Source organism: Athene noctua, chromosome 2, assembly GCF_965140245.1.
Source record: "Athene noctua chromosome 2, bAthNoc1.hap1.1, whole genome shotgun sequence".
Taxonomy (NCBI): Eukaryota; Metazoa; Chordata; class Aves; order Strigiformes; family Strigidae; genus Athene; species Athene noctua.
Window position 1 is genome coordinate 7,260,727 of NC_134038.1, and position 144,179 is coordinate 7,404,905.

Below are 144,179 nucleotides of genomic sequence, written 5' to 3' on the forward strand. Positions count from 1 at the left end.
ACATTTCAGTAATTTTCTTAAAGCTAGGGAAACACTTTCTAGAAGCCTCAGGTGCAGCTGGCCAAAAATATTTTACATGATATGTCAGTTCAAGCATAAATATCAGAGGGGCTACATATTGTAGAGTTCATCAGCATGGAACCATACTGTAGCACCAGGATGGGAAAGGAGCAGTGCTGCAACCCACTTAAAGTGCAAAGGAGATCAGCCAGAATCATCAGAATGGGTCTGGATTAAGATGCAGCAAGACTACCTCTAACTGTGTAAAAAACTTGTTGGTATTTAGTGCTGTTATATGGCTTTGTTTACACCACTAGCTAGTATAACCTACAAGGAAGCAAAATACTTTTTTGACATTCTGGGAAGTTATTTTTTAAAAACTGAATGATGGAAAATAATTCCACTATGTGGAATAAAGGAATAACAAATGCCAAAATATTGACATCATCTTGAACAGAAAGGTGTAGTTTTGTAAGTAAAAGAAACTGGGAAGATTTTAGAGAGATACCTCTTGAGATGAGGGTGCCTTAACTGGATCAAATAGAGAAGATGAAGATTACTGAAATAAATGTTTTCATTCTTGACAGCGACTTCAGTGAGGGGAAAAGAAATCAATGTAACAGAGAAGCACATCCACATTTTCATTCGTGATACCAACAATGACATGCTTATATTTTGCATTCCGTATTGCAAATCCAGTTTGGTTTTAACACCTCTATTTCAATGCAAGGAAAGATGGTTACAGACTGGCATCGAATTCCTTACATCCTCCCAGCTGCCAGCTGCCCTGCTAAGGGAGTACTCTGATGTGCCAGTGCTAGAAATAATTGTTGTAAATTAATTTTCTCTGATTTTTAAAATCAGCACATATAGCAGTTATGAATTTACTATGAAAGTTTCCCACTCTAATATGTCATGCAATAAACAGAATTTCTTCTTTCTGTTACCTGTGTAACCTAGTGTTAATTTTCTTGGAACACAAGGGGATGAATATCACTGTGTTGGGTTTGCATGGCAAAGTTTTGGTAGTGGAGGGGGCTACAGGGGTGGCTTCTGTGAGGATGCCAGAAGCTTCCCCCATGTCCCACAGAGCCAATGCCAGCCGGCTCCAAGAGACACCCACCACTGGCCAAGGCCAAGCTCATCAGAGATGGTGGTAGCACCTCTGGGATAACAGATTTAAGAAGGGGGGGAAAAGTTGCTACATGACAGCAGCTGGAGCCAAAGAAATGAGTGAGAATATATGAGAGCAACAGCTCTGCAGACCCCAAGGTCAGTGAGGAAGGGGGGCAGGAGGTGCTCCAGGCCCAGAGCAGAGGTTCCCCTGCAGCCCGTGGTGCAGCCCGTGGTGAGGCAGCTGTGCCCTGCACCCATGGAGCTCCATGGGGGAGCAGAGACCCACCTGCAGCCCAGGGGGGACCCCACGCTGGAGCAATTTGTGAAGAACAGTAACCTGTGGGAAGGACTCACATTAGAGAAGTTCATGGAGGACTGTCTTCTATGGGAGGGACCCCACACTGGAGCAGGGTCAGAGCATGAGGAGTCCTCCCCCTGAGGAGGAAGGAGCAGCAGACAACGGGTGATGAACTGACCACAACCCCCATCCCCTGTCTCTCTGTGCCACTGTGGGGGAGGAGGCAGAGAAATCAGGAGTAAAGTTAAACCCAGGAAGAAGGGAGGGTTAGAGGGAAAGTGTTTTTAAGATTTGTTTTTATGTCTCATTACCCTACTCTGACTTGATTGGTAATAAATTAAACTAATTTACCCAAGTTGAATCTGTTTTGCCCATGACGGTAATGGCTGAATGATCTCTGTCCTCACTTTGACCCATGAGCCTTTCTTTATATTTTCTCTCCTCTGTCCAGCTGAGCAGGGGCAGTGATAGAATGGCTTTGGTGGGCACCTGTTATTCAGCCAGAGTCAATCCACCACAATCACCTCTTTGAAGCCAGAATACAATTTAGCAATGTTAAAAGATTAGAAAAATATTTATTTCTTTTCCTGAACCAAGTCAAAGCATGTGACAGGACATTGGCGATACAATCTCTTTTTTCAAATATTTTTTTTATTCTGTTAGGAAAACGAAATAACCTCTTCAATGTCTGCTTCAGTAGATGTTGCCCTCTCAAGACTGCTGCCTCCAAATTCAGATGATAACTATCACTGCCTTCCATGAAAAAAAGAACAGCAGTCATACTGTGAACAGGTCCCACTACCATTAAAATCAGTGACACCAGCAATCTTGGACTTAGCCCACTGTTTCGGAGAAATTCTTTAGACAAATGATTTTTTTCCATTAAGCATCTGTTGTATTACAAGTGCATCTATATCTATAAATTGCCCACAGAATGGTCTTTTTAGAAATGACCAAGACATATTTTGGGAAGATTTGTGGCTATAGTACAAGGGGACCCTGAATATTCTTTCCTTTATCCTGATATTTATACTGGTACATGCCAACAGACTTCAGCCCTTATACTCCTGCTTTACTTCATATTAAGTAAGAAGGGAATCAGTCCTTCATAGCTGAACAGAACAGATGTGTGGTTTTAAATGACTGAAAATTATATTTCTTCACTGTAGATTAAACATCCTCCTACTGCTTGTTAAATGCACTTGTTCATTTGCTTGATTGACTATAGATTCAGTCTTTTTTAGAAATGGATATCCTTAGATGAAGTAGTCTCAGCATTCAGTAATATTTTGATGCCAAGTCTTCTGCAGTACAACATGCTTTGAAATTTTCATCAACAAAATATTGTGCAGAATGTGAACAGGAAAAAAAAAAAAAACAAAAACAAAAAAAAACCCAAAAAAACCCCAAACCAAACTACCAATGTCGTTTCCCACAATCATAAAGTAGGTAACATAAACTAAGAAGGCTCTACTGACAATGAAAGAAATTTACACCCTTCTGATCTTGTATTTCCATCTTGGGGGGGGGTGGGGTGGGGGTGGGGGGGTGAGAAGAAAAACTAAATAGCATCTATTTGTAGATCTCTCTTGTTTAAAAATTCACGTATTACATAACAAAGAGATCACATTAACACTAGCATCCATTGAGGGAAGGAGGGATATTGTCTAAGTCCCATTATGTATCTCCAGGATTCCTGCATCTGAAGATTGACAGGATTATTGCTTTTCTCATAGAAACCTTGAATCTCTCAAGTCAAGAAACAGACAACACACAGTGTCTTGTTTAAAGACTTTTCAAGGTCACTCTGTTCCACACAACAACAGAAGGTCGGGGTAACGGTGATGTAGTCTCTTCCAAAACTACCATCAGAGTCCACTGGGGAGTCAAACACCTCGTAAAGTCTAATGGCATTTTGGCATCTGTTCTACAGAGCTTCCATGCCCCCTCCTTCATTCTCCTTTTCCCCTCCTAGTAAAAGTGCAGCAGCTACATGACAGAAGGCTGGAAATGTAAGCATTAAGCAGCTAACCTGTGGTTCCTTTTACCATTTTTTAAAAAAATGCTTTCTGCTTCTCGAGTTCACATAGCTCTGTCAGAATTTCAGTTTGAATGGAATAAGAGACATTTCAGTTGATTCCCCGGTGGCTATCTAGAATGTGATTCCTGTGGAGTTATTCATAGATTAGTGTCCTTTACAGAACCTCTAAATCCTATATAGGTTGGTACCACTTATTCCTGGATTAAATCTATGCTTTCTGCAGCTAATACTGACACATCTCAATATAGCTTTCATTCATTTAGGGACTTTGGTAACCACTAGGGGAATTATCAAGGGGTTAAAAACAAAACAGCTCTCAGAAGAGTCGCGATTCATCCTTCAGAAGCTTGCACAATTCCTCTGCATTTATTTTGACAGAACACAGAGTTCTTAAACGCAGCAAAGCTCTGTGGGTATCCTGGATATTTTTGCACTGTATGAAGCAAAGGTAAAGGGAGACATAAAGTCATACATACTGGTTTTGTTTAAAGAGACCTCAGCTATTAACTTAAAATGTGACATATGTTCAGCCTCTAATCTTCTGCTCCCTGATGAGAGTGTCACCACCAGATACAATAAGGGCCAAGAACGATGTGGGAATTCAAAATGAAAAGATAGGGATGTGTGCTTTATCGTAAAAGACAAACTGAGTGCGTGAATGGCTCTTCAGCGTACTATGTGAACATAGAGCTCTACTTGCAAGTTTTCAGATGAGGAACTGCTTTCCTTCCAAAAAAGGTTAGTGATGCTTTCTGGATTTATGTTTTGACCTGCCCCAGTGTCACTGGCATGTTTACACTGCCAGTTCACAAGGACAAATTGTGAGATCTTTAGACATCTTGGTTTAGATTTTCTTAGGAGGAGTCACGCTTTCGAGGAACAAATAGAATATCTACCGCTCTCTATTCCAGACAATCTTGAGGGTAATTAAAAACTCCATCATCATACTTCCAAATGATTAAAATAACACCGAATTAAAACCCCACAGAACCTCCGTTCAAGTGTTTCCCATAGGTTGAGAACTTGGTTTTCACACATTCATATTCTTCTACTGCAGAGGTGTAACTAATGCAGGGAAACAATAAAAATCTCAGCATCTGTTCTGTCCTGTGGACTAAATATCCACACTAGAGCAATGTTTTGCTGTTCAGACCAGTAGTATGCCCTTCTGTGAGTTGGTGCACCAGGGAAAAATTACTCAGTTCATGCAATTTAAACAGAATCAGGTTTAAAGACATTTTGATTTGTTAATGACATCTAATTAACCCACAAACAGAGAACTAGGCATTAAGGATCAATAACAGCAATATAACAGATAAATCACAATATTAGAAACTTGTAAGGTGTTAATACGTCTACACGTTTCTAAACACCCTTCAATATCTTGTTCCAGGAAGTTATAATCACACACAGCCATGCAAATACACACACACACAGAACTGTTCACACATCTGCTGTCAGGAAGCGTAAATTACAAGCACACCCACTTTTCTGGAAGGGCAGGTCCCCCATTTAGACACATTTCTTTTTGGAGATGTGCATGCTGCTGCTTTATTTATACCTGTGCCTTTCCATCAAATCCTCTAATGCACACACCGGTGAGAAAGTACGCCCCATGTTCATATACATACACCCCGTGTTCATATACATGGGCTCTACCAGCCTCCTGGATACCTTAGGGCTTCTGAAGTGGCACCACTTGGGTTTCCTGTGGTGAGAGTCCTGGAAAGACTAAACCACCTGGCCTTTGGTGTGCATGTGTTGGCATCCACCCGTGAGCAAGGAGGGTGTCATTATAGCCAGTGGGGAACTGGACTGTGAAGCCTTGTGGTGAATATAGCTGATTTAAAGGCAGACACCCAGGAGATCCGTTCACTTATTTGAACAGAGGCATCTAATCCCATTTCAGACACTTTACAGTGCTTCTTTTTACCTTCAGCTCCCGTTCCAGTAACACATGGGTCTCTGACTGGTTGTTTCTCTGTCATATCTGTGAGCCCCACATGGATATCCCATTTTATGATCTTGCATAATCTACATCATTCAAATGATGCTATGTGTCTATATTTAGGCAATTCAATCCAAACTCTTTTGCCTAATCAGCTGAGCAGTTCTCAACACTCCAGTGGCTGATAAGGATAGACCTCTAAAGCATTGTTTAGCTGCTCAAATGAAAAAGTTTTCTTCTAGGCCATTTGACATGCTTTAGGATACTGATGTTTGGCTGCTGTTCCAAGAGGACATGGATCTACTATAGGTCCTAGTCATGTCTGACAGCCTAATGTGGATGTCTTCAGGCATCCCTAATGGCACCATACTGTGATGGGTCATCAACTGAACTGAGCACTCACTGACTGCAGTGGGAGCTTAGACCTCTAAAGCAGATGCAGATTGCACACGCAGATATGTTGGTTTGGAAGATAATTCCACTCTTTCTGTAAAATTTAACCTCTGCTCCCAGCCTTTCCTATCCTTCCTGACTCATCTTCACCCATCTTTGTCATATTACATGAACACAGTTTCCCTTTTCTCAGCACCCCTGCAACTCCTGCAGAGAAGGGTATTAGTAGCAGATATGGATCCCGGAGTTTAGATTTGCAACAGCCTCTCAATACACTGGAACTTTAATACAGTTAGGTGTCGAACATCATGTTTAAACATAGGGAAAGAGAGATTTCAGGATAACATTTGAACTGAGGGTTTTTACAGGCATGCAAGTATTCCTTCACTATTTCCAGAATGCACCCCATAAAGGGTAAAGGACTTTAATAAAGCTACTGTAAGAGTTTTACTCTGAACAAAGTAATGCCTTATTTTCTTTTGCATTTCTTCTGGTTTGTTCTCAGAAACAGATGGATCATTTCAGCTGAATCATAAATCAGATTGTGGCTAATGATTAAAGTCAGGAATGTCTCATGCTTTTGAAAACAGCATCTTATTAGCAAATATCTGTGTTGTGTGCCATGCACACAATGCATGAAATTGCATACATAATTTCATGGTATCTAATATATATAATGTGAATATGTATCTTCCAATAGGAATGGGGATTAATGTGAAAAACTGAACTGGAGGCATAGGTGGTTTGAGTTTGCTTTTTTTTTTTTTTTTTGTTACTTTTGTTATATTATTTCAAGAATAGTTATTTCTCAACAATAACGTTTCACAGTTGTAAACAAGCATTATATAACCCAGTCCTCATTATTTTTACAATCCACATCCAGCAGGTCTCTCCAAAGGTAAAACTTGTTGACTAAAACCATGTGGAATACAACGCTGAAAGCAACAGAGAAGATAAACTGGTGTTTTTGTTATTTGTACGTATCAACATTATAACAATCGTAAATTTTATTTGAGGTTTGGACCAGGTATGCAAAGGGCTGAGATGTTAGATTTATATTTTATATCTCCTTTGGCTTCAAAAGTAGGTGAAGCTCTGGACTTCAGAAGGTTTTGAGCATCATCCCTTTAAATATGGAACCAAATTCACTCCAGATCAGACTGTCTTGTTTTCAATACCATTTATTTCAGCACCATGACTGATTTCACCCACCCTGCAACTATGAAAAGTTTTGACCTGATGTGCATGATCTTGTGCTGATTTAAGAGAATAGGTTTTCATATAAACCATTAAATTCTGCCTGATGCTTTGAAGACTATATGGCAATTTAAATGGATTATACTTTTAGAGGTAGGGAAGGCAGTTAGCGATACCATTTGTACAGTTTTGTCATTTTCAAACTGGCGGATAAATAGGTTGAAAATATGGTAGCCACGTCCTCAGCTGTTTGCCACGGCGAGCTTACAAATGACACTGATCATTATGATTAACTCTTTTACTATAAAAAAACCCTCCTTTCTGTTTTACAGCAACAGAAATAAGAGAAAATGGAGTTTCTTGCTGCTCTGAGAACGATACTTCTCTGTGCCTGAAGAGCTCTAAGCCACCTGCATCTAGGTCTGAATGAAAAGTTGGGCATCATTTTGAAAAGGTTTTTGACCAAGTAATAAAAGTAAGATGAACATAGTGAGGATAACTTATAGAAAGGACTTAAAAAGGATCTCAAGGGATTCAGGGAATGTAAAAGAAAAGATTGTAAAACTACCAGCATTCAGTCAAGAAATTATAATATGCTGAAGTCAGGAAAACTATTAATTTGAAACTGTCAGAAGAATTCATGCCGTACAACAAAAATGTTTCAAGAGGTCAAAGAATAAAATAGAGGCAACAAAAACATAAAATATCATCTGAGCAACAGAAAATCTCAGGTGACAGCACTCACAAATAAAGATGACAGATATGTCACTGAGAGACAGAAATCAAGAAAGAGATGGAAGACTTCAATCAAGGTCTAGTTAACAAGAAAGTACATTTATGACTGCATTTTGATGGTGATGTATAAGAGGGGGAAAGGATAGCATCCTTTGAAGGACTGTAAGAAGCTGTTAAATATACATCTTTGGATGTGAAAATGATGACAAGTGAATGGCAATACCACAAGATTCAAAATAAATAATTTTAAAAGAGGTACAGAAGTCATTGTGAGAGTATTTTGCCCCTTGAAAAGATGTTTAATTTATATTTTCTGACATTTTTTTTTTTTTTTTAGAAAATCCCAAAGCAAAACCAAGACAAAGATAGTTCCACTCAGAGAAATGAGAACACAGCTCCCATTTCTTCAAAATTTGAAAGGCTTGCAGTTATTGTCATTTTTTTACATTAGTGTCCCCATCCCTCTATGAGGAATGGTAAAGCTGTTTTCCACATTTTACATTTAACAAACTTGCTAAGGCAGCATCTGAAAAATTCTATTCTATTCCTGTCCCTAGGAAAGAACTCATCATGAGCTGATTTGTCTTTTTTAGGAAGATGTGATCCTAGGAACTGGACATGATTAACCTCATTAGCTTTTAAAAACAAGCATTTGGATCTAAACCCAAACAGTGTGAAGAAAACAGCTTATTTGAAAACTGTTCTAATTTGAAGTCTTCCTTATCTTTGCTGGGATATCTTAATTCCAGAAATATTTCAAAAGTATCTCTCAAATTACGTTCCGTATTTTAAGCCATAGGAACTGTTCACATTTATTTCAACTGAATCTCAGTGAAGAGATTGAGATCTTACAGCCCTCCACGTCCTGAGTGTAGGTGAGTGAACACATACAAAGTTAAAAGAGAGTAGGCCAGAACCTGAAATATTTAATCAGATGAAACTCCCATGCCTCAGTGAGAACTTTGCTAAGGTTAGGACTACTAGACTTGGCTCAGCTCCAGTGACAAATCTGTGAACTTTGCTTAGCTTCAGGCCAATTACAGTTCAGAGGCACAAGGGTACTGCAGAGACTTCACTGCTGATAACCAGAGGCCAGATCTTGAAGGTATTCCTACTTTGTTTCTCAGCACACAGGAAGGCAAACTTCCACCGACACTGTGAGCTGACTGCCTAAGCGAACACATCAGGGAGGGAATTGAAAATGTGTTGCACAGATTGCAGTGGGATCTTTGCTGAAGGGGATTTCAGCATTTATTTCAAGTGTAGCAAAAATCAATCAAAAACGTTAGCCTCAAAAATGTTCACGTCACACGAAGTTTTATTATGGAAGTATTAGTAAAACTGATTAGAACAGCTCTACGCTGTGTCCTATATGGACATATTACACTCCTTTCTGTAAGTCTAACACCGTACCTTTGGCACAACGTGGGAAAATGTTTCAATACTGTCCTATATGCACAATATATTCTATATGCTGTAATCTTAATCCCTGCCTCATGACAGAGTTCAAGCGAATGCACTTAGAGTGTAGGAGTTCTCATTAAAAAAAGTGATTATATCATACAGCTTATTTAAATGTTACCATTATGAGAACAATTATAATGATGAAATTATGAGTACACAGGGAGCCTTGATGATAGTTAAATATTCCCCTAAATGAAATAGTGCCCAGAAGGTTTAAAGATGCGGCTCAGAATTTAAATACAAAGAATTTGTTAAAATAAAAACAGTGAAAATTGCAGGCTTTAACTTTCTTTAAATGCGCCAATTTTAAGCTTTCTGTGTGCTGTTTAAGAAAGGCTACATATACTATATTCTGCATTGAGTTATACAATTATTATATATATAATTATATATATTATATTATTATAAATATAATTATTATTATAGATAATCTTATATGGACACAGCCAAACTTTGTGAAGGTTTTTCTGCATTGATGTACATACAGACATGTCCCAAAGGAAAGTAGGCATCTCTTTTGTCTGTAATTTAAATATTATTCAGTGGGATTCATCACGGAAGGCAAAAGTTGTTGGCATTTCAGAGATGTAGGACTTCACATGTATACAATATGTGCCAAAGAATGAGATCAAAAATAATGTAAAAGTCAAGTGATGTACCCAAACATGCACCAGAAAGCTTTTCATCACATATATAACACAGGTACACTTGGAAAATGATGCAATAGCAGCGGTAAAGTGCCACGAGCACTTTTTAGTTTTTCTCTAGGGTTTGGTTTGGTTAAGTAACTTAACAGCAGGATAGATTTTGGGACAAACTAGTTTCATGTAATTCACTAAATCACAGAGCAGTATTTCTAGCTGCCATGATACTCACAGCTCCTGAAATATAAGAGGGCAAAAAGTCATGATCTGACACAGACATTGAGTCTAAATGGCACAAACCCCCCCACATGGAACAAGTTTTGCTATAAAAGCAGTGTCAAGGACAGCGTTAGCAGAGCGAGCACTACATCACGTTTTGGAAAAGGAGAACAGGTAATTATCTCTTCTTGAGATTAAATGAGGGTAAGACTAACTTGAGTTTTGTTGTCCAGAGGTATAAATCCAGTGTTTGCTCTTTAAACACCAAATTGGCACATTTTATCACGATGTCTGCTGTTGCTCTTCAGGAAGACTGTTCACATGACTTCTAGTGGTGTCTCTCTTTCAGGGAACCACTCAGGTAACTTTAGCCATGTAAAGCTCTTGGAGTAACTGCTCTGGCATACAACTCATCTATCAGAAAAGTGAGGGCCTTTTGTAAACCCTATATTATGTTTTCATGCCCTCTGCAGATATCCTCGATACCTGGGGGATATCTAAACTGGAACTACACACTTGTGCTTCATCATCTGATAACCTTTCCCAATGGTTCCTGTCTCTGAAGTGGGGATCACTGTTGTTCAGATGGTGGAGAGCACCTAAGATGCTTTGTTTATTAACATATGAAACTGCATGTGTACTTTGGCTGTACGTTGAGAATTGAGACTGAATGTACTTTGGTGAATTTACATCTAAACAAAAGTTCACATTTTCTTTCTTTAATGCCCAACTAACTTATAAATCCCATTAAAATGCGTCTTATCAGAGGGAATGATAGTTTGTTTCTCAGCAGATGTTACTATGCCTGAATTTTCTTTTTCTCCTTGTGACCTGAAAGATCCAACAGAAAGAAAACTAAGGGGAGAACTTATTAAATGTCAAACTAAAAAAACCAAAACAAAAAAGTCTTATGTATGATATCAAAGGCTACAGGTACATTAAGAAATTAAACAATCCTTGTGAATACTCCTAAAGACTGGAAGTCAGCCATTGATATTGTGTACTTGATTTTGAATTAATCCCATATGATTCCTGTCACGTTCTGCTCAGACAAAGGAGACCAGTGACTTAGATTCATAAATCGCCAACGGAGTGGACAACGGTGGGACAAGTCTCAAAGTCCAGATGTTTATTAACTCCCCACAATGTACTAACTGGATACATGATAACTGGCTAATATATAATGAGTTGTGGCAAGTAATACAGTATGCCTTGCATTTCTTAATGGTAGTGAAGGAAAGGGAGAAAAAGGAAAGGAGGGAGATGGAGAGAATAGAGAAATAGACATCACTGGTCTGGGTTCCTGCATTGATTCTGCCAGCGAGGGTTCAAAGAGGCATCTGTCTTCTTCACTTCATTCTCAGACCCCCCCCACCTTCTTGCCTCCCCTCAATTTATACCCACTTTCCTTGGGTCTGTCTCCTAGGTCGACCCACATACCTACATATCCTGTGTATGGGGAGGGGTAAAATGCTGCATGGGATGATAGAATTAGCATAATCTTGTTAGTCTTCATTAGCATATCCAGGGGTGTTAGCTTTAATATGCATTCCATGGATAATGAAGCAAAGGTCATTCACCCAACAGACAGCCCTTGAAATCTACCCAGGTGCCCCAGAGCAGAGCCGTCCTGTCTCCACAGGGCTCCCCCATCCAGCTGCACCCTGTATTATTCAGGCAACCTTCTCATCTTCGACCTCCACACTATCCACCCTGTCACTATAGTTTCATTATTTGCAAGTGTTTGAGACATTCCTTAGCTCAGAGGGCCTCCACTCCTCCTGCTAACTTTTATTTCTTTCTCAGGCTGTTTTGCTCATTCTTTGTTTCTCACAGGCCTGTTTCTTTCAGGACCTGCTTTTACAAGTCATCTCTCACATCCCACCCCGTGGCTCAGACACTCCAAGTTCTTCCTTGACCACTGTGATCTGTACACAGCAAAAACATTCAGGGGAGAAAGAAGACAGAGTTGAGAAAGCATACATCTAACTGCTGCAAGGCATACCGTTAAAAGCAAGAATCTATATAATATCATAAGAACAATATTTACAAGCCATCTTCCCCACTCTGCAAGCCCTGAGGATTCTGGTAATGTCACCTATGACCCCCTGTTCCATCCATCAAACCAATCTGTTGGTCACATTGCTTGAAAAAGTTCTCTGGTCCTGTTGGCGCTCTCCTTCATCTTGGCATGGGCATCCTCTACAGAGGTGGTGGCACTGTGGATGGCGATGCAGCATTCTCCCGTGGTTAGACTCGGCATACTGCACGCTCCCTGTTCCTTCAGCAGTGCTCACCAGTTTTGCAATGCCGTCTTAGATGTTTGTTGGGTGTGCACATTTAATTCTGCAAAGGCATGCCTTGTTCAATTACTTAGTACATAAAATTGCTAAGTTAAATTTTCCAAAACTATCTGAGGTTATACAATCACATTAGCAGGTAGCATGGCAGCTTCTAAACCCAGAGCCAACCGTTATTCCCAGGTATGGTAATCTAGATATCATACCCCACTGATTATGTGCCTGACATCACTAGGGCCATTAAGCCCTCTTCATTTTCGATGTGAAGTAATGGTGTAATTAAATAAACTCTTGAAGGGGACCTTGTTGGAAAACCAACAGAACTTCTTAATCCAGCCATACTATAAGGATTTAAGCGGGAATACAACTTAATATTCAGGTACAAGTCATTAACACTTGATTTGTGGAATTAGACCCCTCCAGCCAGTCTTTGATAACTTCATCTTGCTGTCAGTGGGTGTGGTGTTGTAAGGATCACATCCAGGTATATGAGCTTGCTCTGTAACTGGTTAGATCCCTGAACCTGTTTGGTATTTGCGAGCACCAGTGTGCAGCCCATGTAATATTATATGGGTGACTCACAGGCTTTTCTAATTTTGGAGGCGATTCCCAATCAGGTAACATAAGATACAACTCCGGGTTAGCCTTCCAATAACCGGACTCATTAGAGGTACTTGTAAAATTTCCTGGATACGGATATCATTGTTGATTGTAATTGATTGGCAAAGATTTATTCCACACCCATCAGGTATGATTCCACAATTTCTCCCATAAGACATTTGATGGAACCTGATAGAAGGTGTTTGGGCCTTGTCATATTCCTTTGACAGTGTTAATTTCTGTAGCCTCATCAACTTCCAAGATGTTTTGGAACACGTGGGTTAAATTTGCAGAACAGCGCCTAGATACCAGCAGTGCAGTGAGATTGACTGGGCTCATGGTGAATTTAAAACCGTCTCTGGCAGATGATGACAATTTTATACATACACCCTGGTAAATTTGGTTCCAAATGTGCATGAATCTTTGTATTAGGTCCCAGGCTAGACTGGGGAAGTCCCCTCATGGTCCTGCCACTGCAAAGACAACGACTGAACACAGGTCTCCCAAAACATCTTTCTCACATACCAATGTAAGAAAATTACAAATAATAACTAACTGATAATGCATAAAACCATTGAAAGTTTTAAGAGTAACACCGTCCCCATCATCTAGGATCAATGCCCTGTAAAACAAATGTATACATAACAAAACAATGATGATTAGAAATAAAGGACAATCCACCTGGCGTTGATGTGTTATTCTTTCCCATGGGCAGAAGTAGCCACCCACGAACAAATACTGATGGCAGTATTTAGGGTTAGGGGTACTTGCTCCGCAGTGGGCAAGTCTACTAGAACAGATTGTCCAGAATAATGGAGAGGCTTTGCTGGTTCTTTAGTCCTTTTTTCCCATCGAGTATGGACGGACACTTAGGACAGAACGTGGTAAGTCATGGACATCCATTAATTCCCTACTGGCTGTTTACACTGATTACTGCATCTGGCGCTTATTGTGACTATCCCAGTTTGTGGGGTTTTGGGACCTGCTTTAGAAGCATGTTGGTGCATTTCACAATCCCATTCACTTGGAGATATTATGGAATGGGCTGCCCAGGGAGGTGGTGGAGTCCCCATCCCTGGAGGTGTTTAAGAGTCGGGTCGACATAGCGCTGAGGGATCTGGTGTAGTTGGGAAGTGTCAGTGTTGGGTTAATGGTTGAACTAGATGATCTTCAAGGTCTTTTCCAACCAAGATGATTCTGTGAATATGGAAAATCCACTTCCTTCATCCCAAGCCCACTCCTGAACCACCCTGGCAGTAAAGTGACTATATTGTCTGATTGGATCAATTTGGGCTTAGGCAAGCAGCTAAACCAACATTTTAACCCCTTCACCATATTTTCCCTGGTTGTTTGAGATACAGCTTCTGCTTGGGTTAGGCCCAAAACTATTTTCACCCCATCAATACATAGTATTTTTCCTCAGAGAGATGGAAAGGATCAATATAATCCACCTGCCAGGCGTCCCATAGTCCCTTGTTGTAGGTGTAGGGTTACACCTACAACAGAACATAACCATTAGGTGTAGGGTTACGTTGTCCCAGCTGAGTATGACATAGACCACACGCTGAAATAACGGTAGTGCACAATTCCCTGGCTACAGACCATCCCCTGCTTATTGCCTCTTTAAACAAATCTTTGTTTCCTGAATGGCCCCGCTTTACATGCATCCATTCCAGTAAGTGTTCCCATTATTCCTCCTCACTTTCTGTAGTCATGCTTGTCAAATGGGTCATCGAATCCACCTGGTTGGTTTGTAGGCGGACAGGGTGATTTCCCACCTAGTGTGCAGCGACCCATCCTGTTGTGGTAAGGCATTAGCTGTTTTTTTTCTATCTGCTAAGCCACGGAAATGCGGCCTTCAGATCACAGCTAACCCTTGCAGGAGGTTAACCTTTGCGGGAAAGAAAGCACAAACGCCAACATGGTAGATGCTATCTGTTCGGTTTATTAACTCCGCAACTGCTTTATATACACCTTTCTGTACATCGTGAGATCTTTAGTTCCCTGTTCTTTCCGTACATCGCGAGATCTTCCGAGCGCCTCTCCCTACACCATCCCACTAAAAAGGACTTCCGTTCTGCAATGTTTAAGATTTCCTCCCACTTCTCAGGCTGCCACACCAGTACCCGATTTACTTCCCACTGGTTTTGTCTCCAAAATGTGAGCCATTCAGTACACCCCCTGGATATGGCATAGGAGTCTGTGTAAATAAATACCGGTTCTGTAGTCTGAGCTTCTTTAACAATCATGCTTAATTATTAAATTATTAATTTTAATAATTAATTATTAATTATTAACTGTTAACTCTCCCACCTGAGTGGGAAGAAAACTAAGGGGAGGATTTATTAAAAGTCTAACTAAAAACAAACAAGAAAACAAAAAAGTGTTATGTATGATATCACAGCCTACAGCTACGTTAAGAAATTAAACAATGCCTGTGAATGCTCCTAAGGACTGGAAGTCAGCCATCATTATTGGGTACTTGATTTTGCATGAATCCCATGACTCTTCCAAGCAATTCCTGAGTAGTTCACAAATCAACTTATGTCATGAACCTTTCCCAGCAGGCTGTTCTGGTGTCACCACTATGTTTCTAAGGGTAATAAAATTTAAGAATATGGGCCTAAATTCTTCTGTGCTCATTGGCCTGAGATGCCTGAGAAAAGTCCCAAACATATTCACTAAGAGCACCAGAATAACTTTTACATATGAGTATGCCTCAGATCTCTGATGACTCTCATTTTCAGAGTCTGAGGTAGAAAACTGTACACGTCCCTCCCTTGCAAAGAAAAGTGTAACTTGAGATATACAGGTGTAGACACTCAAATGTATTTCAATGCCTCAGTTCGTGAGTGGGCAGGCACCCAAACGCCTCGGGGAAACTCTACTTGATCGAGTTCCCTATAATTCTGCAGGGTGTCTTTGAGAGAGCAGAGCTTGGTCTCCCCTTGCAACCCTTGTGCCAGGATCAGATTCTGCCCTACTGCGTGACAAACTCCATGCAAACAGTGTTGTGCAACACATCGACCATCTCTGACACTGGGGACTCAGCTGTGTGGGGCAGGAGTGCTCAGACACTGAGGTCCCTAAAGCAATGCTGAAGAAGCTTGCTCTGCCACCAGAAGCTGTGTGGCCAGAGCTGTATCAGGGTTAATTAGATCCACAGAGAGGAAGGGCTCATTACATGCCAGGAAGTCCTCATTGACACATTTCCACTGCTTTTGGGATCCCAGCAGCCTTTAATAAGTCTAGACTGAACTGTCTAGACATACTAGTTTCCTCAGAGTTAACTCAAGGTCTCTAGTCCCAAACTGTCTTTGTAAACCTGCCTTAAATCCTTATTAACTCAGTTCTTTTTTTTTTTTTTTTTTTTTTTTTAAATACTCTCTGGTCTTCCAGGTAATGAGACAAGATCCCTGGGTGTAAGAATATGGATGCATAGAAATTCATGTTCCTTCAATGAAGAAACAGTTAATCATTTTTCTTTTGACAATAAATCCATTATTCATGTCAATATGACATGGATGTAAGACTGTCGTTATGAGATCATTACAGGGAATTTCTTTATCTGAGACTATGCTAGGAGGGATGATAATTGTTATTGCTAATAAAAGTAACTGCTATTACTTGGATTTTAAAATATAATTACATAGCAGGAATACTTTGCTGCCATTTACTTACACAACCCATGTAATAACCGTATAACTAAATTAGAAATGGATGAGGTGAATAGCAGAGATTAAATCCAAATTTACCCTTTCTGATGGTATGCAGAAAGTTCTCGCAGGACTGACTGAATAAAGAGCACAGAGTTAGTGGGGAGACATTTCTTTCAGCCTCGCGGTAGACACAGATGATCAGAAGGTGAAAAAGTCAGTTGCTCACACCAGGCTGGCTAATGCTCCCAGCAGTAAAGCTGAAGGCTGCTCTGTCTACTGCCAAGTTTATGCTACTGACCCCTGCAGAGACCAGCTCTGTACTTGTGTACCCATATGCCTGTTCATACATACATGCACATCGCCTGCATAATGCCTTCTCTGTTCTCCCAAACCTGCCTGATGCCAACTACTCACTGATGGTAGGATGCTATGAGGGTCACTCGCAGTGATAGGGTTCAGCAAAATAAGACACATTTCTGTCACTCAGATAAATAATTAAGAAAAGGAAGTGCATGATTTATGTCTACCATAGAAAGTTTATCTGAGGAATGTGTTAAATAATAATGTGATTTGTTATCAGACTAAAGCTGAATATAGAGCTTATGAATACCAGACATAGAAAGAACATTCTCTACCTGCAGTAGTTAGGGTGTAATAAATATTTTATTTTCCACAAGTTACTGTGAGTGTGGCATCTTTAACTGATGGAACTGAAATATAAAGTGAGGGCCAGATTCAATCAAAAATATGTCAGGCTTCTGTAACATGCCAGAGCTATTAAATATATTTTTATATGTGTATAAAAATGAATTTTATGTAGCTCTGCCATACACCATTTCTTTACCTTTTCTCATTCTGTTTCTCCACTCTGGAAGATGATATAGATACATCTCTCTACGTGTGTGTCTCTGTATGTGTGTTAGATCGTTCTGTTGGGAGAGAAAAAGGTAATTGAATGAGCTTGACGAACTTTCCTTGATGAGCTAAGAGTGAGGGATTTTGAGAACCTGTATAATCCTGTAGGGAACAGGGGAATGCATATCATTCCTTTCAGTGTGGCTGTGGTGTATCACGGACGGTTTTCACCTGGGATTATACTTAGTGCCTTTGTTAATGATCTGCAAGACAGAGCACATTAATTCACTTTGCAGATGATGCTAGAATAGGAAGTGTTGCAAAATACAATGTAAGGAGAGAGAAACAACAGAAGGGGCCCAAAAAGGAGATTAGAAGGAGAAGCAGAAAATGAGATTCAAGCAGGGAAAATGCATTTGTGGGAAAGAAACAACTCAGAACTCAGCCGAAGCTAGGGAGTAATTTAAAGTCTGATTAAAAGCCTCTTGACATTAGTGGAAAAGATGCACACTGATTTTAATGGGCCTTGAAACTGATGTCTTTTAAAGCACTTTGAGTTCCTTGAATGAAGGAGGCTATATACGGCAGGTCTGATCCTGTGGGGGAGAATTTGCAGTGTATGCTCATAGCAGGAAGAGCTAGGGAAGCATTTACAGAGTTATTTGGGACTATGAAAGTAATAACAGGATTTTCACTCCCTCCTCTCTCTTCTAACCTGTCCCCCATGTTCCTTGCAGCTATGGAGGTGAATAGGGCATGGGGGTTAGTTTATGAGCACAAGATACTTCAGTTATGTATGTGGAATCCCCAAAGTTACTTCTGTCACTCTGCTTATTTTTGAAAACTATGCCCTTCCACCCAAAAAATGTTCTTTAATAGGGCTGGAATGCTGCAACAGAGAACAGCATTTGGAGGATGTCTTGCAACAAACATTGTAGATGTACTTAACAGTTTATGCTATACATGAAATATTAAGAATTATTTTTCTACACAAAATCTTAATACAAAGGTTTTCTCCATTTGATTTATTAAATGGACTTGATAGGGTGTAGGTGAAGTCATGCATTGAGGTAACAGTTATTCGTCCACATCTTGAACACTTGATTTTTATTTTTTTTTTTAACTCAAGCATATACACAAAGCAGGAAAATCATCTTCAGTATTAATATAACCACTAGCTCACCTGGTTGCCTATGAACACTAATTAAAGATCATTTATTAATTTTAATTGTGCTGCATGCTGAGACATTAATGAAGCAATCTTAAAATGCTCTTTTAGAAGCTAACATGACCACTATGACTATGTATATTCACATCAGTGTTAGGTGTATTTAGCATCTCTGTGCAAAAAGTTTTCTGTATATTTAGTGCACAGAACCCAATTTTGAAATATGTATAATATCATGTTTCTCAAAGCTGTATTTTATTTTTACTATTTGAATGCTTTTATTTATTTCTGTGATAGCTTCTCATTTTTCTGACATTCATTTTTTTCATCCATTTTCACCTTTCCTCCTTTTTCCTTTTCTTTTTGGTCTCTAAAAGAAAGAAATAAAAAAGACTGAAGAGAAAAATAAATGGATGAAAGAGAACATGAAATATCATATGTATTATATTTTAAAAATGAGCATTACGAAACTCAGTGCAAAACAAAGGAAAAAAATAGCATGTGTACCCTTTTTGCCACTTTTGCTAAAAAATGTTGGAAGGAGAAAAAACAGGTTTCACTATTAAGTTTTTCATTAACAAGAAACATCTTAATAAATATACACACCTATGTTTTTTAACTGTTAATTGGAAAAGTAGGGATGTTCACCAATGCTGCACATCACCGAATCCAAACAATTGTAAAAGTCACTGAAACTAAGTGATAATGACAAGATCTACACTTTGCAACTGTGCTGAAATGTCTGTCTAGATCCTCTCTGAGGCATTCATACACCATATGTTTCTAGCAAATTGGTCACAGTATTTCCTTCAAAATCTACATACCCCAAATGTTTAAGGCATGACTTTGGTTTGTACTTAGTATCACTCTACAAATGCAAAAGGTCCTTTATTTTTATCTTACATCAAGACCTTTTCCCATTTCAAGAAACACTAGTACAGGTAAGTTCTTCGTGTTCTTCTGATTAGCCCCTCCACACAGCTGGGTACCTGGGTGAGTGGTGACAACAGAAACCTCTCACTATCACCAACAGGACAGGCGAGGTAGTTGCAAGGGTTAAATTCTAATCTTTGTCATATTTTCCAATTGAACAATATTCTCTGTTGTCTTCTAGCAGAGGGTTTGTTTCTGCTGGCAGACTTGTTGCTGGCCTCAGGCAGAGTCAGCTGGCTCAGAGGAGCATCTAAAGGCAGTGGCGTGTTGGAGAGACTCATTGATAGCAGCTTGCTGTGTCAGGACCACATGAGTGGCAGCCCTGTATCACCCCGAGCCAAGTAACTACGCACCGTAAGCCTGATGGGCAGAATAATCACCTCTCCTTGTCTGCCCCGTGTGCCAGCTGGCAGGCAAATGTCAGACACTTGCACAGGAGTGGGGAACTTCTGTTGTCAAGCATATGCCTGCATGAGTGTGACCTTGGGTGAAGCCCATAAGAGAATGTCCTGCAGGAGGGGGTAACCGCCTTCTTCTCGGAGGGCTGAGAAGCCATCTGAAAAAGATCTGTGGCAGACAAAGTAGACCCTTAGTGCAACAGAAGAATACAGGGATGGTATGTATTGCATATCAGATAAATGCTGTGACATTCAAAAATCCTTCAGCTCCATGACAGAAAAGTATGTTTTACAATAGTTGTATATGCACTGTCACAACTACACCAGTTCTAAACACCTCTAAAGTACCGGCAATGAGGAAGCAGTTTTTCCAGACGTAACTTTATTTGTCATGTTATATGACATGGCATATGATATAAACAGACCAGGGTTTTTGACCCGTATGGGAATTATCTTAAAGGTCATCGTCCCTTAAGATGGATGAGCAATATGACTGAAAGTAATTGTGGTGCAAGAAAACTGAACACAGCCTATTCCTTCAGAGCTCACACGAAGGATTCTGGAAATAATGGGAATTTCTTTAGTGATACAACTGAGCACAAAACCAGGCCTTTAGTAATTCAAAAATAAATACATCTATTTAGACCATGAAAAATACTTAGATGAGAAACTAACATCTCCCCAGTAATTTATACTGACAATCTGGCCTTATAATATTAACTGTGTGGGGTGTCCGTGCCCAGGCGCTGTCAGGGGCCGCGGGGAGAGGCTGGGGTGCCCCGTGCCGGACACAGCCGGTCCCAGCCCGTCCCAGGCGGCTCCAGCGGCCCCAGCGCAGGACACAGCTGAGCCCCTCAGCCAAGCTGGGGGCGCCCGGGGGAAACCAGGTTCGAGCGAGGGCCAAAGGCGGCCCAGGCAGAGGAGGAGGAAGCCGAGGAGGGAGCAGCAGCAGAGGGACCCCGAGGCCGGAGGAGGAGGAGGGCAGGAGGTGCTGCAGGCCCGGCGCAGGGATCCCCTGCAGCCCCGGAGAGACCCCGCGGGAGCAGAGACCCACCCTGCAGCCCGGGGAGGGCCCCACGCCGCAGCGGGGGGATATTTCCTGCAGGAGCTGCGGCCGTGGAGAGCCCCGGCGGGAGCAGGTTGTCCCTGCAGGACTGCAGCCCGGGGAAGGGCCCGCGCTGGAGCAGGGACACGGGGCAGGAGGGAGCAGCGGCCCAGAGGGCTGCCAGGGACCCACCGCGACCCCCAGCCCCAGCCCCTGCGCCCCTGGGGGAGAGGAGTCGGCAGGGAAGGGGGGAAGGCGGGACTGGGAAAGGAAGTGAGGGTGAAGGTGCTGTTTTCATGGTTGTCTTTGTTTCTCACCATCCACTGTAGCAACAATGCCAGTTCTAACGGATGAATGTCTTGTTTAACAGAAATAAATTTTCATCATCTGAATGCTTACCCTTCTTTTCATGCATCTTTGTTCCTTCTGACAGCATTCTGTCCCCATTCCCAAATCTTTCTGGATTAAGATATGGAAGAACTTTTCTTTCAAAATTACTGACTTCACATTTGATTGTTAATTATTGTTTCAGCGTACGCCATGTCCATGCCCAGATGTTGGCACTGAGGGCTACAGGGGTGGCTCTGTGTAAAGAAGCCAGTAGCTGCCCCATGCCAGACACATACAGATTTTAGTGACAGTGCAATATAAACTGATATGATACTGGCAAGGAAAGACGCTCTGAGACCAAGTAAAGCATGGTTGCAGCCTTATTTTTATTAGAAACTGTAATCCTAGTATTCAGGTCATTAAAATATATGTTTGCCTTGGAAAAAATGTACATAGCAGCATGAGGTGAGTGTAAATACATACATGAAAGTTCAGAATAGGAGAAAACCAATGTTGTAATGTGATTTTTAGAAAAACTCTGGTATTTTCCACCTGGAGATTTGACAGTCCTTTAGCAAATATTAATAAAATAGAGCTAAGTCATCATCAGTCATGATGTGTTATTCATAAGATTTTAGTTATTTCAGCTTAAAATCAGATTGTGATTAAGCTGCTGAAATAGTAACATCTACTAAAAGCCATATCAGTCTACACAAATATTTGCATATTTTTATTTAAACAGGGAGCTAGCAGTAGAGCAAACTAAACCAGAGGACTTACTTTTGCCAAGTGTGCTTCTTTAAGATAGTTTATGGAATGTTAGGAGTCAAAAAACTTGCAGAAAGTAGTTCTTGCATTTCCCAGCCTATTTTCTGTACTCCTTTGAATCCTTTTCCTAATGCAATTTGGAAACAGTGTTTTATGCTATATTAGTTCCTTCTTCCCTCTCTCACTTTTCTTATCCTTCCCATCCAAACCTCATTTTGACTGTGGGCTGGATTTAATTTCCTGTACGTTTAACCATCTAAGTATAGAAATCTAGAGTATCAGTCCGCAGTGTGTTGTGCAAAATCAACTAATGCTCTTTGCATCCCACCATGGAGGTTTAAGAGGATCAAGATTTTGGGTTATGTGAGAAAAGCCCATATGCACACCCACAAAGGAACACAGACAACAGCAGGAGGAGAACCTCCAATAATACCCTGCTCCAACTGCTCCCCGGCCCAGCCCAGGAGCCATCAGCCCATCAAAAGCCCATCAGCACAAGTCCAGAGGAGCACTGAAGCAAAATGGTATGTGGGAACAGTAATTAAGGTCTCAGAGGAAAGGACACCCTGTCTGGGCCCCTCCCAGGTTTGTGCTAGGAGACCCTCAGTCCCACTGTCCAGGAGGGAAACCCATCATGATGAGCTAATGTTGGAGCACCTTTGGGACCAAGGGGGTTGCTGCCTGGGGGTATAGGCCACACTATGGGATTAGGGGAAAAGCATTTTGGGACTGAATAGGATTTATTATGGCCAAAGTTGGGGAAAAGGAGAGGTCTAGGTAGTTTGAAGAGGAACAACTGTGTGAAAGCAGGGATAAAGGGGATAACAAGGATAGGTCATTTGTGAATAGCTGCTTCTCAGTGTCATTATTAAATTATTTTCTATCAATTTTCCTGGATGAGGTGATCTCTATTCTGCAAGCAGTGTTTGTCTGGAGTCTGAGTGCTAGCAGCTGGGCTGGGATCAAGGCTAGAGGTTTCCTGGCTGGAGAGAGAGGAGTCAGTGAAACCAAGCAGAAGGGTGGGACCTGGGGGGAGAAGCCTCTGCACCACTTGGAGCAACTGTGGGTGTGCAAGTGAGTTTGTGAGTGTCAGCAAAGATCAAGCTGGTGTAGCCAGAGAGCAGGTGATGTGGTCTGGGAGCCAGAGGTGTCCCTAAGAGTGAAACCATGGTAAGGCTGGCGGTTGGGGTCCAGGGGACTTTTGGCCAGCTGTGTGTGTCGGTGTGTGTAAGGATGAGGTGCTGTCTGTGGTTGTGTGACTGCTCTGTGCCCTGTGGTCTGTGTGTCCATGCATGTATATATGTATATATATGGTGTATGGGTGTGTTCTCTGTACTTGTGCCTGCTGGGAACGCATTTTAAGCATCTCTGATGGTTAGACCAGGGGGCATGGAGCCGCAGCAGCTTCCCTTTTTTCAGGCTGCCAGATCTGACCCTATTCCTCTAAAATATGTGAAGTCCCAAAAACTGCTTAATTCTGTCTCAGAACTGAGACCCCCAGCTTTACACCTTCCTCACAACCACCTAAGGGCTCTTGCTATTCTGTCTTAACCATGCATGTCAGGATAGGCTGAAACTGTAAGTATCTAACTCATCCTTTTCAGGAGTCTACGGTGACTGCTTTAAACTGGATAGCTAGTGTCTGATGGGGAGTATCTTACTCTGCTGCTTTTACCAAGTGTTGGTGTGTTGGAGGAATTTCTTTTGCAAGTAGAAGATCAAAAATCAAAAATTCCAATGTGTTTCAGCTCAAATTTCAGCACAGAGAAGGAACTGAAAAAAGTCTGATCTTAAAGGTTTCCAAAGCATAGGGAGAACAAATCTTGTTTGTTTTTCATCATGCCTTGTGTTGCAGGTGTAGTGACACACTTCACTCATAAGAGAGAAGTAGCAATATGTTTATTGATATAAAACAGATTTAACAAAGTTTGATAATGAGTGTGACAGTGGTTTTAAAAGATTCAATGGGAAGGTTCACTCGATATCCACTGTATAGAGGAGAGGGTCAGACAAAACTGTCAGGGAGACTCTCCTGTTGAGTCACAAGGTTCAGAATGGACCCCCTTGCTTTCTAAACTCCCTCTCAGAGAGGAGTCTGGGTGTGGTTGTATCCACTCCTAGTCCCAGACTTGGTCAACAGTTTATGTCTAAAGGATTATATATGCACAATCAGTCCTTTATATCACTTGGTTAGGATTTCAAAGTTTATCATGCTATTAATCACTTATCAATAATCTGTTGCAGCAAGGATCTCTCCATCTCGAGGAGTAACCTTGAATAGTGTCCCTACTCAAGGGGAAATCCTGGCATGCACCCTGCTGCCATGCAGGAGAGCTCAATGAGCCCTGGGCTGTCCACTACTTACGGAGTAAGATAGTTGACTTATACTCATATTTACGTACTGACAATAGATGTTAGTTTCTTCCAAATTTGGCTTGAGTCGGACATTGACCAGCACTGTGGTTACACGGGCACATTGTTCAAATTAGCCCTTGACTATTTTGTTGTTATCTGTCTGCCTCGAATCTTCTTTGAGCTGGATGCAGCCATCCATAACCAGATGGATCCATTATGACCACCACTGGTCGTTATCACTTGAGCAGGCAGGTCAGGTGGCGAGGGGGAGGGAGCACACTACCACACCTTGGAATTTCTTACTAATAAATGGTCAGAATAATATATAAACAAAGTGTGACCATTGACTTACGTGACCTGACATTTCTCCAACCATTCTGTTATTCTTTACTTAATTGAACTCTTCTAAAGACTGTTCTGGTTTTTAATATTTCCTCCCCTCCCCTCCCCTTCTCTCCCCTCAACCCTCTCCCCTCTCCCCTCTCCCCTCTCTCCTCTCTCCTCTCCTTGTTGTTTTTTTGTTTTTTTTTTTTTTTTTTTTTTTGTTGTTGTTGCTGTATTTTTTATTTTCCTCACTGACATGCTAGTTTTACTTATTTGATTGTAATGTAGTTACTAAGGGAATGAAGGTTGCTGTAGTACTAATATGTTTTTGAGAAAGTTGATCATTACTTATAGCTTGTTTAATTTCTACCCTAAGAAACTTCTTATGTGTGCATTTAATACATTTAATATTCAGACTTTTCATTTCCTTTTTTTTTTTTTTTTTTTTTCCATTCATTAATGTGAACAGTAATTTCATACATTTCAGCACTGAACGGCAATCATACACTGTCAGGGTAAAATACTCTGCTGATAAATCCAATAACATTATTTTCCTTAGACTAGCTATTGCACTTACATTACATATGTTGCCATAACCTAAGGTGAGCCTGCTGAGCTAGAAGCTAGAAATTGATATAGAGTTTTATTTTTAAATTTTTCTGAACAAGCTCTTGATTTGACACTCAATCCATTATCCCAGATAGAGGGATCTTATTACTTGGGATTTAGGAACTTTTAAAAATTTTACTTATTTTTTTTATCTATAAGCTATATTGATCAACTTTTAGGGCTTTGAGTCTTCCCACTCTTGCTTCGTGTCCTACCATGTCTGTAGGAATGTTTATGTTTTATAATTGCTAATGTGATATATGCGGACTGTACCTCATTAATACATACATAAAAATTAAAATTGGTATTTTATTTACAATAGTGAAATGACAGATGAGGGGTTGTTCCCTAGCTCTCCTACAAAACAAGCCTGGTGAGCCCCTTTAGTAGTCTAGACAGAGATACATTGAAATCAGAGCCAAACTCTTCTGGACCACTGCATTGCCAGATTGCCCCTTAGATCTTGGCAGGCAACCTGTTCTCCCATCTGTGAAACATGATTGGAAACATTAATGCTCCACAGTTTTACTGTGAGGACAACATTATGCATGACAGTGACACATTTAGAGAAATTTTACATCTAGAAGAATGATAGATTATTATCTGATGCTTTGAGGAGATGGCAAATACACATTTAGCACTTTGACACCAGTAATATTGCTATATTCCAAAGTCACATCTGTCTGTAAGAGCAGCAGTACTGGATGAGACCCCATTGGTACTGATCTCTTGACAGTATCAAATGTTTCAGGAAAGTTGTAAGAGACCAGCATCCATCCACTCTTGAAAGCTTTCTCATTGTCCAACCATCTACAGCTTCAGGATTTTCTTTGTTAAAAATTATATCTACATCTTTGTTCTTCCTACTTTCAGTGAGCTCCTCTCTAACACAGTTTTGATGGGCTGAACTTGGCTGGCTGTCAGTTACCCACCCAGCCTCACTGTCTCCCCCTCCTCAACAGGACAGGGGAGTAAACAGGATGGAAAAGCTTGTTGGTGAAGATAAGGACAAGGAGATCACTTACCAGTTACCATTATGGGCAAACCAGACTCAACTAGGGGAAATGAATTTAAATTTCTGGCAATTAAAGAAAGTAGGAAAGTGAGAAATAAAAACCGGTCTAAAAACACCCTCCCCCACCCCTACCTTCTTCCCAGGCTCCACTTCACTCCCAAGTCTTCTACTTCTCCCCACTGACCTGGAGTGGTGCAGGGGGGATGGGGAATGGGGCTTGCAGTTGGTTCCTAATGCTTTGTCTCTGCTACTCCTTCCTCCTCATGATGTTCCCCTGCTCCAGCATGGGGTCCCTCTCATGGGATACAGTCCTTCATGAACTTCTCCAGTGTGAGTACTTCCCATGGTCCTTCCCAGTTCTTCAAAAATTGCTTCAGCATGGGTTCTTTCCATGGGGTACAGTCCTCTGGGAACAGACTACTCCAGGGTGGACTACTCTCCATGGGCCACAGGTTAGAATCATAGAATCATAGAATGGTTTGGCTTAGAAGGGACATTAATGACCATCTAGTCCCAACCCCCCTGCCACAGGCAGGGACACCTTCCACTGGCCCAGGTTGCTCAAAGCCCCGTCCAACCTGGCCTTGAACACTGCCAGGGAGGGGGCAGCCACAGCTTCTCTGGGCAACCTGTTGCAGGTTCTGCCATAAAACCTGCTTCGTCATGGGGTCCTCTCCACAAGCCACAGTTCCTGCCAGAAGTCCACTCCTGTGCGGCCTCTGCACAGTCTGCAGCTTCCTTCAGGGCACATCCACCTGCTCTGACATGGAGCCCTCCACAAGATGCAAGGTGGATATTTGCTCCACCATGGTCCACGGTGGGCTTCAGGTGGCCAACCTGTGTCATTGTTGTCTTCATCACTGACTGCAAGGGAATCGTTGCTCCAGCACCTTCAGGTTCTCCTCCTCTCCTTCTCCAGTGATCTGCATAGCTGTTTCTCTCACATTTCCTTACTCCTCTCTCGCAGTTGCTGTGCAGGGATTTTCACCCTTTCCTAAATATGTTATCACAGAGACACTACTAACATCATTGATTGCCTCAAATTTGGCCAGCGACAGGTCCATCTTGGCTGTGTCTTACATAGGGGCAGATTCTAGTCTCTTCTAATAGAAGACATCCCTGCAGGTCCCTGGCTACCAAAATGTTGCCACCTAAACCAAATACAATTGTTAAGAAGTTGATATTTAATTTTCTGTAATATTAAGCAAGGACAAGGCTTTTGTGTTCTGTTTCTCAATATTTCTGTTATTTGGTGAGTCAGGCTTGGGAAAATGCAAGATAATCCTAATCATTCACTGTCAAATAATCCTAGGTATTTGTGGAGTCCCTTTCATGTCAGAAACCCCAGGTTTTCAGAGCCTCCCTGTGAAAGAAAAGTAAGAACTGCACCTTAGAGGAGCTATTTGAACTTCACAGGGCTTGGTTCATAGGGTTTGAAAAAGGTTGGTTCCAGGAATTGGAACTGGATCAGTTTATATGAGAGCACAGGGAATGAATCTTCAGAGGGATTCCTTACATCAAGGTTCTCCTTATCTCCATAGTCAGGATGCTTTATCCGTGCCAGCAAAGCACTGAAACCCAAGAAGCCACTGAGTTCAAGCTGCGTGCCACGCAGAAATCACTTCTCTCTCCACCTGTCATTTAAACATAGACATCATCTGGCCTGTGCTAACTTTGAAAGACCCATCATTATTTCTCCTGGTTGCTGAGCTGTTGCAGCTTTGGGATGCTCTGGAGATTGATCAGCTCTTTTTTCCAAGCCATTCCAACTACTTTAGAGACAGCCTTAGAGACTGGAGTCATTATCTAAACCAGGGAAGTGAACAGAGATTTCTCATCATAAAATGAAAAAGTGGGAAGCCACTTCTTCTGGCCAGAAACAGAAGCTTCTTATTTTGAGAGAGAAAGGGGTTTGATAGGAAAAAAATGATTCAGCAAAGCTGCTTTGTTTTAAGATACTATCTTATAAAGGCAACATTTTTCTCAATATGTTTGCTTGTCATGCTTGGAGCAGCCCCAGGGAACAACAGGATCTCTGTTAGTGTCTGGTTATTGTCAGAGATGTTATTTGTGCAGTTGTTATTTACTACTGTTTGTTATAACTTTCTCACACCTTCCCACATACCCTATGAATAGGGACACCTACTTTTTCTTTTGATCCCTAAATTTCAGGTTTTCCACCGAAAGTGAGAATTTCAAATTGCCAACAAGTGACTGAGGGGTAAAAACTGTGCATCAAGATGGGATTAGAGCAGATGGGGTAAGCACAGCTAACAACCTGAAATAATTGAAAAGGAGAATGAATCTGTTTTTCCTCCCCATCCTGCTTCATCCATCCCCTTTTCCCACCTTATGCTCTCTCACGCTGGCTTTGATGCCTGTCTGGCTCCCTGATACAAGAGACAAGATGATAAAACACTAATTTGGCAGAAAAAGGGAATGGTATTTCAGTAGGTTGTCAAGCTGTATCGGCTGTCTAAGGGATCCAACTCAATTTCTGTATCCTCTCCTGGAGGAATGGCATTATGTCTTCCAAAGAAGGAAAAAATGGATTATTGGTGAATAAATGGATGGGACTTTCCTGAATCTAGCTACCAAGGTAAGGACTAACTATGTTTTCTTCACCTGAAATGGTGGTCTTACCTTTTGTCAAAGACCAAATCTTAGAGAAATGGACAATTGCAGCTGCTGAGTTGGCAACTCTACTTCAGCACAGTCTTACGTATTTATTTCTGAAGACACTTTTTAAAAATATATTTATTAATGCATGTTAAATGAATTAAAGATAGAAACTTCCTTTCTGGGAAAAAGAAAAATGTACAAGTATAATTTCACTGAAGGAAAGTACATTAAAACAGAAAACAAAGCTCTGAAAATTTTCAAGTGGCTGTCACTGCATCCTGAAAGGTGAAAATGTAGGTAGAGGTCACTGTCGAGATATGAATGCTTGCTGCCATTTTATATGTGCCAAGGGTATCTGAAACTCCCGCACAGAGCTGACAGGCTTAGCAGGATCTCTGGAGGTTTATGCTTCCTGGTGTGGTAAAAAAGGTGAGGGAGAGCACCTTATAACATCAGGATGGCACTATTTGCCTGTGCTTAGGCATCTGAATCCCTAAGTTTCTGAAGTGTACATCTGCTCTATTTTAGTAAATGTCATTCCTCAGGAAATATTGACATGAAGATTTCAGGTGTTAACAAATGAATTTGAAACATTAAATGAGCACAAATATTTACTATTTTATTTTCCTGATGCACTTAAGTCTACTGGGAGAGATAATACAGCTTTTTTTTTTTTTTTTTTTTTTTTTTAACTGCAACCTATTAATACAGTGTAATTCTTCTTACATTATTATTATCACTAAAATACATAATATTTTTATCTTTTGCCTTTCACAAAAATTTTCAGATGTCTTATAAAGACCTTTCCTGCTATCAAATCCTAGTGTACTAAAATAATTGTAATATCTTGTCCCTGGTGATGATGATCTGAGAAGTGGGCTGTCATGTTTTGCAAGGCTTTGTGTAAAATGCAAGCAAAAATGTGATTTCTGTTATTCTTTACAATATGCCAAATATCTCTGGGGTGAGGTAGCTGTTAGACTGTTACACTGACAGAATCAAATGTGATTTGAAAACTTCACAGAAAACTTTTAGGATGGATAGATAGATAGATAGACAGACAGACAGATGACAGAAATGATTGTGCAGTAAGCGACAAGTATCTTTTCTATTCATATCTATTAGAGATAATAGGAAGTTCAGGAAAGATTTTAAAACACTCTTGCATGTGCAGTAGTATTTAGCTAATTGCAATATAAACTGCTAGAGATGAGTGAATTTCAGTATCAAGGGTCAATTTTTGCTTTCTTTTAATTATTATTATTTTTTCATTAAATAAACACTTTCTATAAATGGTACATTTTTTTTCTTCTTTCCACTCTCCATTGGAAACCTGGAAAACAGAAATCTAGCCCAGAAAACTGATCGTTTTCCTAAAAGAATAAAGATTTTCCAACATTTCTTTTTTTTGGTTTAACACAATGGTAATAGTCTAATTTGTATATTTGGTTTTCTTTTTTGTTAAAAAAAACAAAACAAAACAAAACAGGCAAACAACCCAAAGCAAAAGAAAAAACAAACACCTTACTTTTTAGATAGTTCTTCTAGTTCCCCAAATGGAGCCAACATGTTCCTGACTTCCTTACGTTGTCCCCCCAAGGTTGTAAGCAGCTGTGTTTTCCATCTTAGATACTTGGTCATAACAATGCTCCCTAGTGTTGGCATTGCGTACTTGTGCAGAGTGGAAAAGGAGAGTTGCAGGATAATTGTCAGTGTACAACAACTATCTTAATAGACTCTCTGTTATGTCTTGGAAGGAAACATTGCATGGGCTGCAGGTTTTTAGGCTGCGTATTTCTCAATTCAGAATATCATTTAATGACTCTAAAAGACAATTTTCTTTGCTATATGAGAAGAAAAAGAAGCTGTAGAGAAAGTTAAATACATAAAACATTTTAAAAGCTCAGAAGGACAATTATAAAACCAGCCAAAACTGGAGCTTATTTAAGTATCTTTTATTGTACTCCATGACTAGTTCCTATGAATGGTGAAATATTGTGCAGCATTGTATTTATCTTGCAAAAAATTGATTAAATGAACTCAGTAAGACTCTTTGTTTGGATGGGTTTGATTTCATAATCTCAAAACATATATTATTCTTCAATGAATTATGACAAAGGAGAGGAAACAGAGAGGTAGGTTTCTTGTAGAAATTAGGGTCTGCACTAAGAAATCTTATGTGCAGTTACTCAGGGTAGTTTTTTCTTAAAGGATTGATCAAAACAAAATAAGACAGTACTGAGCAGACATTTCAGAGACAGTTTATTAAGAAAAAGGGGAGAATTAAAAGAGGTAAGGGATCTTTTTATGTGGCCTTGACTTATCATGTATTCAAAGGTCAGCTGAAAGTTGCAAAGAAAATCAATTTGTCACATGCTGCTCTGCATGAGTGTTTTTGCTGTCAATGACCTGGAGTGAAAATGCTCCACAGACAGTGCCTGACATCTTCACAATAATAAACACACACCTTTGATTTTTTTTTTTTCTGCCCTTCTGTAATGCCTTTCTCACCTCCTAGCCTCCCCATGTCTATCTCACTCAGGCAGGCCCCCTCATTCAGGTATCTTGCTGCAATGAAAAACAAACTCTGCCTTCTGGGGCTGAAAGAAAAGAAGAAGGTGGATGATAAAACCCAATCTGTGCTGCCTACATCTTCAGACAAAGTTGGTGATGTGAATCCAGATTAGTGCTCACTTTTCACTAAAATATCTTTGCAGGTGAGTCTATAGGGCAAAGATAGGTGAATATCAGAGAATGTTATGAAGCACAGATTTAATTTATTGAGGAGATAAGAGTTAGGATGGTTAATGAAGCTTTAATGCTGCCATTAACAAGTCTCCCAGGGTCCTCCCTGGGATTCCTTAGCACCCATGATGTTTATTTATCTTTTTAGTCCCACTGTGTATCATCAGCTTTGATGTACAAACCTCAAACATACAGGCACAGCAGCTTGGCTACAAACACCATCAGGAAGCTGAAGCTGTATATTGTAAACCCAGCAAAGGTCTTACAACAGTCGCGTGGGGGAGAGGGTCCCCCAGTGCACAGAGTGACATAAGAAGCAGCAGGACGTGAGCTGTCCTTGATGCACTGGCACATCGAACTGCAGGTTCTCATTCTGTTGACAACAGGGATGTGTCTGTGTGAAAGATTTTTCACATGTCACTATTTGAAATTAAGAATGAAGTTTTTTAACTGACATGAAGTTGCTGGCTCTGTGTTCTTTTTTTTTCACATCACTCAATAAAATGTTTAATGTAAAAGTATTTTTAAAAGTGACCGGTATGTCACAATAAGCCTGTTAGTGTGAATACCCCTACCTGTACCAGATGAATACAGAAAACTTGAAAGTGCTTTAGAAGGTTTCTTCTTCTATAAATAGAAAGAAATACATATCTTTGCAATAGTAAAAATCCAGGTCTTGTTTAGCTAGGAAACCGATTCCTGAAGAAGCAGTCATGCTGAGGTTGTAAGAACTGAGCAGGAAAAAAAAAAAAAAAAAACCAAAACAAAGTAATAAACTAGCCATTCAGTCAGGGGTGGAAATAATGAAGCTTGATGCTTCCCTCCCCTCCCCATGTGTGGATTCTCTGATGTCTAGTAATTATGTTCTCAGCCTTTTCATCAGTGGGAAATTCTCTCCTCAGTCACCTGCTTTCATGGAAATTGTAGGAGTGCAGTACAGCTTGAGGCAGATAACAGATTCAGGAGGTACCTGGGGAATGAAGGAGAAAATGGGAATACTGACTGATACGAACACACACAAATATTTATACACCTTACATGATCATCCAGCAGTCATTTCCATAAGGAACTGATTACAAAAAAATACATCTTAACATATATATATATATATATATATATATATATTTAATGTCAATTATTTACATTAAATTTTAACTTCTTGCATAGAAGTCTAGGATACCTCTGATAGTCTCCTCCAGAATTAGATGGGAATTTTAACTCTGTTGCACTGACATTAAATGGAAGATCCAAGGGGATGCCTGATTTTAAAGCACTTCTAAATTACTTCAGTAAGGCCTATTCTTCAAACACAGAACTATTTTCTCACCAGTCATGCTTGTTTCCCAGTTCTGTATTCAGATGTTTTCAGAAAAGTAGCTTTCCTAATAACCTCACCAACACCCCATTCCCATAAGCAACCGGGATATTGGGTGTGGGAGATGGTGAAGAGATGAAACATTCTGGAAGTAATCACTTAGTTATTACCACTAGAGATTGATTTGAATTACAAGAAAGTGTTCTGTAGATTAAGCTACATATCTCACATCTGCTTGGGTCTAGGAAATTATTGTGATTTACCTGTATCAAATTTCCAGCTAAAGCTATATCTTCCCTAAGAGAAAGATGTGAGTTTGTTCTCATCAAGATTACAGTCTGGAAATAAATTACATGTTCAGAGAATACATTGAAAATTTTACCTTTATTTTGGTTGGTTGAAGTACGTTTGGGAGAAGGAACAAAGGGAGTGTGTCTTTTGTGGATTGTGGTTTCTAGGAGCAAGTGTGTGTGAAGAAACATTTAAATTTTTGTTTTGAAGATCTATGCACGTTATATGTTTAATGTCTCTGTTTACTTTTCATTCACTATTGTTTTCTGCCTGCATTTCTTTCAAGACAATTCATTTTTTAGTTTACAATGCCCACTGTTAGGATTTGGACATCCACAATGGAAACTTTAAGGAATACCATAGCTTTCAGATGATATTTTTCTGTCAAGAAAAAAAAGTTATTGCGTTGAAGTTTGTAAAACCTTGGGAGATAATTTAATTTTTTTTTGGATAGTTGATTTCTTTGAAGAGACAGGTCAAGCTAAAATTGACATTACCCCTTAATATAGGATACTAGTTGTAGATGTACCTAAAGTATATTGTTAGTCAAGTGGCTAAATAAATAACATGCAAAACATTAATAAATCAAAGCATGATTAAAAAATCTCTCTTAAACTTTCCAGTGCCACAGAGAACTTGAATAAGGAGACAAATGTTGAATTTTAAACCCATAATTAAGCTTCACTTTTCACTAAATAACATTCATAGTGTTCAACAACTGAATAGTCTGTTCAGTTAATATATTACCTGAGAAAACCATTTTTCTTTCAAAAAGTACATTCTGCTTTCCTGTTTCACATGACAGACTTACATTGATTCTTGGGAGGGTTGAATTTTGATTTTTTTTTCAGCTCATTATATATTTTTGTATGTTAAACCTTTAATTAGACAGAAAATGAAATTTTTAGGAAACTTCCAGTCATGAAATAAATATAAGGGATTATTGATTGGAAACTGATTATCAAACTGAAACTTGAACTTGTAAAGAGATGTCATACAGGCGGTAGCTGTAGGAACAGTGGTGTGATAATAAGAAGAAATTGTCCTCAGGTACAGTAAATGCACAAAATGAGAGAGAAGCTTATTATGCTGATGTTTTCTCTAGACTTAAGGTTCTTTCAACTGCATCAAGGTAGTGTAGTTTGATCACATTAATAATTGAAAAAATGTGTATTTTTTCATGGCAATTTATGCTCTTCTTTGCACACTGCCTCCTGATAGCCCCTGACTTTATGGGGAGCTCTGTGTCTTGGCTGTAGGAATGAGCAGACGTCTAGCACAGAAATAACCTGGGAGATCTTTTCAAGGGTGACCTTCAGCAGCAGAAGTGCCTACAACAATCCTTCCCACCTTGCCTCACCCACCATCTTTATTTACTGTGCAGATTGCAGATTTCAAGCTGTCCTATTTCTCCTTACAGAGAAGGAATCAGGCAGACAATTTGCCTCCTTGAAAGGCAGCAGGGTTCTTTCAGAAAAAAAAAAGAAAATTTCTTAGACTCTTACCCTGAAGTCAGGTGGGGTTTTTCCATCATTTTCTACTGTCACTCAATGCGATCTTTGTGTAGAGTTTATACGGAAAGGCACAGAACCTGATTTCAGAGCATTTCATACAATCACAGAATCATTCAGGTTGGAAAAGACCCTTGGGATCATCGAGTCCAACCATCAGCTCAACTCTACAAAGTTCTCCTCTACACCACATCCCCCAACACCACATCCAACTTCTGGGACTGTTCTTTCAGAGAGTTACAGCTGCCCAGGATTTGATTTATTTTATTTTATTTTATTTTATTTTATTTTATTTTATTTTATTTTATTTTATTTTATTTTATTTTATTTTATTTTATTTTATTTTATTTTATTTTATTTTATTTTATTTTTATTTTTTGAAAGTTTTTTAAGCTGAAGAATTTGATCCTTTGCATGGGCATGTTTCTTAGGGCTCCACATTGATTACCAGTCCATCAGTGAAATCACATTTTTTTCTCTCTGTGTGCTGCCTTGTGGTGAGATCAGGGTTAATCCACAGTCCACATGATCTGTAGTATCCTTCTTGGTCTCCAAGCACCCAGCTGAGTTTGCGTGTATTTGTCCAAATATTGATCTCTCTCCTGTACACTGTATGAAGGGAAAAGGATTTGTGATTTTTTGTAATTAAACAGTGATTAATTTTGCTATTAAAATATTCTCTATGAACAATATTAATAAAATAGCTAAAAAGAAAGTCTTAAAAATAGGATTGTTTATGCAATTTGGCATAAACATTTTTTCACAGAAAATCTTTTGCCTCATATTGTGTGTCTCTGCGTGTCAAAGACAAGAGTATACATTTTTAGAGAGCGGAGTATCAGTAATCAAGACCTGTCATGCAGATCTGCTGGGAGAATTTTGCCTTTTTTGTCTTTTCTTTAATAAGCTGGTACCTAGTTCATGTCAGTGGGACTCATTTGATGTGATATAATGAGAGATGCAGTTGTGCCAGTCCTGTGCGAAGTAAAAGACAGGTCAGAAAAGTTTACCAAGGATCATGCTAATGAGTTCATAGCCCAAGATGTACCAAAAAAAAAGTATCTGCTCAAAAGTTGTTGTTAGACAAGCAGCTTTATTCTTCTGCCAATTTTACAGCCTTCTACTCAGCATCCACTTAATTTAAAAAGAGGGATGCCTAAGTTTAGTATAGACTCCTGTGAATCCCTATGGATGAGATGGAAGAGTAATACTTTTTACCTACAGCAAAACAAAGTGAAGGTTAGTTCTGAGTAAGGATCGCAATTCTAGGTAGTGGGTTTTTTGTTGTTTTGCTTTGTTTTAACATTTCTGATCATGTAAGAGACTGGTAGTTCACAGTATTTTACATCTCTCCGAGCTTACAGCAGTTCTTTTTTACACTTTGATGGCATCCCAAGATTTTGTGTGTAGTAGTGCTAAAACCATGTATGCAAAGAAAACTCAGAAAATCCCCCAAAACTCATTCTATTTTATTATGTCTCAGGGCTTTGTGGGTGTGTGTGTGTTCAACTTTCCAAATTTTGAGCACTACATTTAAAGTAAAATTATTATTTCTACTTCTCTTTCACGGGGAAAGATGGTGGTTACAGACATATCTTTATTTAAAATCAGTAAAAATCATCAGATGTTATAACTAATAGACTCCATGTAAAATTACAAAGATGAGTGACCAAGCTCTCAGGATAGAAACAGCACAGTGCTGTGTGCAGAGCAAATCTGTGTGCCATCCTCACCAAGAAGATCTGATTGCTTTAAAAACTCAGACTTAATATGAAAGCAGTTGTTTAGACTCTGACCTCAGACACTGTAATAGAAGTCCACTTTGATTACATGCCCCACCTTGACTTTGCATCATTAACTGAGAAGCAGCTGGTTCATTCCACATTTTCTCTCTTTCTTGCACATACAGGATGCACTTACCTACACTGGTAATATTCAAGTGTTAAAAAAAGAGATTTATTATATATCTATCTTGTCAGTATCTCTCCAGAAAATGTTATTCTTATTTCAGAGATAGGAAAAGAACTCACTAACTGTGGGATTTATCTCACCTAATGTAGACCCCTGTAATGAAGCTGTCTCCATCTGAGTTGGTCAAGAGAACTCTATATAGCAAATGGAGAGAAATGGGTGCAATTCATCTTCCCTATTCTTTATCTCCTGTAAAATGAAAGGACTCCTGCACTAGAAATGCTTATTTATTTCCATTGACCATAATAGAGAGCTCAGATACAGATGTCTGCAAAGTGAAAGTATGATGTACCCTATCCTAACAGAGTGAGCAATCTTCCCAAAATAGCATTTGTGTTCTATGGATATTTCTATACACAGCATTCAAATACCAAGGTAACTTCACACTACTTCTCACTGTAGGCTAATGTACTTTGCTCAGATACTGCTATAATAAACTACTCAATTCTGAAAAAGAGCTGAGATCTATAGCCACACTGCAGATGCCTTAACAGCAGTGCATTAATGCTTTCAGCACCAGCAAAGAACTAAACCCTGGTGTTCAAGTCTAAAGTTTTGACCACTGCATTATATTTCTTTGTGAATTAAAACCACAAGGGAACTAGTAGTAGAAGAAAATTATTGGAGCAGTTTGCTCAAAAGACAGTACTATATCCTTGAGACAGTACATGTTCTTTTACAGGACCCTTGCCAAGACACAAGGCTATGGAGTAAGTCTCACATTGGGATTATGTGGAAGTGTGGGACGGCTGAATTATAACAAACTAAATATTGAGACCTCAAGCATGTGTTATATGCTGAAATTAACTTTTTACCCATTACTGAATTCAAGGACAAGTGGCATAAACTCAATTAGAGGAAAGGTTTGCATATTATTAGGAAGATGTAGCAAAGCAGCCAGCATAGTGTGGTTGCCATCCAAGGCTATGATACTATCGGTCCTCATAAAACAGAGACGATGGAGGCAACCCAGTACCAAGGGAGAAAGCCTTGAAGAAACAGTGGAGGATGCTGTGCATATGTTTTATTCTCCCTTCCCTTCCCTTCCCTTCCCTTCCCTTCCCTTCCCTTCCCTTCCCTTCCCTTCCCTTCCCTTCCCTTCCCTTCCCTTCCCTTCCCTTCCCTTCCCTTCCCTTCCCTTCCCCATACAAAATCAGTGTCCTTGCAACTTACTTTATCGTTAGTTCTGTTCCTGTAGCTTGGTTTAAAGTTGGATTAAGCAAATGCTCTCACCTAACAATCCAATAGATTTGAATTTTTAGTAGGTTTTTTTTGTTATAATGTATTCCTTGTAATGTCTTTAAAAGTTCATATGGTAAAACCACAAGATTGTATTCACCTTTCACTGTGAAAAATTGTTGCATTGGCATATATTTACCCTTGAAACATAATCTGAATAAAAAGATATACCTTTGAAGTTGAATGATCATTCCTTATTAGCATACCAATATAGATTCTTATTCAGAAGGAACTGGTTAATTGGTTAAATATATTATGGAATAATAAAATTATTTCAGAATAACAACATTCACATACAATATTGTCTAGAACGTTTGGTCCAAACTGACTATGGGTATAGATAAACCTTAGCTGCTGGCATGCCAAAACTTCACCAGCTTAGGGGAAAAAATGATTAAGAGTGAACCAAGTTGCACTAGGTATATCAACTACTGAAAGCTCTTTGCTTTTGTGTAGGCTTTCTCCTTGTTCAGGTCAACTGGTGATGGGATTAATTAAGTTCTTGACTCTCTCTTGACGCAGGGTGAATTCAAAGCCATTGTGTAAATTACAGTTGTTGCAACTAATTAGAGTCTTCAGACTGAGAAGACAGGAGTTATTTTCATATCTAGTTTGTGGAAAAAACAGTGTCTGTGTTTGGATAGTCTATGTATGACTATGCACGAGTGTGTCAGAAAGCCTGGGTCTGTAAAGTATTTCTTTCACTGACCAAGTTCAAACCAAATGACGGTAAGCTATTTGTTTGTCTTAAATAATGCTGCTAAGGTAGAGAATCATTTAGTTAACACTTGCAGTAGCACAGAAATTTGGTCCATTCATAATGATTCTTGTCTACTACCGAATAGTGTTTTTTCATGGCTAACAAACACTTGGAAACATACAACTTACATGTCAAGATGTAAGAAACAGTTTTTTCACCTCAGAGCTAGTTTGGCTTATATGAGAATATTTGACAGGTGGTTGAGGGAAGAGATCCTTTCCCTCTGCTTAGCACTGGTGAGGCCACACCTGGTGTTCTGGGTCGAGTGCTGGGCTCCTCAGTATGAGAGAGGCTTGGACACAGTGGAGAGAGTCCAGCAAAGGGCCAGGAAGAGGTTTAAGGGTCTGGAGCCCCTCATATATGAGGAAAGGCTGACAGAGTTGGGACTGTTCAACCAGGAGGAGGGCTCAGGGAGGATATTATCAATGTGTATAAATACCTGAAGGGAGGGTGCAAAGAGGACAGAGCCAGGATCTTTTTGGCAGTGCCCAGTGACATGACCAGAGGCAACAAGTGCAAATTGAAACACAGGAGGTTCCTTCTGAACATCAGGAAAACTTTTTTACTGCGAGAGTGATTGAGCACTGGCACATGTTGCTCAGAGAGACTGCGGAGTCTCTCTCCTTGGAGATACTCAAAAGCTGTTTGGACACAGTCCTGGGTAACCAGCTGTAGGTGGCCCTGCTTGAGCAGAGGGGTTGGACAAGATGACCTCCAGGGCCCCTTCCAACCTCAACCATTCTGTGATTCTGTAATATGCTGGGCTTCCCAAGATCCCAGAAGCAATTAAGCTGCAGGATGTCTTTCTCCACCAACAGCGATGATTTACATTTCTAAAGACTCTCAGAGAGTGAAGCCCTGGTGATCCCTGTAGCACAATGCCTGTTACCATGGTTGAGAGGCATGTAAAGGAAGATTCCTGCATACAAAAATGTCACATATATGTATCTATGCAAAGACACAGATCTTGTTCATAGTACATTCACAGACAGAATATATCAGGGTCTTTTCTGCTGTCCTGTTCTACCCATATTATGCCATTTGTAGAGATTGCCATTCAGATCATTCCTGCTCCTATCAGAAAGGCTACCACCCCTTCTGACCCACTGACCGAGCTGTTCCTTGATTTAACCCAGTTCAGTAAAAATAGAACAGGTGAGTTTAAAAACAGCCTATCTTTGTCAACTTGGCTCACAAAGACGGAAGTCATTTTGGTAGCTACCTTTCAAACACATGACGATCAAAGGGACACATTGTCAGGGAGGCAGAGGCAAGAATCTATAGTAGACTGTGGTGAAAGGGTCTTCACTGGCACAGATGCACCTGCAAAAATAAGCCTCTCAATAGTTAGAATAGCAGCTCAGTAGTTAACACCTACAGCATTCTCACCTCTGTTAGCAAAATGTAAAGAAATGAGAGGGAGTAATAAGGTTTGTTTGTCCTCAAATTAGTGTTCAAATTTCATGCAATTTTTAATGAAGCTCTTTTTATTTTCACATGAAAAAAGCTACAGACATGAAGACAAGAGTTGTTAATTTATCATATCCAGCCTTCAGCACTGAGCTGAAGCACTAACGCTGGGAAAGCTTTCCTAGGTTCTCTGTAGCATCAGTGAGTTCAGGCCACCAAAGATCTCTTTGACTCACAAGGTGATTGTCTCTTCCATGGTTTTTGAGGGACCCTAGAGAAAATACACTCTTACATTTAGGAAACATTTCTTTACTGAGAGAATGGTGAAACAGTGTAACAGGCTTCCTAGAGAGGTGGTCGATGCCCCAAGTCTGTCAGTGTTTAAGATGCACTTGGACAATGCCCTTACAATATTCTTTAACTTTTGATCATCCCTGAACTGGGCAGGCAGTTGGACTGGAAGATCATTATAGGTCCCTTCCAACTGAAATAGTCCTCTTCTCTTCTCTTCTCTTCTCTTCTCTTCTCTTCTCTTCTCTTCTCTTCTCTTCTCTTCTCTTCTCTTCTCTTCTCTTCTCTTCTCTTCTCTTCTCTTCTCTTCTCTTCTCTTCTCTTCTCTTCTCTTCTCTTCTCTCCTCTCCTCTCCTCTCCTCTCCTCTCCTCTCCTCTCCTCTCCTCTCCTCTCCTCTCCTCTCCTCTCCTCTCCTCTCTCTTCTCTCTTCTCTCTTCTCTCTTCTCTCTTCTCTCTTCTCTCTTCTCTCTTCTCTTCTCGCAGAAGACAGACTGAAGTGGCCAACTCAAGTCACACAAAGAATATATAGCAGTAAAATAAAGGAACTTTGTGCTGGAAAGAAGGTGATCTTTCCTGATAGGTGTTCTCTTCTCAGAGACAGGGAGTGTACCCAGCTTCCCCTGACATTAGGAGTAATGCAGACACAGGCATGGTTGGAGCGGTGATAGGTTTTTGCCCTGCTCCTATCAGTTTTGATCACCTGTTTGATAGGTACTCCCAAACAGCCCTGCTCACACGACTTGCCCCACCTTGCTTTTTGTATTTATTTTCCTTTTTTTTTTTTTTTTTCCTCTCCAGAGTTCTTTCCCCTTATCATCTCCATCCCCTCCAAAACAAGCAACCCACCCACATTTCTTGAATGACCTCAGTTTTGTTCTCCTAGGTCATCAGTATGGTAAAGCTAGTACCTCTACTTTTTAAACCACCGTGTCCTACAGATTTTTGTTTTGCTGTATAGTAACACTGGGGATCAAGATGGAACAGCTGCATAATCATTACTACTGGCTTTGTTATTTGTGAAATCCTTCAATGACTAATGTTGTTGTCTTGTTAGACATGCCACAAGTGGTAGTAGGCCATCTCGATGTACAAGAGCCCTTTGCTCCTCTCTGTTCCTTTCTCCCAGTTAACACTGACAAACCTAGTGTTATTTGTGGTTTTGATCCTAGAAATTTCACCTGTTCTATAGACTTTATGGGTCACAGCAATATTTTTTGTTGTGTATATTTTGTATTGCCACTACAGAACATATCAAGACAGGCTGAAATTCTCACCATTTATGTCTATATTAGGAAACAAAAAAGGACTTTGTATCTGGAACTATTATGAAAACTGGGAACTGGATTATGACTGTACAGCTAACAGCCTCACCAAAAGAGAGTGATTCTATTCACACTGCCTAGTGGGAACTTTCCCTGGTGTGTGGTGTCCTCCAGAATATGGATGGGCATTGTCTGGGAGAGTGCCTGGTGGCATGGGCCAAAGTTGTGCCAAGGAAGTATTAAAGGGTGTGGATGATCATGTGTCAGTTCTTAAATCAATTCCCTGGCCTTGCTTAGTTCTCTAGTATAAATGCAGTCATAAGGAGATATGATAAACACAGACAATTTGATCCCTTGTTTCTCTTTTGGCTCATAAAAGCATTATGCTACAATCCAATTGCAAAGAAGGTGAAGACTTCATCAGCATAGCTACTAAGGACAGACCATTTAGAAATACATTCTGAAATGTGATTCTGTACTGACTTCCTCAAATTTTAATCCAGGCCCCATTCACATTATTTCCATTATCTACATGGAACTTTTCCAGAACCAGACTTATGCAGGTCTGATGGAGGCCATGGATAAAAATCAATATTTAGGTTTACTGCATAAAATTTCATTTTTCATTCAAATTATTGTTCATGTGTGCCAATACCTAGACTTCCAAAGGCAGCAATTCTTAAGTTTGCATTCTGCAGATCACACAATACCATAAAAAGAATTAATTTATACATATTTTTGAAAATATAATTATCAGCAAGTGAGGCAAAAAGGGTAAAAAAGAATGGGAACAAGAGAAGAGCACTGGCTTCCCTTTAAAATCCTGCACACAAGCTCTTCTATCCGTATTTCATTCCAGCACAGGGCAATGTGCCACCTGCATATGGTATTACACCACATTCCCATTTCTCCATTTGAATTGTATCTTTCAAAATCTGGAATAAAGACACCAAGGTTTTACCACTTCCTTTTCCAGTAGGATAAGAGATAGTACAAGTAATGTAGACACTAATCAAGACTTCAAATATTAAAAAAAAATCCTGAAAGAGGCTCGCTTACACACACATTCCCTGAAGATCTAGTTTAAAAAGGAAAAGAAGGAAGGAAGGAAGGAAGGAAGGAAGGAAGGAAGGAAGGAAGGAAGGAAGGAAGGAAGGAAGGAAGGAAGGAAGGAAGGAAGGAAGGAAGGAAGGAAGGAAGGAAGGAAGGAAGGAAGGAAGGAAGGAAGGAAGGAGTATGGCAGTTCCTTCAGAGTCAGGGTCTCCTGATCACTCCAGCTCAGGCTTGGACACAGAGTTACATTGTTGATCTATGTGAGTTTTTTTCCTTTTGTTTTGGGTTTCAGATCTTGAAGAATCAGACCAGAATTTTCTGCTTCAGAGTGACACATATTCAGAAATAGTATAACACAATTAACTATTAATAAATTAACCGTAAAATGAAATATTGTATTATGTGGAATATGAAATATTGTATTAGGGAAATCACAAAATTATTTGTCTGCTTTAAAGCAAGTCAGGGTAAGATTGTTCTTGTTCCAAACAAGAAAGCAGAGTTATGCATTTATCACGTAGGTACCCTGAAGGCAGTAGCATGGATATAAAGAAGTAAATTACATATTAAAGAAAGTTGGATTTTGGAGCAACTGAAAAAAAATCAACAAAACAAAACAATAACAACAACAAAACCACAAAGAAAAAAGCAAGATTGTTAAATTTTGGCCTCAAAACTAAGGTATCAGAATGGAGTGTAGATTAGTAGAAAGAAAGAACCACTTACATGATAGATCAATAATTTTCTGTACACAACACTTTCAAGATCATCTGTAATGGTAAATAAAGTTTTATTTTATAGTACACTTTATGATGAATAGAAATAATGTGTTAAAATTCTCTATAAAAATTAAAAACAACTAATAAATAATGTTAATAATACTATTTCAAACAATATTTTTAATAACTAAATGAAGGCTTATTTTTTTTAGGAATGAATACAAAATTACCTGAAAGATTTAAACTAATAGAAGAGGTATGCCAGGCTCAAGTGAGATATTTCTACAGGTATGTACGATTTAAAAAGAACTGGCATTTTTAAACTGTTTATTTCCAACATCATCTTTGAAGCATATGATTTTGCTTTGCCTTTTCTACCGGGATATTATTCAGATCTACCTGACTCCAGCTGTAAACAGTAACCCTTCCAAAATTCCTTTTTTCCCTCCTCTTTCCCTTTGATAAATTAAATAAACTGAGGGTTAGCTCTCAATAAATACACAGATTGATTTAGGGAGCCTGAGTTAGAGTGGCAATCCGCAGCAGTCTTCCGGGATGTGAGAAAGGTCAGTTTGGGCCCTTGTCATCCTTGAGGATGAAATTTAGCCAACACCACTGTTTTCTTGGTGAATACATGAATCTCTACACTACTACACATGCACACTAAGAGGTGCAAAGGGAAATTTTGCAGAAGCACGTACCTGGGACTTTCCATTTGTTTCCCAGGTGTGTTTGTGAGAGACAGAATTCAAACATATCCCTTCTGATGGGCACAGACTGGCTCAGCACGCTGCCTTTTGCTGCTCCTGTGTGAAACACCTACTCATGTTCATTTCCAGCACAGTGAACCCATGCATCTGGGGACTGTGAATTTGTCTTCTGGATGAAAATAAGCCATTGTTAAGCTTTGAAATGCTCAGCGTGGCAACATCTAAATTCTCTATGAATCTGGGAGAAAAACGGGGAACTTGAATCAAAGCATTACCTAAATAATTCATTTGCATCCTCTAGGCTTTGTGAGTGTGCAAAATATGTGTGTACATTGTGCTCAACTTCCAAAAAAGAAATAGAGAATGTTTATTTGTTCCCTCTTTACCTATAATGGGACACTAGTAACAGCACTTTGTTAGTGACTTTTGTTTTCAAGCCAGCTGCGGAAAATGATAAAGTAGAGTATGTCAGCAAGCTTTATCACCACTATAACCAAAAGGCACAAAAGTAAAAAGAAAGAAGTAGTGAGAATGGCTAACTAGCACAGGAGAAAGTTCTAACTGCTAAAGTAATCTTAAAGCTCAGCAAAAAATGATGGGAAGAGCCAGGAGAAGCAGTCTCGTTTTGTCAGCTTGGTTTCATGGTAGTTACAGTAATAATAAAACTAATTACATCACATAACACCTCTGTGAGGTAGGTGAGAGATGCTGGCAGGGAGGTAATGTCAAGATAGCAGCTGAACATGCATAATAGGGAAGCCAGATGAAGCTCTTCTCTGAACAGCTCCCATCTAACCATGTACAGAGCACTAAAAAGGGGGAGTTAAGTGACTAGAAAAATTACTTTTCTAGAAAAGCAATCATAAGATGCTTGAAGTGATTATTGTTTGTTTGATAAAGGCTTATAACTATGAAAGGAGGCAAAGAGAATTCTTGAATGTCTGCAGTAATCAGTTAAAGTGATTATGCTAACAACTATATTTATCAGACAGTCAAGGCTAGGTGTTATGTTCGGGAGAAACACGAGATGATACAAGTGGTTGCTGATGTTCAAAGGAGAAGTCCCATACTACATTGTCCCCTTCCCTTCCTTGCTGTGTACTTTTTTATACTTTGAGGTGACTCGAGCATCCATCTGGCTTCTCGGCTTCTGACAAAAAAAGCTAACAAAATATTATTCTAGTTTTGGTGGGTTATTTTCCTGTCTGTTTAATGATTTAAAACAAATCACAGAAGGCCCAAACAACTAACAGCCGGTGTTAGCAGGGAGGTATGAATGCACACCTGGGAGCAGCAGTAGACGGAGTGGGACTGGGGGCAAGGAGATACAGGGAACTGCACATTTTCTGCATCAGGTAATGATTAGACAGGCTCACTTAACAGAGCCTGTGTCTGTGTGGTACTGGTACAAGGTAGAGAACATATCTGGGATCCCTTCCATGGCTGCCAACATTAGATGTTGTTATGTTTCTCCAAGGACAGTACTCAGGTGTGAGATCTGACAGAATCACTGTGTGATGTCTTCGATGTTGCCACCACATAACATGTAGATGCCAGAGGCCATGTGAATGGAGTCAGTAGGACACTGTTCCTCACGGTGTTGTCTAGTACATCTCAGTGTAGTCATCTGCACTAAATCAGACACACAAGTCCCTTCTGCAGCCAGTTGGCAAACCCCTCTTTAAGACAATTAAGTCCCCTAATTTCAGATATTACAGGCTTTTGATGGGAAGAAATCCTATCCATTAAAGTTAGGTCAGATGTATTTTATATGTGATATATTAGTTTCTTGCCTCTAAAGCATGAATAATAGCACTTTTACGCACCAAGGCAATAAGAGCATGTTAGTAAAAGATGGTGAAAGATCAGACAGCACTTCATGGCAACTTGTTAGCTGGTGAACTGAGCAGGGCTCAGGAGCAATTCCAAGCACTGGAATTCAATCATCCATGCTGTTAAATTCATGGAAGAGTCTCTAGCATGATTTTGGCTGCACTCCCAAACAATTCCTGGGCATAATTTAGATGTTAGCATACCTAATAAAGAACCTGGACAAGGCTACCTTGTCTAGAGTTAGATGACTAGTATGGATGCAAGTCTCCTTATGCTGCTGCTAGGTTCCATGTCAGAGATCATATCAAGTAGTGCTTTGCAGTTTTAGACATGCTGTGCAAGTGTCTAAAACAAGTATAACATTGATTGCCAGCTGTATTTAATAGAAGTGATTGGTGGTGTCTGGTGTGACGCACACTTTCTTCACGGTGTGCAGTTAAAGACATAGCTCTTAGGTAGACTTCTTCATTTATGGATCTCAAATAAACTGCAATGGTTTTACATGTCTAGATTTTGGTAGCAGGTGGTTGCAGGGGTGGCTTCTGTCAGGACACCAGAAGCTGCCCCCATGTCTGACAGAGACAGTTCCAGCCAGCTCCAAGATGGACCCACTGCTGGGCAAAGTTGAGTGATGTAGTGCCTCTGTGATAATATATTTAAGAAAGGGAAAAGAGTGCTGCACAAGAGCAACTGTGAGAGAGGAGTGAGAAATTTTGGGAGAAACAGCCCTGCAGCCACCAAGGCCACTGAAGAAGGAGGGGAAAGAGGTGTTTCAGGCACAGGAGCAGAGATTCCTTTACAACCCATGGTGAAGACCATGTAACACACTGCTCCCCTGAAGCCCAAGAAGGGCCAGGGCAGAGTAGATATCCACACTGCAGCCCATCGTGGACCTCACACCAGAGCAGGTGGATGTGTCCCGAAGGAAACTGCAGCCCATGGAGAATCCATACAGGAGCAGGCTCCTGGCAGGAACTGTGGACTTGTGGAGAGAGGACCCCACTCAGGAGCAGTCAATTCCTGAAGGACTGTACCCCATGGAAAAGACATATACGGGAACAATTCTTGTAGAACTGCAGCTCATGGGAAGGACCCACACTGGATAAGTTGGCGAAGGACTGCATCCTGTCGGAGGGCCCCACGCAGGGAACAACATGAAGGAGAATGAGCAGCAGCAACAAAGCATGAGGAACCAGCTGCTACCCCCATTCCCCATCCTCCTGCACCACTTGAGCCTGGGAAGAAGGCAGAGATGGATGAAAGTGTTTTTGGTTTAGTTTTTATTTATCTCTATCCTACTCTGTTTAACTGGCAATAAATTAAATTAATTTCTCCAAGTCCAATCTGCTTTGCCCATGATGGTAATCAGCAAGTCATCTCTCTCTCCTTATCTTAACCCAGCATATTTCTTCCCCTGTTTTGTTGATGGAGGAGGGGTGATAGAGCAGCTTGGTGGGCACCTGGTCAACCCACCACAGCAACTTTATAGACAAGATAACTCTTGGGGCTGCATTTTTAAAAACAAGTTTTCTTAGCACACCAAAACTTTTGGAAATAAGAAGTGCGATGATCTTTTAATCATGATTTGACAAAAAAGTAAAAAAGTTCAGTATGTACAAAATGTTAAAAAAATTGAAAACCTGAAAAGGAAGAAATATGGATAGGTAAGTCAAAACATTCAGTCTGAAAATTTGAAAGGACATGCTATCAATCTGGTATGCATGACAATGTAAATTAATCAGAAATTCAAAATAAAAAGTTTTGTGTTGGTTTTTTGTTTTTTGTTTTTTGTTTTTTTTTTTTTATAAATTGGGGGGGAAAAGTCCCTAGAAATATATTGATGTATCCAGAACTTCATTTTTCAAAATTTGACTGAAGATATCAGTCAAAGCATGTTTTTGCTTTCAGAAGTGTAGGTTCTGATAAATTGGTATTCTCTATTGGAGAAAAAATTATGGCAAAAATGGATTACCAACCAACTGTGGTAAATATCAGCCTTTTGTTGTACATGCTGGGAACTGAAGCATGGAACAAGAAATAACGCAAAGGCTGATTAACAGAATTAAATCTTTACTAGGAACTCATTATTTTGTTACAGTGATCCAGAGCCAGATGAAGGGAACAGGAAAAATTCAGTTGTTTTCTTCTGGCTCTGAAATCGAGACTTTAATTCAACACCTCATGGGTTCAAATTTCTTGTTTAGCACTTGTGAGAGTATGCTGGTTTTGACTGGGGTTGAAACTCTGGGGTTTCAACCCCAAGCCCCAAACTAAGGTTGACATGTGGGTGATTCCCACAGCCCTTCCCAAAGGGGGGTGAGTTTCCCTTTAGGCTTCCCCCCAGGGTGGGGCGGCCTTGCAGACAGAGCCATTGGGTCAGTGAGCCCCAGGGGTCCCGCAGTGAGTAACCCAAGGTCAGGTGTCCACTGAGGGGTAAAAGCTGGGACCCCTTGCAGGAGGGGCAGTGTCTGTGTGTGAGGTGGATGTCCTGTGCAGAGTTCCCTGTTGGGGAAGGACCTCCCGCCTCCCTGGGACTGGGCTCCACTCAGGTCTGGCTTTTGTAAACGTGGGCTGTGTAGGGATTCAGTGTGTGGCTTCCTTGGTCTTATGTGTTTGGTTTGTTGACCTGGTTGTCTCCTGTCCCTTCTATGGGAGACTGCATTTCACCATTTATTCCACCCATCGTTGATCATGTGGTGGTGTTGTTGGGGTCAGTGGGATTGATGTCAATTATGTATAACCTGACTGACTTGTTTGTACCCCCAGCGCTCACCCATGTACTGACCCTTTTGTATCATATACAGTTTGGTTATTGCTTCACCTTTATGCTGGCTGTGTCCTTTATGCTAGGCCTGATAACTGGCAAAGCAGGGGTAGAGTTAAGTTTCTTCATAGTATCTGTTATGGAGCTATGTTCTGGATTTGTGCTGAAAAACATGTTGATAATACAATGATGTTTTAGTTACTGCTGAGCAGTGTTTTCAGAGAGACTTAAGGTCTTTGCTGCTTCTAACCCCACCCCACCAGCTCGGGTGCACAAGAAGCTGGGAGGGGATACAGCTGGGACGGCTGACCCTAACTGACCAAAAGTATAATCCATACCATATCACATTATGTTCAGCATATAAAGTTGGGGGAAGAAGAAGGAAGAGGGAATATTCAGAGTGATGGTGTTCATCTTGCTAAGTAACCATTGTGTGTGATAGAGCCCAGCTTCCCTGAGCACCTGCCTGCAAATGGGAAGTGGTGAATGTATTCCTCGTTTTGCTTTGCTTGCATGGGCAGCTTTTGCTTTATCTATTAAACAGTCTTTATTTCAACGCACATGTTTTCTCACTTTTACTATTCCAGTTCTCTCTCCCATCCCACCATAGATAAGGATCCCCTTGGAGCAGGTACACTTTGAAGGGGACAGTGGCTGTTGGAAAAGCCCAAGCTGGAGCAGGAGCAAGAGGAGGAGTTCATTCTAATGATAAGCCCAGTGATCTGGTCCAAAATGAACAGGAGTGAGGATTGTAATGGAAATACATTTAAATTGTTGTAACCAGGGATTTGAGTTATTTTCTTCTTGGAAATCAAGTTGCTAATTCAGCACCTCATGGGTTTAGATCTGTTGGTTATGGCAGCTGCACTCTGGTGGTGCAATTCTTACCCCTCCCTGCCCCTCTATCCCAATCCAATATTGGGAAAGGTTCTTAAACAATCCCAAGAGCAAGATTAAGACACAAATGAAGTCAGATACTGTACAATATTGTTAACTGTATTTTGCATATTTTGTGTACAAGTGGTAATAGCAATAGGACAGAGAGAAAAAGGAAGGAAAAGTCAGAATCCCTAAGCAAGAAAAACAGCAGAGATGCAGCAAGAATTATACCACCACCACGAATGCAGCGATGTACCGTTGGCTCAGTCCGGGTGCAGGTGATGGTACTCCAAGCTCCAAAAGTGATGACAAGGCGGAGAGGGAGAGAGAGAGGTACCCAAGAGAGGAGTACACAGTCCTTTTATTGTCCCAGATTTCTCCAATAAGTCTGCCCATTTCCACTGGGCTCATTGTCTCATGGTCCTCCATGTGCGCATGCCCAGGTGTTCACTATGGTCATGCCGACCTGCACATTTTTGTGGTCCTCCGTGTGCACATGCCCCGGCATTCATGGTGGCTGTGCTGTCCTGCACATCATCTTTGCTCTGATTTAACTTTGGGTGGATATTGTGGTTTTGTCTGGGACAGTTCCTCTTCTCAGATTGTACCCCTACCTGTCCATGGGACACTGAGGCCAGGACTTCGTGGTGGTGCAACAGCAATGCTTGAGACATATAATCCAACACAGTCCCTTACACCCTCCTTGTTGGGCTGCTTGGTGCCAGGTGTGATTCCACCCACATCCCCCGAGCTATACCCAGATCTGTGGAGATAAGGACTGATAACGTTAAAGCACCCCCTTAACGAGCCTGGCTCCTGCCCCTCCTGATTGCTCAGAAACAGTTATAACAGCCCATCATCTCCAGCCTGGCACACCTGTGCCTGAGATGTGCTCAGATGGGAACAACAACAGAGTTGCACATTCATCAAGTTCTTGTGCAACTGCTGGAAGGCACCAGAATACGTCATTGTTCGAGCTGTGAGTGAGCAAAAAATATCTAACAAAAGTCATTTATCTTGGACCCTATAAATTGTGACCACCAGGGAGATCCTTTGAGCTCTCCTGGATCGCAGCGGGCCTGTGACCGGCATCTCCGCTGAGCAGGGACACCTCTCGGGTACCAAAACCCTTACGGTGTCATCTGCTGCCAGAGCTGAGGGAAGGCCAGGGCCAAGTCAACCTGCTCGAGTCTCAATTATCGCCCGTTGAGGAATGCCGAGGCATTGTATTTACTCTAAACTCAAGAAAAGGGAAGTTTTTCTTTGAGCTAGCTCCTCTTTCACCTGTTCTTTCTCTGGTTGTTGGTGTTTGGGTATGTACTGCATTCTACTGCATCCAAATACTTTTGTTTCTCTGTGTGTGTTTGTATGTTTTATGTATGTGCATGTATATATGTATAAATTAAGGTACCGTTAAGTTAGTGTGAATCTAGCCATTTCAGAATCTGTAAATAAGTCACTTTTCTTTCTTTTAACATTTCTGAATTATTTTGTAATGATAAATTACTGTTAGTTGTTAATAAATCTAGATTTCCCACTAAGTCATTACTGTGTCAATACTTTCATCCGTGACACACTCCAACAGAGGGCAATTTCATCAGGTGGATATGGGGAAGAGCCTCTTGCTGTACCTCACTACTATCAGCAAGGCAGAAATATTCATAGGAGGCTAATTTCATTGCTGGAATCTGTGCAACTGCATTGTGCAGAGTTTATTTTAAGCTGTTTCAGCTTGTTTAGCAACTTTTGGTGATTGCCCACTACTTGCTGTTTTTTACTGTTTACTCAGTAGACTGTTGATAGCTTTTAGCAACACTTCCTTTGTATTTCAGTAATACTGAAACATCAGAGAATACAGTGGGAGGCAGAAGGGGATAAGTACCACATCTGTGCTTTCTCTAGCTCTCAGTATTACACTATGCCACTTACCAAACTCATCAGCCTCTGTACTGGATGCCTTATCTGCCCACACAACTTTTATCCTTCTCTTCTTTCTTGTCCATGACTGACATACAAAGAAAAGAAACAAGATTTCAGTAACGAGCAACTGAGAAACACATGTTTTGAGTATCAGCACTATCATTCTGAAGCAAACCATTCTGTACTTGATCAGTCACCTCAATGTCTACTTCAAACATGTAATTTAATATAATATGTGAGGATTTCTGCTCCAGGATGATTTTCCTTCTGAAAATCACTAGGAGATTTGACAAACAAGCAAACTAAAATTTAAAAAAAAAAATCTCTTTTTGTCTTTATGAGAGAATTATAGGAAGATAGGTATGCACCCAAGTCCCAGTGTGGAGTTGCCTTTGCAAGAGGAAGACCAATCCTGTACTGTCTTATATGAGAGCTGCCCTGGCCAACTCCATGGCAGCACCATGTGGCTGTCCTCATGGTGAGGTGGGCTCAGGTCCCATACTTCCCCTATAGTCTAGCAGTGGAGGTCTGGGGCTTTCACTCAGTTGACCCAGAGTGGACACATGGTGTAGACCACCCTGGAGGAAAAGCAGAAGTCAAACTGCTTTCAGGATCATCCTCACTGCCCAAGGCAACATGCACAGATGTAGGCTGCCACAAAGCAGGCAGTCTTCTAACTACTTTATCAGTGAATTACAAAATGACCCTGGGATGTGGATATCATTTGCCAACAAAAATGTAAATGTAGTCTTTAAGAGAATCGAGTACTCCAGGTTCAAATGATTAAGAAGATTGCAGAAAACATCAGGAAGAGCCCAGAGGATTTGTCTCTACTCTTCTGGTTATCTGCATTCAAGAGTGATGCATTCCGAAAGGAACAAGTTCAGAGAGAGGCTACTAGGAAGACCCAAAGAATACAGAAAACTGTTACAGAAAGGGAGCCTTAGAAAGGTGTCTTTCATCTTAGCTAAATGAAGATTAGGTCGGGATTGGATCATACTCAAGAGGGCAAAACATTAAGGAAGGAAAAGAACTATTTAACTATCAGTGTTGACATGAGAAGAAATGGTGTGCATTTAAACTTGAAAAATAAAAGGATTCTAGTAATCTGAGTGATATCTTAAATAGCTTTCCATCGTATAGGGACCAGAAGCCAGTCTAGTTTTAAAATTGAATTTGTGAGATTATGAAAAAAAACCCAACTTTGTGAGGTGCTTGCTTAATTACTTAGGAAGCTGCAAGATATGACAGCTTCAGAAGTCACATACATTTCTGCCTATCAAGTGAAAAAAAAAATGACTATGCTTTCCCTGACAAACTTAATGAATTTCCAGAATTTTCTCTGGCAGTTTTAGTGGCACATACTGGATTTTTGTCCTACAGCTGATAGCAGAAATGCAAATATATTGCAGTTTTCACAGGAAACAATAAAGCTAGTATTAATGCCTTAAGCAAATTTTAACAGAAATACATTATGGTAAATATGTCTGAATCCTACTGTCTAGTGGACTTGTTGGACTAAAATTATGGAGAAAATATTTATCACAGAATCACTGACTGAAAAATGGTTGAGGTTTGAAGGGACCCTGGAGGTCATCTTGTCCAACTGCCCTGCTCAAGCAGGATAACCTACAGCCAGTTATCCAGGACAGTGTCTGGATGGCTTTTCAATGCCTTCAACAAGGAAGACTACACAGACACTCTGAGCAACCTGTGTCAGTGCTCAGTCACCCTCGCAGTAAATAAAGTGTTTCCTGATGTTTAAAGGAGTCTTCTATGTTTCAGTCTGTGCCCATTGCCTCTGGTCCTGTCATTGGGCACCACTAAAAAGAGCCTGGTTCTGTCTTCTTTGGACTCTCTCTACAGGCTTTTATATACATTAATAAGATCTCCCTGAGCCTCCTCATCTCCAGACTGAACTGTACCAGCTCTATTTGCCCTTCCTCATATGTGAGGTTCTTCAAACCCTTCATCATCTTCATGGTCCTTTGCTGGACTCCACTATGTCCATGTCTCTTTTATACTGGAGAGCCCAGATACAGAACTAAAGGTGTGACCTCAGCAGTGCTGAATAAAGGGTGAGGATCCCCTCCCTACACCTGCTGGCCACACTCCTCCTAACGTAGCGCTGGATACTATTCACCATATTTTCAAGGTGCCCTTGCTGGCTTATGTTCAACCTGGTGTTCACCAGGACCCCCAAATCCTTTCCTTCCAAGCTGCCTTTGGGTGGATCCCAGCATATCTTGGTGCATAAGGTTTCTCTTTCCCAGGCGCAGGTTTGTGCACTTCTCCTTGTTGAACCACATGAGGTTCCTGTTGGATCATTTCTCAAGCCTGTTGAGGTCTCTCTGGATGGCGGCACATCCCTCTGGTGTACCAGACACTCTCATTTTGTTGTCATCTGCAAACTTGCTGAGAGTACTCTCTACTCCATCATCCAGACCAGTAAGGAAGATGTTGATCAGGACTGGACGCAGTATTGATCCCTGTGGTACACTGCTAGTCACTAGACTTTGCACCACTGATCAACACCCTCTGGGCCCAGCTCTTCAGCCAGTTTTAAATGCATCTCCCTGTCTGGTCATCCAGCCCATACATCAACAGCTTCTTTATGGGGATCTTATGGGAGACAGTGTCAAATGCCTTCCTGAAGTCCAGGTAGACAATAACCACTGCTGTTCTCTCATATACCAGGCTAGTCACTTCATCGTAGAAGTTTATCAGTTGATCAAGCACAACTTCCCCTTGGTGAAGCCATGCTGACGACTCCTCATGGTTTTCTTGTCCTTATTCTGTCTGGAAATGGTTTCCAGGATTTGCTGCTCCATCAAAGCAGCTGTTTCATTTTTTAGAGGAATTACTCCAACCATTTTTTTCCAATTGCTATGTCAGGTACTAAAATAATATCTCTCATGATTTTAAAGAGTTGAACAAAGATCCTCTGCGAATTTGGAAAGTGCTGTATCTTTAGTAAGACTACACCAGCTTTTACTGAAGAAACACTTGGGTAAACAGGCCAGTTTGAAGAGTTTCAAGAGTTCTTAGAGCTTCATTAAAACAACTATAGTGGAAATATTCGTATAAATTTGTGGCACTCACTATAGTTAAAATAATTAAAAGTTATATATGCTATATATTTATTTAGGAAGACTAAGAAAGAATTGTTCAGTTCCTTGCTTGCTTTATTTGCATTTTCAGACAATACAGAAGTCTAGAACTGAGAGCATAAAAACCAATCACCTTGAATCATCATTTGGAGCCTGACTCATAACTCACTGAATCCAACATGAGATCTAATGAATTCTGCTATCAGGTTTTCTCTGCCTCTCTAAATGATAAAATAAAGGTCCCATTTTTATTTCATGTGGAATAATGGCTGCCTCTGTGATTTTATCACATTTCTATGTATGTACAGTGAAGTTACATATACATATCTATACTGAATTCTACCAATTAAAATAAAGTTCCACTTTATACTTACCATATCTTTTTATATTACTTTAATGACTATTATGATAATCTTGTGAATCAGACAAAACTAGCTCTTTCAAGCTGATTCTGTTGCAGATAACCAGGAAATAGGTATCTACCATCACTCGGCAGACTGACTCATCACTGACTGTCACTAAGGGATGTACAAATACAATATGTCAGTTATTACTGAGGGGTGTTTAGAGGTAATGCTCTACAGATGCATTTGCTATGAGGAAAAGAGCTTGTATGTGAAGAACAGTACTCTGTGTTACTGTCAATATGGTATTTTGTTGGTTCCTCAATTGTCTTTAGGTCTACAATCAGGTAATTTTTGGAAATAAAATTAATTTATGTCCGAGTCGAATGAGGTGAAGAGTTAAAAGATTATGTATGGAACGAAACTGGTATTTTGGGTACATTATATAACAAATATCTTTATCTGAGCAACTAGAATCCACAATTTTTTCCTATGCTTTGGTAATGAGTATAATAATCTTTATTTTATATGAAGCCGCACTGGTAGCTACCATCATAATAATGTTTCAGTCATGTTTAAAACTGGTATTGTAATCTGCACTTAGAGTTTATGAACTGCTGTACCCCATAGCATTTGCAAAGAGTAAAATTGGGAAAGAAGCTGATTTTAATTCTACCATAAATAAAAGAACAACCTTATTAAATTGAAAGAATTATACTGCAGTGTAAATCAGACTGTTCTAATTGATTCTAGCGTCATAGAGAAATAATAACAAGTGTGATTAAGTTTTGCTACTTGGAAGAGAGAAATTTTCAATTTTATCAAAATACCAATTTGTTTTTAATAATTAGTCATCTACATTTCTCATATCTGACAGAATAAACATAATTTATTCACTGGGATTTCTTGATGGTGCATAGACATAAGCTTAATCTAAGGAAAATAAATAAGACCATATAATGGTACAAGCAGAATGAAAATTCACATGGACAATGAACCCAAATTTTTTGGAACAAAAGCCGGATTACCTTGACTTTGTATTAATTTTGGTAGAAGTTAGATGAGGATCCTACATGCTACTAAACCATAATCATGGGCAGTTCTCTCCTCTGTAAACTGTAGTGCTGCAACTGAGATAAAAAAAAAATTAAAGTGCCTCATTTTCTGCACTTTTACCTCAAACTTTTACTGAGATAAAAAAATGTTGAAGTGCCTCATTGTAGTGGTTTAAGCCCTGCCGGGACCGGAGACCACTCTGGCGTTGTCCCTCCCCCACCCTCAGGTGGTCAGAGTTGGAAGTTAAGCACAAACCCCAGAGTTGAAATAAGGAAAGATTTAATACAACAGTGTAATAAACAATCTGAACAACAACAATAACAATAGTAACAACAATAAACAGTAATAACAGTAAACAAGACAAAAGATATACAGAGAAATACCGCAATGGACACAGCCAGCCCATGCCTGCTCCCTGCCACCAAAGCCACAAGGAAAGCTTCCTGCACTGCCGCGCCGGACCTGACCTCAGCATGGTGTGAATAACCCGGCTGGAGATCCCTTCCCCCTTCTTTGCTGGGGAAACTTAACCCTATCCTAGCTGAACCAGGACACTCATTTTCTGCAGTATTACAGAAAGAGAAAGCTTTTTCTTCCCCCTACACCTAGAAAATAGAGACAGGAGAAAGTGGTGCCCCAGACTTTGTACAGAGCAATGAACTACACCGAGAAACACAAAACAACGTGCGTGGTATGGCAGGTGCACCCGCCCGATGAGAGCAGAGCTTCTTGGCTGCTGAAGTGCAGCAGCTCCGGGCTGCCTTTGCTCTCGGGGCCTCACGGTAATCGGGGCCTTTGGGCAGTGGGAGCCGCTGTTGACCACAGGGCAGTTGGGCCTGGGTATCAGTGGAGTCCCCTGGGAGCCACTGGGAGCTCGTCCCCTGGAGCAGCAGCTGCGGTCGAGGGCTCTCCCCTTGGGTCAGGACGCTGCCCAAGGAAACTCCTCAAGGGGCCTTGGGTCGGGACGTTGCCCTGAGCAGGTCCTCGAGGGTGAGAGCCCTCACTTGTCAGGTGAGTGATAGAGTGTTTTGGGTTGTTGTTAAACCCTAGAAAGTTGTACTTTTCTTCTCTTATGGATATTCAAACCTGTAATTGATTAGTTCTAGAAGGCTAGATAATTGTTTTGACAAAAAAAAAAAAAAAAATTTTTTTAGTGGTTGGTTGTTTATTTGAGAGCCTCTGTAACACATGGGATCAGAGAGTATTTGTAAGGAAGGCACTAGAGTGGAGTTAAAATAAATTTTATAACTAAATTTCTTCATACCCATCACTTATGCTATTGAGGTGTCTGTGCTCAGGCGCTGTCAGGGGCCACGGACACAGCTGAGCCCCTCAGCCAAGCTGGGGGCGCCCGGGGGAAACCAGGTTCGAGCAAGGGCCAAAGGCGGCCCAGGCAGAGGAGGAGGAAGCCGAGGAGGGAGCAGCAGCAGAGGGACCCCGAGGCCGGAGGAGGAGGAGGGCAGGAGGTGCTGCAGGCCCGGCGCAGGGATCCCCTGCAGCCCCGGAGAGACCCCGCGGGAGCAGAGACCCACCCTGCAGCCCGGGGAGGGCCCCACGCCGCAGCGGGGGGATATTTCCTGCAGGAGCTGCGGCCGTGGAGAGCCCCGGCGGGAGCAGGTTGTCCCTGCAGGACTGCAGCCCGGGGAAGGGCCCGCGCTGGAGCAGGGACACGGGGCAGGAGGGAGCAGCGGCCCAGAGGGCTGCCAGGGACCCACCGCGACCCCCAGCCCCAGCCCCTGCGCCCCTGGGGGAGAGGAGTTGGGAGGGAAGGGGTGAAATTAAACGTGGGAAAGAGGAATTGAGGGAGAAGGTAATGTTTTAAGTGTTGTCTTTGTTTATCTTTATGAGACCATATTTTAATTGGGAGAAAATTATATAAATTTTCCCCAACTAGGGTCTATTTTGCCCATGATGGTAACCAGTAAGTGATCTCTCTGCCTTTTTCTCAACCCATGAACTTTCCCATATTATTTTTTTCCCCCTCTTTTTAAGGACAGAGTGAGACAACATCTAATTTCATCGTGCAATGTTAGTTTATATTGAAATGAGAGTAAACTAGGCAAAGGAAATAAAATATTTGGAAAGAAATGGTTGGAATTTGTATGTCTGTGTTTGACTTTGAGACTGTTGAATTTCCCAGGGAGGAATCTGAGAGTCTAGTCAAGAAAAGTAGCACTAGGTGCTTTAAAGCATATGGTGTGTACTTTGTGTTGTAACTGTTGCCACCAAATTTGGAATGTCTTTTATATGTTATGTCATACCAAGGAGTCTATCCAGTATATTTCACCTTCCAGATCAAGAGACAGTGGAATGTCAAAGAGGAGAATTCTGGGTAGAGGACTAAGTTGCTGACAAAGGGCAAAGTTTAAATAAAACATGTTCAGTGGAGTTGAATCAATACTTTATTTGTTAAGGAGAAGTAAAAGTACAAAAAAGCTTGTACAACTAGGCATAAAAAAGTGAGAAATCAATTCTAGTTAATTCAAAATGCTTGAAGAGTCACCTATGCCATTATGTATGAATAATTCAGGAATAGAAATTTATTGCAGACACATATTGTTTGGTTTGGATTTAGTTTTGCCCCTCGTTTGACCTGAATCCTGTAAAGAATGATATTCAACTAATTGAAATAACATTTTGCAAGTAAGACAATACCTTAGGGATATTTCAGGACTAATCCAGAAATAAAATTTGAAAGATGGAAACTCTGATAAAGTTTATATAAATAATGTTATTTTACAGTGTGTTAAGTGTTGTATATGAGGGTCTTCTCGTGTGGGTTGTGTTTGCCTGTTGAAAACAGATCAGATGTCCTTCTCCCTTTCCCTCTCTCAATCCCTCTTTATTTCTCCCTGTAGTACCGTCTCTCTCACTCTCTCTGCAAGTGTTGATCATATTTGGAAATATTTATTGCCCTCCATCTTTTATTCACAAGGGGAGTTCTTGCAAGACGTCATTGAGAATAACTGAAATAAACCACAACAGTACCAGATGCTTTCAAATGGAATCTACAGAAACATATTACTCATGTCCTGAGATACTGCATGGATATCTGAAAACATAAAAGACGTACGTTGACTATGCATGTGTTGCAGTCACTAAAATGATCTCTCAAAACCCAAGCAAAAGAGAATCCAAAGATATTTTACTGGATTTTATCTGTATTATACTAGCATTTATTTGTTCCAGTGTAGGTCTATATCTGTGAGCATCTGAAAATTTTAAAAGTACAGATGGATACAAAAAGCTAAACAGAAACCTCAATGACAAAAAGGTATCATAACTGGTTCATAGTTACATTCAAGTCCAGGGTGAGTTCTCTGCTTAGAAACCAGCCACAGGAAATAATTTTGCAGCTTGCTCACTAAACCAAATAGCTGTCCTTAAACAGGAAATTAAAATAATTTACACACATCAGGACTATTCATTGAATAGAAGATGTTCAATGCACTGAATCTATTCAGATACAGGTTTTCAAGATATGCCTGCTGTAACTCATATAAAACTTAGTCCCACCCAACATCAGTGTCTCCATTGACAGCAGCCAGCTTTAGATATAGCTTGTGTCTAAGGTCTGAGAGATCCAGATGCTTAATTTGAGATTTAAGAATTGATGCACACACTTGTCTTCCAGGTGGCCTTGTCCCCAACATAGTCTCATTCTTGGTGCACGTAAAACTCCCTGGTACCTCTCTGGCGGGTCTGAATATTCCTTGTATGTCTTCACTCACATGTGCATACTTTCAGAAACAGTGAACTTTGGCCCTAATACTCCATTGCATTACCACTACTACTGTTTTCCAAAGCTGCCTTATTTTGTCACAAGCAATTGCATCAAACAGGCCCCTGTTGTACTTAGCTGCCAGTGGTACTGTCTTGTTATTTACTGGTGTTCTGTGAACAACCTCTTGGTTAGGATTTTGATTTATGTGAGGCTCAGAGCAGGGACTATCTTTATGTTCTGAACTTTTTGAGGGCCTAGCACAGACTCCATGTGTGGGACTTTTAGGTGCCACAGCAAATGCTTTTATGTAGAAACCAACTGCATTGTAGGAAGTAGGATGCACACTATTGGCTAAGAACTACACAGAGCAATGTTTTTATCCAATTGCATATAACTCCAACATGACTTTCAACACCATCACAGAAGCATGGTTTCCAAGTACTTAATTGCACTTTTGTTACAGCTTCACTGAAAATGGTGTCCAAGCTGGCAACTTTAAACTTTGCTCAGTGAGAACGTTAAGAGCTCTGCTTGTCTAAGAAAAGAAGAAAAAAATCAAGATGTGAAAAAAGCATTTTATCCTCGATCATTATGCTACAGAAGACTCCAGCAAACCAGAACCACGGTTTTCGCACGATCTTTGTAGTTATAGTGGTCGGCAGCAAAGTTCAGAACTGATATATTAGGGTGTCCTGGACACAGGGAAAACCAAAATAACTGGGAAAAAAACCCACCAAAATACCTTCAGTGAGCATGAGTTAAATGGCTTGTGAATAAAACTGTAATTATACCAAACATTTTTTATTGAGGCATACATCATTATCCTCTGGGCAAATTATTCATTGATTCATAGTCTGAAGAAATTTATGTAATTTATCACTTATTAAACAATTCCTGAAAAGCACTGTCATGTTTTTATATTCTGTGGGAAGCCCTGAATACAAGAAACAACCCTTTTGAGGACACAGAGGCAACTCATATCTAATTTTGTTAACAGAAGTGAAACGCAGAGCAACAATCTCACTGGAGACTTTGTGAGCTCCGCTAACTGCTGATGCCATTCATCCAAGTCATTAAAGTCATTTTAATCTGGCTGGAGCAGGCAGTGTGAGAACGTACAGTAATGGAGAAAGAGAAGGAGGTTTTACCATAAACTGGTTAGCATTTCTTTCATTATATTAGTTGTCTCAGCGTAACAATGAGTCAATTTACTCCATGTACACAATAATTTATTTCCAATGAGTTTTATGTACACGTTCTGTGTTAGAGTAAGAGCTGTCTTTGTTTTTACCATTTAAATGTCATTAGAGAGACAAAACCAGTATAGGATGGACTGCTTCAGACTGTAATCCTTCTTGAGAACTGTTGAAATAATATTTAATCAGCACGGCTCTTGAATTATCTCTGCAGTACTCAGGGTAGTTTTAGGTGCAAGTGTGAAACTTTTTTTTACCAAAATGATGGGATTTACTTTTTTTTTTTTCTCTACAAATTGAAACTACAGATGTTTGCTCAAAAAGAAACAAGATCTGGTGTCTCAGGGAAAAAAAAAAAAGTGTTCAGATAAAGCATGTTGATTCAATCAAGATTAAGGACAAGGGTTTTTAACTTTTGGCACATAACTGAACTAGCTAATTTACAGATATAACTGTCCTACACTCATTAAAATGAGTGAAGAGAGATAGGATTTGGAAAAATATAGAACATTCCAGAGGTCATTTGGATTTCCGGTGCATAGCAGCAATCTCTTTTTCTATGGAGTATAGAGGAAGCCAAAACTGACTATATTCCTGTCTTACACATTTCAGTCAGGTGTTCGAAGTCCAATGAGAAGGATGTGGGAATAGTCTCTACTCGAATAAAAGGAAAAGCTCCTGAGGACTTCACTGACAGTCAGAGTTAGGCCTTAGCTCAACCCTCCTGCCTGGAGCAGAACCAGATGGCAGCATTTACCTTCTAATTGCTCCAGAGAAAAGAGCATGATGGTTGTTTGAGACACTGTTATGCAGAGCTGTTCATAAGTAAATGAAGTGTTTAGCTCTTTTTTTTTTTTTTTTTTTTTTTTTTTGGTGTGGTGTTTTGTTTTGTTTGTTATGCCCTCCATGATTCGGTGAGGTACATAAAATGTACAGGTTTGCTGGAGCAGTCCATACACCGTGAATGCTAAACCTTCTCTGCCTTCCTGTCTAGGACATTTGGACTTTCAAAATTTGCTAATGGACATCCTGCTCAGCAGCTCTTGTGCTTTATGCTTTGTGTTCTTTAGAACTGGTTCATCCTTTTGGTTTTGTTGTTTGGGTTTGGTTTTTTGTGTTTCCCCCCCCCCCCCCCCCCCCTCCCTGGATATATCAAATTATTGGGAATTTCATATTCAGCCCCTTTTGACCAGCACATACATTTTTCCACTTTGGAGACGACACATTCATCTATGATTTTATTAGTGTAGTTAAATTAATACAAATGTTAATAAAAGTAAGACTCAGGTCAGGTTTGAAATCCAATAATAGCAATGCACAGAACTTTATTGGCTCAGTAGCACAGGTAACCATGGGAAATTAGAGATATTATCTTACTAACCAGAGAACCCTGATGTTTTATACAATACAGTGTATATATTATGTATTCATTGTTAACCAAATAAAAATAAATGCATGGATAAAGAATATAAATTAGAAGATGACTACACCTGCTCTCTCTTCTGATCAGAAAATTCTCTGTAGAGATGATACTTATGGCTCTACAGTTATGAAGATAGTTTCTCACCAACCTGATAAGCTGCTGTCATGTATGACTCCTCCTGAGAATATCTGTGAGGATAGACAGAGAATATTAATGTTGTTTTCAGGTATCTGAAACTGACTTTCTCTGCCAATATCTGCCTGATACACAGTATGTGCATTAGGAACTCTCTCTATCCTCTCTGATTATGGCTTTACTAATAAATTAAATAGCATCTGAGATTCTGCCCTGACCCCATAATACAATTGTGAAATACTTTTTTTTTTTTTTTTTTTTTTTTAAATGTCCTGCTAAGCAGTTAGAATCATCTCTTTCTTGGAAACACAGCATTCTCCCGCACAAGTCCTGGTCATGGCTGTAATGTTAGGCTGGTCAGGAACCATTCCCAATAAACAGTTTGAGAGTGGACATTTGGTTTTGAAAGCTGAGAGAGTCCAACAGCACAGATGTGGACTTTTCCATGCCACTTGCTCTCAGTGCCTGGAAAAGATCCCAAAAGTATTTACTAGTCTTAAGACAGCCTCTATGTCTCAGCTGGGGAAGACAATTTTGAAAAAAAATGTGGTGGGTTTTTGATCCAGTTGTTACCTACAGGTGTCAGATATCCCAGAAGCCAGTCTAGCTTGGAATCTTCAGGAGTAAAAAGCAGGTTCAGTGATCCTGAAAACAGATTTTTTCCCCACAGATCCAAGTTATCCTAAAGCTGGAATTCTGGGAAAGAAAGAAGAAGGGTTGGTTTAATCCCTTTCAATTATTAAATATCTGACTGTTTGTCCCTAGAAATCCACTGTGACTTCTAGAATCATATTCTTTTTATGTGGAGTTTCAAAATTTGTCTATCTTCATAGCCTGGATTATTTTACACAGGATTTTTTTTTTTTATTTATTTGAAAACAGCTGTATGTTCTACCTCAAAACTGAGACATTCAGGGTTTCTGTACAAAGTGCATCCTTCAAACAAACTGTTTGCTCAGTATCAGTACAATGCTTTCTGAGATGAAGGTCCTAGCTGCTGACTGTAACAACTAATATTGGTACTATCACACATATGAATATACACACGCTTACGTACACGTACACACAAAGCAGCACACACATAACCCTTCTTTTAAAATAGCTCTTCTGTACTAGCAAGAGCCCCAGATCAGTGAGGCATTATCATTATGATGTTGTTTCTCCCATAAAGAAATAAGACTGTGAAGAAATCTTTCTCCATGTGTTAGTTATAGTCCTTCATAACGACACATATAAATATAGCATTAAAGAAACTGCCAGCTTTTATTACAGTCGTCTGTTATTATCTGCAAAATCTACCTCGATAAGAATTGCATGTTCTCAGAGACAGACCCTCCTGTTCAAAGTGCTTCTGCTCTGAAAACTGAGAGCTTCTTCATCTGTTTTCTCACCTGCATGGTACTGTTGAGTTATGGATAACCAGCCTACTTCCTCACTTCATGAGTTAAAATACCAGGAGACCTGTCACAGGGAGATGTCAGTAAGAAGGCAGACACCTCCATTCTCCAGTTGGGTGATCAAAGGGCATGAGAAAACATTGTCCTCCAAAACTCATAGGCTGTTAAAATCTGAAGGGAATATTTAGTCTTACTCTTTGCCACAGGCCTGCACTCAGGGTTAGGTAACTGGACAGTAACTCCATTGTCCCCACAAAACAAAAAAACAACAAAAAAAGATTTTCTTTATCTCTTTTTTTTTGTAATACATGTAGGCTAAAGAAGCAGTTTTCACGATTTCTTCCTCAGGCCCCCAGTAGTTGTCTCTGTTAGGAGATATTGCATAGAGTTATCTTACTGACCTTCTCTGCCTCTTTTAATCCTCTTCTGCATCTGTCTCCGTGGCTCACTGAAACCTGGTCCTACATTCAGAGCATGGCTGTCTGCAGGCAGCTGCAGACACTCCTATCCCTCCAAGCTACCCTTGTCATACAGCTACAGCTGAACACTGGCCGATGATGCCCAGCGGCTTCTCATCTGTGCTTCCCATGTGCCAGAGACAGCAAGGCATGCGTCAAGACCCAGTAGCCTCTTAGACATGAATGTGACACCCGTGGCACAATTAAAATAGGCAGATTGTGAACATGTGGCTTTCGTGCAGAAGTGGAGGATGGCCACATGTTCACCGTAGTATCCAAGCTTTATAGAAGTGGTTTAGTGGATGTCTAGCTTAGATTTTTCTCTATAACGAGAAGTGGAAAATAAATTAAAATAAAACAAAAAAACCAGCCAAACCAAAATCCAAAAGAACCCCACAAAGTATAAGATTAAATGCAATCTTAAACCACATGCTGTAAAATGTAGATAATTGTCTTTGCTCTTTGAAACAGAGATTGCATGGGTGCTAACTGGCCCATGGAATTTACACGGTCTCTGAAGGTTTAATCCCTTGGCTGTTAGGGGTTATGGGCTCAAAGCCCAGCTGCTCCATTGCATGCACATCAGTATAAAATGTTTTGGCAGCTACTCAGACTCATACTAGGACAATAACATCAGTACTCCTGCACTCTTCTCAGTTTCTGCTTTCTTTGCTCAGAGGAGAAATAGGTTTTTATATAGATCATCTTCACTACCACCAGTGTTGTAGTCAGCAGTGTCAAACAAGACATCTTTCTTGTTTTTCTTTCTTCCTTGTACTAGAAAATGGCACTTCCTTAACTCAAACATAAATGATGTCCCTTGTGTAGATGTAGGATTTGTCTGTACTATTATTTTCCTGAGACCAGGAAATTCATGCATTGCACTGGCAAAGTATTCCTGATAGGGAGAAGGTAAACAGCACTGACTAAAGAAACCTGTGCCAGTCACAGAAGGATTTGGCCTGTCTTTACCTAAGGAACTTTCTGCCAGCTCATATTTGCCAGTCAGATGTCAGCCCTATTGCCACTCTTGCTACTGAAGCTGTGCCAATAGAAGTCAATATGAAGATGGCTTTTTGGAAGTAAAACAATTCCTTGATTGACAGGAAAGCATATCAGATATTTGCATGCCACGGCAACTGCATGACCATTCAGAGTACAGCTGCACATAAATTAGATCTACCTGTAGGGCAGACCTCAGGCTGACAGTCTAGGTTTTGACAAAAAAAAAGAAAGGTGTGAAAAGGTGTGGATAGAAATCCTGGAGTCCTGCTGCCTCACAGATCTCCCTTAAGCACAAGTACCTGATCCTGGAAGGTTATAGCATCTCTTTTTGAAAGCAGCTCAGAGGCACAGTAGCATGATATAGCGGAGGGCAGGTTCCTCCCTGTCCTGCACTCCTATTTTCCTATAACTGTTCTTAGGCTGCAGTACACGTCTGCATGCCTGACCCATCTCTGTGCTGCTCATTACCTCACAAGTGTTGCGTTGTTTCTCCGTCAAGAGTTTTGTTTGTTTTCTGATTGCCATGCACACCTTCCACTGGGAAATCAGAGATTACAGGTGGGCTTTCTCATTGTTGCTTTGCTGTCATTATGGTAATTTAAAAAAACCCCAAACCAACAAATGCACAAAAATAAACAACACAAAGGGCACGTAACATTCTTGTCAGAAGGAAGATGCCTCTTTTGACTCTTTCTGAGAAATGATCTGTGTGTGTAAAATTAAATATAGTAGGTACTTTATCTAACTGTCAATTCATCCAGCTCTTCCTATCTTAACAAGCAGAAATAAGCTTCAGGAACTGGAAATGTGTACAAACAGATAAGAGACATGACAATATTACTCTTAAGCATTAAGACAGTGTTGGAGTTTCCATAGGAATCCTCATGATACATGATGATATTTTTCCCAAGTGATGGTCTTGAGAAAGACATGTTATTTTTTTGTTATTTCTATTGCCTAAGAGTTCTAGCTGAAGAAAAGCTTCATTAATCTCTTGAAACAGGAAGAGTTGTTTATTGTTTCAGGCAAAGAAGACAGGAAAGGGCTGAGAGACAAGAAGTACTTTTTATGTTAGTATTATGTGAGAGTGAGAGATTAAATTATGTTCTGTGGTTCACATGGAGCTTACATCTGTATTTGAGAGCTAGTAGCACTAGAGCATGGGTTTAAGGGTTGTCTGTGATCATAAAGACTATTTGGTAGCGTGGTCTCTGGCATGGTTATGGCCTGTGTCAAGACACGCTATCCTGCTGAGCAGAGATTGCAGATCAAAAACCCTCATGGTATGAGCACTGTCACTGTATGGGGAGAAACAGCTGGCCCTTAAGGTTGCCAGTTGTGCTGTATCACTTGGCTTCAGGGCCAGAAATGGAGCTTGTTCTTTACTTAGCTTATTGGTCCAAGAAATTGTCTGATACCTGCTGTACCTCAGATTCAAGCTTGAAGCTCAGATGTAAGCAGGAAACACTTGTCTGTAAAAGCATCCCTCTATATTTCTTCAGGGACATTTTTCCTTCCAAACGTAAATACTAATAGCAGCTTTTCATTCTTTCCAGGATTAACAAAGGGAGCTAGAAACGTGTAAATAAATCCACATGAGAGGGAGACATCGTTTAATTAGATGGGACTACATGAAGGCTAGAAGGCTTATACTGGATATGACTAGTAGAATGCAGCCAATTTATCTGTTTTCTCACTCAGGAGACATGTTTACAGTTTGGATATTCATAGTAATCATTAGCATGGATAAGTGTTGCTTTATTTTGTATGAACATCTGACAGCATATTTTCTTAATTTTTTCCCCTTGTTTGACTGTTTAAAAAGCTGCAGAGATATCTCTATAGGGAAAAAGTAAGATAGCTATTATTTCAAAGTACTTGCACCTCCAAGTACCATTTCTTTCTTTGTGAGCATAAATACTAGCGTTTTCGGAAAAAATAGGCATTACATATCCTGTCGCATCTGTGCCATCTGTATGTCATTCATGTTCATGACTGCCTGTGCTATAGTGGAAGGCTGACAGAGGAAGACACATACTACCATTAATACAAAATTGGTTTAGTGTTGGACACACATACTCCAGTATCTTAAACAAGAAAGAAGACTTTTTGACAGAATGTGTGAATGGCATCTCAGTTTTTATTTAACTGATTTGAAGCAAAGTGTTGATGGGTCAAATGAAAATTCTTGGTTGTCATTCAGAAAGTAGTCTCTGGAAGACCTTAACTTTTGCCTGCATCACCAAAGGTTTTGTATGTTGAAAATATTTGTTGTTCAATTATTCTCCCTCAAATCATGATGAGAAGAAAGAGGGAACACAGGTGTCTATAAATGAACAGAGGTAAGTGAATAAGGGACTGTGTGATGTGTTGAAGCAAAACTTGTGCTGAATTCCTCTATCTAGATGACCTGTGATCTGATATGACCAATCCAGCACCCACCATTATTGAACAGCTTTAACTTTGTACAAAATGTTGAACTATTTACAAAAGACTGTCCCACTTGACTGTCTCTGCCTCTGCAGGAACAGCTCCTATTGATCATTCGCAAGCATCTTATCTATGTTCAGCTTGGTGGATTCTACAGCAGGAGCCTCACAGCAGAGTGCCTGGAACAGCCAGATTGCTCACTGAGGATGTTAATCAGCATACAAGTAGCTGGTTGGGGGAAATTTGTGGGACTGTCCACAATTCCCACACTGGAGAGGTCCCATAGCCATGAGTTAAATGAGTTGATGTGAAGCTATCTAAGAGTTCAGTTCATTACCTTGTTCAGGTGGGTCCATTGTAGGATCTGTGCAGCCAAATAGATGGGGAGTTTCTAGGCCAGACTTACAGGATCTTATGACTTATGTTTAATAGTCACAGCTCGGATGTACACCTATATCACAATTGTAAAAGAAACTTGAATTTGATCCTCATTTCAATTTTATAGCTTAAATTCTATAGTTCTTATCTCAACATTAATGATATTATGAGTCCCAACAATGTTAACTCATGCCGCAGAAGACTTTTTCAGCAGTACCTTTGGATTCAGTTTTACAAAAGATAAATCATCCTCTGGTCCTTCCATTCATTTAATCATGAATTATTTGCTCTATTTCAAAGACCAGCCACTGAATTTGTTTCTTTTGGGAGAAAACTGTTAGTTCAGTTTTCACACTAGCAGGTGACTTAGAGAACTCAGTTAAAAAAGTTTACATCCATCATAAGGCTCGAAAACATTGACTGCTGTGGCTACCTCATTATACTTGACCTATAATGTTATTGTTGCTGGCTTTTAGTGGTTTGTTGGGTTTTGGTTGGGTTTGGGTGTGTGTGGGGAGGGAATTTTATGGGATCATGGACAGCTGTTGCATTTAAGGTGACGAAATAATTTGGTAAGAGATTAATCCCCTTGTGTTCTAGACAGTCCTCAGAGATTAGGGGCCTAGGGGGGGCTGGACTTATCTCTTAATAGGTATGACAGTTATGGCCATAACTGTAGGCTTGACACCAGATGCACGAACAGACCATGTGCTGTATGTCTGATGGCATTCAAGAGAAGCCGTCAGGTTTATTCTTATGCAATGTCTACAGATTCTTTGAGAATGCCTACAATAAATGCACAAACTACAGGTTGGCTCTATTGCACTGCAAAAAAACCTGATGGCAATCACACACTTAATTCTTGGGTAGTCACTTGGTGTAGCCGAGGGCACAAATCTTACCAAAAGGCATCCCTTCTAAGAAAGGGCGAGGAGCACAAACCCGTCTATCTGTCCCTCTGATTTGGTACCAGATTATTGTTCCTCAGAGTTAGATACAAATTCAGGGTAGTATTTGTCTAAGTGTGTATGTGTGAGTGAGCGGGACTGTGCTCAAGCCACTGTTTCTTGAGTAACAACACAGCACGTTCCTTGGTGCAACGTGCGTGCAGTTGTGGGAAAAGAGGAAGAATGGGAGATAATGTCCTCAGAGTTGTGCAAAACATTCCTTAAGAAAAGTGGAGGAGCAGGAGATAAATCTGTATAGTTGTGTCAAGTACTCCTTGAGAAAAGTGGACGAATGGGACCGCACAGTCCCCACCTTGATTCGCATTCCTCCCTGGTGCCATGGCAACACAAATCACTGGATCTTGGGTTTGTTCTGGGCACCATGTGCTAAGGAAATATGTGTTTTGCAGTTTTCTCACTCTTTTGCTTTTCCAACACTTCCAAAAATAGCCCTTAGACTTCCTTTATTCTGCTTTCTTTATTCATCTGAATGATCCTTCAAGAAGCATGTCTATGTGCTTGTGAGTTTGTGAACTTCAGCAAAAATTTCATGAAAACTTTTGAAAACAAAAATAAATCCCACAAATACAATGAAAGTCTGTTTTCATTTCATGAAAAAAAAAAAATTAAATAATTTATTCAGCAAAGCCTAGCTGAATATTGAATTCTTATCCACAGTGAAAGGTGTGCAGCCAGCTTAGTGCTTATCTATCTGTATCTTTTAAAGCTTAGGCTACTGAACATCATGGTCAATGAACCATCCTGAAAACACTTTCCTATTTGAAAATATACATTCTTGTCTGATTTAAGAAATATGATCTAATCAAAATCATCTATTCCTCCCATGTCCCTGTTTGGAAATATTGTGACCTGTTGCTTTGAAAATATTGGCACAATAGATCTACTCTTCTTAGAATAAATCAACATAAAAAACCATAATTTATTCTCTTTATTATATGTTTTGCAAGATGTAGTGAAATGTTTGCAGTTTGAACTCAGGATGGGAGATAGTATCACTTAAAGAACAGCAGCTGGTGATATTTATGCCTAGTAGAAAACAATGTGTGCTCTTCCCTAAAGAACCTCCAACTTTTATCTTGGCAGTGAGCCATAGCACATATAAAAGATAATCAATGGGCTGGCTCAATATTTATAACGCAATTCGCAAGATGGACCTATTTGTGATTGAGCTAAATCCTTGAACACAGAGCTTAGGAGAAAAATGTCTGAGGACTACAGGAATCTTAGTTTTTCCTTCTCAGAGACACATATGTAAATACAGGAGTTAGAGACAGAACAGCCAAAGAACAGGAATGAGGGCACTAACTCTTCAGTTTAATACTTCAAATACTTGAAGAGTAATGGAAAGAATATGATACGGAGCATCAAATATAACAAATTTTATTGTTCCTGCACTGTGTATATGAGCCCATGTGAGTTTCTGTTTGTGCCTGATGTCCCTGTGTACACAAGCACAGCAACCTGTTTGAAACAGAGGTTGAAGTTCCTTCCTTGCCATCACTGCTCACTGTGATTTCTGAGCGTTATTTCCAAACAAAACAAGATATAGCAGCCTGTCAAACTTTCCTACAACTTCCTAAGTTACCTTGGGGTCTGTCTTGGAAACCTTTGAGGCTGATTGCAGTGAATCACTTTAAGAGCCAGCTTAGCCACTGAGGAGACAGACCTGTCATTGCATGAATGAGAGCTCTGCAACACAATGATGTCTGGAGTTTATATTGACATGACTGAAGAAAATTACATAAGCCAAATTTCTAGTTTTAAGGTGCAGCTTTAAGGGCTCTGCTTTTGAAATATGAGCCTAGAAAGTTTTCCAGCCTTGTGATGTAGTGCTAATAAGGTGGGAAGGCAATAAATTAAATGAACTACTAATATGCTGCCAAATATCACTATTCACAGATGACTTCTACAATCATTGCTAGGTAGTTTGGCACAACTCCAAGGCTCCTAATGTATAGTCTAGGACACTCAAACAAATGAGCAGCTCCTTGCTTATGTGCTGCTGTAAGCGCTGCCAGCTTTGCACTTATTAGGCATATGGTATATTCCTCCATTAGAACATAAACTTCACTTCTGAAACAGAAATCTCAGCTGTGAGCAGTATGAAGAATTCTATTACATCATAGGAAAAATATCGTGATTGATTTACTTCCAGATGACAGTTTTGCATTGATTTTAACACTATGGACAAATGTAAGTTTTACTGCGACTGTTTTAATTGTTCTTTGTTATTGTTACTCTTTCAAGAAGGTTTTATTTTGGTTGTGCCTGTAACTTTGTGGCATCAAAAAGAAACAAGGCATCAAAATGGCAAGAAGAGAATTTCCCCAAATCTTGATTCCATGGTTGAAGGAGAAGAAAGTCTTCAGGTTCAGTGCATCTCTGTGTAGGTGGGGAAAGTAAGAGATGGGAGATGGAGCTATGATCTGCCACCACTGCCTTTCTGACAAGCAAAAGAGTCAATTGTATGAGTGAAGGAGAGTGTGAGCTCACATACACACATCTTTTTGGTGCTTTACCAAGAGTGGATGAAGCACAGAAACATTTCCCATGGTGAATGGTTTGTAACACAACTGAACTGCAATAATTGCCCTTCACTCTGGCAGGCTGAAGTAGGCTGAGACTTAGGTCCCTAATGCAAACTTTGTTACACCCATGCTGAGGAACACCAGGTAGCCCCAAGATGAGGTGTGACATGCCTGTGTCCTGACTCCAGTCCTACCTTCTGATGGCACGTACCAGCCCTACCAGTTTCACCAGATTTGAAGCAAAAATAACAGATGCACATGACTTGAGCAGAAACCATGATGTGCTCTGAGCACAGGTCAGGGAAATTAAGTATAATGCAGGTTATCCTCTCATATACATATATATATTTCGATAGCAGAGAATATGTGTTCTACTATATTCCTGCTAATGACAGAAGTCTGTGATTCTGAAGTATAAATGCAAATTTAAGAAGAAGATGAAATACCTTCCAAGCAAATCCTTCTCTATTGCTCCCTGTGAGGGTGAAAAACTCCCAAAGTCAGAGAGATGATGGCTTGTATTACACTAGAATTGATTCTCCCAAGACATGTTGCAGATCTAGATGAGATAATAAGAATTTGTTCTACATTTACATATAAACAGGTAAAATTCTGAAAGCCAAGCTCATTGTTAAATTAACAAAACATCTTATTTCCATTAAAAAAATAAATATCTTTCTTAGAGGTTATCTAAAAGGGCAAGGTAAACAGAGAGCAGTTCTTGCTTGAGGTCTAGAAGGTCCAGCCTGCCCCCCTTTGATATTACTGGTCATTAGATCAGATCTTTGTTAATCTCTGTGGTGTCAGGATACATGTATTAATAAAGATTGGCTTCCTGAATAAAAGACTTCCAGTTCTGAATAGATCCTCGTTTATCCTCTTGGTCTGTTTCTGGCATGTTATTATTATGTAAATATCTAGATGACATCAAAGTCATAATGTTTCTGCACCTAATGCTAGAAAGATTTGTGGTAGTGCTCATGTAGTATAGTGATGATCAGAGTGGACAAACTGTCTATAGCCAGGCCTATACTTGTGACAAAGTGACAAAGAACATTTTACATTTTATTTATATTCTTATGACAAAACCCATCTTCCTACCTTGAGGTACTGGGAAATGGGAAGGAACAGAAAACATGCTGAATCACTAGAGAAAGGAGAGGCAGAAGCTTTATAACTACTTTCCTTAATGAGGATTATATGTATTATAATGTGAATATAATTACATATAAGTATTTTCTTTCTGTTAATAAATTAAGTTCCGGGCACTCTGCGTGTAAAGATATATACTATTAGTTTTGCAACTGTGTTTTTCTGTATGTGTTTGACACCATCATCTTTCTAAATAAACAATAAATTAGTTATTAACCTAGTAGCTAGATCTGAAACAATGTGGACACAAAAAGATTAAAGTAGATAACTTTAAATTAGATTTGATGAGAATAGAGACAAAATTTAGGCTGTATAAAATTATTTTCCTTAGGCACAAGGTGAGAGATTAATCTTATCTAACCTTAGCTGTCTAAAAGTTAGCTGTCTGGACTATCATTTAGGATCATACTACTATCAATGAAGAGATGAATGAGCAATTCCAGAAGATCATTCATCCTGTCTGAAGATGTGTGTCTCTGGAGATCCCAATCTGTGTCTTTTGATTCTCTATATAGGGTCTAGATGAGTAGCTCAGACTCAGTGCCCAACTTGAAGCAAGTGTGATTATAAACTGTTGTATTTTCAAAGTCTTCAAGCACAACTGTGATCATTCATGGATTTACTTTACATGCTTACATAACACTAATGCTTTTCTCCAGCCAGAGATGAAATAATCACCATTTTGTTCATAAATGACAGGCACTTTTTAATACAGAGTAAATTTTACTGAGCTGACATATCACTCGGACCTCAAAATTATGTCAATAGTGAATGCTTTATAAATATTTTTCTCTTCTGTCACACAATTTACATTCTATATTTACCTGATCACATAACTGGGGAATACGGATATTTATCCTTTTTTTTTTTTTTTTTAATTGATCTATGTAAAATAAGTACAGGTGCTGTGATACTCTTCGGTAATAACTCTTTGGTTAAGAGGGTCACCTGCAGCCTGAGAGAGTCTGAGGTCATGCTTTTTAAAGAGATCAGAGGGACTGAGGAAGCCCCTCTATCCCATATAAATCATACACTTATCCTCACACAAGAAATTGGGAGAGTATTTAGGGTAGTATCACCAATTATTTTTTTATATGTTCTTACTTTTTGTTCTAAGTACCCACTGTTGGCCACTATCAGGAATACGACATTGAACTGTATTGATATAATACAGACATTTATTTTTTCTCTTATGCTTAAATTGGTAGTATGCTGGATTGGTTGGTTGGTTGGTTTGCTTGTTTTTTCGACTGCAAAATGTAAACTTATAGTTCTCTATTATTGTTAACAGAAGCATTTCATGTTCCACAGTATTTCATGTTTAACTTCTGTAGTGAACCTGGTAATGTCAGCAGAAGTTCAGCCCCCGTAGGCTCTGCCTTCTGTAATTATGCCAGACAGCATTTTCAGAAATGCTGAACTTCCAGTAATCATTGGACTATGAGTAGGAGTAGAAAGAAATTCAGCAATGCATAGCTTGCTTTTTCTTTTTTTCACTGTGAAGCCTGAATGATATGCAGTTTCAAGGAAAACCTGTCTTTAACCTATTTCCAGCTAGCATGAGTCCAAATCAAAGCCTGAACTTGAAGAGATTGCAGAGCAAGTGACCTTTTTTTGTTGAAACCTGCTCTGTTTCTGCCCTACTGTCATCCCATACTGCAGATTGGAGAACCTGTCCAGTTTTATCCCATTGTTTATAGCGGGGACCCTGTGGATCACATTAAATCTCTAGTTTGTGTAATTGATTTCAGGTTGATTTGAAATATAACCAAGAAATCATCTCTCTGCCCTTCAACACTCCTGACAGATCCACTTGGGCTGAAGTCCTTCACTAAATATCTTTATAAAAAGTACTATGAAGTTGTGATTGACAGTAACTTCAGAGGTAGTTTCTTCTGATCAAAAAATTTAGATGAAATATGAAGCAAAGAGATAAAAAGATCCATGCTGCCCATGCTGTAGTACATAACTTTTTTTTTTTTTTCTCTTAAGCAAAAAAGTCTTTTGTTGGCTTTACAAGACCTAGGATATCAATCACAGCTGTGAGCTCTTGAGGCAAATGCCTAAACCTAGGAGTGGATAAGAAGAGAGTCAGGGCTGATTTGGTGCAATATATTAACCATATATGAGATAGAGAATGTAAAGCAGAGGGAAGAGTAACTTGTGTATGACAAACTGGGAACCAGATTAAGTCAATGACATTAGAAGAAAGAGTTTTTGGTGGGAAAAGCCCCACTGCATATGACAAAGCAGGGACCACCTTCTTTCAGTAATGTCTACTAGATCCCTCATCCCCATTCCAGAATTCACCATAACATGTGAGTTTGTATGTCCATCCATACCTATTCAGTCTACCCTCAGACACCTACAGGGCACCAAAAACAGGTGAAGGGTCAACATGATGCATCGTTGCAACTGTTTGGCTTTATAGATGGATTTGCTTGTACTCTTCTATTGTCTCATGTCAGAACAGATCATTTTACAGAGATGTCTCTGTTTAGTTTTAGGGAAATTCCAAGATTCTCAAAGTAATAGAAAAGAGACAAAGTTTGTACTGGATTGTTAAATGAGATCTCCTAATAGTCAGTCACTTAACTTAGGTCATATGGATAATTAAGTAGCATGAAAATATTTCTTGTGTTTCTATTAACCAAGTGCTACTACTGTCAATTCAGGAGGTTTTTTTCATGACTTCTACTACTCTGCCTTTATACATGAAAATTAGGACTGCATTGAGTGTATAAAAACCCCTAAGGTCCTGAGTCACAGTCCTTAACTAAGCCTATGATGTACGTTCAGCCTGCTATTTTTTTAGTTGAAGTGAATGCCAATGTGAAAATATTTTTACTAGATCAAATCTCTTCTTTACAAAGCTTTAAAGACAATGTAGGTTTTCCTCCTTTCTTGCATTCAGTGATTTTACAGAACAGTTTGTTGTAGCATTACTATCATGTAAGGTGCCTGAGAGAGCAGGCAGTTTATAATTTCTCCCCATCGTTCTCACATCCTCTGAATACATGTGGGTTTTAGGGGGAACAGTGCAGGAAGGAAATGAGGAAAGAACTCTTTGAGAACCATTCAGAATGCCCCCTTCCTTGATTTTCCAGGGCAGAATTTTTCATTCAACCTGTGACAACTGCCATAGAAGTATTTAAGTTTCAGGTAGTTCCTAGAGCATTCACTATATGGAGTGGAGGTTTAACAAAAATAGTTAATAGAATTTTATATGATTTTACCAAATGTAAATATCTACTTTAAGATGAAACGAATTGTGTCATAGTCTCCGTTAAGTATCTTGATTATCTCCCCACTGATCACAAGATGGGCCTAGGGTCACTTGTTGTCATAAGCACTTACATTTGTAGTTAAGCACATCTAGTTAGATGGACTCCATCCCATAGGAGGCTGAAGCCAGTGAAGAATCCATCAGTAGCACTGCTCAGATATCTGCAAACTCTCTGTATTAATTTGATGTGACAGCTCTTCCCCTTTGAGTTACACTTAAATTCATTGTCCTCTCCCTCTGCTTTTCCTGCAAAAAAATAAAGTAGGTCTTTAGAAATCCTCTACTTGTGCCTGGAATGTCAGGATGGATATGGTTACACAAGGATAATTTGGATGCTACTTAGTAGTTGCTTTACTAACCCAAATTCATACATCAGGGCATGTAGAGCTAGAGGCAACATTAAGCAATGATCTATTTCTATCCAGTTCATTAATTCACAAGCATGTCTACAATTCTGACAGGCATTTCCTCCTCTCAGTTCCTAAAGAAAAAGACGAAAGATAAAGATTTCACAGTATCTCTATGTGGGCTGTTCACACCCAGCAAATATCTCCTGAGACCCCAGATTGTGGCACCTTTGAAGAGTGGGAAAGAAATGTCCTGTAAAACAGTTCTTTCACCTTTTAATGCACAAATAGAAGACTGATGTGAAATTAACATAGGTGATAAACTACATGTTGTATACCCAAGACCCAAAATAGGGTGAGAATAATGTGGGGAAAAAACAGGAACTTTAAGAAGTAAGAAAATCGTTAATTTGAAAAAGTCTGATCGATTTACCATTTTCAGTAGCTGAAACACAACAGAGACAGACATGCAAGGAATCGTTTCTGCCATGACTGGGAACAATGGTAAGAGTAGCCACACACCTATCTAATATGTATTTGAAAAACAAATATCCCTTTAAAGAGCTGGATTTTATTCGTGGTATTTGCCACTTGCAAATGTCCAAAGATGTAACAATATGTAGAATGAGGATCATATTATTTATGACCAATAGACTCTGGCTGATGTATTATGATCCAAGGGACAAGAAAGACTCTGAACTCTTGACAGGTATATTACCTTGCTGGATCCTGCCTGTGATGGTGATTCCTTACTTAATGTTTTATATATATACATAATATTAAGTGATTAATAGTGATTAATAGTGATTAATCACTAGCCTGAGATTTTTTTTCAATAAATCTGCCTTATGAATGCTACTACATCAAGTTTAGTAAGTTCTTTGATAAATTCCTGCAAGTGTTTAGTCACCCAGATAGAAAATTTCTCTCTTGTCCATCATATATTTCTTTTAATTTTTTGAATAAATCTTATTCTTCTAGCCCTTACTTAGTGGCCACAGAAAATAATCAATCACTTACTTTGTTATACCCCATCTTACAAATGGAAATGCTGATCTCATTATATTTTCTCAGCATAAATGAAACAAAAAAAAAATGGAAAAATGGGACTGTAAATAAAAGAGAAAGATAAGACTCAACAAAATCCAAATTAAGGTTAATACAAGACTCTGCAGTAGAACCCAGGTTTTCTGACCACTGTATCTTGATCCTCATCTCATTCATCGTGGCTTTTGCTTTGACAGATTCCTGTCTGAGCCCAGGTTTTCTCTTTTCTGCACACATATATGAGTAACAATATTTGTAAGCTTAGTAGGTTACTATGTTTAGTGCTAAGCAACCATTATCTGAAGTTAGAGTACAAAAACTTTTTCAGTACATTATCCAAGATACCAGCCTGCATATTTTTATCAAAGACTGACTTCAGCATCACTAACATCCTAATATTATACTATACTTCTCCCATTCTATATTAAGATAGACATCACACATTTGTAAAATGCAGTAGGTGTTAGAAGGAGGTACAGCCATACTCATGTATTCAGTTTAAACCTTTCTGATTTTACACCTTCAGCCTATATATATAAAAGCCTTTCAGCCTTTGTTCCCATCCTTTAAAATCTTGTTGATCTTTTAAGTCACAGCCCTGTAACTTTTAAGGACTCCCAGGGAGCCAACACATATGTACAGCAAATCTGATGTTTGCTCCAGTTCCACAAAAATCACACACAGATGTGCTCTTTTATTTCCTTTGTGATGTTAAGATCAGTTAATCACAACCAGGCATATTTGTGAAGCTGTGCTGCCTTCCTCACATCCACCCATTTAGAGAATTAAACCTTTGAAAACTGTAAGGTGTATAGAAATGGTGTTCCTCTGAAGCTGCCTAGACATAAAGAGATAATGTGTAAAAGCGACAGCTTCAGAAGGGAAGGGACCATGTCTACAGACAGAAATCTGTGTTGTAACTGAACACTGATTTTCTATCCAGAATATCTATCTTGCTGTTAACTCCTGGTAAGTAACAAAAAACACCGTAAGAAAACCAGAGGGAAAAGGTCTGGAAAGAAGCAGGATTTCTTTATACTGATTCAGTTCAGTGAAACTGTGTGCAAAATGAATGTGCAAGAATCATGAGCGCACTAAATGCTCATGCTAGGATGCTACCGGGGAGGGACAAGGAAGGCATAACTACCATAAGTATACAGGTATGGGGCAGCGGGTGAAAGCAGCGTGTTAGGAGGAAGACGCAACCACTGCCACACCAGCAGTAGGGTAGCTTCAAAAAGTCCCTCACCAGCTGGAAACTTCTTAGCTTAATGTCTGCACTCTATGGCTATATCTATACTAATAGATTAGTGTCAGCGACTGCCCCCAAGCAGTGGAGCACCATTTTCTGCATTGTTTAATTGGTGTAATGCAACAATCAGCACTCAAACCCAACCATTGTGTGCAGTTCAGGAGCTGGCTCAGACCCAAAAAAATTTCTGAGGGACAGCTGTTTCGGAAGCTAAGTGAAATTATTCGTATGTGTGTGGGCATCCCCATGCCAGCTCTAGAAGAGTTATAGATTTTTCTCTTTCTAGTTCCTTGAGCTTCTGCAGAGTAAACTTCAGTGAGTCTACAAACGTAATATATTTTCTTTCTTGAAAGTCAGCCTAAGAGATTGGGGTTGTTCAGCCTGGAGAAGGGAAGGCTCTGGTGAGACCTTATAGTGGCCTTCCAGTACTTAAAGGGGCTACAGGAAAGTTGGGAGGGACTCTTGATCAGGGGGTGTAGTGTCTGGATAAGGGGTAACACTTTTAAACTGAAAGAAGGTAGATTTAGATTAGATATAAGGAAGGAGTTCTTCCCTGTGAGGGTGGTGAGGCCCTGGCACAGGTTGCCCAGAGAAGCTGTGGCTGCCCCCTCCCTGGAAGGGTTCAAGGCCAGGTTGGACGGGGCTTTGGGCAACCTGGGCTAGTGGAAGGTGTCCCTGCCCATGGCAGGGGGTTGAGACTAGATGATATTTAAGGTCCCTTCCAACCCAAACCATTCTGTGATTCCATGATTCTATACCAGGAATTCTCTTGTTAGTGAAAAATATTAGCATTATCATATGTACTTTTCACATTCATATTTTCACTTGCATTTGCAATATCTGCATTTTTCCCCCGAGTTCCACTGAAAAAAATTATTACAACATGTCCCTCATCCATTGATTTAGCTAATGTGGTCATTGTTAATGCCACAGATTTAGAACAACAAATGGCTATATAATGCTACCAATGGCTGGAGCAGATGCATGGAATGACCTTTTGCAGATTGTTTGAGGAAACCTTGTAAAATCTCTTTTTGTTGGCTACACCCATGTTTACTGCATAGCTAATGTTTTTTCACTGCCTTATGTGCAGTTAAAGTCAGTAATTTGGACTGACACCAGTCATAACTTTTCATGCTTCATGGCAGCCCCCACCTAAGCTATTAATTTACCACCTGCTTAAGCTTCTGAAGAAATGAGCTGTCAACAATTTTTCTTAAGCAATAACTAAGAGTGCTTTCAAACAAAGGAAGGCCTTAGGAGAATGGAATATGTACAATATGCCAATGATTTTAATAAGTTCATATGGAATTAAAAAGTTGAATGTTGAGAATATTTACCAAAGTTCTGAGCCTAGTGTCAGTCCAGTCTTTCACTACCAGTACTTTCTCTGCATGTTTGAAACTCACACTTAGTAATATTACAGTAGCTGGGTTAAATACGATGGTAGAATAGGGCTGCTATTCATTATAATTTCTTTGGAATTTTCTAGCATAACTGGTATCAAAATTAGATTCAAGATATTATGCCCCCGAATATAAAAGTTTACATTTCAAATCCTGGTTGACAAACACAAACCTTCGAGTCAGAAATCTATCAGCCATCTTTCATGCCTGGAAGATTTTATTTAACAGAAATCCCTTCCATGTTGTCTGGAAGCTAAACTTGGGCTGGATGGTTTAAGAGTACATTAGATTTAATGTTCCGCATGTTTTGGTTATCTTTTGAACAAGTAACTGTCTGAATGCTCAAAGACCTTTGCAGAATTTTGAACTCAAATCCAACTCATTAAACTATATTTTTTCTTGGGGCAATCCAATTCCTTTAGTTTCTATAATGGCTCTAGTGTCCTGTATAATACTATACTTTTTAATGGACTTTTTAGGTAAAGTGAATCATGCTACTCCGCAGCATGGACAATTCACAGAGACCTTGGCTAGGAGGGTTCACTTAGCCAAGTGTTCTTGTTCTGCCCACTTCTGTGGCCATGATGAGCTCCAGCTATGCTATGTGTGAACCAGTGATCGCTCCTACTATTTATCCTAATTTTAGATTTCCTCCATTTTACTAATTCCTGTCTTCCTGTGTTGCTTCTGCCCTGCAGTAGATTCTGGAGGTCTTGGGAGAATAGTTCCTGTGTAACGCCTTTTGCACAGTCATCTACACCTTTCTGGGTGCTCTAAGTAGAATCTTACAAAAACAATATTCCTGATTTCATAATTACTCATAACTATAATTATTCCTCACAAGTTTATTCGTCAGACAGTTGGAGAAAGCAGATGTGAACAGAATAAATGCTGACACTGAGAGCTGTGAGTAATTTCAAAATATCGGTGAGGACAATTGCAGGTGCTCAGCACTTCACAGGGCTAGTTTCCATGGCTTTACATGTGCAAAGGAACAAGCTCTCTTTACTTTTAGGGAAACCAGAAGGTGCTCTGCATTCTGTAGAAGTGATCAGTTAATTCCACCCAACTTTAAGTCCTTTATTAAAGTCCATAGTTTAGGCTATCATTTCTCTATCACTCCTTCTGTAATCAGTGCTGAGCAGAGGTGTTTCATCCTGTCTGTAATCTGCAGCAGACTCTGTAATTTGCTTAATCCTCTCCACTGCATATAAGGAAACCAAAGACTTTAAAGATGCATTGGTCAAATGTCTAAATCTATGTGACACAAATCTCTTCCATCATCCCGAATCCTTTAAGACCTCAAGTCATCAAACAAGAGAGCAGTGAAGTATCGTGTTTAAATCTTGCTGTGTACATTGTAACTCCACTATGCATAAAGTTAAGCACTTTACTGAAGAGGGCTGAGGGAAAAAAAAGGTAAAATGCTCTGTTGAGTTGGGACCTTATTCTCTTACTGATTTGCCCAGGGTTGTTTTACATCTAATAAAAGATCTTTGCTGCCTTTTGGAACAACTAAGATGAGAATCATTCATTACTTTTATGGGAGTTTATGAATAATTTTCATAGACTTGGGGTATATGCTTTGTTATATAGTAAAGCACAAACATGGAAAAAAACAGTTTTGCTGGTTAATCTGGAGTCCCATGGCTCCAATAGCTTTCAGCGCCTCCATTATAAATGAATTTCATGTAACCTTTCTAGGTAGGCTTTACTCCATAATTACATTTTGTGTTGCACAAGAGAACAGATGCTTTTTCATTTTATTATGTTGTAACTCAGCTATCCCATGATAACATTAAACAGTATTACCCAATTAACAAATCTGTAATGCCTAGAACCTCAAATTAGGTTAAAGCTAGGTCAACTAAGAGCCTGATATATCATGAGGTGCATGTTCCTAAGTGTTTTTTTACAGTTGAAATATAGGGAGTTAGAGACGAGAAGAACAAGACTGTTGCATAAAGGTTTGTATCACCTTGTTATCTGGGCACGTGGAGACAAAACTTTGACTATAACAGAATGTGAAGTTCCACTTGAAAGAGAGAAATCAGGTTGTGAACACCAAATGGAAGGTAGTGGCTCTGAAAAAGGGCTGGGGCTCACAATGTACATGAACTTTCCCTTCTCAGTGCAATCAAATTGTTGATGCAGTCCTGGCTGTTTAAATAATCAGCTATAATACAGAAGAGAGCACATAATCAAATTCCTCAGTAGAATGTGGTTGAAACTGAAGAAAGTGTGTGCTGCTTCTGTTCAGAGTAACAAAAAAGGAATCTTCTAAATCTGGAGAACGTGAAAAAAGACTATCTGAGGATGGGAGAAAACTTTAAATGATAAAAAAAATATTACAGGTTCAAGCTGTTTAGTTTATCAAATAGAATGGTGAAAGGTGACTTGGACACTTTTAAAGGTATTTCAGTGAATGGTTGTTTGGCTTTTTTGTTTTAAAGAACCTATAAGGCAAAACGAGAACTAACCTCTCAACACTGAAGCTAGGAAAACTCCAATTATTTTAAATCCACTAGCAAGTGATGAAAGTAAAGGATTCTGTGTTTCTTTATATCTTTAGATCACATGATTTCATGTATTTCTGGAATTCTTTGTTAACATACCAAGATCGAGGTCTCAGTAAGTGGTTCACTTGCATATTGTAGACATAAACAATATCAGAGTCTGTGTAAAAAACCTGCTGTTCCCCAAACACAGTCCCACTCCTTCCCATCTTGCTGATATTTTTTTTTCCTCTCTCTACCCTAGCTCCCAACCCTATGGTTTCACCGTTTCTAAAATTAGACAGGTTCTGCTTTCTAACATTGGAATAGTTCCCCTCTCACCCCTCTAGTGAGATTTCTGCAGAAAGAACACACTGGGTTCCTCTAGTGCATGGTCAGTCAGTCGGTGGTCAGAGCTGGTGGAAAGGAAGGGGTAGAAGTGTGGTGCCAGAAGAACTCAAGAGGAGAGGGTAATCACAGGGCAGAGGAATAGTCCTCCTGTAAATGGGAGTGTAGATGAGCCATAATGCATAGTACCCTTAACCCTGTTAATTAATAAGCACAGTTTCCAGAACTTTCTTAGAACCGAACCTTCTAAGTGTTTCCATAAGTAATTCTGTCATGCTTTTTCCAAGGTGACAAAAAGTTTATTACAGTACGACAGACTAAACCAATGTTTCTTCAAAGCAAAAGTGTGATAGTTAAGAGGCAATTTTGAATAATTAAAACAATTAAAGAACTCTAAATTTACTACATTGGTATTTTACTTTTCATACTGTTTTCTAATAAGGTTTTAATCTTCTGGCCATCTGGTTTTATCAGTTTCCATTTGGAATATAATAAATATTTAAATTCGCAGCTTTTGTGAAACCCTGTGCATAACAGCTATAATGAGATTCTTCTGTTTATTCAGTTCTTGCTTCAAAACCATGAAAAATTGGCTAAATAAGATATATTTGAAAATGAGTTGTATGTGAAAAAGTCAATAATAAATTAGCAATCATCTCAGCCTCTTAACAATTTAAAGGTGCACTACTCATCAAAATGTACATAGCTGTTGCTTCATTTCGTGGTCATTCATTCATTCTTTAACTGTCTCTATATTGTTTTGGGGTTTTTTTTAATAGACTGGCTTCCCCCCACCTTGTATGTTTCTAGGAGCATTTAGCTCACTTCAGTTCTTACATATGGGTTGGATTCCCACATTATTATCGTTGTTGTTATTATTAGTAATTTATTATATATTGATTAATATATATTATTAATTTTTATATATTATATAGTATATAATATATATACTGTATATAGTATATACTATATATATACGCTATATATACTATATATATTATATATAAATATTATAATATATTACAATAGATAATATATAATATATATTATCTATTATAATATATATAATATATAGTATATTATAATATATATAGTATATACTGTATGTATATACTATATATATATAATATAGTATATATATTATATAGTAGAATTAGAATTATAGAATTATTTTATCAACAGAAATATATGATATCTATAATATAGGAGCAGGATCACTGGCTTTATAGCATTGTTCTTTAATTAGGGGAATATTGCAATTTTTTTCACAAATAAAAGTCTAATGTTTAAGTACTTGATTAATAGGAAAAAAGCATATTTTCATGAATTATCATCTGGTAAAATGGGATTTTTATTTATGCATTATATATTCATTATTTAGCCTTAATCATTAAAATGCTAAAAAGATCTAGGCAAGCAACCATGTAACAAAGAAAAAAACCATAATAAATTGTAAATAGTGAATCACATCGCTGAAGATAAATACTTTGTGAACATTCCCTAGGCTGATATTGTTCATATACACCATTTGGCAATTACACAACTAAATGTCATTATTGGCCTGCAAATAGTTACTGAGAAAAAACAAAGGTCTACATCACTGTGTCGTTAGGGATTATTTGTTGCTGATTTGAGACAATTCAATTTGCTTTCAAGTAATACAAGGATTTTAAACCACTAGAACTGTAAAAAAAAAATAAAAAAATCAGTATATTTAATTTGCCAATTCTTTTTTGAAATTAAAAGTTTTGAATGTACTCTTTCTCCTAAAATAAAGCGATTTTCAGTAGTGGAAGGATTCAAGAACAACTTTTAACGACTAGCACTAAATTCCACAGCAATTAGGAGATCAAGCAAATAATCATCTTACTCCTTTGCTGTTTATGTCTCTTATCTAATCCTGTATTTACAATCTTATTAAGAATTATATATGTTCCTGACTGTTGGGTCTTTTCACAATGAACAGAACTGACAAAATTATTAATTCTTTGATAATGAAAGTCTAGAGTTGAAAAGGAGTTCGTTATGTATTCAGATCCTTTCATTGATGTAAATACATTAAAATTAACTTAAAATCAATCCACACTACTTGACAAGAAACATTTGTTCATATTATTTAAAAATCAACACTTCTGTGTAGTATAAACAAGAGTATACACTACGAAAGGGTCTGAGGTTTCCTGAGTCACAAACCAAAGAGCAATAATACCGTGTGTCTACATTACATTAATTTTCTCATTGCTGTAGTTTAATTTTCATTTTGTCTATAGAGCTGATGAAATTGTAATTCATTTATTAATTTGTTTTCTATTCTAAACTGCTAGTGTGTCATAAATACTCCTGCAATTGAAAACAATTTAAAATGTTTAAAAAGAAATGCTAAGGTTAACCTTTCAATTTGGATTCCAGGAAAAATAATTGTTCAGCCATTAGCTATAGCAGAATGTTAATATAGCTGCCAGGAATTGTTAAAAGAAAAATGTTTGTGCCACACTAGAAGCAAATAAATAAATAAATGCAGCCAATTCAGAGTAAATGAAAACATATTGACCTCATTTCCCAGTGACTGAAAAAGCTGCATGAAGACGACCTGCTGGTATAAATTATGTATTTCCTATGCCAGTAGAGGACATAGGAATGAGTGACTGGTGACCAAATATTCCCTGATGATTATCTTTTTATTTTCTTCTGGCCCCGCAGTGAAATGGAAAAAGTCAACAATATTGCATTATCAACATCAGATTTAGCTTGCTGTATTTCTAATGAGCTGGATGTCTCCAGAAGAGAGAATTGGACATAGGATGAAGAACAGAGATGCAAGACCAGGAGAGACAGGAAGAGGTTTGGTTCCTGCCTTCAGGTTTCTGTAGCACAATGATGATAATTAGAGAAAACCTTATCTTGAAGAGAGATGTATCTTTAATACCAGCTGGAAAGTACAACTGACCCATTCCTCATAATACACAACTTGCAGAACTTCATCTGAAAGTAAATGACTTGAAGCACACAAGAAGCATCTTAACTTACATGAGGCCATTCACGAGTTTGAAGAGCTCCACCCTTATGTCATATTGGTAACATTTTCAAAAATCAGGAGTCAGAGCTGTGAGGCCAGTTTAAATCCCACGGGCCACTTGTTTTTCTAACAATACTCTTCTGGTTGTCTTCTCGGACTTGAGATTGTTCTGACTTCCAATTTTCACTTCCTTTCTCCATGATCTCAAAGTCTGGAAAAGCTTATAGCACAGGTGTAGTTGGGCCTAGAAGAAAATTAAAGAAAACCACAAACATCACATCATGGAATGGGGAGATAGTTATTAATGTTCTTACACAGCTAACACTTCCATAAGAGATGCAGCAGCTCTAAGCCATTAGATCCTACCAAAGCAGGATCTTCGTATTCCTTCCCTCAGCCCTCCTCCAGCGCTCTGCTGCTCCCAGGACATCCTCTGTAAAACCTTCAAACCTCATGGACACTAAAACATAGAATTGGCTTGATTTTGTTGTCATTGAGATTCTTCACCACAGTTTTTGACTTCAGAGAAGAGTTCACTGACGTGAAACAGCTTTGGAGAGGTGCTGCAGGTTGACAAGTTGCCAACATTCTTGAACTGGAAGATGCCCATTGTTGCTCACTGGAAATTCTGTCTTTTCAAAAGGCTTTGTGATCTACTCTGTATATTGATAATTGCATCACCTACAGTCACTAATCCCTGTCTTCAAAACCAAGAAGCACAGAGTAGTTTTGTCCACATTTCTCAGTGCTAGTTCCCTCTGAAGGTGACTGGTCACACCTGCAGCACACAGCACTTGGCCCTGGGTACTCCACGGCCTCTCCACTCCATGAGTGTCCCAGAAGTCCCAACACATGCTGATGTGTGCTTTAGTGTTGTGTGTGATTATGTTGTTTTGCATTGTTTTGGTTCAAAGTGCAGCAATAATGGAAGGGCTGTGTAGCAGCCTTGTAAAATGTTGGTGTTTTATACCAGAAACTTGAAGATACGAGTTGCATGCTCTGGGTATAGGAGAAAGTATGGGAACACGCTTGCAGGTATAAGTGCTGAGGCAGTGACATCGAGGACTGCTGAGAACAAAGAGAGCCCAAACTATCTTTCGTTTACTGTTTATTGGGACATGCCCCCAAAGCAAACTATTTAAAGGAACCAAGTTTCATTTTAGATGGGCTCGAATGATTCCCTCCAAAATATGGCCTCAGAATACACTAGCATTTACGCAATCTGGAGGATGAGAACTGTGAGCTGAGCTGTCTGGCAGGGTAAACATATCTTTCATATCAGCAATATAGCCATCCTTGCAGCTGGGTTTATATAAAGGTTAGCTTATTTTTATTTCACTTACGTGAAATGAAAACAACAGGGAAAAGATAGGGAAGGCCTAGCCTTTTTTTCTACCACTTACAAACCAGTTGCTGACAGATCTTTAACTGTGGCAAACTGCCCATCTATCTGGCTTAGCACATGATCTACTCCTCAGTACTCTCAAGCTTAATCTAATATTCTTAAAACTAAATTAACTTAGAGTGTGAAATTAAAAGAGAAGGAAATTATGCACTCATAGTGAAAGAAAACAGATCTTAATGACTTCATACCTCTGGTTTAAATGTAGTCAGTGTAAACATTAAAAAAAAAAAAAATCTATTTTTGTCCAGATAATAATTTTAAAGGAAAATCAGTAATATTTGAATTGCTATTTAATTTTCATTCTTGTTTTCCTGAAAACATCTATGTTTCTGTGCAGTGCAAAAGACCAGTCTTACACTGAGTATGCCCACTTCCTATTGACGGTAGATAATGGGTGGAATTTCATTTTAGGTATATATCATAGTCAGTGGTTCATACTTATGTCACAGTATGTTTTACAATTATAGACCCATCCAGTTTTGAAGGAATATGAAAGGAACAGTTCCTATTTCTGTCACCTGCCGAAACACGAAATGCCAGTGAAACATGGAGCTACGCTGGGGTTACTGGGGATGATTGCATATTTCCCAGAGGAACAAAAACGCAGATTACACAATCCTTGGTACACCCAATTGCACATTTCCTTGTGTCATGCCAGGCTGTTGCAGCTGTATATCCTCTCCTTTTCCTCCACTGAGATTTTGGCTGCATTATGGATCCACTGATATAGATCCTTGCCCGTTTTTGCTATATAGGAAAAAAAACCCCATATCTAGTTCTTTTGATTGTCTGGCAGTTGAGGATCCCTCAGAGAAGTGTTCTAGAGCTGCATAAACTCTCAAGGTTCACCAGAATAAAGTGATCAACATAGTGGCCTCTCAGTGTCACAGCACAAAGAGCTGAGAGATCAAGACAGAGTTAGTACTTGTGGAGCCAATACTTCTGATTTAGATAGTATCTGTTGCACAGTTTAGAGTCAGAGAGCTCAAATTCTGTTGGCAGAGTCCCACTGAAGTAATTCATAATACGAACAAAACTCATCTTAATGTTGCTGAGCCTAAGATCCCCCTAAAAGAGTTTACAGCTGCCTCATCTTATTGGAGGCTTGGATCCAGCTTCAAATCTCAGTCAGTTTCATGGGCTACAAGTGCTCCAAACCGAACCCAATGCCCAAACGTAAACTACTTCACCAGGTTCAACTGGGTTCAAATTTTATTACAGTTTCCCAAAACTTATAACAAATACCTTCATTAACAACCTGCTCAGAGTAACTACACCATGTTAATTATTAAGCTACTTAATCCAGAAAAAAGAGATCAGTTGGTATTTAAATATTTCAAGTCAGTTTCAAGAGATGAAAATGAAATACCTTTGTGTTTGTTAAATACAAAATTTCTCTCCTCTTTCACACTAAATGCAGTTCTCTTTAAACACTGACTTTAAACTAGACCATTTATGAGCTATTTTAAATGTGGTTAAAAGAATATTTCTGGTTTTCAATTATTATTTGCTGGAATCAAAATAAGAAAAAGTACAAATTCCCCTGCCCAGATTTCTTGCTAAAATCCTGTGTTTGAGTGAAGCTGACAAGCATGGTTTTCTTTACCAAATAATGATGAATACAGTCAGCACTGTGCGTTCACATCAGCTCATAACTGACTTGATCAGTTACAGTTATAGATGTTTTGCAGAAATATGTATTTTCAGCTAATAATTAAATAAAACCACTATTTAAATCACAAAGATCCAGTCATATTTTTACAAAATATAGAGAACAATATGTTTTGATTTCTTCAGACTTAGTGAAACATTTTAATTTACTGTGATTCATATACATTTACAAGATGTTCCGCTAAAGCCACATGCTCACATTTTAAGAAAACTTTCTATCTAAAGCAAGTGATATCTCTAGCTAGAACGGATGACAGAAAGTTATTTGCATTCTCAAATCTCAGATCATAAATAGCACTTATTCTTTACCTTAGTAGGTGACTGTATAAACCAAATAAAATGTCTGAACAAGTGAAAAAACATATTCTAAAACAATATTAAGACAGGGAGTTGGAAGACATATATCTAATGAGAGATGAAAAATTAGAGATGAGCTGAAATTTCTATCACTGGGCATGCTCCTGAGCAGCTGACCTAGAGATATATTTACAGGTTTTATTGATTTCTCAAACCTGTGTGATGAGGGAGTCACAAAATCACATTAATATGCTGAGGAAGTCACATAAAGACACTGCCTGATGTTATGAAGACCACTGGTGTGAATCCTCTGAGGTATCAATGTCTGGCCAATAGTAATATAAGATGGGCTTTGGGAATAATGTTTGTCCAGAAGATATTCTGGGGTAGTCTTTGGCAGCAAGTTATGAGTACCACTGATACAGGGTGTGGTGGGTTGACCTTGACTGGATACCTGGTGCCCACCAAGCAGCTCTATCACTCCCCTCCTCAGCAGAATAGGACAGGGGCATAAAATAAGGTGGGAGAAAAAAAAAAAAAACAACAACAAACCAACAACAAAAAACCCCAAACAAAACCAACAAACAACTCATGGGTCAATATAAAACCAGTTTAATAAAACAAAAGCAAAGGAAAACAAAAGATTTATTCTCTACTTCCCATCAGGAGGTGATGTCCACCACTTCCCAGGAAGCAGGGCTTCAGTACACATATAACTTGCTCCGGAAGACAAATGTCATAAAGAACTAATTCCCCACCCCTACTTTTCTCCTAGCTTTTATTGCCTGGCAGACGTCATATGCTATGGAATATCCCTTTGGTCAGTTTGTGTCAGCTGTCCGGGCTATGTGTCCTCCTAAGATCTTGCTCACCCCCAGACTCCTGGTGAGGAGGAGAGATTGTTGGAGAGACAACCTTGATGCTGTGCCAGCATTGCTCAGCAGTAGTCAAGCCACCAATACAGAGCACAGCACGATGAGGGCTGCTATGGGGTAAAATTAACTCCACCTTAGCCAGACCCAATGCATAGGGGAAAAATTTTAGGGGGTTACCCTAATAATCACCTACCAGGAGGAGTCAACCAGATAAGAGTCCCATCAACTGTGACAGAGAGATAGATGCTTCTTGTCCAAAGGCACAAATTTTAGACATAGTAAGTATCTTCTGAAAGAGAACAGGGGCGAATGAGGAAAGGTAGAAGAGGAGACAGTCTGTTCTCTGAACTAATTTGAAATCTTTCTTTTGTTGAAGAGCCCAAATATAAACATGCTACGTAGTCATGTCTTGATAAAATGTAACCCTAAATATCACTGATTGATTTATATCTGTTTAAAGTGTCAGTGCCTCCTCAGTGTTGTGTTGTACATTCAGAAAAAAATAAATGCCTTTTGCTATTTAAAGAATTAGTTTAAAGAATAACATTAAACCAGGAACTTGTCAGAAAACCATTGCATTTTAACTTGCCTTGAGTTTCTTCCTTATGCATCCAGTCACTTGTACATGTTTCCTCACTTCTCAAGGGCTTAATGATGAGATATTATAAACCAGAAGTGTGTTATCAAAGCCCTTCTGATATGAAAAGTTTGCACATACCAATCAGGAATTATCCTTTGTTACCAGTTAAGCTATTGGGTCACAGCTGTAGCGAACTCACACCAGTATCAAAAAATACTTCCATTTCCTTTTTATGAGAGATGGAGCTGAGACCTTTTACTGATGGAAGTGAGGAAGAAGGAAAAGAGAAAAGAAGTAAGCACAATAAAAAAGAAAATACTGTGTCCTGAATTGTGTTTCTCTGCTAATCAGCTCATTACAGGCATTAACTGAGTTATGCAATTAAACTAAAATCAACATGAATGTTTGAAATGTTCACCCTAATAAAAGAAGAAAGGGAAGAGATGGGCAGAATATCTCAGTGACTTCACTCTGTCTCTACAAAGGTCAGGAGTTGTGTGGATTTGTAAAAGCTGAACAAACCCCAACCGATGGAGGTAAAAACAGGGGCTGACATGTTTTAACCCCAAATCTAGAAGAAACTGGCACAAAAGCAAAGGGTTAAAGTAAACCCCTGATAGGAAAAGTTGTGTCACATGTCTAAACAATAGCAAATGTAGTTCCAAAAAAGGAAAGTGAAGAGAAAAGGAGGCAAATAAGTTCTGGTTCAGTGGTAGAACTAGAAAAAACCTGAAACTTTATAGAAGTATTCATCAGAAAGTAAAATTCTGGTCTTGCAGGGCTCTGTTAGTGATTCTGGAGAAGGAAAATAATATCTATGGTTTGGTTCACTAATGTGGAGGAAGAAACCTCACATTTCTGTCTGCTGTGTTAGGCACAGCGTTCACACTGCAAGTGGGAGCAATGCCTGAAAAAATTTCATCCACTTCATTTTACCTTCAGTAAGCAAGAGATTACATGCTGCTAGGTTGTTTATTTTCTCCTGTTGATACTATACTGGATATATGTATTAAAGTAATTAAAACTGTTCCAGGGCCAAGGCAACAGTCTGACTATACTTGAAGACAGGGAAAATACCTACATGTGTGGTTTTATGCTCAGCTGCATCCCATGGCTATACTTGCCCTAAGAAATGTCGGTGAGTGTTCTCTGAAAATTCAAATGTGATTTAGAAATCGTTAATGTATTTGTATGGTCCCATGTTCCCACAAACTGAAACTTTTTTTTTACTTGTGAGGGTGTACAAGCATTGGAACAGGTTGTGAAGAGAGGCTGTACAGTCTCTATCATTGGAAATATTAAAATAATAGTTGACATTGGAAATATTCAAAACAGGATTGGACATTGTCCTGGGCAATGTACTGTAGCTGACTCTGCTTTGGTTAGGAAAATAGGACTATACGATCTCTGGAGGTACCTTCTAACCTCAGCTATTTTACGACTCCGTGTATTCTTGTGCCTTCCTGCCTGTGCTGGTTGGAGCCTTCCCTGATAGCTGTGTGCTTTGCAAATAAACAACTGTCTCAGCCCAGCTCTTCCCTTATGCAAATTCATCACCTGCTGTGGATGAAGAATAATTCTGTGTTTCTCCCTTAGCATGCTGAAGTGAAGGTGATTGCTGACTTTCAGTCCTTTACAAATAAACCTTAAAGAAGCAAGAGACAATTTAATGCCAGCCTCAAACATTATTCCTCTAGGGCCTTAAAACATTTTTCAACATTTAATTTGGAATAGCAACAACAACAAAATGAGGATATTTGCTATTGTGGCAGCTGTGAGTTTCAATCATTAGACGAGTAATCTGATGAAGTGAACTGAGAATGGGCAAGCCAAATAAACACCTATTGTGCAGACAAATATAGATGAACTTCTGCTGTTGTCAGTACTTGGAGATGCATGGAATTATTAACAATAATTTAGTGGGACAGGTCGTACCTCAACAAGTTAAATCAATAACAGCACCAAAATCACTGCTGGGTCTCATTTGTAATGAAGGGCTAGAATATCTGACCTTGTCCCTCTAACAAGCATGCTGTCATTAACAGAATACATAATGAAGGGTAAAAGCAATATTTCAGACAGCCTTAAAAACCCACTTGCAAATTAAAGCCTCCTCGTGTAAATTCACAGGTTAGACACAACAAAAATTATCAAGTATGCTGTTGGTTCTTTTATGCTATTACCACCAGCTTTGAACAAATGATGATGAGTGCATGACCTGCTCCAAAACTAGGGGCTCTGAATAAGATTGGGAATTTTTCTGCTCCTTTTGGCACAGAAATTAAGTGAGATGAATGAGGGCTATATTGTATCCCTGTTATTTCTGGAGAGGTTGAGCTACTCTGCATTCGAAAGCTGAAGTAAAGTTTTTTTCTCAATCCGTGTCACTATCCAGTCAGATTCAAGAGCAATATAACTCTTTTACCCCACTTAAACATAAATATAGCAGAAAATCTACAAAAATAAGCTTATTCCCCTGTTTTGTATATGTATTTTTTTCCTCTTTAAATTCCCTTGCAGGAGTTAGTTTCCTTAGTGATGAATTTGAACCATAATTTGCCAATACCAGAGCAAAAGACTGACTCTGTGATAAACAACTGGACAGTTTACAGCAAAATCTACAGTTTCTGCATCACACATATCATGTGGAAAAAATATAAGAAGAGTAGTTCACTTTATAAAAGCATTTTGTATGATAATTACAGAACTTTTGAGCCCAATTTCTTATTATTTTAACAACAGCTATAACACTGTATTAATCTTTGCCTGTTTTAGAATATTATGTATTATTGCATCTGTGGTCACCTCTATGTAAAATTGAGGGCACTTGCAAAGTTCCATAAGTGCTTAAAATTTTTTTATTGCATAGTAATATTTTAGTGGTGGAAACTGCACAAGGTGGAACCTTGTGGAAGGAGAAGGTATGATTTTTCATCAGATTAAGATATGGTTTTATATTTAAATTCCCTTTTTTTTTTTTTTCACAAAAGTTAGACTTTCCTAAATAAGAGTCGAATATTCAAAATATAAAGAAATATGGATATGTGCAGCCTTTGGAGAACAACAACTGAAGAGGATAAGGAGAAAGAATAAAATAAGATAATTAAAAGGAGAAAATATTTTTAAAGTATTTAATTTTTTTGTAGCAAAACTGCAACATGAATCAAAATCTGGCTACAGTTGCAAAAAAAAGTAAATCTCTGATTTCCTGGTGACCGACTTAGGTTAACTTTACAGTTTGGTAATCTATGTGGTGGGCTTTTTTTTTTTTTTTTTTTTGGTTGAGGAGAAATAGAAATGTCAATGGTAAAAAACTTGTACCAAACCCAAAGTGAAACAGCTACTGTTTGGGTGCAAAATACAAGTAAAATTATTATCTTGTTTGCCATCGACTTTATCAGAAGCAAAAGGATCTCCTGTCATTTTGAGGTTTTTTAACCTTTTTGTTTAAACTTGATTCTTCTAAATTAAATCATTTATAAAACAGATAATGCTGTTTTGAAGAAAACAGTTCCAAAGTTTTATTTTACTACTGCTGAGGGCAGCTCTTTGGATATTTTGAAAAAATTTCCCCAGTTTTGTTGTTTTTCATGCTGATATTTTGTGCATTTGCTTCTTTTCAGCTGAATCAATTTTACAAAGTATTATCAACTTTTTTTTTTTTTCCGTGTTTTATATATTTAATCTGGTTTTGAACTTTTAACAATTTTTTAAGGAAAAGAACTAACCATCTCATTCTTGTTATATTATTCTTTATTACTAAATGTCGCCAAAGGCTCTGTGTCTCAAAATTGAGAAGAAAAGCCAATATACAATCAATCTGGTGCTGACTGGCCTTGGCTTTTAAGTTGTATGCAAACCAGTTGGATGGATGGACCAGGAAAGCTGGTCATATCCTCTGCTTCTATATAAACCAAAGAAGGATGGTTGGTTGGGAAGTCAGTCCCAGCTCCCTCAGCCTTTCCTCATAGGACAGATGACCCACACCCTTAAGCATCATCAAGGCCTTTCACTGGATCCTCTCCACTATGGCTATTGTCTCTCGTGCTGGGAAGCTCAGAACTGGACACAGTACTTCACGTGGGGCCTCACCAGTGCTGAGCAGAGGCGCAGGATCACCTGCCTCAAACTGCTGGATGGGCGACTCCTAACAGACCTCACGATACCGTTATCCTACTTTTCGGCAAGGACATCCTGATGGCTCATATTCAGCTTGGTAACCCCCTGCACCCCTAGGTCCTTTTCTGCCAAGCTGCTTTTCTTTTATTATTCCCCAGGTGCAGGACTTTGTACTTCTTGTTGAACTGTCCCAGCTACCTTCTCATGTTGGTAGCTTTGATTCTTCTCTAACTGCTCCCAGCTTGTTATATTGCTTCCTGGCCCAAATGCATAAAATTAGCACCTAGCCAGCTATAAGCAGGCAATGGTAATTTTTCTCATACTCTCATTCTTGTGGAATCTCACTTTATCTAGGCAGAGGACCCCTTGTGATTAACAACAGATCTCTGGAGGCAGCGAAGCAACTTGATGGAAAATGGAAACAGGATACCAAAATGCAGGTGCAGGCGAGATGAGGAGTTATCAATGGGAAGGAAGGACTCCCCTTGTCACAGAGCACAGCTTTTCCTGTTGCTTACCAGCTGTTCCCTGTGACAGCTCACCCTCTAGGGACTTGGACAAAATGCTGGAGAAATGATTATTCCTCAAAGCAACACACCAGCAGATTGTCCAGTGTCCGAGGGACACTATAAATAGAAGCACATTGACTATGATTTTTTTTTTTAATTTTTTTTTTTTTCTCAGAGGTGTTTGCTGGAGCAGGACAGGATTTGTTAGGTGTTTCAGTGATATGGAGAGGATTTAGGTACATTACATCTATCCCCTGTTGAGCACCTGCAGGCAGCACATAAGAGTACATGGTTTCAGCTTTTATCTCAAGCTTGATGCCTGAGAATGGCTACTAGCATCCTCTCACTGTAAAGTTGCTTTTGAGAACTTATTGACTTGCATGCCTTGACTGTCCCTTTGAGTGGCTTAAACATTTAAGAGTTTATTAGAAGTGGATGTAAGAACAATAAACCAAGTTTTATTAGGACATTATGTCATGCTGCAAGACTAGCAGAACAAGTGGCTTGGCAAGCGGATGAAGCTCAAGGGACAAGCAAATTAATGATTTCTGATTGGGGAACACCAAAAAATGCAGGGCAGTGAATTACCTTTTGCTGGTTAAAAGAAGAAAAAAGAGAGAAAAAGAAGTCAAGACATTTTGGCCATAACCTGTCTAAACTTATTTTTGTGTTTTGGTTAGCTATTAGCAGAGTACTCTTGATCTTGGTCAGGTCTTCATAGATAAAGTACGGATTTATTGAAAAAAATAAAATATCTTCAATTCTGTTTCAATGGGAACAAAAATTCTTGCTTATATCCTCCTTTCTTTTAGATGGCCATCCTTTCCATCTGTCTAGCAGCTTGCATGCACAGAGAACCTAATACAAAATATACTTATTTCAATGCAGTCTTTTTCTGACATGCTGCAGCTAAACAGGAAACACACTGCTCCTTAGTCTTTGACAGTGGAAATAAATTCAGTGCATAATTTTATTTTTATCCTCATTTCTGAACTGTCTGACTGCTGCTGGTGAAATTGCTATCAAATCCAGGTCATATATGTGTCTAAATAAAAGGTGGGTTTCTGACTTTATTTTATTTTTAATGGGCAGCTGCAGAAAGACATGTTTTTTATTTTTAAAGGGCAGCTGCTCTTGAAGGCTCAAAACCAATCTTGTTTTCTTCTGTGGATGTAAGAACCAAACTTTAAGCCTTAGTCCAAACATTTTTCTTCATGATTCAACATAGCTACAAAAAATGCAACATTTAAAAGTTATTTTTTCCTGCAGTAAACACCAGGATTTATAATACTTTTTAGTATTGTTTCCTTTTGTTTTCATTTATTGATTATTAAAGAAGTCTTGAGCACCATAGAATCTCCATAGGATAATAAAACACCTGATGAATTGGGACTAAACTCCAGCCATATTTCAAAACTGTCACATCACTGTGAGCTGCAACACTCAAACCTCAGTGAACTGGGGTGAGGGAAAGGCAATGATCCTTCCCAGCATCATTCCCGAGATCATCCCTGTTTTGCAATGGGGGTACAGCAGGTGTGCTGTCATGATGTTGGCGGCCCATTAACAGCAGGTACCCCGCTGTGATCCTCTCTCCAACAGAATGGGCGATTCAGGTGGCCTAGGTGCCTTCAAGTTGTTTTCCACCTGGGAATTAAATCTATTTTTCTTGAAAAGTGCATGCCTTGAAGCTCAACAAAGCAGATGAGGATCTGTTGTAATTCTGGAAAGCCTGACGGTGCGGTCAAAAAAAGTCAGGGAATGGAAAGTTTGCTGGTACCTGAAGAGGGAGCTTTTCTCAGTCCCGCTTATTGTGAGGTCGGTGGAACAGCTCGGTAGGGGAGAGCACAGAACTCCCCTAGCCCTTCCCCTCCTTTTTGCTTCCCATTCCTCTTCTCATGTTTTTTTGTTTTGTTTTGTTTTGTTTTTGTGGGGTTTTTTGTTTTGTTTGTTTGTTTGTTTGTTTGTTTTTGTTTTGGTTTGGTTTGGGTTGGGTTTTTCTGTTTGGTTTTGGTTTTGTTTTTTTTTTTCCCCAAAATGAACACACAGACTGAGATTTCTAAGATTTCTTGCTGACATTCTGAGCTTTTATTGTATTTCCATATGTATGACAAATACCTAGAATACTGAAAATGTGATAATGCTGGATATGTTGGGTCTAAATACATTGAAATATGGTTAATGTGCAGTGGCTTAGACCAGCAACAGCTCTAATGCTTTTTAGTTGTTAAAAATCTCTACAGAAAATTTTGTATACACACACCAGTAAAACGCAACAGAGGTTTAAGGGAGCAACATCACGCAAAAGTTATTGTACAAAAAAAGAACTACCACTGAAGCACACAGTTGTATGGAAAATAGTTATCAAGTGCTCCTCGAAGAAAATCACAGGAACCTCGGGGTGTCAGTACCTTGTAATTTTCTCCCGTTTCCTTTTTCACATTTAGCTTTGTTTGACACAGGCAAGTTTAGGAATAACAGGGAAAATCACCACTGGCAACTTTTGTTCATTTTCAAATCCTTTCTGTGTATTGTGCCCAGACTGATGCGAAAAACAACTAGGAAAACAATTATTTGGGATGGGTTTCAGTGTTCCCCTCCACAGGCTAACTTGGCCACCACCTGGACACAGATACATCATGTATTTGCAAGCTCTGCAGCACTTTAAATCTTTAGTTTAAAAGAAACCCCAACCAGCTTTGGAAACTTGTTGCATGTGATTACTAAGAATGCCAGACAAACATTTCAGCAAGGGTCTGATTGAGAGAGACTTCACTGTCCCTGTGAGCCACTCCAACTTAGTTGATTAAGATTAGAACAGTTATTGCTCCTGTTAATGATACAAGACCAGAACAGCTCAATCATGAATCAAAGCCCCACTATGTGAAAATATTTCTGTATGTAAAATAAAGGAAAGGGCTTGCACCAAAGATCTGAGGCCTGGATGCATGCTGCAACATTTCAGGCTTCTTCAGTAGTTATTGGAGAGAGCAAGAAACACCTGCAGAATGTGACGCAGTGATTAAGTGAGATCTTTCAGCCTATGGAGGTGCCTTTCTGTCTTATTTTTCTACTGAAAGGTCCTAAGGTGCAAAGTGCCTCAGTTTAGTGGTTGAGAACCTCAGTTTAGTAGGCAAGGTTCAGTGAAATTCATTCACATCTTACGGTGTAAGATACAGAAACAGATGAATATAGCCAAAGAAGAGTCTAGCAACATTTACTGGTGTAATAAACAGTCAAACTCCTGTCTGGAATACTACACAGCAGTCCAGATACAGGCTTCTTCTCTGATTGCTTTCCAGATATCATTGACTATATAGATTAAACCTCAGTAGTTGCCTAAACATATTTTTAATTGTATTTTGGATGACGTAGATCTCTGGGGTGCAAGCCATCCATAGAGCTCATGTTTTAGCTGTTTGTGAATGTGGATGCCTTAGGAAACCGAAGTTGTCCAAACCAGAACTGAATGAAACCCAACTATCAGAAAAATCCCACAACATTTCATCTGTCTTTCCACTATCAAGTATTTGGTAGGATTCATAGCAGAAGTTAATTTTAAGGTGAAACTTGAAGGAAAGAGGTATCTAACAGCCCAAGACTCAGGCACTATTGTAAGAAGGATCCCAAACACATGTCTGAAACAAGATCATGCTAGTTTTTCCAAGGCCAGTAGCTAAGTGTTCATGACAATTCATCTTAAGGGTGCTTTGATGGGATGTTTCCCAAGGTTTGCCTTTCGAAACTCAGTGAATTATTCATGAACACTAGAGGTTGATTTCATCCCTGCAAAAAATTCATGACCTCTTCATTCACTTCTTTGCTACTGTCAGACTCATCAGGGCTCAACAACTGTTTTAATAAAATGTCATTCCAACTACCGTGCATCATGGAATATGAACTTTTCTGGATGTAAGAAATGAACAAATCACATTCTGATTTTTCCAGTTTTATTTGATATTATATAAATTAAACTAGGGCTGTCAATGTATCGGTATTAAAGGTCATATATAATTTCATCACAATCTCTCAGCCGATTGCTAAAATAAAACCAAACACAGACACTTAAAGTTTAACATATAAGTAAGTCTTCATTTCTCTGTTTCAGGAGTCAATGCATAAATTGTAGGGAGAAAAGATTTATAAATGTCTATTGCAAGATGTTGACTAATGTATTTGTGTCGTATAACAGTTAGACAGAACTGTGCCTTATTTAGTGAAAATTATCTCCCTTTAATGGATGGTTATTAAATGGATAATTGTCAAGATGGCCAGAAAATAAGTGCTTTTGAATGTATGGCTGTGATTTCTTATTTGAACAAGACTTACTTGTCCTGATCACCTAAGAGACACATCAGTGTGAAGAAAAGAAAGGGAGAGAAGAGGATATTTAGGAAAAGTCTTATTTCAGACTTAACTTGCTAATATTCAGAATGTGTGCTTGTGAATTAGAAAACCCAATTGTCCCATTTCCTCTCTATCCTTCCTGCCTCTGCATCATTCTCACAAACTGTTGTCATTCTCAGTAAATAAAACTGTTGATTAAACACCAATACTCTAGTAAATGCTGAAACTTAAGCCTCCTCATTTGCATGAGAATGAAGTACAGAAAATAGAAGTAATCACATTCTCAATTCTAACCACTAGTGCAGGATTGGGTTTTTGGTTTTTTTATTATTTTTTTTTTCAATTATATAAACCAAATCAGATACAGCAAAGAAAAAAGGTGGGAGCTCTAATTTTCTTCTATAATGGCTTAGCAAATTCAGATTCTGGTAGGCAAGTGATAAGGGCTTCCTGTATGGATACCCTGCTGTAAGTGGAACAAATAATTGTTAGACACAGAGACCTGCGAGACAACAAATCCACATGATGCTCTGGAGAGGGCATATGGAGATAAAGATACATTTTTATTTACTGTGGAAAAATATTGTTTCAAAAGGTCTCATTTCCAGACAGGATCACTTCTGTAGAGTGTCAAGTTTAGAAAAAAGCCTCAGGCACAAAAACAGATGTGGGCTCAGAGCTTATGCTTCTAATTTGTGATCATATAGTACTCATGCATCTTTGCCACCCATTGTAGTTTGTTGTTCAAACGTTATGATTAAAATAGTTTTAATTTCTCCATCACACTGCCAGTCTGAGACCCCTAACCTGCCAGCACTTAAATAGCCAGTAACTAAAAACATGCGAGTCATCTGACTGAGCCATTTACTGGTGTGCAACTCCCCACACCTTTGGGTGAATTGTGACAATTGCACACATAGTCTTTGAAGATCACGATCTGGTGGACCTGTATTTTATGTGAAGCAAGTTGTATTTCAGGTTCCTGTCTGAAATGCTGGGGTTTCAACCCCAAGCCCCAAACTAAGGTTGACATGTGGGTGATTCCCACAGCCCTTCCCAAAGGGGGGTGAGTTTCCCTTTAGGCTTCCCTCCAGGGTGGGGCGGCCTTGCAGACAGAGCCATTGGGTCAGTGAGCCCCAGGGGTCCCGCAGTGAGTAACCCAAGGTCAGGTGTCCACTGAGGGGTAACAGCTGGGACCCCTTGCAGGAGGGGCAGTGTCTGTGTGTGAGGGGGATGCCCTGTGCAGAGTTCCCTGTTGGGGAAGGACCTCCCGCCTCCCTGGGACTGGGCTCCACTCAGGTCTGGCTTTTGTAAACGTGGGCTGTGTAGGGATTCAGTGTGTGGCTTCCTTGGTCTTAGGTGTTTGGCTGGTTGACCTGGTTGTCTCCCATCCCTTCTATGGGAGACTGCCTTTCACCATTTATTCCACCCATTGTTGGTTGTGTGGTGCTGTTGTTGGGGCCAGTGGGATTGATGTTGATTATGTATAACCAGACTGACTTGTTTGTACCCCCAGCGCTCACCCATGTACTGATCCTTTTGTATCAAATACAATTTGGTTATTGGTTCATCTTTATGCTGGCTGTGTCCTTTATGCTAGGCCTGATAATTGGCAAAACACTGTTTTTGTACAACTATTGAGACACTTGTGACATTATGTCCTTGAGTTTGAAGTTTCAGAAATCATAACTAGTCATTTGCCCTTCTTCAGATAAATCAGTAATAGTCTTTCAAGTCATGGATGATAAACCTTGGGTAAAAAAAGTGCTTTAAATATATTTTAAAATGATCTGCATAAATAATGTGTTAATAGCAGAAATCAGGCTTGAAGAGATAATAGCATATTGCATTGACACAGAGGAACCAAAAGACCTAATCCACAAAAGCGTCTGGATTACCAAAACCCACTTACCAGACATGTCATTTAACTGCACCTTCAGTCCCACCTGAAGAAACTTATTTTTGTCAGTGCTTTCACACTGGATGCTTTCTACGCAAAGCCAAATATTGTTGCCTTAACGCTGCCTAAAGAACCTATTTCAGTGCATCTTTCAAATCATTGCTACCTATCAGACATCATAGAATCAAAGAAAAAGGTAATATTTTAATTTAATCTCTTTTCTTCCTATTATTTTTATCTAACACCCTCGTGTCTTCATACAGACTTCTTGTGTAGTGGAATATTAACTTTTTCTCTGATACTTTCCCTGTTTATGTGCATGGATATTTTAGTGAACTTTAATTATTTTTTTTTTCTAAGGCAGCTAGCACCATTCTCTGCACCATGTTGACTTTCTCATGAGTCTAGTAATTCTGGGTGCATCAGGAAGCATCCAAAATCAGTTGGGGACTGCATAAAATTTCTCTGCTTGACCAGTTCTTATTAGCATTTCATTAGCCAACATTGTCTGCTGTTCCCTTTAACTTGGAGTGATTGTTTTGCCATGAGTGGTACAATTACAACATACCTTTGTCCCAGCATCGAGATAGTGTTGGTATTAATACTAGGAAATATGGTAGAAAAGTTTTTTGTATTAGGTATCATACTTCCTGCTGTCTTTGAGATCTCAGGGATATCCCTTGATAGCAGTAGGATTGTCGAATTGAACAGTGGAAGTCAATTCTGAGTCATTCAAGGATGCTCACCTCTTTTAAAACCTGTTTGCTGTGACAAGTTGGTATGAATAAGCTGTTTCCCTGAGTTTACTGAGACAGCATTAATTGGCACCATCTAAGGACGTTTAGCTTCTGTGTACACTCAACTGAATTTAAAAAAAAAAGCAATTGTGTTTTTTTGTATATTTGTTTTAGTTGTATTTGCTTTTTTTTTTTTTTCTGTTATCCACTACATTTGTTGAAATTATAGTAGTTTCAGGAGCTTAACATTAAATATTCAGATACTAGAGAAATTGCCACCCATAGTCAATGACACATGAGACCTAAAGTTTTACGATGACAGATTGTTGTATAAAGTATACCAGAGATCAGGGAATGGGCAGTGTATGCAAAATCATGCCAGCTACTGAAATTAAGTGGCATTTTCTTTTGTCTTTCAACCTGGGTATAATAAAAGGTCTCCAGGAAAGACACTTGATGATTGACAATAATACTTCACATGTTGTGTATAGCATGTGTATTGGATGACCTTCATCTGCTCTTCTATTAAAAGAGCAAAGTCATTGTCTTCTTCAATAGGCAATGGTGATATATAAAATCACCTGCCACCTGCCTCAAAAGAGGCATCCTCTGTGCTGTTCCTTGGAGACGGGACTTGTCCTTTTTCTCCTTGTTTTAAAGACAACAGAGGACATTGGATAACAACATAAGGCCTTAGAATCCGATTAGGATTTTCCCCTTTTCAGATAAAAATTCTAGGCTTTAGGAAAACTGATATTTTGGTACAATTCTGATTTAAATATGGACGAATTTGCAGGGCAGATTGTCAACAGATGGCCCTTGTTGCAGGGTGGGGAATACAGGCTATTGAACATACCTTCAAAATTTCAATAACACAACTTTTAATTCGCTCTGATAAAACCGGGTAAGGGCAGTGGAGACATTGCAGAGCTGGCAAATGCAAGAACTTGCACATACTGTCGGTACAGCTGTCTCCTTGGGACACAGTATGCAGAGTTTTACACATAAGCATACATGCACATGTGCACACAAACATGTCCCCTCTCCAAGGGATGTAATTCCCTATTTCTCTGCTGTACAACTGTTCACTGTTAGGTTCTGCAGTCTAATGGTGGATCTGAGGACAGGTCTCCACTGGGCCTTATAGAGGTTGGATGTCGGGCAGGAACATCTCTATGCTGTCCAAATAGTCTCAGGGACTCCTCTCTTGAAGTTACAATGAAGTCTTGATGCTTTTTTGTGCTGTCTTCTTCACAGGAGATAGCTCTGCCCCTTACCTTTAAGCTGTCCCTGAATCATCTTAACTACTCTGTCTAATTGGAATTAATGATTTATGTGCAGGCTTTGTTTCCAGTCAGCCACCTTTCCCCATTTTAGGGTAAAAAATTAAGATAATTTTGTAAAATTTAATCATACTGTATTGTTAACATTCTTTACGTTGAATTTTGCTTTGCTTTAGGTTTGGGGTTTTTTTGGGGGTGGAATGCTGGGTTTTATCTTTTTTTTGAAGGATACAAAACCATCAGATTGAGATTACGTAGGTTAAGGTGATTGGTATGTTTGTTTAGTGATGAATCCATGATGACAGAACACAGAGGCGAGTTCAGAATACACAAAAATAAAAAGTACAATGACTGTGACTCTCATTGCAAAGCTCTGAACATAGAGTTTTAATCTCCTTGTGTCTACAATTTAGAATTGGGGACAAATATGTAATTTTGCTGCAGTTTATAAGTGTACTAATTAATGAACTGGTATTACATTAGCCCTGGTTTGGCTGGTTAGCTACTAACTAGAAATCTGACTGCAGAATATCCAGTTAATTTAAGCAGTTTCCAACAATTTGATGGGAAGCTGTTCTAGGTACCCAGTGCAATGATTCAAACATCTGTGATGTCATGAAAATGCTGGTTTGAGAAGACTTTTCAGTTCATCCTATTTGACAGGGAGCATGTACTTTTTTTTTGACCCCTAGCCATACACAAAGGCTTGGCTTTTTTCTAGAGCAATACACAAGTCATGACCTTCTGACAAGAGTTCACATCTTTCATTTTTCTCTGAATCTCCATTTGTCATCAAGAGTCTGAAGGATGCAGAAGAAAGTCTGGGGAACTCTCTAATCTGAGGTTAAAAAAGGTTTCTGTAACATCTGTGTGAAACTTCTGCTGGCCAAAGCCTTGCATTTCAGCAACAGCATTAATGAAACACAGATAGTAGAGTAAAATATGATTATGTTTTCATGCGGGTCTAAAAATTATGTTGTACCAAATACCTGCATATTCAGTTACAAATTAATCTGGTTTTCCACATGCAGTAGATAAATAGAAGTTGTTCTGTGACAGCAGCAACAGGGGACAATGATAAGACAGCTATTATTGTTGTAAATAGAAGGGGTAAATTAATAACTGCTTTGATTAAAAAATGGGAGGAAATACAAAGAATATGAAAAATTGATCTCTCTGCTCTACAAGGTGCTGTTGGTAAGTGATCAACTGGTACTTCAGGACAAGAGGATTATTGCTCAATGCGGTGTTTGCCACCAAGTTTCTTTTCAGCTTCTGTAAATCACTTGGGGTTTTTTAGGAGAGGAAGTGTATTTTGACAATCTAGAAATTTTTTGACATGCCTGATATCTTTCAAAGGTACCTTCAAGTATCTGATAAAATCAAGCTATAGAAACTATGAAATTATTTACATGTTCTTATCTTCACAATGGTGTCTTAGAAGACAGACATTATGAACAATTATATAAGATTGGCAAGTGCCATGCATTAGTACTTAACTAACATTACCTAGATAATATATAGCATATTCCTTCTGAAAAGATTGAGTACTTAGTGTGCAATTCTTAAAAATGGACATCTGAAAAGGAGCCCTTTGGTTTAAGGATCCCCAATACCACATCCTACTCTAGGAAATGAGTCCTTTTCCATTGCCTAAATATATATAAGCATGTGATATTTTGTGTTGTCAAGCTCCTCTGAAGGCTGATATAGAGCCAAAAGGAATCACGTCACAAGTGGAAATTAATCTGTCTAAATACCATCCTATATTCTTGCACCTGTCATTTTCTGCACAGCCTGCTGACCCACTTCAACACACTTCACTATAACTCAGAATTTTAACTTGAAAATATTCATAGAAGTCACAATGATTTATTTGGGCAAGGAGGATTGAAACACAGGAATCTCCATCCTTTATTGAATGTGGATGGAAACATAGTGAAAAAGGATGAGGAGAACAATGAAGTAGTTAATGCCTTCTTTGCCTCAGTCTTTAATAGTAAGACCAATTGTTCTTGAGGTACCCAGACCCGTGAGCTGGAAGAGAAGGACAGGGAGCAGAATTATGCCTCCATAATACAAGGGGAAATGATTAGAGATCTTCTGCACCACTTAGACACGCACAAATTTATTGGGTTGGATGGGATCCACCCAAGGGTATAGAGGAAGCTGGTGGAAGTGCTCACCAAGCCATTTTCGACTTTTTATCAGCAGTCCTGAATAACAGATGACTGGAGGTTAGCAAATGTGACACCCATCTACAAGAAGGGGTGGAAGGAGGATCTGGGGAACTGCAGGCCTGTCAGCCTGACCTCAGTGCCAGGGAAAGTTAAGGAGCAGATCAACTTGAGTCCTATCACACAGCACACACAGGATGATGGTTTCCTATAGCATTCTCCTAGAGAAACTGGCTGCTCATGGCTTGGATGGGTGTACTCTTTGCTGTGTAAAAAACTTGCTGGATGGCCAGGCACAGAGTTGTGGTGAATAGAGTTAAATCCAGTTGGTGGCTGGTCACAAGTGGTGTTGTCCAGAACTCAGTATGGGGGTCTCTGTTCAGTATCTTTATCAATGATCTGGATAAAGCAATCAAGAGCACCCTCAGTAAGTTTGCAGACAACACCAAGTTGGGCAGGAGTGTTGATCTGCTTGAGGGTAGAACAAATCTACAGACAGATCTGGACAGGCTGAATTGATGGGATGAGGCCAGTTACATGAGATTCAACAAGGCTGAGTACCACATACTTCACTGGGGTCCCAACAACCCCAGGCAATGCTACAGACTTGGGAAGAGTGACTGGAAATCTGCCTGGAGGAAAAGGAGCTGAGAGTGACCAAGAAGACCAATCACACCCTGGCTTGTATCAGAAATAGTGTAGCCAGCAGGATGAGGGAAGTGATTGTCCCTTTGTACTCGGCACTGGTGATGCTGCACCACGAATGCTGTGTTCAGTTTTGGGCCCCTCACTACAAGAAAGACACTGAGGTGCTGGAGTGAGTCCAAAGAAGAGCAGCAAATCTGGTGAAGGGTTTAGAGCACAAATCTCATGAGGAGCAGCTGAGGGAACTGAGGTTGTTTAATGTGGAGTAAAGGAGGCTGAGGGGAGACGTTATCACTCTCTACAACTACCTGAAAGGAGGTTGTAGAGCGGTAGGTGCCAGTCTCTTTTTCCCAAGTAGCAAGTGATAGGATGAGGAAATGTCCTCAGGTTGTGCCAGGGGAAGTTTAGATGGGATATTATGAAAAATTTCTTCACTGAAAGGGTTACCAAGCCCTGGAACAGGCTGCCCAGGGAAATGATTGAGTCACCATCCCTGGAGGTATTTAAAAGATGTAGATGTGGTGCTTAGGGACACGGTTTAGTGGTGGATTTGGCAGTGTTAGGTTAACAGCTGGACTCTATGATCTGAAAGATCTTCTCCAACCTAAACAAATTTATGATTCTATACCCAAGTTACTGTTCCAAACGAAAGGTTATTCTGGGATGAAATCAACAACAAAGTAGGCTTGGGATGAGGAATTTTACCAAAGCAACAATAATGCTTCTGCTTCTCTGGGGCATTTTGCTAGAACTAAAATATTTCTATTGATAAGCTCTGGCACTTCCACCCTATTAGAATTCTGTAAGACACTTCTACCTTGTAAGAACTGAGGAGGAACATGAGAAGACTTTTCAGCAATTGACATTCATTCAGACAGTCAGTGTTACAGTTTGGAATGGGAGGTGTAGGTTCAAAGGCAATATATATTTAGTTATTTTCCCCAAAAAAAACAAAAAACTGAAGCAGGCTTCCAGCACTCCCATTCACAAACATGTATCCCAATGATCAAAAACCAACAACAAGAAACATCCTTAACTCTTTTCACTTTTGAATAGAAAGATAGTTACAAAACCAATCTGAATACAAAACTAAATACAAATTCTGAACTTCGGTTTATATGTTTTTGCTATAGTAGTGATTCTTATGCATATTTTAATGCAAAAATTAAGTAAACAAAAAAAATTTTGTTACAACACTGTGTATGTGTGTGTTTGTGTGTGTGTATGTGTTTAATACTTTATTCCTAATACTAATACTTCAGTCCTGAAGTGTACAGGTTAATTTACAGCAAACTAAATCTCGTGTAGAAAAGTCAGGAAAATGTGAGTGATAAACGTACTTCTTCATGAAGACTCAGGATTGACCTGTAAATCAAATCATGAAAAACTCTTCCTTTCTGCACTCCACACAAACTACAACATTATCAGGGAAGGTCGGTTAAACGACATGGTTATGTAGTGTGGTCACATAAACTGCTATCACAGGGAGAAGTAGTACAAGAAAAGAATAACAAAGGTATAGAGATACCAGGACAAATCTCAGGACTCTGCAGTATGTCAAAGCAGGTCAAAGAAAAGGAAAAGCAGCATGTCAAGTACCTGTGTATGGAAGAAAAATGAAGAATTGAAAACAAAAATTAGAAAAATAGTAGAAAAAAAAAAACAAATTAAGGAAGATAGACAAAATAAGAGAAAGTTCAGAGAAAGATGACTCATTTCAAAGACAAACATGACAACCTGTTCCTGGTGTAAGTTATCGGGAACTAAGAGTGCTTGAAAATTAAGCAAATTCATATGTGGTGGATCAAGGTCTCAGCAAAGAGAAAGAGCTTGGAAAAGGGGGGAAAAAAAAAAAAATCAAAAAAAGAGAAGGGATCTCTGTGGAAGGGTAAAGACAGGAAAAACATGGGCTCACAGCAGCTGCCTAGCTACCGAGCACCCCGAGGACTGCACAGTGTTGCTTCTGCTGCCTCTTTACATTGCTGCTTTCTGAGGTCACCCCTCGCTTCTCTATGTTAATAGCTGCAGAGGTGAAGCCCTGAAGGTGTCAGTGGGGATATAAGGGAAGAAACAACATGCAGGCAGTGACTGCATCGTTATTACAATGCACTGAGGAAGCAGCTGAGCAGGGCAGCTGACACACTTGGTCATGTTTTTCCAAGTTTTATCATTTTCTGACAAGAATTGGAACAAAATCCATCATATCTGGGGGGAAAATGGCTTATTTTGTGACAAGCTGCTTTGCTGTACCTGAGCTAAGCCCACGTCTGGGGGAGAAAAAAAGGAGAGGTCTCTCTTTGAGCTTACTGTTTTCAAGAAGACATTAACAACTATTACCGAGAAAGCAATGACAATTTGCAGTGGTGCAGTTTTGTTATTTTTTTTGAGGTTTTTTTTATTGTTTGGATGGGTTTTTTTCGTTTTGTTCTTGGTTTTGGTTTTTTGTTGGGTTGTTTGTTTTGGTTTTTTTGTGGCTTTTTTTTTTTTTTTTTAAAGTCTGCCACTTAATTCTAACCTGTTAACTCATGGGTTTCAGTTTACATAATTTGTTCAAGGAATATTGACAAATATGTTTATAAGTATTTTACTACTAAACTAATCTGATTAACAACTCTATAATGCTGTCTGGTTTTTGTTGCTATTTAAATTGCTCTTCACTCCAAACCTTGACAAATGAAACCAATTATTCTCCTGTTCATGGGAAGATGCACACACATCTGAGTTCCCTTTCTTGGACTTTGACATAATAAAAATGGAACATGCAAGGAAAAAGAAAAGAAAGGGAAAAAAGACTAGAAATAGATGAAGAAGGGATAATCATGGATGTAGAAAAAAGTCCAAAGAGCTGTCACAAAGGCATATTTTGTTGAGGGTTTTTGGTGTTGATTTATGATACCATATTTAAAGTGCTAGATCAGGAGTAGGAAGACTTGGTTTCATACATGTGCAGCTCTACAAATTTTTTATGTTATGGTTCATGTTTTTGTTCTGTACCTGTATCTCCAGCTTTAAAAGGGAGACAATATTTCCCTTTCTGTCAGGATAAATTGATCAATACTTAAGTTTCCATTGTTAAGGGAGCCTGATGGCTGAGAACAAGACACTGCCACCGGTTAGTTAGACCTCTGTGAGTAATGCTGTGATATCAAGACGTATTACTTAAAGCAAAATTATCTTATTCTAAAATATAATTGTTATAAATATAAAAGCTTTCAGAGATACACCTTTTATAAACAAAAATTATACTCTTCACTTTGACAAATTAGCTGAGAATGAACCCTCCCTCTGACCTCAGTTGACACAGAGCTATGCAAATCGATCTGTCAAGAGTATCATCTCCTAAAAGCCTACCAGTCTTTGCAAAACTCTGCATTTAAAGAAGGGAAATCACTTCATGTGGAAGATTCCCATTATGCAGGCAATGACTCCCGATGGCAAGCGTTCTTCACCCAAATCAGGAATGTGTACAAGAGGGCTTGTCTATACTTACTTAATAATAAATATCATTTAACCTGGACATGCATTCACTGCGACCTCCTGATAAGTGATTTACTAAACAAAACATTGGAGACTTGTTTTGTTCTTAAGACTGAAAGAATTATTCAGCCCAAGGGAGTAGTCTGATGAATAGATTAATATTCTGTCAGGTCACAGGCTGTTTATATCATGGCTGAGGCTAAGCCCAGCTAAAGCAGGAATGGTCAAAAATCAATCTTTATGTAAAGGCTGTAAAAGCCAGAAGCTTAGTAATTATATACACAATTATTCAAGTAGTATACAAAAGTATTTTTCTGCATAAACCTAACATAAATCAGCACAGGATTATACACCACTGTCAGTTCTTGGAAAAGAGCAGAGAACATATTTTATGAAATGACAGTGCCTTTGCTTAAATTGCAGTAGTCCTTTCAAAAGATGGGAATAGAGTCATACACAAGACGCATATGCAAAACGAGGACAGGACTATCAGCTACTGCATGCCAATGTTTCTCCAGTGTTGTCTGTCATGGGTATCACACTTCAAGGGCAAGAATGAAAACGAAGAAAGGACATTTCTCTCAGACACCAACGCAAATTAAACCCAAGATGGAAATAATGATACTTTAATGATCAACTGTAATTATGGTATTATATCATTACAGTTGTTCAAACGTTGGGTTTCTTTTTTTTGTGTGTGTGTTGTGGTGGTTGTTTTTTTTTTTTTTTTTAATGAATTTGCAAGTGTCCATACTATTCCCAGGGAGCAAAAGTGAATCAGACTCTGAAATAAAAAAAAAGTAGGGGAAAAAAAGGCTTCTGTCTTAGTTTTAAAAAATTGGGAGTCTTTTAAAATAAAGTCATTGTTTGTGGAAAATGGGATACCATTTCCAAACTAGCATACCCAGTTTGCTTCTAGGAACTACCTCACTGATTAAGACTTGAGCATGTAAAAAGGAACCTGAATAGGAAATGATCCATAGTTCAGGGTAGGTTCTTGAATAAATCCAGAGCTTTTTAACATGCGTGCGCCAGCTAAAATTTTGGGATGCCCAAGGAGACAGTAGATACATTTGAGGAAAAAATATATGTGCAGATGTTTTTTGAGTTACCAAAATGTTGTCCAAAAAACCAAATCAAAAAGGTCTTCTGTTAAAGAAATTCAAAAGAACAAACTGAAGACAAAAAAAAAGAGGAAATGCATCTGTTAAGATTGTTTTATGTAACTCCATTCAAGGTCATCTGAGTATGAGGGCTTTTTTAATTTCAGGGTTGCATAACATTTTCTTTTTCAGTGTCAGACACATAATCTAATCCTCCATAACTACTCAGCAGAAAAGTGTCTTCTCATCAGAACTGTGTAACTGTTATTATTGATCATTAATTGTATCATATGCACTATAGTACACCTCAAAACTATCAAATATGTCAGTCTTCTGTGTCTTAGAAAATCTTAAAAATTATGACTTGAGTTTTCAGAATATCTGATACTGTATGTGTCACCATCAAAACTCCTATTGACATTTCATACCAGTGAGCATGCTCAGAACGTCCACAGATCAGATCCTGAAAGCCTCAAGCTGAGATTGAGACCACAAGGAGCCAAGTATCGGGCACTAATTTACCAGAGGAGTGGATTCAACTTCAGCTATATCTGATGGGACTCCCCAAACCACTGTTCTCCTGAATTCCTATATCCAAAAGGCCTGTGGTCCTATGTGACTGCTCCAGCGTATGAATGATCCCATGTCACTGAGTATCTTGAAATTTGTGCCAAACATAGCAAAACTACTTTAATTATTTTTGTCATTTAAACATTTTAGTGATTTAACCTCAGCCAGCAGCTCAGCTCTGCACAGCCGTTCACTCACACTCCCCCCAGTGGGAAGGGAGAGAGAATTAGAAGGATAAAATGAGAAAACTCCCGGATTGACATAAAGATAGTTTAATAGGGAAAGCAAAAGATGCACACACAAGCAAAGCAAAATAAGGAATTAATTTGCTACTTCCATCAGCAGGCAGATGCTTAGGCATTTCCAGGCTCCATCATGTATAATGGTTCCTTGGGAAGACAAACACCATAACTCTGAATGTCTCCCTCTTCCTCGTTTTTCTCCTACCTTTTACTGCTGAGCAGGACATCATATGGTATGCAGTATCCCTTGAATCAGCTGGGGTCACCTGTCCCAGCTGTGTCTCCCTTCGTAAATTCTTGGGCACCCCCAGCCTGCTCACTGGTGGGGTAATGTGAGAAGCAGAGAAGGCCTTGACACTGTGTAAGCATTGTTCAGCAATAACAAAAACATCCCTACTTTATCAACACTGTTTTCAGTGCAAATCTAAAATATAGCCCCATACAAGTTACTATGAAGAAAATTAACTGCATTGTAGGCAAAACCAGTACAACTATATGCAAAAGACTGTTCTATGTGACCATCCCTTCCTGGCTCTGCAGGAACAAGTCCTGCCAACTGCTTACAAGCATCTTATCTGTGTCCTTTTATCCATTCTGCAACAGGAATTTCCTTGAAGTATCTCTGGGATGGAAAGACTGCCCACCCAGGATGTAAATTAGCACACCAAAGTATATAAATAGTGCCAATCAGCAGGTCTAGGACCTCACTGGTTGACTCTCGGAAATTTCCACCTGAAGAGCTCTTGTAACAATGAGTTAAATGTGTTGCTGTGAAGCCATCTAAGAGTTCAGTCCATTGCCTTGTTTCAAGTAAGTCTATTTTCTCAGATCAGTACATTGTCATCTACGAGAGGTCACAGGAGTTCATGGACCACTGTGGGAATTAATGGGTAAGTGCCCTGGGTGCTTGCACAGACTCTGCCCTGATGCCCAGCAACACAGTTGTAATTTGAATTTCCTCTTTATTATCAGAACTGTAACTCAAAGTCAACAGATTTTACTACAGAGAGAAGACGGAGCTATACAGTTTTGGATGAAGATAACATCTGTTCCAGACAACAAAGAAACATGAAGGTGCAAGGCTCATAATTTCAGAGGTATTAAGTGTTCCCACAGAACTGTTAACTGTACTTTAACAGTTATAGTGTCTTCTTCCTCTATCACATCTCTTTTTCTTCTGTCTTTGTCATTGTCCTTGCCATTGTCCTTCCTATGCTTTTCTTTCTCCGTTCCTCTCTTCCTGAAGTCATGGTTCCTGTATTTTATTCTACCCTTCCTTTCACCTTTTTATCTCATTTACCCATTTTACCCTATCTCAGTCTGATTCATTTACCAAAGTATAGGTATTGACAATGAAGGTATAGGTGCATTAACACACATAGGACAAAGAAATCTTATTAAACATTTTGGTTTTCTGCGCTTTGTATTGCTAAAAGCTGTTAGCTGTTATATTAAAAAATTCAATGTTAAAAATAAGACAGACTTTTAATAGTCTGGCAAAACTACGATTTTCAAAACTTACCACTGAACTAACTGAACTCCCTAGGCTCTGACTACCTTCTGTGTAGTGTCCTGCAGCAACCTCATGTCCTCACTCGTATCTTAAAGACAGACATTGGTGTCTATTGTCCTTAATGATGTTGAAGTCTCCTATCTTCTAGGATTTGGCAACCTCATGTATCTTCTTTGATACCTCTGTTTTCTTAGTGTCTTCCACTTGTTTTCTGATATAGCTGTTTTGTTACCATAACATATCTGCAGTTCTTTTCTCTGTCTCTGCTTATGTCTAGACAGCATTTTATGACAAGACTGAACACTACTAAGCTCATAATTCAAAGGACAAGTATTTCAATTTTGCCGTTGTTTTTCACTGATAAAAACTCAAACTTTTGTGAGTACATCTGACTACTTGAATTGGGACTTCAGTGCCTAAAGTCGACCCAGTATCCCAGTCACAATCCTATCCACTTGTTTGCTAGGCCTGCTTGGCTCCATTCACCTGTGTCAGCTTTCTAAGGCCAGTTTGTCCCAGGGCCAACTAAAAGATGCCTGCCATTCCTTTTACCCTGTCTTTAAACATTAGAAAAGTAATCTCTTTGGGTTTTTCCTCTGTTTTATTCACTGGAGATATACATATATATATATATATATATATATATATATATATATATATATATATTATTCACTGGTCAGATACATAGAATGCAGCAAAGAGAATCTTCCACTTCTCCAGTCTTTGGGCTAAGTGTTGACAACTTAATGGAGCAATGTCTAAACAAAGTTTACAGCAAAGTTAAAGATCATGAGTGACTCAGCCTTGGATTATGAAAGATAATTAAGCTTCATCAGGTTGACGCAGTGCTTGGGGATATGCTGTAGTTGAGAATGGTCAGTGTTAGGTTAATGGTTGGACTAGATGATCTTCAAGGTCTTTTCCAACCTTTTCCGTGATTACTGAGAAATCTTTTGGTCATAGCTTGAATCACAGATTCAGGAACAAGTAGCAGTTTTACCATGTAATGTGGTTAAAACTTGGAAAAAACTCACCACAAACTTGCTCAGAAAATACTTTCTTTTTGTATGGTGGCTCTCTGTGAAAGAAAAAAAATCCTTACCCAAAAGACCCTATTAAAAACTGCTTATCCAGAATCGAACAAGTGAGATAAATTATTTAGCTGGTTGAGAAAATGAAGTTCAAAATACCTCTTTGGCTTTGGGAACAAATAAGGTCATTTCAAAGTGAAAAAATAAAGATCTTTTAGGATCTAACAGCTTCCAGCTTGAATCTTGGATTATTATTTTGGGTAGTTGGATTTCAGGGCACTTCATATATTCTTCTGGGAGAAGGTGAAAGAACTAGAGGAGGATAAATAGTCTTATCATTTATTTAAGGTGAAAGTATTCCCCATGAGGTGCTAATCTTATTCGCTTGTCATTGTCAATCAGTTTATGATGCAAGAGGGAAGGCTGTGGGTGTGGGCTTCTAAATCGCTGAGTATTACGTGTCTGGGAGCAGCTTTGGTTCTATAGGAAAGTACTGTAGCCTGTTCAATTGACAGCACTAGCTATAGAAAAAAATGTGAAATCCTCTTTCAAGCCTGTCTCCTTTAATTATAATCTTCTGAAGGCTTTGCAGATAATAGTTCCCATTTCTTTCATAGTAAATCATGGAGTACGAGAAAGCTGTGTTGACTTTCCAATGCCCAAGAAAAATAAAGCTTTAAGTTTCTATTCAGAAGCTTTGTCTCTTAACAGAAACATTTTCAAATAAAGAGTGTGTTGCTGTTACATATGTTGCTGTATAAACTGTCATTGTTGACTTGTGGAACATCCCAAGAGACTGATTGTTAAGGAATCAATAACAGTAATGCTGCATTTTTTTGTGTCATTATTTTTTGCTTTGAGTTGCTTTACCACTTTTCCATAACAGCTCCAAGACTTTCTGGTCAACAGCTTAAGAGCAGCTTACTGAATTTCTTGTCATAAGCTAGCCCTTAAAAACATAAAAATGTAAAAGTGCTGTTTCAGATCAAGAGTCCATCTAGACCAAGTTCCTGTTTCTAGCTGGGCATAAACAGACCCCAAGAAGAGAAAGAGTGGGCCGACATACTCGCCTGGAGTATTCTCTAAGTTTTTGTTTATTTTCTGCTCAGGGCATTTCCTGAGTCTAACGAAGAATACCAATCCTCAGAAAATTTATTTTCCTTAGCGTTTCCCTTCATGATTCTAATTGACTCCAGGACATGTGGCTGCATTACTTCATTTGTGCTTAAACTCATACTTAATGATGAGAACATGATTTAGAATGTGGTCTCCACGGCTGTACTTCTGGAGTTCTTCCATTCCCAAGAGGAATTGCACAGGATTTTGTCAGCGGTGACTGCTATGGAGGTTGGACTTCTGAGTGGGAACAAGAGTGGATTCTCCATTTCCAGGGTCAATTACCCATATGTAACCCTTGAAGTCTGCTGGACAGAGTACAGGGTGGATTTCTGCAAGGACAGATATTACACTTGGAATATAAGATCTGAAGAACTGGTGTTTCTGGTGGGTTTTTTTCCCCCTTTCCCTTCTCTGTAAGCACTAAACACAAGAGTGGCATATCATATGACCAAGGCATCTACCATGAATGACTGGAAAAATAATAACCTGTTCCCCTTTTCTATAAAGAATCCTATTTCCATTTGGTACAGTTTGACTGAAATTTTTTCCAGTTAATTTTGACCACTAAAAAGACAGAATTTAAATTTTAGAAAACTTACACACTGGTATAGAATGGTGACCTTTTATAGCTTTTAACATCTGCAACAATGTGTATACATATATGCCAGAGAAAAAGATTTTCTAGTCAAGTGGTCAGAATAGACTGAAGATCCAAGTCTGTGAATGTTTAGTTCTTTATTATGATATTAGGAATTCTAACAGAAGAGAGCAGATGGATTTGTGTAAATGAAAGAATGCCAACTTAAATTCAAAGGCAAACTTATTCCCATTCTTTGTTTTGGATTGTCTCAGCTAGATCTCTCCAAGGGAAAACTCAAACACTGTGTAAGCTTTGGCTCCCTCCCCTTCCACGGTTTTACCAACTCTTCTGTCAGGTTTGATATTCACAGGCATCCTCACATGCAAAGTCATGCAACACATGGCTCCGTATACTGTTACAGAAATACTGGTGTGGTGATCTGCAGTCCACACATAGCATCACTGTAGTTGTTTTCAATTAAAAACCCCAAGCAAACAAGTAAAAAAAGCACACACGGTGTGTAACATTTTTGTCTTTGGAGCTAATGAGGCCAAGAGGTCAAGGGCTGTATGGTGCAGATGTAGTTAGTTTGCTCTGAAGAGAAACAACCCTGAGCAATGAGGACGTGAGGCCATGTCACTTGTCCTCAGAACCAGGGATCATTTTCTGTATCCCATTTTGTTTAGTAATAAACAGTCAACTGAAGTTGTTTACAAGGTAAGAATGTCTGAGTAAGTCACAGAAGCAGTCTGAATCCATCTTTCTCTTGCATATGCCATAAGCATCTGGGTGTACTTCCATCAGCAATGGCCCACAGGTTTGTTCAGAAATGCCATCCTTACATTTTTCTGACAATGTTGTCAACCTGTTACATTTCACAGAAGAGTTTTGTTTTGATTAAATGTTCCAGAAGGAAATACTAGAAATTGGAAATACATATTGGAAATGTATTGTTTAACTCTGTGCAAAAGTGACAGTACATTAGAAAAATAATATGCATCACCTTATTATTGTGACTGCAACAAGTCATTAGCTGCCACCTACTCATTCCACTTCAACAAAACATTTTCTAGGACGTAATCGTGGGATCCTGAAGGACATGAGAAGAATGGTTAAGATTACTGTCTCCAGAAAATTATTTCGTACACATAGTCAGCAAAAAAGGAAGAAAGAGGATGGTCATGAGAATAATGAACACCGACAAGTTAAATAGACAGTATCGTGAGATGATAGATAAGATAAACAGACAGAGGACGTTGTGGAAGGCCTGTGTTGAAGGAAAGGACTAGAGGTTTGTAGTTAATTTGTGTGCTAGAAGAGCAATGGGTTGAAAAGCTAGAGACTGTGACGAGATTCAGGGGACATCAGTTTTGTGCATGGCTCTGTGACCATATGGTCTTCATCAAATCAGGTCTTTTGTCTATTCCTTTTCTTGATTTCTACCTTCGATAGTCACTTTTAATTTATATTATAAGTTACTGAGGGTGGGGATAATTTCTTGGACTGCGTTTGTATAGCATTTAGTATTCCATCCCCAGGTCAGGTTTCAGGCTTCTGGGCGCTGTAGTGTACATATATATGTATTTGTATATTGATAACATGAATAGATGTATTTACTATGTAAATAGCCTCCAGTTTAAGTCCATGGGTGTGATAGCAATCACCCAGCTATATCAGTTTAACAGGCTGTCTTATAACCTGAATTAGCTGACAAGGTTCTCTCTGTAACCAATATTTGAGGGGAAAACCTTCCACATAAAACTTACCAGTCAGCTGTATTGCACACCTATTTCTAGACCAAATAAATTGCCTTCAATAACTCTCTGCTTCTCTGTGTAACTGATGAAAGGTTTTTATGCAAGTGGCATAGCCTAAAAGCCTGATTTTTGAGTGTTTACAGCGAAGGAAAAATAATCTCAAACTACACCTGGCATTAATTTGGTATGTTTATTGTATTATCACCATTTCATTAGTCTTTGGTAAAATAGTCTGATTTGAGGTTCTTGATGTGATATGTTGGTGTGAACTGAACATTTCACTGTAACCATCCAGACTCTTTCCTGTGTTGGCAGAAGACATTTTTTCTTGTCGGCAACTGTATGGATTAGACTTTCCAGAAGATAGTATTTCCATAATTTTCTTGGATAACATCAATTAATTTTGCGCTTTTTTTTTTTTTTTTTTTTTTCCCCAATGAGATATTTCCAATTCTCTGTTTTGTTTTAATGCTGTCAAGATATCACTGTTCCAGTCTACAGTGGATTTGGTTTTGGTTTTTTTTCAGGGTGACCATGTCACTGATAAAGGCTGGGTGTTTGGGGGACAAAAAAGTGATCAAGTGATCTTGTATTCTTCTGTACATTCATGCTTATATTATAAAGTTACTGCTTCAAAATACAGTGATGGGCCATATTCTGTAGATATGTTTTAGATTGTAGATCCCATCATCCAAGAATATTCAGGTAGACAGACTTTACTTCTTCCACTATGGCCTCAGAATTGTTGCCGTTACAATCTTGGGGGTTTAAAACTCTTATTGCTTACTGGAGTGCAAGTACAGAGTCATTGTTACCTGCAGCAGTTAGTATTTTGCATGCCAGAATTATGAAAGAGCCCCTAATCCTTTAGTGGTCCAGTGCTGAGGTGGATTCAATAGGGGTACAGAAAGCCTCACAGAGAAGATTTCAGCTCTGTAATACTAATGCAGCAGAAGGGCCAGCAACATAAGCATGGCAGCTTGAAGGTGGCTCTTAAAGTGGTTTGCTACATTTAAAATCTTGGTCAGAGCTACAGAGCCACGACAAAGGTGAGGTAAGCAGGTAACCCCAGTTTATGGTGCTGCTACACACTGCCCAGGAAGGAAGGTGCAGGACCATAGCTATCAGAGTGTCTGGCAGGAGGTCAGGAAATCCATATGTGATGGGTGGATGTAGCAGTAAGGTCTTAGAAATGAACAGGTCTCACTAAGAAGTCATATAGGAGCTATCCAGAAATTAGCCAGTTCAGGTACTAATAGCAGTGATGTGCAGAGAGCTCAGGGTTTACACATGCTCCACAGCCTTGTTGGGGCCCTGGGGAAGCATCTGAGCAGCTAAGCTGCACAGTATTGACAGAACAACACTGCCAACATTAATGAGCTTAAAGCCAGGCTGGGAATGTCCTCCTTCTCGACTGCTGCACCTTTGTGAGCTGCATTCATGCGTCCTCCAGACCCCATGGTGCCATCAAGTCTCTGTGCATCAACAGAGCACAAGTTCCACTTCATCTCATTTCCTTCTTCTCTCCCTCAGAAACGTGCATGAAAGCAGCTGGTGGGAGAGATGGTTATGCTTTTTGACATCAGCTGAGAGCTCCCTTATGCCACAGAGAATTATAGACCTGTCATTAGGTCTCTTAGCAGTGTAAAGTGGCAGGAGGAGAAAGAGGGATTCTGGCATATGGCTGCACGCACTGCCTTCATGTTGAAAAGCTTGAGCTGGCAGTCACTGAACCCAAGACTGATCACTCTCTGGGGTGCTAAGGATCATAGGGATATATGAGCCTGGGACAGAATTGTGGAGAAGACCCAGGCAGAGACTCTCATAGGTAAGAAGAGAAGTCATTAAAGCAGAGACTTTGGGATTTTGACAAAGGTTTTCTACAGTTCTGATGTGACTTTCTCCATCCTGCTCTGAGTGGCTGTTTACTCCCCTGTTTCTAACCTGCTGAGTTGGTTTTATCCTCTCAATCTCACTCCATACGTCTCCAAGTCCCTCACTCCTTCCCTACTTCTCTTCCTTCTTCTCTCCCTCTATCAGAAAGCATAGTTTTGGAGACATCAGGAACAGGGAATTTATAAGAGATGAATAAAAAAATAAGAAAAGGTTAAAGTAGATGAAAAATTGTGAGGGGAAACGTAACAGGGGGCAAATGAGCCTCTAAGGGAAACTGCCTCTTAATGCCCGTACAGCTGATAAATTGGGTGATATTTAGATTCTTTGTTCTAGGCATATTTAAAAATTCTTTTTATAGACATTTCACAGAAGACTTACCATTGCTTTACATGAAATGCACTGGGGATATTTTAGTAAAATAATAATTTTTGCTCCCATCTTTTCTGTCCCTAACTCCTACAGTGATTGAGACTCTTACCAGTTATCTAGTATCTTAATTTACTGTAATTTATTTCTGTGTTGCTTTTGATGGCTTAATTACTTTCTAATTATTTTTGGCTGTGGGAGGAAGCCAGGTGAAGGCAGAAGAATGAGCTGTTGTAAATTATTTGTAATCTAGTAAAGTTAAAGTTTCATTCCAAAATCAAGGTCTCCTTTTACGTGGCATTACATGGAGAGTGATAATCCAAACAGACAAGGAAGGAAGAAAAGTTGTATTATTATTACCCCTGTTTGGAGTGAAGTGGTGATTAAAGATAAATCAATTTACTGCCTGTCAAAAAGTAAGTCCCTTTCAGAAATAACATTCCAGTCCATCTTGCCATCCCCCAACAGGCTCACACTCTATGTACTACTTTCATTTTCTTTTAAATAATGGGTCCTGTGTTGCTACTGAGTCTATTTCATTCATGAGTAACATGAACAACAAACAGACTGAGGAATCCCTCCACTGCAACTTCAAAAGTTAGCAGCCATGAACAGAAGTATAATATTCTGAACCTTCAGTTCTTTTCCAACCCCTTTTTATGGTAGGTTTCTCAAACACGTTTGGTTTTCGTTTTCCTCTTTTTTTTCCCCACATATTAAATATGGGACTGAGTTACCTAACCTCAAATATCTGATGATATTTGACATGTCCTAGGGAATCACACCCAGCCTTTTTCAGAGCAAAGGTTTTAATTCCAGGTTACTTTGATTCATTCCAGGTATTCCCAAGACTTCCAATGGCAGTTTGCAGTTTGCTTTAATTAGACAATTCTTCCCTACCTATGCTCCTCATGTCTTCTCCATTAGCCAAAATTCACCATCAAAATAATCCTCCAGACTTTTATAAAAAAACCTCTAAAACTATTACTTGTATTAAATATTTTATCATTCATAAAGCAAAATTCAACAGTAATATTTCATCTAGTAAAATGTAACAATTAATTGTAATGTTGTGTAATATATCATACATATATATTCAGTCATTGTGTATGAACATGTGCATCTAAATCTGGACAGTTACATGACATATGTACATATACATATAGAAGGCCTGAATATACAGATTCATCTGTGATTTTTTTAATCTGAAACAGAAAAAAAAAATCAGCATAGGTTATGTGTTAGGTATTAGAGTTAATGCGTGCACACGTGCACACCGAAACACTTTCCAACAAATAGAGTAAAATTGTGGTTCTTGGCTCATTCACATCCAAGAAGACAAAAAAAATACATTAAAAAAAAAAAAAAGTTAAAGCTTCAGGCATCGGGCTCTAGGCCAATGACACAGATTGAAAAAAAAAAAAAAAATAGCTTCAGGCCAAGCATTGCTATGTTTGCCAGGCTTGACATATTGGGTGACAGCATAATACATTTAGCCCTAATCTAACACATAACCCCATTGTAATTAAAATCTAGTACATTTTGCACAAGGTCACATTTAGTTTTATTGACCACTGTGATGCTGGAAAAAGATTTATGAAGATGGCTTGAAACATCTCAAGTGCTAAAGCAAATAGATGTAAAATGTTTCCCACTTGAAACCCAGCTAGGTAATTGTCCTTTTCTTTTGTGATTTCTGTAGAAATCTCTCTTTGTCTGATGGCTGCGGTATACCAGTCTGAAAAGTCTTTGTGCCATTTTGACTAAGCTTAAGGTTTTTGAAATGTCAGCTATAAAGTAAGGTTATAACTGTGTGTTGGATTTTTTTTTTTTTTTTTTCCTAACTGTAGCTCAATTTTGTGGATATTCTAACAACTTCAGGACAGAAACACAAAACAATTTTGCTCCTGTCTTTCAAAGTGATTCCTTTGAGTCCTTCGCTACACTGCACATCAATACGGACTGGTTTTCTCTTTCCATTCTTTATGTAGATGGAGTAAGTATGCTGTGAGTTGGTTAGTATCAAGATGAAAATTGAGTACTACCAATGTTGGCTTTGTGCAAGAATAGTATTTGGAACCTGCAATCATAAGAAGTTTTAATTCTCATTTAAGAACAACACTTATTTACATCCCTCTTTGTAAGTGTGTAAGGCTTAAAGAAGCAAAGCAGCAATGCTGAATATCTCTCTCATGAAACTTTAATATTATATTTGGTTCTGAGTTGGGTTTGAGAATCCTGCACCACCTAGATGTGCTTCAACTGATGGAAATAACCAGATTTTAATGATAGCTTGGTCACTCCTTTTCCTATGGTTACATCCTCAGTAACAGAAGAGGAAGCAAAAAGCAGTAGCTAATTTTCTCTCAACTATCCAACTTCCTGAATAAATTAGTATTCTGATGATTACGATTGTCTGTATAGAATTGGGGGGGTGTAAAATTTTAACTTTCAATATAAACGTGCTAATATGCAAAATACTCTTCAACCAATTATCTGTGACTAGATGTCACAGAAATGTACCTAGATGTCTAGCATCATTTTGCTGAAGGCTAATATTCTGCTTGGCTTCCAGATCTGGGAGATGGTGAGGTCATCTGAACCAAAAGTTCCTGGAATTCATACCAAAGGATCAAGTTACTCACTAATCACAGTTATCTCACAATAGTTGGGTTATGAAAACTCCCCATTTGCTGTCCATTAGGCAGCAAAACAGGTATATAGCATATCAAAATGATCTTCGATTTTTAAACTCTGTCTTTCTCTAAGGCTAAGAATTTTCACTTAGGTAGTTACCATGGTTCATCTGCCGTTAAGTATATTTTTAAACAATAATAAATTGCTAAATGTCTGAGTTTACAGTGAACTTAAAAAAAAAAATAAATGCACAGACTAACATAGAATGTTAATACTTAAGAATTATTTCTTTTAGAAGAGAAATATGCAAATTTTGTGTATCTCAGCTTCAGCACTTGATGTTGACACTCTCAACTTCAAAAGGTTACCATCTCTAAGACAAAGAACTTGTAAAAAAATTATCTTTGAAATTATGTTTACTCGGGAAATTAATTTTAATAGAAAGAAATATGGAATGGATCCAGTATATGGACCATGGTACCTTGACTGGTGGCCACAGCTATAAAACGGCTCCAAAGGAAGAGGGTAGATTTAGATTAGATGTGAGGAATAAATTCTTCCCTGTGAGGGTGGTGAGGCCCTGGCACAGGTTGCCCAGAGAAGCTGTGGCTGCCCCCTCCCTGGAAGGGTTCAAGGCCAGGTTGGAATTAGATGTTCTTTAAGGTCCCTTCCAACCCAAACCATTCTATGTTTCATACCTTCTTTATCATAATATCAACTGTCTGGTGGTTGAAAATACCACGATTTTTGATTGGATACGCACGAGGTTCAGTTTCAGATGAATAACAAGGTTTCCTTTTTGTGTGAAATATTGAAGGTTTAAAATCTGGGTTTTATTTCATAATTAAATGAAATCAAGATCTTAAGAAAAAAGCTACAAAAATCTATTGAAAATATAATTGTTTTGTGGTCAAATTTTATTCAAACCTCATGGTCTGCTTCATTCTTACATGTCTTCATGCTATTAATTCATAAAGGTGCATTTATTTATCTTTCATTTTCTTTTGTTTTGATGACAGATTCCATCTTTGAAATCAGAAATGTTCTCTCAAAATCCTTAACTATGTTTACTGCAGACAAATTATAAAATGTTTATTTCTGTTCATTCCAGTGAAATATTAACCTATAGCCTTTGCTGATGTCATCTGCAATATGTTTTAGAGACCCTTAGAAGCAAGACAGGGTTGGATGCACATGGAGACAGGACTGTTGCACATAGTAAATGTCTCTAACATTTCAAACATAATTACAACTCTTTTAGAAGGACCTCCATAATATCTTTTTATCACCCATCAGGAACTAAATAGAATATTTCAGACTTTTTTTTTTTTTTTTTTTTCATCAACATTTACTTTCCCTATTGAACCCTGTGTAAGTGCCAAAGAATGGTTAGCAGGTAGAAGGATAAAATTTCACCTGTGTGACAGGTGTTCTTTGCCTAGCTTGAGAAAGGTGTTAAAAAAAATTTTAGGGATTTACCTTAAGAGGATTTTGTGAATTTCATTAGCCATGGGGTAGTGTGAATACCTTGGCAGCCTTGCACATCAAGTAAGTGAAAACTAAGAGTCCAATTCATTATGCATTTAGACATTAGCGAAAGCATTAAAATTATGAGTCTGGTTGTTTCAAATTGTTACCAGAGAAAGAAGTCTACCTCCAGAGAAATGTAAGATTTAGATTATTTTCAATTTATTTTATTTCATTTATATTTATTTCATTTATATTTATTTTCAATTATTTTCTCGTTCCATTTACTGTAAGCAAGGTCTAAGATGACCAGCAAAGACAGGTCCTTAAAATGCTAATGGTAGATGAAATTAATCCAGGTGTAAGGTTGGGTATCAAGTTAAGTTCTGGTAAATTAAGGCTATGAGGATATCATGAGTGTTCAATATGGTGGATCATGTGCTAAAGTCTTTATAGAGGTTTATGCTTTAGTGTCATGTGTAAAATAAGCGAAAGTGTGAGTTTCTAGGGCATAAATTCTAATATGATTGTACTCCATGTATATTACAGGCTGATACAGTGAAGTTGTCTTCAATTTGAAGAGAATGTGCCTGTCTCAGTGTAGTATTAACCTACCTAATAGGCTCTGGTCATTCTGTCCCCTGAGGTTAAATATTCTTGCGATCTGTGCTGATTCACTTTAGTGAATGCCTACCTGTTTAAAGCACAGATTCATCTTGCAGATAAACCAGTAGGAGACTCAAATTTCTAAGTGCTTTAGACATGCTGGAAAATGTTTTTTAATAATTATTAAAGTATATCCAAGTCCTTTGTTTCTGTCTCTATCACCCTCCCTTTACTAGTTTCAATCATCATATTTTGGGAAACGTACTAATGTTTAGTTCATTTTCACCCCATTGAGGAACTAAACCAATAGAAGAAAAAAAAAAAAAAAAAAAAAGAACACGGGTATGGAACTCCCATTTGTCTGAAAAACTTTCATTAATCATTCCCCTGTTTTTAAAAGATGTCATATATGTATTGAAAAAAGATTTATTGTAACTTGAATCACATAATCTGATTTTTTCATGACCTTACCACAGACAGTCTTACAAGGGCTCTGGATATGTGAACAGTGATCTATGGATGTATTCAGTAGTGCAGCTGAGATTTCCTAGTCCAATGATTAATATTGGGTTCAGGCTGTCATTGTTCATCTTCTACTATGGCATGAACACTATATTCTGAAGTCCAGAACAATGTAAATGTACAATCGTAGTTGCACTTGGAATGATAACACTGAAGGGAGTTGCTAGATTTAATTAATTACCATGGATTTTAATGGAATTAGGGTGTAGTTAAAACAACAGGAACAGCTTAGTCCAGGACCTCAGATTAAAGTACTCTATCAAAATGTTAGCTCAAGCCAACAGCCACCAATCATGAACAAAATTAAATTGTTAGATTGAAATGTTCCTGAATTCTGAGAATTGTTATTCGGACCTGAATCCAATACAAATATCAGATATTTGAGTTACCTAAATTCTGTCTCCGCTGCAGACAAAACCCATAACTCAGTCCTGCTCTTTTAATAGATTTTCAGAAATGTTTCTCCAAGATGGAGCAGATGCATGATCTCATTCTTATTTCTACCTCTCACTCTCTTGAGCCTGCAAACAATGGCAGTACTCATGTTTCCTGAAGGTATCCCACTGCTGTGCACATCCTTTTGTCTGCTCTCTCATGCTCTAAGAAATATCATCGGTCAAGGTTTTTACAGGCTTGTCCAAACTCTCTGGAGATACAAGTTCATTGTCCTGACTTTCAATATTCATAGGAACTTCAGTACTGCTCTTCACAGAATCACAGAATCATCTAGGTTGGAAAGGACCTTGAAGATCATCCAGTCCAACCATTAACCTCGCACTGACAGTTCCCAACTACACCAGATCCCTCAGCGCTATGTCGACCCGACTCTTAAACCCCTCCAGGGATGGGGACTCCACCACCTCCCTGGGCAGTCCGTTCCAACACCCAACAACCCCTTCTGGAGAGAAATGCTTCCTGACATCTAGTCTAAACTTTCCCTGGCACAACTTGAGGCCATTCCCTCTTGTCCTTTCGCTTACTACTAGGTTAAAGAGGCTCATCCTCAGTTCTCTTTATTAACACAAGATCCTTTCTACTTTCATAGAATCATAGAATAGTTTAGGTTGGAAGGGACCTTTAAAGGTCATCAAGTCCAATCCAAGGTTCCGCTTTTTGGCACATAACATCCTGTTTGAATTGATATATTACACCTGCCATACTGAGATCATGGTGCATATTCAGTCTTATCTGTTGTGTCACTCAACAGCCTCCTTTTTCATTTCTATTCCTGTGTCAGCCTCCTCTTTACCTAGCTTCCTGTCCTTCACCTAACCCCTTTCACCCTCCATACATTCTCTCACCCAGGTGCAGCTCTTCCTCCAGAAGCCAAGACATGTACTTTTTCTCCTCAAATACTGAGTAGTTCTGTCTGAGGAATGGGCACAATTCAGAAACCACTTTTCCCCTGGATGCAGGACATTGAGCAGACTCTGTTGTAAGAAGCTTACTGTGTTTGTAGTTTGGAAGGTTTATGACTTTTCTGTTGCTAAAGTAAGGTGGTAAGTTTATAGTTAAGATTTATACTCCTCTACCCCTGAACTTTACGTTTAAAATCACTGAACTATAAACATAGAACCTGCAACTTGGAGCTACTTGATCTGACCTGCCCTGCTAGCAGGAATTTGTAATTTGGACAGCATCCGCATCCACAATCTCACCTAAAATAATGATGGACTCCGGAAAGCAGCTATTGCCCATAATCTGTTCTCCACAAGGCTTAGCCTGATTCCAATCTACTGTTGTAGTTTTACAGTCAGAAAGGCATTTGGTCATCTGGACTGATGTCAGTCCCGGCTGCGATCCATCTTTTAAACCAATACACTATACTTATTGTAATAAAAACCTGATGATTCACAAAGCTTGGGTATCCTTGATTTAGAGACATCAGGGTATGGGAATTCTGCAACTTTTCTGGGTTAATCAGATAACTGATAGACTATGGTTTCGGAAAGTTGTGCCAAGCTTCTACTTTAAAAATGTTTGTTATAAACTGATTCTGGGATCTTCACAAAATCACAAAATGGTTGAAGTTGGAAGGGACCTTTGGAGATCATCTGGTGCACCCCCCCTGCTCAGCAGGGCCACCTAAAGCCAGTTGCCCAGGACTGTGTCTAGATGGCTCTTGAATATCTCCAACAAGGGAGACTTCATAATCTCTCTAAGCATGCTGTGCCACTCTCGCAGTGAAAACATGTTTCCTGACGTTCAATGGAACCTCTTCTATTGCAGTTTGTGTCCATTACTCCCGGTCCTGTCACTGGGCATCACTAAACATTCAGAGCCTGGCTCCATCTTATTTGCACCCTTCCTTCAACTACTTGTATGCATTGATAAGATCCCACCTGAGCCTACTCATCTTTAGGCTGAACAGTCCCAGCTCTCTCAGCCTTTCCCCAAGGGAGAGATGCTCCAGAACCTTCATCATCACCATGGCTCTCCCCTGGACTCTCTCCAGTATATCCATGTCTCTCTTGTACCAGGGAGCCCAGAATTGGACACTGTACTGCAGGAGTGGTCTCACCAGTGCTGAATAAAGGAGGATAGACTCCCTGGACCTGCTAGCAATACTATGTCTAATGCAGCAGAGGATTCCTTTCACATTTTTTGCAGCAAGGGCACATATCTGCTTCATGTTCAATCTGATGTCCACCAGGACCCGAAGTCCTTTCTTACCAAGCTGATTTCCAGATGGGTGGCCTCCAGCAAATACCCCAGGTGTAAGACTTTGCACTTCATGAGATGCAGAGGAACCACATGAGGTTCCCGTTGGATCATTTCTTCAGCTTGTTGAGGTCCCTCTGGATGGCAGCACATCCCTCTGGTGTATCAGTCACTCCTCCCAGCTTGGTGCCATCTGCAAACTTGCTGAAGGTACTCTTTGTGCCATCATCCAGATCAGTAATGAAGATGTTGATAAGGACTGGACCCAGTATTGACCGCTGGGGTACACTGCTAGTCACTGGCTTCTTACTACACTTTGTGCCCTGTTCACCACTCTCTGGGTTGGCCATTCAGTCAGTTTTCAGTTAACCTCCTTGATCGCTCACGCAGCTCATACAACAGCTTCTCTGTGACAATCTTGTGGGACAAAGTGTCAAATGCCTTCCTGAAGTTCAGGTAGACAATATCCACTGCTGCCCTCTACCAGGCCAGTCACTTCATCGTAGATGTTTATCAGTTGGACAAGTATGACTTCCCCTTTGTGAAACCATGCTGACTACTCCTCATGATTTTTTGTCCTTAATGTGCCTGGAAATGGTTTCCAGGTTTTGCTGTTCCACCACCTTTCTATGGATCAAGATGAGGCTGACTGGCTTGTAGACCCCTGACCCTTCTTGAAGACAGGGGTGACATTTGTTTTCCTCCAGTCTTCAGGTACTTCTGCCAGTTACCATGAATGACCAAAGACTATCCGTGGTCTCACCTGCCAGCTCCTTCAGTACTTGTGAGTGCATACCCTCAGAGCTTGTGAACATATGTTTGTCCAGTTTGCCTAAATATTCCATGACCTGTTCCTCTTCCACTGAGGGTACATCTTTCTTGCTCCAACCCTTCATCCTGATCTCTGAGACCTGGGATTCCTGATGGTAGGACTCAGTACTTCCACCTTTTCTATGTCATGTGTAACCAGGTCCACTGTCTTGTTGAGTGATGGGCCCACATATTACCTAGTCTTCCTTTTGTCTCTTGTGGACTTAAAGAAGTCCTTCTTGTTTTCTCTGAAGTTCTTGATCAATTTCATTTGAGATTTAGCTTTCCTAACGTCATCCCTGGATGCCCAGATCATGTGTCTATATTTTTCCCAGGTTACTCATCCTTGCTTCCCTCCTGTCTGCGCTTTGTTTTTGTGTTTAAATTTGTCCAGGATCTTCTGGAAATTTTCACAGAATTATAGAATCATAGAATGGCTTGGATTGGAAGGGACCTTTAAAGGCCATCTTGTTCCAACCCCCCCTGCCATGGGCAGGGACACCTTCCACTAGATCAGGTTGCTTAGAGCCACATCCAACCTGACTCTGAACACTTCCAGGAATGGGGGACACAACTTCTCTGGGCAACCTGTTCCAGTATCTTACCACATTTGTCATAAAAATATTCTTCCTGAAGTCCAGTCTAAACCTACTCTCTTTCAATTTAAATCTGCTACCCCTTGTCCTGTCCCTAGAGTCCTTGGTCTTTCTCTGTCTTTCTTATAAGTTCCTTTTATATTTTGAAAGGCCACAATGAGGTGTTCCCAAGATATCTCTTCTCCAGGCTGAATATCCCCAGCTCTCTCAGCCTTTCTTCACAGGAGGGGTGTTCCAGTCCTATGATCATTCTCATGGACCTCCTCTGGATCCCTTGAACATATCCATGTCTTTCTCACACTCGGGTCCCCTGACTTCTTATTCCTTGAGATGGAGGTCTCTTGAGCTTGGAGGATGTGATCCATGAATATTAAGCAGCTTTCCTGGGCCCCTCTCCCCTCTAGGGCTTTATCCCATAGGACACTTCTAAGTAGATCTTTGAAGAGTCAAATTCTGCCCTCCTGAAGCCCATGGTTGTGACCTTGTTTGTCACCCTTGTCCCTGCCCCCAGGATCCTGAACTCCACCATCTCATGGTCTCTGCAGCCAAAGCTGCCATCAATCTTCATGCCCCCAGGGATCTCGTCCTTGTTAGTGAGTATGATCTTGCCATGATCTTTAATATTAGCTCACAAACATGCCTAAGCATAAAATCAACGGCAATTTTACATATTCTTCTTGATTTCTGATCAAAATGTTTAACAGCGTCAGTCCTAGTATTGATCCCTCTAAAAGTCTCCTCCTAGTTATAAATATTTTTTGGAAATCCAATTATCCATTTCTTAATCAAACTAATTTCTGCATTTAATACTGCAGCGCTTTTTTGTATTATCCCTTAAGTTTTCTTCTTATCTTGTTTTCACATTCCTGAACCATTACCTTGTGCTCACAGACTTCAGTGCTTCAGAGTGAAAAATCCAGGAGCTTTGATATTCAATTTGCTTACTTCATTCTCTTCTATCATATTGATGAAACAAGGATAATTAGAATATGTAAAAGTACCCTACAAATATCCAAAAGTCTCCCCCCAAAGCTAATTAATATTTCCTGAGTGCCATTGTCTTATACTAGAGGAACACTTACAGTGTGTGTGGTTTACTATAGGAGAAAGGAAAGAATTAATATTTTGCCCCATTTCACACAGAGGATTAAGGCACATAGAACAAAAAAAGCAATACATGAGTTTAAAAACCATTGAATTTTTAACTGTGAGAAATTAAAAGCACTACAAATTTCTTCTGTTAATCTACATCTCATTCAGGGTCAAAGGGTCTAGCTCAGAATATGATAGTACAGTTAAATGTAGCTGAGAGGCTATTTAATCCTTATAGAGACATATAAAAATAATAATAAAAACACATGAAAATGTGTGCTTAAGTAGGAAATTATGGTTTGCGAAATTTATGGAATAGTTGGGAAAAAAGTTTAAGTTCCCTTTATTTTTTTTCACTAGCACTAAGTCACATCTAGTTTAGTGTAAATCCTTAGTATGAAATGTACAGATATAAGTATTAACTCTGAATCTATGTATGGCTTGGAGCAATTCCAGATTTCACCATACCATTGCTGGGTCTTGATGAGATTTGATCAATACCTTTGTAGTGGTAGACTATGATTATTAGTTAATTTTACAAAAGAAAGAAGAGAAGTTAGCTGCTTACTTCTATTATTTCTTCTATGTTACATCACCTACCATGAAGAGATCATGCTTTCGAAATAATTTTATCGGTAACACATTTTTTTGGTAACTACATGTTACAATAATCATTTGGCTGATAAACACGCTTATCCCACTACCCTACACTGATGCAGAATAGACTATAGACAGAAACAGAGACAAAAGTTAGAAAAGGAACTTCCTCATAAACATGTTTTTCACATAAATGTGTGTGTTGAGTTTGTGTGTGGTGGGGGTTTGGTAGTGGGGGAGGGGGTACTACAACAGTGGCTCCGGTGAGAAGCTTCTTGAAGCTCGCCCAGCTCCAAGTCAGACCCGCCTTTGCACCAGGGCCAGGCCAATTAGTGACAGTGGCTGCGCCTCTGTGGTAACTCACTTAAGAAGGGGAATCTGAAAGGAGAAGTAGTTGTGAGGGAGACACCTATGCAAACGCAGAGGTCAGTGGAAGAAAGGAGGAGAAGGGAGGGATGTGAGCTGCAGCAGAGACTCCCCTGCACCCTGTGGTTGAGAGGGCAGGTGGTGCCCCTGCAGCCCCTGGAGGTCCACGGTGGAGCAGATGCCCCTCTGCAGCCAGTGGAGGACCCCAGGCTGGAGCCGGTGGCTGCACCCGAAGAAGGATTGGAGCAGCCCATACTGGAGCAATCCATTGCTGGGAGGGTTGTAATGTGCAGGAGGCACCCACGCTGGAGCAGTGCCTGAAGACCTGCAGCCTGTGGGAAGGACTGACATTGGAGGAAGGTCATGGAGAACTGTGTCCCTGTCTCCTGTGAGAGGGACCCCACACTGGAGCAGGGGAAGAGCGTGAGGAGTCCTCCCATGAGGAGGAAGGAGCAGCAGAAACAATCGGTGATGAACTGCCACAATCGGTGATGAACTGCCCACAACCCCCATCCCCTTCTCCCCCTGTGCTGCTGGGGGTGAGGATGTAGAGAAATAGGAAGGGAAAGCTGATCCTAGAAAGAAGGAAGGAGTGGAGGGAAGGTGTTTTTAAGATGTGGTTGTATTTCTTGCTGTCCTCTTCTGTTTTATTGTTAATTTAGTGTTATTGGTGGTGTGCGAATTAAATCGATATTCTTTTTCTTCCCTAATCAAGTCTGGTTTTTGCCCATGGCCATAATTGGTGAGTCATCCCTCTCCATCCTTGTCTGGATTTCTGACCCTTTTGTGGTATTTTCTCCTCCCCATGCCTGAGGGGGTGTGCGAGTGTCTGTGTGGTGCTCAGTTGCCTTTTGGGCTCAAACCTCGACAATGTGTCAGAAATCCCAGCAGCAACCATAACTTCAGCAAACTGGTCTCTTTGTTCATTTTTATATATATCTGGAGGAATGAGCAGTGAGATGAAAATATTAGTGATCAAACACTGACATCACTCAAGCAACAGTGCCTTACCACAGCTCAGCTCACCTGAAAGCTGGGTATAATATCTCATGTAGACTGCCAGTAGAGTCAACACAGAGCAGGAAAGGTTGCTTGGAGGATAAAGAAATACCCTATTTTTCTTCATATATGAAGGCTGGACAGTGTCTTTACATCACACAGATGTACAGGCTATGGGAGAACTCTTTCCATTCAGCTATCTGCTCATTCATAGCGTGAGTGGCACACAACTCCGGAGCCCTGCGTGCAATTTCTTACTGCTTCTTCCCTGCCACCATTCAGTACAAACGAAGACTCACATCATAAGAAAAATCACTGCAGTTGACAGAGGCATAAGAAACCAATTTCATTAATTATGTGAATATTCTGAAAACATTTCTGCTTCACCTACTTTTAAATGAGTCTCTTTTCCATAGTTCATCACATTTCTTACTGTATCCAACCTGACAATTTTCTAGGGGAGGGAGGTTGGGGTGAGGTGCTTTTTTGCTTGGTTTTGGTCAACATAAATCCTTTCAAATACCACGTTCTTCAAAGAAATCTAACAATATTTTTGGAAAACACAAAATGCTTGATACAGCTTTCATCTTTCATCTAATTATGTAATTGTTAAAACATCATTAAAACTGTTGCAGAAAACATGGTGAAAAAGAGAAAATCGCTGCCACGATTGTTCATAAAAATACCCAATTTTTTAAAGAGAGCTTCCTGTCTAACAAGATCTTTCTTGCATGAAAATTGATGTCTGTTTTTCCCATTATTGTGGTACAGTTATTTATCGCTCGCTTCATGTATTATAAATGATGAATTACATTAAGCATAAAATAAAGAAAAAGACATAAACAATCATCTAAATATCATTTTGCTTTAGAAGACATTTCTATCTGCTCTGAAATGCAATTATTCTTTTTCCTTTATCAAGGTTTAGGGCTTTCTTTTAATTTTTCCATTGCTTCTTTCTTAAAGAAAAGAAAAATAAGGTTTCCTGTTAATTGAGTAATCAAAGGTTTATTGTCATAACAGTTTTCTCATGTTGAAACTTTTAATTTAGCAGCTTACATTATTACAGGCTGGTCTATACAAACACATCACTGTCTTATCTCCATCTGTGACTGATAGGTTTTATTTCTGGTATTGTGGATTGTTGTTTTTCTTCATTCCTTGAATCAGGTAAGGGTAACTTTTTTTTGTTTCCTGTTGACACGCTCTTACACTCAATTTCCTTTCCAATCCAAATGATCCATATTCCTGGCTTACTCCCTTCACACTCTCTGAGTTTGCCAGTTGTGATTATTTCCAATAGTATTTGTTATTTGCCAATGTTTTAAACTGGACAGATTCTCTTCTCACTTCCACCTCGCTTAGACAAAAAGAAACTCCATTAACACCAAATCTGCTTACCTATATATGTGCTAACCTGATAGAAATGATCAGGTAAAAAGTAACTCTAGGGTAACTACAGGGTCTATTGACATCTTGGTTTTGTCTAAATTCTATATGAAGTTTGGTTATGATGTGGTCCTTTTGGAATGTATTATGATTTTATTAGAATTGAAGGAACTGATCATAACCAATTTTTTTTTTTTTTTAATAAAATAATACCAGTAACAAAAATGGACTATGAATTTCTTCTTCTCCTTGCTGCCTTTCCCCCTTTCTGCTTGCCTGATGACTCCCTGACTTCTCCTACTACAACCACTTGCTGGGCTGCCATGTGAAGCATATCTGAGAGTTAACCTGGGTTAAAAATGAGTGTCATGGGGGAAAAGGAGTGCTAATTACAGATCACAAACAAGTCCAGTGGCAGTAGTGGGGAGGAAGGGAAAGAGAGGATCCAGTGAGGATGCATAGTGAGCCTGGGACGTTTGGTGGACAAAGGAAAAGGACCTCATAAAGCCTATTGGAAACCAGTACACCGAGAGACTGTGCTCTCCAGGCTACAGTGCACTTTGGTCTTGACAAGAAGGTACTAGATGTTACTGAGGATTTTCCAAATTTTCCCTATTGTTCAACGATCAATGAGAGAGTATGAGTTCTTCAGGGTCTTAGCTGTCATTGCTGTTACAGGCTGAGCAGCAGGTTGCTAATGTTTCTAACAGACACCCTGAGATAGGTCCTGACTGAGATTTCTTCACAAGCCTTGAAAAAACCCTCAAAGTATTTGCGTATGTTTTCTTTTTCCTTTTTGCTGTTGTGGGGTTTTTTTGAATATCTATAAAAATTTGGGTTTCTATGCACTCCTATTGGAGAAAGCAGAATATGTCCTGCATGCAAATTATGGAAATATTTTCCTGAGTCCAAAACCGTAATTTGGACGTGTGAACTACTCTAGTATTTTTCATGGGCAATAACCAGGTGTTAGGATATTAGGTTGCTCATCAAAGTAAAGAAAGAAGGAAAAAAGTAGGCTTTATTGTGAATTGTGGCGTGTACTCCCCAAGATGGAAGTCAATTCTAATCTAAAGATGAGTAAAATTTAGAAGACCGATTGAACAGACGTGAATTTTTATATTGATTAGGATGGAGACAATATCCAACCGTGTATACATGGCATATGCTACAGATCCTAAGAAAAACTGTAGTGAAACAGAAGTTCAAATGGTGCAAGCTCAGCATAATATTTGAGGCAGTGATATTTATATCAACTTGTTTACGACTTACAGCACTACAGAATTACCTAATCTCCATCTGCTTATCTCAGAAACAGAAGAACAGAAATAGCAGAGTACCAGACATGCAAACCATTTTTACTGGCATCCGCATGTCATTCTTGAGAAAGAAAGCATCAGAAGTGCAGAACACGCACATATCCTCATGCTGCTACAGAGAAAACAAACAAACACCCCAAAAGGCCTGCTTATCACATCTTAAAATTAGGCTAATAAAAGGTCAAATAATTTACCTGGACCTTTAATATAATTGTCCAAGCACTGCATTCCACTACGCAGAATCATAAAAGACTCATTCTTATAGACAGAGGAGATAAAAACATACATAAAACAATAGTATATATATCAGTAGAGGAAGAAAGGCTGTTCAGGGAGCTACACCTTGTAAAAGGAAATAGGTGAAGTATCTAAACCAAGCCAATATTGAGACAGAAGTATGTCTAATCTTGTTTTCCCAATCGATGCTCCACTGTTAAAAATTAGGGAATGTTTTTCTACTTATATTCAGGTAATTTAAAAAGATGTACATTTCACTTATATAAGTCTCTTTGGACTGTGCTCTCAGAGTGATGGGACCTTACTTGGATATAAATGTAATATACAATGTATGTAAAACAGATCTCAGGCTAGAAGCATAGTTTTCATGTATGTGCAGTATCCTAGTATTAGCATTTTCCTCTTGTCTCAGTGAAGCTAAAAGTTTAATTACCAAAGTATTAATTCCATTGTTTATATTGAACTCAAGACAAGAAAATAAAATTAATCAGCAATTACAGCTGACCTCTGCTTCTGTATAGTATTCTAGACCAGAGAGTTATTTGGAGACTAAATAATTCCTAGTTTGGAAAGAAAGGGGATTCCTAGGTTCATCAAATGAATATGTAAAGTAATTTGTTCTGAATGAGACTGTCTCTCTTTCATCATCAGATGAGATGAAAAGTACACCAGTAAAATAATTTGCATGTTAATAAAAATAAAAACAATAGCTATGACAAAACTAAGAATTATGTAGGTCATTATACTTCTACTCACACGCTGTATTAATCAAAAAGGCTTTGCTGAGTAAAAAACTGTCTGGATGGCCGGGCCCAAAGAGTTGTGGTGAACGGAGTTAAATCCAGCTGGCGGCCGGTCACCAGTGGTGTCCCCCAGGGCTGGGTGTTGGGGCCACTCCTGTTTAACATCTTTATTGATGATCTAGACGAGGGGATCGAGGGCACCCTCAGTCAGTTTGCAGATGACACCCAGTTGGGTGGGAGTGTTGATCTGCTCGAGGGTAGGGAGGCTCTGCAGAGAGACCTGGGCAGGCTGGAGCCATGGGCTGAGCCCAACTGGGGGAGTTTCACTAAGGGCAAATGCCGGGGGCTGCCCTTGGGCCACAACAACCCCCAGCAGCGCTACAGGCTTGGGGAGGAGTGGCTGGAGAGCTGCCAGTCAGAGAGGGACCTGGGGGGGTGATTGACAGCCGGCTGAACAGGAGCCAGCAGTGTGCCCAGGGGGCCAAGAAGGCCAATGGCATCCTGGCTTGTGTCAGCAATAGCGTGGCCAGCAGGGACAGGGAAGGGATCTGAGCCCTGGGCTCGGCACTGGGGAGGCTGCCCCTCACTGAGGGGGTTCAGTTCTGGGCCCCTCACCCCACAAAGGCCATTGAATGACTCGAACGTGTCCAGAGAAGGGCAACGGAGCTGGTGCAGGGTCTGGAGCACAGGTCGTACGGGGAGCGGCTGAGGGAACTGGGGGGGTTTAGTCTGGAGAAGAGGAGGCTGAGGGGAGACCTCATGGCCCTCTACAGCTCCCTGACAGGAGGGTGCAGAGAGGGGGGATGAGTCTCTTGAAGTAACAAGTGATAGGACAAGTGGTAATGGCCTCACGTTGCACAGGGAAGATTTAAACTGGCTATTAGGAAGCATTTCTTTCCAGAAGAGGTTGTTGGGCGTTGGAATGGGCTGCCCAGGGAGGTGGTGGAGTCCCCATCCCTGGAGGTGTTCAGGAGTCGGGTTGACCCAGTGCTGAGGGATATGTGTTGCAGGAGGATACCGGACCTGCAAAACCCTATGAGAGCAAAGCCATTTATTTTTTAAAATAGCACATATTTACGCTCTTGCCAAAGCTCTTACTTCATAATTAGCAAATCAACAATTAGACAGTTATCAACCTTTTCTCCTATCAGCATAAGACCACCCTAACACATGCTGTACAGACCAATCCACTTCTTGTTCACGCGATGTTCACGCAGCAGTAACTTCTCACAGTTCAGTACTTTTCCACAATTTAGTGCTGCAGCTGTCCATTGTTTTTCCCTGCCACCTTGGCACACCTCAGCAATTTCTGATCTTTCTCCCAAGGCCTGTTCCTCATTAAAGCCTAGGTGCCTTGCAGAGGCTGTGTAAGGCTGATAGGCTGATGTCTCCCACAGATATGGTGTAGTTGGAAACTGTCAGTGTGAGGTTAATGGTTGGACTGGATGATCTTCAAGGTCTTTTCCAACCTAGAAGATTCTGTGATTCTGTAAACTGGACAAAGTGGGGAAAGACATTTAAACAGCAAGCATAAAAAAATAAGCAAGAAAATTTTAGTCATCTACCAGACTTGCTTCTGGGGTCTGGAAGAGAACTTAACAGAAGTATCATATGTGCCTGTCCATTTATTACACTTAAATTACTATACATATAGTACAATTTTTTACAAGTCTGGATATTAGAGTAAATGAATCTTTGCTCTGACTAGCCATTCTTATGTTATGACTAGATCACTGGTGAAGGAGCTAGCATCCCTCTATTTGCTTTACAAATGGCATTTTGGATCAACTAAAAAAAAAAAAAAAAAAGAAGACTTAAACCTCCACAAAAAGTTAGTGGTGAAATTTAGGTGGTTAAGCTGCAAGCTTCTGCTACTAGCAGCTCCACATTCATCTCCTGCCTAAACCAGAGGACACATGAAGTTCATTGCCGCACCAGGCTGCTGGGATTTCTATCACCCATAAGATGGAGATCCTCCACAGGAGGACCTTGGTTTTAATCTAATGGAGCAGCTGGGTGTGCAGCATACACCTCAGCCTGAGTCGGTTGCGGAAATGTGAGGTAGGAATCATCAGTCTCACCTGACTTCCAGCACAGGCACCTACATTTGAACTGGTTATCTGTGCTCCCATTATCATCAGCAGAGATCTGATCAATTCCCTTAATGGATTTTAGGACCCAATTCCTCTGAACAAATATAGGCATCTGCTTAGGATGAGATGAATCACACCCTAAATTCTATTGTCTATATTACTAGATCTTCCCTGACAGTAAAGAGAACTGAAGTCACTTGCTGAGATGCACATTAGCACCCACATTTAGTCAAATTAACCCTGTCATAAGGGATGCCTCCTGAAGAAGTCAGTATTATAAATTTTCCAAAAATGTGCCTAACCCAGCCCAATAGGACTGAGCAGATCACGAAATGGTGGTTCTTTTTTTCATCTCATAAAGGCAGAGAAACAGGACTTTCTTCTAATTTATTTTCTCCGCAGTGTGATGGAAGAAGAGATGACACTTGAGACATAAATTGGGAGAAATTACACTAGGTAGCCGTCTAGAAACAAACAGGCTGGTCATATGAAAATGTGAGGTCAGGCCACTTGCAAAGAAGCAACATATTTTGCTCTGAAATCTCCAGGGGGAATTTTCCACCCTTGAAATAGGGCTAAATAAATTTTAAGGGTTTTACCACACATATGCAGCTGCCTTTAGAAAATCAGGTCAGCATCATTTCCAACAGGCTAACTTGCATTACAGTGTCTATGCCCATGGCATAAACAGGCTGAAAATACTGCGAAGTAATTATATAATATAGGGAGCTCTGGGATGGACTGATCCAAGGATCTGAAATAGCACATCATGTCTGGCAAGTGGAGGGTCAAGTCCTTAGCTCAAATACTTCAGCACCTTGTGCCACCCAGTGTGGCAGATCTAAGCTATATTTGTGCTCCCATGACACTTGTACTGATCCATACCCAATACCCCTTGAGGCTTGTGTAAATTGCACTGCATCATAACCTAGTAACAACTGAGAGTTCCGCTGAGCATATTGAAAAACCGTGGTCACATTCCCTTTAGGCTATACAGTCTTATTGGACATGTATACCAGAAGAATAATTTAATATCTGTTTTTATCTCTCCTTTCCTCCCCCCCCCCCCGCCCACTTTTTCTCCTTAATTCATGAGGTAGTAAAAGAAATTGGAAGACGCTATTTTTTCAGCTGCTATGTTCACCCTCCTTTAATGTGTCTATATTTTGAAAACTAGAAAGACTCAGGAAGTGAATACCTATGATTGTTATATTCATTAACATTGAAATAAATAAAAAAAAAAAATAAGCTGAGCTATGGCTGGATGTACAGGAACATAAATATCACTCAGTATTTAACCAGAGCTCATGTTGTCTTGTGTAAAAATCCAATAAACCTCCCTCTTTAAAGGCAAGTTATTTACAGTGTTTTTCCTCCCTTAGGGGATACATTTACAAGCTCAATGCCAATAATTCTAGGCAGGAAACATTGTGATTACATCTGAAAATAGTGTTCAGCAACAGATGAATTAGCTGTCTGCTTTGCTGGCAGATAACTCCATTTGTGTTATTGTGTTATTGTTTTAGTAAAAACCTAATTTTTAACTGTTTATCGGAGATTAGATGAACACAATGTCATGGAGACATAGAATAACTTTGGCTGGAAAGAATCTCTGGCTGTTGTATGGTTCAACCTATATCTCAGAGCCAGTCTAGTTTCAAAGTTAGGTCCACAAACATCCAAATACCAGAGCTTCAAGGGTTTTGAGCATCTGTCAAAGACCTGTAACTGTTATCAGGTCAAATTCCAGTTTTAACACTCATTTGTATAAAATTCTTTTTGGTTTGCTATCCAGTCAACCTTCGCTAAAGGATGTAGAGAACTGGTTGCAGAGGGTACTGTTGCTGCAAGGTGTGGAAAAACTTATACCTCTGGCTTAGTCTACCAATGACTTTGAGTTTCCAGATTTGTTCCTGGAATGTGTTGTGATTTGTACTTCACAAAAGGAACGTGTTATATCAGAAGTCCTGAACAGCAGCCTGTAAGCAAGAGCATGAAATCCAGAGTGAATACTGGTCAGAGGCCTAAGGGAACCTTTCTCTACTGAATTTGGGGTTGATATCACTCTTAACATGCAAAGCCTAAGAAAGAGATAATGATGCCTAAGGTGTCTCTAAACAAAACCAGTTTATGTTATTCACACTCCTAATGAGAAATACACATCTAGGCAACCTGAGAATCATTGGAGACCAGCTACATGGCTTCAGCTGCTTTCATTATCCTTACATTCAGTTTCCAACTGTGCCACAGGTGCGCTTGGCAATAAACCTAGTATGAAGGCACACTGTAAGTGTTTTGAGCTAATACAAGAGCAGAATGTCACCTCTCCTTTTGTAGGCTCTGAGGCAGAATAGTCATTCCCAAAATGGAGGTTAGCTTATGATAGAAGCTAATATCAGAGTAATGGGATATGAGGGTGTATTTGGTTTATATGGCAAGGTTTTTGGGGTGGGGCTTCTGTGAGAAGAGGTCAGGGGCCGCTTCCAGCTGTCTCCCAAATGGACCCACCACTGGCCAAAGCCTACTTCATCAGCGAAGCCTCTGTGATAACATATTTTTAAAAGAGTAAAAAAACCACTGTGTAGCAGCTGTGAGAGAGAGGAGTGAGGAAAAAAAAAAAAAAAAAAGTGAGAGAAACAACCCTGCTTTTTAATCTAATTTTCTCTTTCTGTTCTGTTGAGGAGTGAGAGAGTGGCTAGGTGGTCATCTGGCAGCCAGCCAAGGTTCAAACCCACCACAGAGACTCTGAAACAAACTTCAGGAACAGATAGCAGACCACTGGCATAGATTAACATGAAGTTATTCCTGCTGTCTTCAGAATTAGTCTCTTACTGAACTCAAAAATAATATGACAAAAATGTCATGAATCCACAGTACTTTTGAAGTCTCCATCACCAGTTCTGTCACCTCAGATGGCATCAGATAGTGATTTCAGAGGTTACCATCCCTAGCTGTTGGATACTAGCTCCATAGTTTAGACACAGGAAATGGCGACATGCAGGTTTTAAAATAATTTTGATATATACTAAAAGCAGTTAACATAAAAAAGCACCATGGAAATTCAGACTTTTTTGGTTTGTTTGTGTTAAACTGAAAGTATCACACATGTTACACTTCAGTGAAAAGAGGTTTTTTTTTTCCTCAGCCTTTCTACTTTCCTGGAAGTCAGGAATACTGAAAAAATCCACACTTTCAAGAAGTGACTTTTTAACAAATTTTTTGTTTGCAAAAACAAGTCCTGTTCAAGTATCATATGAAATTCCTGCCTAGTTCCTTTTTTCAGTCTTAGTTCCTCATGCTTACAGTCATGGTATATCTGCCAGAAAGAATAAAAAGACATTTGGAAATGTGAGGGAAACACCTACAAACACATAAAGAAGGTACCTGTTTTGTGTGATTACCTAGTAAAAATACAATACCTCCAGCCCCTTACTCACCTACTGACACTACTAAATTTCCTGATTCTCACAGTGTCACAGCAGGAGCAAGGAAGACACAGGAGAGGAGCTCTTGTAGGATCAGTCTCTCAAGTGACCCTGGTGATTGCTTTCTCCTTTGGCAGTAAAGTTTGGTGAAAATAAATTGCCCAATCTACAATTTGTCCCTATAGTGTTCCACTGTTTACGGATCATTTACAACACTCTTGTGAGCACCTTGCTAAAAGTACTTTGAAATATCAAAATGGACATTATTTGTGTAATGAGGTTTGGGGTTTGATAGCTTCATTCACACATGAAGAATTGCAGGCTTTCCTGATAGGCGTCTATTAAACAAAATGGTTTGCAACCTCTGCTTGAGGGGAGAAAAACATTTGTGTTACTGCTCTGGCCTGAGATTAAATAGGGCTTATGTTTGAGCAGGAACTTTTTGTAGCAAGAAAAAGCAGCACACTCTTACTACAACACTTTCGTTGGGGTGAAGACTGAAGTGGGAAATAATCCATGCTGCTGTCAAGAAGAAAAAAGGAGTTGGGATAAATTTTTCAAGAAAATCTGAGTCTAACTGCCAGAAGTATGTATTTAGGCTCAATTTACAACTTCATTAACATTCTTGAAATTGCAGGTGGCTGCCCAGAAGAATTTTCTGAAATCCCACCTTTTCCATCTTCTTAGCAGTCAAAGAAATTCCAGTCTTAGGCCCATTGTGCCACCAATGGCTCTCATCGAGATGGGATGAGCAAAACTATCTCTTTCAGGTACCGCAAGCCATTTACTTGTCTTTATTATAAAGCCCTTCACTATGTCTATTCTAGTTAATTAAATATCTTGAAGGAACATAAATATCTTGAAGGAACAAGCATGGGTTCTTAAGCTTCATTCCACCTACAGTGAAATAGTCATTAACTTTGGTGTGATTGTAATCTGGGCTAGTCTGTACATTTTAGGCCTTAGTTACAAGCTTGAGATCCCAATAGGCAGTTTGGATGTGGCTGCTCTGAAGTGGGGGCTAAGAGAGTTTAATAGGACAGAGGCCATTCTGTTTCACTCATATTTAGTGCCAGAGGAATTCTGATCAAATTTATTTTAAATCATTTTCTGATGTCTTGCTGCCCCAGTTTGCCACATAAACTCTTAATACTGGAACTTGTTTCCATACCTTAAGAGACTCTGACCTGATTCAGTTGTCCACCCTGGGGTATCTACTGTAATTTGAGATGCTTGAGAGTACCATGCCTGGCTTCCATTTTCCAGAAGGGCACAGGTTCTGTATTATATTTGTCAGTCCCATGTGAAGATTTCTGACAGCTTTAGACATCTCAGTGCTAGACTCCTTTGTAAAGAAAACTGAATATCAGCTCTCATGAAAATTCATTAACTTAACTAACTATAATGGAAATTTACAGCTTGATTTGTACCTTGAACATATGAAGCTATTGTGCTCTGATTTGCTCTGGTTTATTTTCCCTCAACTCAGATGCTACTGCAGAACAGCACAGGTCCTATGACATCTCTCCCTAGCTCCTTAACTCTCAGATATTTATTTTACATGGCTTTACATACTAATGTTTAGGCAACTGCCTACGTTTATATGCTTGTGCAACAGGTATTTTGATCTGAAGCTGAATTCTACCCTCCATAACTGTTAATCAGAGAGTTTGTCCTGAAGGAGACACTAAAAAATCATTGCAGTGAACAGATATGACTGTGTCCAATGCTAATAAATTAAAAATGGTCAGGTCAATGGTTTGGGTCAACTAGCACTTTATTGAGTAATGCCTGAGGACAGTCAGGATTTAGTTAAGATCATGGACTACTGCAACTAGGCACTTAGAACCTCACTATTTTGAGTAAAAGGACTGTTTTATAGTGTGACATGAAAGCTGCTGTGCTAAATGATCTCAGCGCCAGAGAATGTGTTTTATTCTGCTTTATTTACCAGTTGAGTGTTTTCTGTGTGAACAGTTAGGTTGCAGTTTTGTGTCACAGAGAAAGTCATCTCACAGCTTGGTCTCTCTCTGCCACAGGATGGTCTCATTGCTTTTCTCTTCAGGCCCCTGAGTAACTTACATTTTCATCTCCTCCTTCACAACAATACTGGGGCTTCTTTGATCTCTCAGAGAAACAGTTCAGAGAAAGCTGTACATTTTTCTACTGTACTTATTTTATGGGTCACCTGAGGGTTTTATGCCCACAGG